General features: G+C 39.7%; 1 protein-coding gene across 4 annotated transcripts; it reads right to left on the reverse strand.

The window, feature by feature from the left end:
• Nucleotides 1-12484: 12484 nt before the first annotated feature.
• On the reverse strand, nucleotides 12485-112106 carry LOC131095733 (transducin-like enhancer protein 4). Of its 4 annotated transcripts, none has more exons than XM_058043795.1 (20): nucleotides 112001-112106; nucleotides 111476-111573; nucleotides 110296-110359; nucleotides 108874-108918; nucleotides 80538-80600; nucleotides 72439-72513; nucleotides 57146-57347; nucleotides 56720-56736; nucleotides 26537-26656; nucleotides 25924-25977; nucleotides 24745-24897; nucleotides 23421-23553; nucleotides 22953-23146; nucleotides 22685-22761; nucleotides 19335-19584; nucleotides 18002-18249; nucleotides 16963-17110; nucleotides 16181-16331; nucleotides 15778-15854; nucleotides 12485-14176 (listed from the first exon to the last, which is right to left on the reverse strand). In XM_058043795.1, exons 1-20 carry the CDS (start codon nucleotides 112043-112045, stop codon nucleotides 14069-14071), a joined length of 2322 nt encoding a protein of 773 aa, XP_057899778.1. In that variant the 5' UTR covers nucleotides 112046-112106; the 3' UTR covers nucleotides 12485-14068. The 4 variants fall into 4 exon arrangements, with proteins under 4 accessions (XP_057899778.1, XP_057899779.1, XP_057899777.1 ...); XM_058043796.1 differs by having other exon boundaries at nucleotides 23436-23553; nucleotides 57146-57350; XM_058043794.1 differs by having other exon boundaries at nucleotides 57146-57350.
• Between the last annotated feature and the right edge of the window lie 32073 nt (nucleotides 112107-144179).

The raw sequence follows: 144179 nt of genomic DNA on the forward strand, positions 1-144179 counted from the left end.
ATGGAGACAAAACATGTGAGGTAGTAGCAGTTGAGCTGAGTAAAAGATTTTTTGCTGGTGATTAAAGCAATTTGAGGTAGAAACTACATTTTGTTCATTTTTATTACTCTTACAATGGCAGATTACTGTCACAACACATAATCCAGTGCTTGGTAGGGAAACCTAGTGCTGGTGAGAGTCACATACTCATAACTCTTGAGGTTTTGAGAAGAGAGGATTACCAGGTTAACAAGATTCCAAAATTATTTCTTAAGCATTTCTCCATCTTTTGGAAAGAGTTCATGCTCATCTAATCACACATCACAAGCAATCACTAGGTCTTTGTTGTGCCAATACAAGGAAAAGACAATAAATTTTACAAAATACAATTTGTTAATAAGTGTAGTAGCAGCCAAATTCAATTCTCTTAAGTTCTATACACTTGTACCACAATTGTGGTTTTGCATGGCTTAGCTCTTCATCTTCTGCTGTTTCTGTGAGTTACTTGATTTGAACTAAAAGCATTTCAAGTCAAGTTGCCCAGCAAGTGCACAAAACAACATATTATAATCAATAAGTAGATGTTGGAACGCTGAGAAAAATATCAAATTACTCTCTTTAAGGCTTTTTGCAGGAATTTTCAGGAAACAAGATCAGATAAGTGGCATTCATCAATTCTCCTTCTGTTGAAGAAAAGAACAAATCTGCAAAACCTGTTAGAGAAGAGTTGTTCATGTTTCCCTTTCTCTTCCTCCAATTCCATAACCACAAAACCCCCTAAACATTAAACTACCCTACTAAAAATATCTGTTTATAATACTGCAGGAAGAAACAATGGAATGAGGCCTTCATTCACTTACGTTCATCTGTAATACTTATTTTAAAAAATAAATGTTTAACTTTGGAATGTTTAACAAAGGAATGCAATTTCAAATCCACATCCATCTGACAGTTTTCTTTAGAAAAAGAAGAAAAGAGAAGAGCAGATAAACAGAATAATTAGAAAGAGAGGAGCAGATAAACAGAATAATCCTATTCCATTCTTGTTTGGCTTAAAGAAAGAGCTTCATCTTTAGCTGTGTGTCCCTCTGTGGTCTGTATTTCAGGTATTTCATGGCAAGCAGTTATGCACATTGAACTATCTTTAAGATTGTTTGTTATCTTACAAATTACTCAATTATAATAACAATTACTTTTAAAATTACAAATCTATCCTTCCTTTTGACTGCAGCTAAACATTCACCTACTTCTGAATGTAGAGTGCAGACCTAACTTTTTGCATATAGGTATTATCTTCAAGTTTGTACCTTTGGATATCCAGATGCATATTTGCATAATGTATGGCTTATATTTTTCAGTACTTTTTTCAGCAACATATTTATAAGAGAGAAAGTACTTTTTATTATCAACTTTCCCACAGGAGCTGTACATGACATTTGCCCTGTTTCTAAACAAACCAAAGCTCACAGTCAGCTTTCTAACATTTTTTCTTCTGGGGAGATTTTCTACCATTTTTCTTCTGGGTTATGTGTTTATTTTATTTAGTTGGAGTTTTTTTGATGGTTCACATTGGAATTCAAAGAAGGCACTTTCCAAAAGCATTTTCCTACCTGAGATACTAGTTGCAAAGACATATAAACAAAGTTTTTAAAAGATGCAATTTAAAAGCCTAACTGCATACCCTACTCTTAGCTCCAAACATGAGGCTTTCTTGTGAAAGCAAATATACATAGAAGTAAAAGGTAATTTGCCCCAGTGAAATTAGAGGAAAATCAAAGGACTATCCCTTCAAGAAAATGTGTACAATCCCTTATCAGTCTGAATGGTTGCATTACACGTCTGCTGCTTTTGTGCTTCAGTTGAGCAAGTTAAGGCATTAAACTGTACATCACAACAGGATATCAAATTAACTATATCATAATGAGCGAGCACATCTACTGTATTGTTATATATTGACACCTTTTATACATTACGTAAAAGAATCCAGCTTGAGAGATCTAGTTCATTTTTCATTTCCAAAGTGTTTTGTAGAGAACAGTTATAGTTTCAGTTACTTCAGGATTAAATACCAGATTTTTTGAAAACTGTAAGGTGGAGAAAGGCGAAGTACTTATAAGTACATCACCCATCACTAGGGCAGCACTGATCTTACCACACAGCAATGAAATGCAGCAAGAACAAATTCTTTTGCTATTTAGCAGCATAAATGCTCTGCTTGGGACAAATCCCAGGCACAAGGTGTTACTCTTGGGGATGGTGCTGTGCAGGGCCAAGAGCTGGACTCAGTGATCCTTATGGGTCCCTTCCAACTCTGTTTATCCTGTGATTCTGTGAAATGACCATGCAGTGTCAGGACTCCGACAGGCTGCACAGAGGGCATACCAGTTTCTTGGGCGGACCTTCACAGTTATGCTCAGCATCTTATTTTACAGGTATCTGGTTACACTGCTGTGTGATCAGTAAAACTGATGCCCTGTGGAAAATTAAGAAAAGCAAAGTGGAACAAAAACGTTCCTTTCCAGGAGGAAGTACCATTCCCAGAAGAAGATTGCAAAAATAACGTACCCTGCAGCAAAGAGAGAGGCAGGTTAAAATTGATTGCATCTTCAAAAAGATATGACAATTTTCAGGGTTTTATTGCTTCTTCTCAGAATAAAGGAGCATTAGATCTTTGGCTGTTGGACACATGCTCAAGCTAATGACTAAACTACCCATATATATTCTTGTGCCAGCTTGAGTCCAAAATTTGATGCCTATCAAAATTTAAAGATGCTTATACAGAAGAAAACATTTTACCTTAATCACTGGTTATGTCCCATGACCTAGTGATGCTTCAGTTATTTAAAAAAAAGTCATAAAAAAACATCAGAAAAAATGTAACAAAAAATGGGACCTGTATACTATATATAGTGTCTCGAAGTGAAACTGATAGCTTTTTTCTAGCTTAAGATAAAATATTTGGCTTATGCATACAATTCTCTGGAAGCTGTCTACATGCAACCAAAAGGACTGTTGGATAGGTGAAACAAATAGTCTAACCACTTTTATACAGCTCATAGTGGTTTAACAACTGCAAGAAATATAGTTCTCTTCAGAGAAATAATCTTTTATTTACTGAAAGGTAAATAAATTTTTTAAAAACTTATAAATATTTCTTTTATCTTACCATGATAAAGAGGTTTACTGTGAACATTAACATACCTAGTCACCACACATTATTTATAACAGAAAAAGAGTTTGAAATGCTTTTATGTAAACAATCTTAGATTTTCCTAAAAGGCTGTTTAAAACTCTTTAGTAACAGAGGACCTTGAAAAAAACCACTGTTTCTAGCAAATCTCCATGTTTTCCTTTAGCTTTTGTACATTATTTACCCTGATGACACCATTTTTGTCTCAAATCCTTATATAAACAATGTCTGTGATAAAAGCAAATATATTTTTATCAGTCTCATATAAAGTAGGTCTTGAAATAAAAATGCAAAGGTACTGGTGTACAGTAATGGAAGCATCTTATCAAATACCTTCAACTATCTCCACTCACATAAAGTGTCACATTTATCCTAACTTATAGAACAGAAAATACACAGGATTCCACATATTTAACAACCAGCCTTCCATAACTGCTACCACCTGTTGTTTTAACTGATGAGCAAGGATGCACTCAAAAGAGAGAGACAATTACACACTTTGTCTGTGCCCCGTATTTACATAACAATGTCTGGAGAAGGCTTTCAACTGCAATGCAGTCTTTTGTTAAAGTTCACCCATCCAGAATCCGGGTTCAGAAAAGGAGAAATGAGACTTCAGTTGTGATGATCTACTGATTAGCAAGATGTTTAGAGGCTCAGAGCAAGCTTATTGTTTTAAAATTCTGGTCTCTCTGGGAAAATACTACAGAATCCCCTGCCACAACAAGAAGTCCTTGTAAGGGACTCGTATGTCCAAGAGCAGCATCACTGTGCTCAGCAAACACCAACTGGCAGTCATTACGATATCCCTGTGGAGGCACCTCATTTTATACATGATTCTGCATAATGAGACACATCACGCAAGCATTCCGGGTTTTGGAATATCTACAGGTGTGTCAGGTTTTCACAATAGACTGTGATTTGATCTCAAATTTCCTGAAGCAGCATGTTAAAAATTGTTTCTGTCCTCTATGTAATCTTTCACAGAATAAATATTAAGTAGGTTATAAATGAATCCTTAAGTAAAACATTCTAGTTACACTCCCACTTCTAATCCACAGATAACAAAATGTCTCCCAGAGAAGCATGTTTATCAGCTATATTTTAACAAGTGATAAAAGCTAAGTTAGAGCAGCATCATACAATAATTTCCATATATATCAATGGAGTACATTATCAAAATATTGGACTAGGAGTCACTGTGGAAAAACAGATCTGCTGCTCATAATGGAAAAGAAGAAATATGATTCACATCTGAGTCTAAAATACAATACTCAAAATGAAGTCAGTGTTGCAGGCAGATATAATATAACAGAAAACAATACCAAACAGGTCCTTAAAATCTTCTAGCTTGGTCAGATTGTGATTTTAGGAGTTGATATTATACCTCCTAACCCCAAAGACAACAATAAATAATCCCAGACTCACCACAACTAATTGATGTTTAGTAAAAATATTAACTGGAAAACAGATTGAAAATGGGCAATTTGTTCATAGGAACCTTTGGGGCCACAGTTTGGTCTATACCTCTGGAACCAGCAACAAGGACACAACTTTATTTGTGTTCCAGAAGAGCACAAAGACCTCAGAGAGGGTCAGTCACTGTACACACAGAAGAGACAGCAATCCTGTATCCAAATAGGCTGCAACCAAGGAAAAAAGATAGGACACACAGACACACAGCTGTGTATCCAGTGGCTAGGGTGAATAGCCAGCAATGTTGGCAACAGCCAACACACAAACATTTGCTCTGAGTCCAGAAGAGCAGGGGACTGAACATGAGCTGCTCACTTCACCTGCAGCTATGCCCAGGGTGTTGCCATGCAGGAATAGAGCTCATAATTTTTGAATCTGAGTTCTGAGTCATGAGAGAGCTTCCAGATAAAAAAGTAGTCTGAAATATAAATCTCAATTTGAAAAGTTAATTAGTATCAATTATCTTAGATTTTCCATGAAAGAACATATTTTTTGATGAAACTTTGGGCTGCTTGAAGGGTTTCTTTTTTTGCTTGACTCTTTTTTTTTTTGTTTTTAGATTTTTAACTGTCTCTGTAATAATTAATCAAAGAATCTCATGGGTTGGAAGGGGCCCGTGAGGTTCTCCAAGTTTAACTCTTGACTCTCAAACCTTGTTTCTAGGAGCGTTGTCTAAAAACTTCATGCAAATGCACAGGACTGGGGCCATGGCAATGTCCCTGGAGAACTTGCTCTCAGAGCTCAAACACCCTCTCAGTGAAAAACTGTTTCCTAACATACAGTCTGAACTTCCCTTCATTAGATTTAAGCCATTCCCTTGCATCCTGTCATCAAACAACAGGGAGGAGATCTGTCCCAACCAATCTACTTCCCAAGAAGAAAGAGAAGTTGTGAGAGCATTGAGGGGATTCCTTCTTCTAGCATCCTCAGCCATTCCTCCTAAATCATGCCCTTTCACCCTATTTGGTACTCTCCTTTGGACACAAAACCTCCCATTAGTCAAGGAAGTGTTGCAAAATGAAGCAAAAGACCAGTAACAGAAAAACAATGATTCATCGATTGAGGATAGTAAATAGGACTATATGGCATACACCCTGGGACTGAGCAGGTCAAACAGCTAATCTGAAACACAAACACTTTTTTTTTTTTTTCTGTAAGAAATGTCTTGCCACAAACCAACACCAATCACCAAGCAGAGATGCCTGGTAAAAGGCAGAAAAATATTTTCCTTAAGCTTCAAACCCATATATTTTGAAAAAATTCAGTAACATTCTTAAGGAAATTAACTATCTTATACTTTGTTATTCAATTGTGCTGCAGAAAGAAAAAGCAATAATGAAGGATTTCTACATTTTGCTGAGCTGTAAGTAAGCTGAGAAATTGCCAGTCTGCTAAGAGAATTTGCACACAATGGAGAGGTGTCCCAATAAGATGAAGGGCCTACATCACACATTTTTTATGATTTTTAATAGAAATAAGATCGTCAAGAAGCACTTTAAAAGACAAGATTATTTTCTGAAAGATTCATTGAGACTGAGTCATTGACTCATAAAATCATAGAATGCTTTGAGTTGGAACAGATTTTGAAGATCATCCAGTTCAAACTCCTTTCCCTAGATACCTTTCCCTAGATACCTTCCCCTAGAACTGCTTCATCCAGCCTGACCTGAGACTGAAATGTTAATGACTCAAAAAACCAGGTATTGGCAAAAGCAGAAGGTGCTCTGTGAGGCCACGTTTGCTTCCCCAGCTGAAGGGGAGAAGGAGTTTTTGTGTGTGTGATGGTGGAATCTCTGGAAATAAAACAGCCCCGGGCAGAGAGGTGCGCACCCATCATCAGAGGATGAGCAGGACAAATTGCCTTCTTTTTAACAACAAGCTGGGTTTTGAGCCAGATAGGGAAGCAAGCCCTATCTGCAGATACTGCAGGGTGTGACAATACATTTTTATCGTGCTAATTTCTTTGTTTACACAATTGTCTCAGGTGTAAAAATCCCCAAGGTGTAAGGTCATTGGCATTCACATTCACACACAGGCCCGAGGATATTAATCCCTTCTGAGGGGCGCAACTGGCTCAGCTATGAGGCAGAGGCAGCTTAGGAGGGGGTCCTAGGCCATCAAAGACCCCAGAAGCATTCCCAGAGTAATTTCTGGGGCCTTTGACCAGAGGACTGCTCATGATGTACAGTGTAACATCAGAGAGTGCACCTGCCTCCCCGCAGGGATGTTTGACAGCCCTTCTCTCCCATTCTCTTCACCCACCAAACTTCTTTCCAAAATAAACACCCCTTCACTCAATTATGATAATACATTCTTTTTATATGCAGATGAAGCATGTAAGAAGCATGAAGATGAGCTATGGATGCCAATATCCTGCAATCACACACATATTTTCATAAATGTATCACTGTCTGTCTTAAAAGCAGTCTGCTTTTTCCTGGCCATCTCTGTATTGGAAAGCCATTGCAGGGTAGCCCACTCTTAACAGAGCCTCTTTAATTCCAGGTTACACTGTTTCCCTCCCTTGTTTTTTTTTGTGCTAGATTTATCTTTCAGCTGTAATACCATCACCCTTGATGAATAGACATTTGAAGTATTTTTAGACGCCATTTGTATCTGCTTTTGGTCTGCCACCCTGAAAGATTAAAAGGACATAGTCTTTCCTTATATGACATATTTTCCATCCTCTTGTTTTTCGAGTCTGCCTGGTAGGGTACACTCTTTTTCCAATCAGTTCCATTTTCAATTAAGATTTTTGAACACGGGTGACCAGGTTTGTACTCACTATTCTAGGCAAGGTCTCACCAGTGCCTTGTATAATGGTAGCAATACTTTCCTATTTCTGCAGCAAATGCCTCTCCAGACACATCCTATATCACATTTGTCTTTTTCATGGCTGTCTCCCACTGGCACATTGAGCCTACCTAGAACTCCTCACTGCTTCTCCTCCTCTGTCATTTCCAGATGATGAGCACCTGTGAAGCTTGGTAAAGCAGAAGGGTCAGCTGCACAGAGGACTGCTCCTACTGCATCTCTTTATTTAAGACTGCTCAGAGAAAGGAGGAGGCATAAGTGAGTCTGTAACAGCTGTCACAGCAGTTGTTACAGCCAGCAAAATCCTGTGAATGCTTCCCATTCCCATTCACTGAGCAACCCCTGAGAGCAAGACCAAGCCACAAGCAAGAGCATCTCTGGAGCACCGAACACCAGCTTCATGAAGGTTCTCAGCAGGGGAAGAAAAAGTGAGAAAACATCATTGGAGTCACACACAATCTGCAAGAAACCCTAAAACTGATATGACATAGAGAAGCTATTCTAATTATTCTTAAAAGCTTGGATGAAAAAAGTATATTTGCAATGGAGGTGGGAATTTTTTTATTCAGGCAAAGATATGTGCATAGGTAAATAGGAGGATGACATTACCATTTCTTTAGAAAAAATATCTTCATTGAAATATTAACATCACTGCTCGTACGAGGTTATAAAATGAGCAGATTTTTATTTTTATAATATTGCTTCGTGTGTTGGAGATGAGAAAGCCTGGTAACTATCCTCATTCCTTCAGCTGTTATTTTTTTGTTAGGTGGCTGGACTCACCATCATTAATACCACAAGAGGATTCATGATTATTTATTCCAAAATGAGTGCAAATCAGACTTCATACCTAATACCTTGAAGCCATGCTGAAACACAAGACAGTCTATTATCTTTGCATCATGTATTTTTTCTTCCCACTTTAGCAGAAGACTGACAGTTTATAACACAGCAGTGTGAGTGCCTCATTTGCACATTTACAGTGCTTGATAGAGTTGAAATGCTTGATTCCCCAGAGGTTCTCCTTGTTCTTTTCCCAACAGAAAATGCCTCCTTATATTTCAATACAGCTGTGACAAATTTTTCAAAATAATGGATAGCTAGCCTTTAGATAATGCCTTTCGTGAAGAAGAACATAAAAACATTTTACACTGGGCTCATGCAAATCATTTCACTAGGTGTCAGGCAGCACAGAGCACAGGCTGCAATCAGAAGCAAAGTAACCTATTCCACATTCCACCTCTTGCCCATGGTCCTAGGACCAGAGCTGTCCTTAATTACCATTACCATTTTTCATCAAACATGTCCTAAATTACAGTAAAAAAAAAAAATCAAGACAGAAACCCCTTGAAGACGAACCTCTAAGCCGTACTGGACAGACAGCGAATTAAAACATGCAGCTAAAATTCCATATTGCTTTTGCTCAGGAAATGAGGTAACACCTTTGACCACCAAATCAAACTGTTTTCCCCCAATGTTAATAGCATTCTCTAAATACTAACTTTTAATAGCAGCTGTATCACCTATTCTCATTTATAGCATTACTGTAAATTGTGCTACAGCACACTTGTTATAAAATTCTTCAAGTATAATGACAACAACCAAAGAAAATTTCTTCTTCAAGCACTAGCATTGGGGTATTTTTTAAAGACAGGTTTGATTGAAAGGTAAAGATTATATTAAAATTCCTCCACCCCTTCTTTGATTTGAATATGAAAAGAAAGTGTAATACAGGTGCTTACCTTGATATGACTTTAAAAGACAGTTTGGGTCAATATAATTACTGTAGAACAGCAGAATTGTTTTTTAAATCGTTAAATATTTGTACTTACTGATTTTACCCTTTAGATGCATTTTAGCATTCTGGGGTAATCAGCTAAATCCAAACCACAGACACAAATGTAACCACTAGATACTCCTTCCCCTAAATTTGTACACTGTGCATACGATATGACAGGTTGATCTCTCCCAAAACAAGGAAAGGTTTATTTCTGCAATGTTTTAGAACATAACCACGTGAGTCAAAGTGACCCCACAGAAGAGCTTCTTTGCACTCCATGGCAGGTTTATGGACATGTTGTAAATGTCAGACTACACCATTTTTAATAATAAAAAAAGACACTATAATACTGTTTCCTTGTAACTGGGACAGAAAATCATTTGGTTAGAGTAAGAACATTTATTGGTTTTGACATAAAAATTTCTTGCTGTGCAGTGGAAATGCTGTAGTCCAAATTCTGGAAGAAACGTGAAACCTCAAGGGCTGTGTTCACTAACTCTTGGTTCAAAAGCAGACGTGGCAGGTGCATTATTTAAGAGCTTGTCAGAGATGATCTTCTACAACACAGCACTCCAGGATCCATCTCCTGCTATGCCTGGGAAGGGGATTCTCTTGTAAATATATGGCAGAACTGGCTGGCTGCACATCAAGCCCAAACTCCTCATCCCTCTTCAACACCACTGTGGTCACTGCAAAATATTACTATCAGAAAAGTTCTCCAGTACTGATGGCAACTACCCTCCTACATACCATACCATGTGAGAGCAGTTCTTTTGGATGGGCTATTCAGAGCAAAATTCAAAGTGGCATTCTTCTCAGTAGCTATACTTGATGTTCTAAAATGTTCTTGTATTCCTGTCTGCAGTGTTAATTTGGTGCCACAAAGAAGTAGTGTATTCAATGTAAATGAGAAACACTGCAGACCAAGTTCTGCTTTAAATTTCTTGAGTCCTGCACATACAGAAACTGTACTTTATTTTATTTTTTCTATTTTATTTTATATTTTAATTTATTTTAATTTCCTTTCAAAACACAAATGTTTGAGAAGCTAATCACATCAGGAATTCAGATGGAATGATCAGAAATAAATAGGGTAGTAACAGAAGAAGTATTTATTTATGCCAAGGCCCTAGCATGTTTTTGTAGAATATTCTCCAGTCATATGTAGACCTGCATAGCTACCTTCCTGTTTCTCCCACACACCTATCAACATTTCAAGAAGGAATTTTATATGTGCTTCAGGTACCAGAATTCAATGCAATACACAAAATCCAATTTAAACTATTCCAGCACAGACTTAAAATCCCTCATACATGAAAATCACGGCTGGTAAAGTAAATTTTATTTTCTTTTTATGTAATGGAGTAGCTTACAAAATAGGAGAGAGAAATCACTTTTGGCTAAAAACAGAGAAAAATAATCTAAAATTGCATATCTTTAGGAAACACTGGTTTGATAGGAAGCGTTCCCATAAAGTGTGCATATACTGGCCAGTCAGAAAATACATAAAAATTAAAAAGAAATATCTTTCTTAATCAATCACCATAGTAAATAATATTTGAGAAGGGAAGAATATAGAGAAAGAGATGGTTGTACCATCTTCGGAGTGTATTTGCCACAAGTCTGTAGCACAAAACACATCTGCATCATAACACTTTACACAAAACTGCTGTGAAGTTGCAAACAAAACTAACTAATGAAAAAAGAAGGTGACCCTATGTATGCATCACAAAAAAACAGAAAGTAGCTGTGTACCATCTCTCACTTGCGCTCAGTCCTGAAGGGAAAAAAATCAGCATGACTACACATTTAACTGCAGTAATCCTGGATTAAAGTATTTGATTCCCACACTGTTTACAAGCCATCAATACAAACATTAATAAGCAGATGTATGGCAGGCTGCTTCAGAAGTATATTACTTTGCTGTCAAAACTAGCTTTGTAACAAATTCAGGTGTATGCAATGTTTAATTCTTTTTGAAGGAATACTTTATATTAGATGTTTTAAGTTACCTCATGCCTGAACTACTACATAAAAACACGACATCCTCTCTGAACGTTAAGCAGGTGACTTCTCTCTTTTTAGTAAATGGTGCACACCTTAGCCTTTTATATTTTTGAATGGCTTTGAAAAGACAAGGTGTCTCCAATATGTTTATAACCAGTAAATTCTATTTCTTCTGACAAGAGTAAATATTAACAGAAGATATCTGTACCATGTTTACTTTTATGGAGCATTATTGTATTAAGTAGCACAGAACCTTAGTGTAAGTGAAACATTACATTATTCTGGGGGAAATATGGTAAACACTTCACTGTTAACTCTAAGGAACTAATAGCTCTCAGAGCAACTTCCCTCTACATTCTCCTTCATCAACCAGCAATACCTAAAATTTCAGCGTACAAGTAAATGACTTTGTCAACTTACGTCTTGTTTTGACATTTCAAGAAAACCCAAAATATTTCTAAGCTTGGGTTCATGTACCTGCATCCACCACAGACTGGCATATCATGAAAGGTTTGCATGCTTGGGGATTTCAACCATGCACAGCATCATTTCAGAAATGGGTTACAGAAAAACAAAATTCAAATTTTCCTTTGGATTTTTTCCATTTCCTTTTTTTCCTGTTACAGATAGCGTAACTCCTCCCTCTATCACCCCTCCCAGCAGTGCATTGCTTAATTTTTCCTAGCTCACTTTAACTTGTGTTTATTAATTTCATGGAAGCTGGCCTACATCCTTGATTGAAACCCAAAAGTCAGTGAGAGAACTCTGTCTGTGAGCATGAACAGACTTCAGGTCTGGATGAGGAAACCCTGGTGTGATGCTGCAATGAAAGATCCCTCCCAAATCCTGCTGAGCTCCACATACTCACTGGGCATGTGGGTAGTAACGGCCCTCAATTTCACTCTCTCCCAAGGTATGGGATAAATATGTCAGATAGGAAACCACAAAACTGGGAAGAGGCAAACTCTTAGGTGACAGGAGAAGTCTGATGCCTCCAAGTGTTCAGAATCAGTGCAGTCAGGTAACCTGAGAAACTGTAAATTCATAGGTTTCACTATCTCAGCTGAAACTCTACATTGTGTTTCAGTGGCAAAACCACAAGTATCTGTAGTGGTATGTTCTGTGACTCAACAGCTGCACGTGTGACTGAGATTATCACAAACATGACAATGAGGGAGGGGGAAAAAAAAAGAAAAATCAGCTTAGAAGTTACTTATGTTTAATGCTTAAAAGTCTGAATGCACAAACAATAATCTACCATTATAGAAGTACTGGTGGCCAATACAATGCATTAGAACTATGTACAATGACACAGTTTAGTATCAAAATCTTTCTACAATGTAGAGTATTACGAAACTGTTAATGACATCAAACACTAAGCACTTAAGACACCATTTTTTGCTACCACATTTGGAACTTCAATAAACAGTCCATTTTAACTTGCAGCATCAATCCATTTCTAGTATGAAATTAAGTAATTTTCTACTTATACAATAAGATTTATCTACACGGGTCTCTTGATTTTGATCCATAGCAGCAAAGGCACTGTACATCAGCAGATCCACAGACTTAAAGATTTCTTTTTTAAAGCATTCAAAAAAAAAAAAAAAAGTCACAGATCATAGTTTAACAGCAACAACAACAACATAAAAAGATAACACGTTGTCTCTGGCACAATGGCTCAGTCTGCGTCCATCTTAGGGACATCCAATCAAGACTTGGATTGAACTGCTGGCGAACAAAGCAAGTCCTTATCCCAATGAGAATCCATTCCTTTTTGTATGTTGGAATGAGTACTCTTGTAAATCCTACCTCAGAGGTCATTGCTTTTGTAGTTTGTATATTGGTAGGCATCCATTCTTATTTCAGTGCAGTTTCCAAAGAACATATCAAATATTTTTCATAATCTCTTGTAATTGAAAAATTGCCCAAAGACACATATCCCCATTTTCAAGGAAACATTGCAAAAGTTTCCAGAAGTAACAAAGGTGATTCTTTGAGGCAACTTATTGTACTCTCTACAATATAATAAAGAGAGGTGTTTATATTAAAAAACCTAGCTTGACACCAAAATGCTTTATGTTTATCAACAGAAGAGCATTGAGAACAAATCTGTACACAAGATGCTATATTAACATTGCAAATATATAAATTAGCACATTCTTACTTAAAGTGAATTTAATTTAGATGTGAACTGAATTTGCCATTCATCACAGGCATGTAGATCACTGGCTACAGTTTGCAATTTCCTAAGTTTCCAAGACTGTCTAAAATAGTTAAGATACAGCATCTTCCCACCAAATAATTATACTGTAATAACACTTAGAGGTCTCATCCAAGAACAGGACTAAAAAATATAACAAAGTTTATTTTTTTAAATAGAAACTACAAGTCTATTTAGTGTAATTTTAACTATCTCCTGAACATCCTTCTCCAAGATCCCCAATTTATCCACCTGCAAAAACACAAGTATATGATGCATCTTTCAAACTAAAGCCGGACCAGACAGCTTTATTTAGTCAGTTCATTGTTAGAAAGCCTTCTTTAAACAAAATAAATACCTTACAGTTATAATACATAACTAAAGAGTCAAGGTCACCATTATGTATGCTTATTCCATCTTCTTCCAAGTAGATATTTGACAATTTGGTATCACAAGTTCTTAATGAACATTCACAAATCAATAGCAAGTTAAGAAGGTAAAAATAAATTCTACAACTGTGATGAACATTTAAGTTTTCTGTTAGAAAGGAAAAAAAAAAAAAAAGGAATATACAGCAAAGTGCTAGGAGAAGGAGTTCTGTCTGCATTCAGATTTGTCTCTAATAAATAACTTCATAGACTGTAGCTTTCTTGTCCCCAGAGCCAGTGACAATGTATTTGTCATCCACAGAGATATCACAGCTAAGCACAGATGAGGATTCTTTGGACTACAAGAAAAGAGAAAAGGAAAAAGAAAATTACGTCTTTCCAATTCTTCAATCATGAAGGGCTTGAAGATTAATTGGAAGAATTTATAGATAGGGAATACATGAAAATCTCATTAAAGTATCAGCATCATAATGTCAAAATTTTTTTAAATACTTTTGTTCCACAGAAATATCTATTTTAAAATAAAGGAGTAGTAGAAATGGGAGTGAATATTATGGACCTACAGGTAATCTATCAATCAAACAAATAGAAGTAGTCCTTTCTATATACTTTACAAGGAATGAGCATTTATTGATATTTTATGCATTCCATTTGCATAAAAATGAATGAAAACCCATCTTCTTCCCCTTTCTTTTGTTGTAAACAAGAAATTCACACAGAGAAACACTTCAAAGACCTACCCACCCATAGGTATGAAACAAAGAGACTCCACAGAAATAACTGCATCCCCTCTCACTGCTTCCCCAACACAAGAACCCAAAAGCTTTGCACAAAGGAATTTACATTATCACAGAGGATGCAAGTAGGAAAAGACCCTTTGGTGGAACAGGATACACAACAGGTGTGTAGGAGCTGGAGGGGACATCAGGTTGCTCTAGCTCTGTCTCTTCTGGCTTTGCTGTCTGTTCTAAGATTAAGTGTATGCATTGCCACATTCACCTTGCTGTTTCAGTTCACGTTTTCTTTACATTTTATATGTTCACATAATTTTCTGCCTGTTACCACAAGAGCCAAACACTTTCCCAGTCATGCTGTGTTTTGGCAAGGACACCTCTGTTCACTGCACTAGAAGTTTACTTATCTACTCCTCAGTAAGAAAGCTGTACTGGAGTTTTGAACACCATCTTCAAGAGGGATATGCTCTTGTTAGGATGATTAGAAATGAATAGCCTCTATGAGGAAAACGTTTACCTTTCTCATGTCAAGGTAAACAGCACTGTCTCCAAAAGTGGATACATGGCAGGCAACCCGACACATGAGACTAGTCATTTAAACCACAGCCATTTAACTGTTAAATTCAATAAAAATATTCCCAACCTAGAAGTACCTGCAGGTGAAATAATAGAAAGACATGCCAAAAATCCCACTTTCTATAGTGGCACTGAAATGCCATTAAAACTGGGCACAGAGGGACTATAGATAGGCTACATCTTCCATTACACGTCAGTGGGACCCTCCGTATCTCTTCAGTTTTCAGCTCAGGAGTCTGCTGGTCCAATCCATTAATACATCTCATCCAAGAAAAACACACATGTTGAATATGACTTCCACTGGTTTAGTTATACTTGGACCTTCAGTGGCTGTTCACCTAACGACATGACTTGGGTTATTGTATTCCACCAATATGCAGAAGAAGGTGAGAAAGAAGGGTATTAAGAACAATTTTAGACTAAAGGGCTACTTTACTGAAAGAGTTGAATTAGTGAAATAGTAGAAAGGACAAAATTATTTCTTTCCCTAATTACAAACAAATTCTTTAAGGACTACAGTAATTAGCTGCATTTCCACCTGAAAACTCCTTAGGCTACTGACACACCTAAGATGTGCAGCTCTACTGCACTGTGATGTCTGTGAGAAACAGCTTCTAGGAGATTATTACCTGGAATATACTGGCTCCATAAGGTGTTCTCCAAGCATTAAGAAGATTATCTTTTCCAGTGCTTACAAACCATTTGCCTGCAACAGATTGTTTAAATGTTATTGCTGCATTTTGTTTTCAAGGAATACGTCTCCAGAATCAGAGGATCATAACAAAGCATTCACATATATCCAAAGAACAGTAACATTTTCATCTGGTTGCAGTACGATGTTCCATCACTAAACAGGCAGTACATAAAAAAAGGCAGACAGATAGAATTTCTAAAATAGCCTTAATACTTAAATTTAATACCAAATTTTTAACTATACTCTGTCGTTTAATAACTATATAACACTTTCATTTAAAGGTAACCTTGAATCAGTTTCTTGTGAAGGAAAAAACTGATTTAGAATGATTTGCTTACCACAGTGAGCAAACTTGAGTGACAACACACAGCTCTCATGAAGATGCAGCTGATATTTGTCCGGCTTAGTAACATGCAGCACCTCGACATTGCTGTTCTCCATTCCTACTGCCAACCACTCACCAGTTGGACAATAGCCCAGTGAGAAGATCTGTAATTAGCACAGCACATGCTTCAATCAGTAAAGGAATGAGCTTGAGATATTCAAAACTGACCCTTGCTACTCTGTTAGCACTATGCAAACTCACTTTTTTGGTCTACTGCAGTTTTAAAAACATGATAATCCAATTACTACAGTAATCAAGATAAATTAGTTCATGCAAACACAGCTGCAAATCTATGCTATTAAATGTTATTAAAACTGCAATGGTGAAGTACTGAATCAAACTATGAAAGCTAATGTCCAACTTATCTGACAGTATTTAGAAATATTTTTGCAAAACAGTTTTGAACCTGAATCTACGGAAATGGGAAGAGATTGCAGAGAGGAATATTTTAATCTGGCACTTGTTTTATAAAACTGAATCTTGGTTACTCCCATGGAAGAGGCACTAATCTGTCAAAGTCATAATCCAGATCGACCCTTAGCTGCCACAAGAAAAAAACCCAAAGAACAAAAACTACAGTATGGAATATGAGATTAACTGAAAAATTCTTTGGGATTCTCTTTGAGACTGCTTTTTTGCTTATAAAGGAGAAAAAAAATAATTTAAAAAGTGCTTGCTTGTTTTCAAAAACCATGAGAAAATTTTGTTAACATGCCAAAAGTTCTGAGACTGAACCTGTGATGTGAAGTCATGTTGCTGTAGCTGTCTCCCTTCTCTGAGATCCCAGGATCTGACTGTATTGTCCAGACCTCCTGTCCATAATTTGGTGCCATCATTAGAAATGTCAATACAGCTCGCTCCATCTGTGTGGCCCTGAAATTGCCTGAAAATATTAAAAGAAGATCAGCAAATTCTGGGCAAAAATACAAATGCCTTCTTTCAGTCCCTGAGATGTAACTTAGATTCCAATAGCAATCCCCGATGAATACAAACTCTAAGACAATCATGAGAGTTTTTTGAAGAATTGATGGTGCAATCAAGCCAGACAACTAATGTGATTTCAAAAAAAACACTTTAAGAGTCAGGTACTCTGAAAATTTTTGCTGCTGGCTGTGTGATACCCACTAGTCAACTTAAAATAGTCATTCCCCCCAGAAGACTGTAGCATGATCAGCAAAATTACCTTAGTTTAAGAAAAACGTGCAGGCCATTGAAGTTAAAAAAAGAGCAGTCTAAATGGTAACATCAGGTAATAAAAGCTTGACTTTCATGCAACACTGATATTACATGCAACAACATATACACAGTGCAGTGCACAGAGAATCTCTGTGTGGCCAGCTCTTAACATACTGTCTATCAGTGTAGAGAACCAATCCTTACTCCTGAGGGGCTAAGTCTGTAGTGCAGTAATTTACACATATCTTTACCCAAGACATATTCACTGGTTCTCTGATTAAAGAAATTAGTGTGAGAGCAGCGTACTGCACGGAAACAGAAAAAAATCCTTTGTTCAAGGAATCTACAGCAGTACTGACACCAACAGATATTTAGGGAATTAGTTATGGGCTGATCAAAAGCCTGGAACTATGGAACTCTCAAAACCTATAAATAATCCTATAGATTTTTGTCAAGGTATTACCATGGCTATGCTGAACAACAAAATACTGGAAGCATCTATGCATGGAGAAAATAGAATACATAATGTGCAAAAGCACATTTTCGGCTGTGCCGTAATAATTCTCCACAACCTGATGATCCAGTTTGGCTGACCTACCTTACTAAAGTCTGGTTATGCAGATCCCACACTGCAATGTTGCCATCACTACAGCAAGAGAAGCAGACCTTGGAATCAGGGCTGATAGCTAGGGCATAGCAAGCTGGAGCAGAAGATGTCAGCTCTGCTTTGATGCGAGGAGTTGGAGCTGCCAGGTCCCAAATGGATAACGTGCTGGCTTCCCCGCCAACAATCAGGGTGCGGCCGTCAGGGAGCAATCTGCAGGAACGGATGTAGTTGTCTCTGTTCTGTGGAGACAGAAGCCATCAAGAGATTACTCATGAGGAAAGAAAACAGCATTAACATGAGAGCAAAAATCCATAAAAGTATTGTATTCCCTCCTGGTTTTAATGAGCCATTTATACTTATGACAATGATAAAGTGTATTAATGCCAGAAAATTACATGACATTAGGGAAGTACTTCAACTTGATCTACAAAATTCAGTAGTGAGAGATATTTAATCTTAATTAGCATCAAAATGCAAAGACCTGAACCCAGCCCCAAACAATTCAGGATAGCTGAATTTGACAGCTGGTTTAGAAAGTTGTATTTTCATACTCTGTTTATTTCAGCACATTAACCTCTCAGCATGGGGGAGTACCAAATTCCCTGCACACTTTCCCCCTTCCCATTCCAGTGAGACTTGCTGCCACCATCTAGGAGATGTCAGAGGAAAATATTTAGGCAATTTTCTTCACTTGTGTAGCAACTTGTGTAGCAATTAATTATAAGTCTACACGTGCTACACAGTTCTCATTTTACTGCCTCTGTAACAAACAGCAGCATCTTAGCAAGAACTGGTAAATGACAAGAGAAAAGCTGCTAACAATAGTTCATCTTGTTAGGACATTCAAATAATTTGTGAATAGCACTCATGGATATTTTTAATTGCCACATTAAGACAGGTCAATGCATTCGTACACAGACACAGATACAAAATACGTGACAGAATCCCCAAATAGTCTCAGAGAATACAGCTGCAAGACAGCAATTTTTAGCATGATCGGGTATCAACAAGCTGTAAGATTGCCAGCAAATGTCAAAGTTTATAAACAATATTTGCTGTGCTGTCTTTGATCTTTCCTCCCACCACAATTTTAGGATATTAAAAATGTTTTGATTCTTTGCAAGGGAAAAAACCCACAAGTATGGTGAGGAACATACTTCAACCTCAGTTCTAATAGAAACAACAAAATTACAAATGCAATACCGGCCTGTGATACCATGACAGAAATCAAATACCCACTTGCCCTTTATATCTTAGTGCTATCACTGCAATCTTAACACAACGTCCTATCTTCTTTCAGTGTCGTATGCTGCAGTTCACCCACCAGGCAGTCCAGCTGAGAGACGGGGCTCTTGTTGCCAGGGTGGCTGATGTCCCAAACCTTGACACACCCCTTCCCACCCGTGTACACGTGTCTCGTGGGGTTGCTGATGGTAACTGCACACACAACTTCCCCGTGGTTCAGTGTGTTGATCTGACGGGCGTGGCGAGGGATTCCTGGACCGATGAGGGCATCAGGAGGGAAAGGAACTGGCTGCATCTGACCATCTGCACTTACATGAAATGAGTATGCTCTGAGGGGAAAAAAATTAAGGAGAAGATTTAAAGAGTTTTACTCAAGGCTGTTTAGGAAAACAGAATCAAAGATGTGCTTCCCCCGGCAGGTATTCAGGTTGTGCCCTCAGCTCAATTTTTTTCACAGATATTTCACAGAATATTCTGAGCTGGAAGGGACCCTCAAGGATCATTGAGTCTGACCCTTAAGTGAATGGCCATAGGGGGACTGAACACATCACCTTGGTGTTATTAGCACCATGCGTTACTCAACTGGACACATATCAGATATTTTAATCACATAAGGAAAAAGCATTTATTTACCTGTAGCATGACCCTCCAAGCACATAGGCGCTCAGCTTTTAATGTGGAAAGTCAAGCACCAATCAAATGAGCTTTTACAACTCACATTATGATGATTTCTGGCATGAGTGAGGCTATATGACACCGCTCTTAACTTTGGATGGGGATATCACAGCACGCAGAGAAGGGAAGCAAGGTTGGGTCAGGGCCCTCTGGAAGACAGAAATAGTTGGCTGGTTGCTGCCAGAGCACGGTGGGTAGCTGCGTGCCAGGGGACATTTGGCTGCTCGCTTTACTGACTCGTATGTGGCAGCTTCAGCTGAACTGCTGCCAATCTGTCCTGAATGTACTGTGGGCCCCAGGCCCCTTGAGCAAAACTGCTCAGCACCGTACCTAAGGGTGCAGTGAAACTTCCACCAACACTGAGGAGTTAAGTCCTCAAGGCATGGTTGCTGACAGCTGACATGTCAGACCAGCTAAAATGCACTGCAATGGAATTTTTTGTTTTGTGGCTTGTTTTGGGTTTGGGCTTTTTGGTTTTTTTTGGTTTGGTTTTTTTTTTTTTTTTTTGTGGACTCAACACAACTGCTACAAATCCCAATTTCTCTTGCCAAAATCAGACCTCTCACTGAGAAAAAATCTGTTCTGTGATTGCCACTTATGCCACCTGTGAATAACCTATCAACAGCTTTATCTCAAAGTATATTCCAGGGAGAACAGTTAGGTTGTGAAATTGCCTTGTTCTGAGATGTTATCTGATACAGCACATCTATTACAAGAGCACAAAATTTTTAAGAGGGTTTACCTATACATATCAAGGTATGCTCAATGGAAGGCTTTCCTTTTCTTAGACCTAAAATTTCATCATAATGCTTGTAAAAAATCCATTGTCAGAATGGTGGAATGAGAAGACCTCACAAAGAAATTGTTTTATGAGAATACTTTTTAAGTTTACTTCCTTAATTGATAATACAAAGTGACTAAAGAAGGCAGTATTTACAATTAAACTACTGAATTTGTCATTTAAGATTCACAAGGCACTAGATCAATAATTTTCAGAGAAACAAAATGCATTAGCTATATACTTTTATATACTATCTTTCAGTATTTATATACTGTACAATGCTGAGGAGTTGATACAATACTGAAGTGAAAAGAGAGTTATTAGGGGCCAGATCCCAAATGTACCATATGCTGCCCATTTCATTTCAGGACACTAAACAGTGCAGAGAATTTACATAAATTTCCCTCTAAAGTAAAAATGGAGTAGATGAGAAAATAACAATCCTGGAAGATGTGACAACTATCACACTCAGGACAGAGAAAAGTCAATATAATCATGCTGAAAGAACCACAGATTTTAAAAGTTTCAAGCCCTCTGGTAGAGAAATGACAGCTATATTTAAACATTTAAATAGACATCAACAGAGCAACAACATTTAAAAATCTTGGAGATAAACCAGAATTGAAGTGATTTGATTTCAGTTTGCCTCATGTTTTATTCCTCTCAATTTTAACAGAAGAAAGATGTGAGCAGGGACGTCTCCGAACCCCTGCAATTGCCATTTCTCTCACCACAGCAAGCAAAGTCTAGTAGATCTAGAGACACTTCTTTCCAGGTGACTGACTCCATCAGGGATGAACTTAAACCCAGCAAGCATTTGAACATTACATCAGTACATTTCTTAGAGCCCACTGTATATAATGGATGAAGATCTGTGCCCCAAAGAATTTTTAATGCAAGCAGCTGGTCTGCAAGCTGCTGTACATCAATTTCCATACCTAACAGGGTGGCACAACTAGCAGAAAAGTACATTAAGGTGGTTACCAGCGTGTGACGCCTGAGAGATCTGGACCTGGCTCATGATTTGTGTGACATGGGTACACCAGGAGCTACGGGCACCAGACCTGACCACTTGTCACCGTATGTTGTTGATCCTGTGTGTCTGCAAGCTCACTGGCAGGTAAGCATATGCATTTACTCACACAAATCCAGGTGTATGGCTAATCTTAACCACACCTACGCAAAAGCATTCACATGTAAAAGAGCTTTAGAAGGACTGGCACCAACACCCCTTGACCACCAAACTTTCCAGTTTGAACAGATCAGAGTCTCCCAGAAATGTGACGAGGAAGGAGAACTGGATGAAATTTAAAGAAAATCTGGACCAATATGATCCCAGTTTGTATATCTGCTTTCGTTAGTTTTTCTCCTCTCTACCTCAAGAGGAATGTGAGCTGAGAGTTCTTTATCTCTATAATCTTTCTTCCAAGGCTCACAACACGAAAAGCCTGCTACAGCAGGTCACACTATACAGGTCAGTTTCATCAAGGATGAATCTCAATATTATCATAAAATAATTCTTTCCAGTATTTCCAATCAAAAAAACATTTCAGTATTCTTTTCTCTGCACACAGCTGCTAAGCTTGCAAGTAATTGCAAGGCTTTTGTGAACAAAGAAATATTTTTTTTAAACTGGGAAGCAGAGTACAGTAGAGATGGAGAGCTGGGATCTCATTCCAGCTTGCATTTCCATAAACAACCAACCAGTCAGATTTGAAGTTCATCTCCTTTTTCCATTTATTTCTGTCTCCTCTACTTTGTATCACCCAGTCCATGTCAACTGCTATTAGTCTTCAAAACAAATTCACAAATGCAACTTTAAGATTACACAGTGATTCTCCTGCTCTTGCTGAATAGCTATACTTATTTCTATTCACACAATAGTTTTCAGTAGCTAAGGGGAATTCCAACCAGCAAGGGAACATGACTTCCAACAGATGACTGACTTTTAAAGCTGAATGTTTGATACTCACGGTTTTCCTCCTGGGATGCCTGTGAGATTAGGAGGGATGCCTGGGACTCGCATGTGATGATGTGGATCAAAACCAACCTGTAGTTTTCCCCAAGCAAAACAAAAAAGGTGTATTAAAGTAGCAGTTAGGCAAAGGAAGACTGTTTAATTCATGTTCTCCATAGCATACTCCCCAAACCACAAAATGAGTGAAGCAGAGTTAACCCCACAGGCCTTGTATTTAATACAAACAGCTCTCAACACTAAATGCACTAACGGCAAACACTTACCACGGGAGATCGCCCGTAAGCTGCTGCTGCTGCTGCGGCGGCAGCTGCTGCGCTCATTTGAGGGGAAATATTGTGTAGACCAGCATAGGCAGCTCCAGGGCTGGTCAGCTCCCCGTTCATACCAGCATGTGGCACAATACCAAATGGAGTAGGGTAAGGACACGGTACTGCCATAGGTGTCCTTAAACCTGAAGCTATAAGAAGAGGGGGGGAAAGTGAGAAGTCACAAAGGCATTCTAGAGCCACCACATGAAAACATGAGTTTGGAAAACTGCAAAATACTTCACAAATAACCCAAACCAACCAGCCAGTCAGCCAAGGAAAGCCACTTAACACTGTTTTACAGTGCTGAAGAACCAGCTCAGCACCCAGTTTAAGCATCTGTACTGCACTGACTTGCCATTAGAGATTTAAAGGGAATCTGACAAGGCCAGACTGCTTCACGCACCAAAATACATGGACACTAACCTATCGGGTCCACACCTGGGGGTTTGCCGGGCACTGGCCTCAGTCCGGGAGTGGAGTTGCTGCCTGGAGTTGGAGCATCGGTCCGTGGAGTTGGGGTATTTGATTTAGACACAGGAGTGGTAGATTTCTCATTCTAATCACAAAAAAGGAAAAAGGAAGGCAGTTCGTAAACAATTTTGTCTTTATAGCTAGTGATTAGTGATATTAGTGATATTTAGCTTCTGGGTTTGGATTTCAACAGTCCCTGGCAATGAAGAGAAGATGCAAAGACACTGAAAAAGACAGAATGGCTTTGAACATTAACTACAGCCTTCACTGCTTTTCTCATCAGGAGAATCTGTATGATTCAGAATGAGGTAAATGACTGAAAATCATTTCCCTCTGACAATTGGCAGCATATGTGAAATCAGTCAGTGGTCTCACTATGCTCATGGACCTGCTTCCATTATAATTTTCTGTGAGGGATGGACAAGAAGAGTAGGAAAAAAATCCCCAAACTGACCAACTACTCATATCCAAGTGTGGTGCTAGAAACACAGGATGAAGACAGTGACGGCTATAAAGTCAGGAACTGTGCAGTGCTGCTCTTCTGACAGGCTCGTTCATCAGACACACCACTGATTCCCAGGCCTGAACCTGTCATTCCATCACCATTCCTGAGCACTATATTCACTTTAAGCTTTCTTTTTATTTATTTTATTTCTTTAAATAATTGCATACCCTGCCCTGTGAAGAACTGGGAGGGGAATTACTGTGCAGCTCAGGTAATGATTAACTGTGGCCACAAACAGGAAAGGAAAGAACACTCCTTGCAGGCAGCTCTTTTCTTTTGCATTTTGATTTGCGATGCAAGTCAAGGAAGGCTCTTGTAAATGACAGATTACTTTTTAGATAGAAAATAAAAATTATTGTTGTTGTATATAGCCTGGTAATTCAAACAAAGCTAACAACCAAATCACATCCAAGCAGGGAACTGAATTTGCTATAAAGCACAGCACAGGAAAACAGCTCAAGAAACCTCTGTGTACTTTTATTTATTCTCAGAATAACAGTTCTTCATATGGGGGCAGAGAAAAATATCTCTCAGAACACCACATCTATCATCTACTCATACCACCAGTGAAAATAACCTCTTCCTATCCCAAAAAAAGACTGTGGACTTCCTATTAGACTCCCTTGAAAAGATAAAGTAAACTAATACTAAATTCATGCTTCACAGTGCTTTATTGACAGCTGTGGAAATACAAATTGTGTCCAGACAGAAGTCCGGTAAGCATGTATTTCAGCCTATGATTAGGGGTCAGAAGCATTTTGTCGCACTTACAAGGCTAAGTTCTTTGGATTTGGAGGAAGGAGTACTGCTAGAGGATGCAATGGATGCCGGACTAATTGGTGCATCTTTTTTCAGCAGTCGAGTCTTGTCCAAGCCATTCTCCCGTGGAGAGTGTGCTGGGCTCCCACGGGGAGAAGAAGGATCCTAAATATCAGGAACATGGGTTAGCATAAAAACTTCATAGTAGCCACTAGTTCTTGTCTTGAGCAGTCCTCTGATGCCTTAAGTTTAGCTTTCATATTTTCCAGATTCTGTAGTGCATTAGTATACAACTCTGAACTCCATATACAGTGTCAGGAAGTTCTTCTCACAGTTTAGTCAGACGAAACAATCCTTTCCCAGCCTGAGAACCAAGGACACCATTACAGCCTCAGGCCCAAAAGATGTGAAAAACAGCAAACTGAGGAGAGCAGTCTGGGAGGATGGGACTTCATAACCTGAAGCTGTAATTGCACAATTAACCCCAATATGTAAATAGACCAAAACTTACAAAAAGTGTCAAAACTCATGACGAGTTATCCATCTTGGGTCCATCTTGGGTGCAGCCCTGGCCAGGCTCTTGTACTGCCTAAGATGTATCCTTTGAAGGCCTTTTAATACCTAGTTTATTCCTTTAAGTCTGTCTAACCTCTGTTCTAGGCAGCCTCTCAAGGCATCATCTCAATTTGGAATGAAGATCTGTCATAGGAAGTGACACATTCCTTCCATTCTTAATTGATTTAGTTGATCCAATTGTAAAATTGAGAGGGATAATGAAGGACAATTTGGTTTTTTTAAAAAAACTCTTAAAATTTGATGCCATTAAACCATGAAAAATAATGCCAAAAATCTATGGATATTGAAATAGGCAAGTAAATCTCTTTCTACAAGTGACAGATTAAAAAGATTTGATGCATTTGGCAGACCTGGTAAGGTTCACATGTGAAGTCATGGCCAAAGTGAAAGAAAAGACAGACACTCTTACAAGCTTTGTAGAAGTACTTACAACCCTGCAGAAGTAAATGCTTCGGATCTGATTTGTATTCTAAACAAAGAGGATACAACTGGATTCTGTCAGGCATTTCAAGTTCAAATGCCATAATCCTATTCATAAAACCAATATGCACAGAAACCACTGAAGATACCCCCACCACCATTTCTCTAAGGCTGAAAAAACACCATTGTGAATACCTCATTGGAAACATCAACGACCAAGTTGTCATCGCTCTTTTCACCATCGCTGTCCTGCAATGACAAATCACAATGTGTTAAAAAAATTTATTTCGTATGCCAGTGTCTCTTGATAACTATAAAAACAAAGGAAATCTGCTCACAAATCTGCAGTGTACCATTCCCTTTATGTGGTTATACAATTAACATCTTTCAGACATCTACAGGGCTTCTGCTTAGCAGGCTGCCACAACTACAGCAATCATGCCAGTTTTCGAATTGGTGGAGAAGGACATAGGATGAAAATCTTCATCTAAAGTGGCACTGCACTATAAAGTGGAGTCAAGATAGACTTCATTAATAAGTCCCAGCCTAACTAAAGCTCAGCACCATTGTCACACAATTTCCAGGTGCTTTGTATTTATATGGTTAAAAACAGTATCAATCATAGGCACCAAAATGGTAAATTCAGCAGAGACACTAGAGGTAGGCAGCAAAAACCAGTTAAAATTTGACCCTCTTTTTAAAATCAGCTTTTGACCCTCTTTTTAAAATTAGCTATGCAGCAGAAGCCAGGTGAAACTACAGAGGAACACTGAAGTTCAACAATGCACAATGTAGACAATCTACTCACATAACGAGCTGCTATTTCCTTCTCTTCTGTTTTCTGTTTTTTACTATCTGAAGAATAATCTGTTGAATTTCTGTGCTTTTCTGCTGTTCTGAAACTGGCTGAGGGAGATACAGAAGAGCTCTGTAGTCCAAAAAGAGAAGAAAGCATCATTAGGCCCACATTCATTTGTCACCACCCCTCAATACATCTTATGCTGACAGTATGATCTGGAGCTGTTCTCACAGACAGCATGTTGGGTTTGAACCAGTGACAGCTACCCAGCAAGTGCCTCGTATCAAAAACTGCACTATGTATTGAAGGAGACAGAAACAGGTGATCAACTGACAGATCACAGTGGCTATCTGCACTGCCAATAGGATGAATTTTATGAATACTGTGCACTGGTCTTGTTTTGGTTTGTTTCCTCTACAAATACACAGGGTTAGGTCAATAGTCTCAGAAGAGGGGTGTGTGTTTGCACATGTGTGTGTGTTTGCCTGTGTAAATCAAAAATAACAAAGAGGCTCAAGGCAAGTCACACTTCAGCAAACATTTGAATGAAGATTTCTACCAAAGAAAGACGCAAGCTTCTGAGCAGTTTTGGAGCGGGCAAGAAGAGGAGAAAACACCTAAACTCATTTTATTTTGCTGCCTTTTACAACTCCAGGCTATGCCTGCAGCAGACAGAAACAAAACACAGACTGGCTCAGTGATTCTCTTGCTATTCTACAGTGCTCCCCTAGTAATGATTGCTAAAGAGCACACATATGGACAGGAGAGAAAGGAAGACAATGTGTACTTTATGCACTATCATCCAACAACTCCACTCTACTCTGTTAAACAAGGCAGGTAACATTTATCAAATTCTACCATATTTCCAGGGCTTTGTGGAGTCTGTATCTTCGTATACAAAAAAGGCAGCAATGAAAGATGCAATGTTCCCACTGGGACCGATTTTAGTAGCAGCAGCAGTTTTGGCCCTAGTTCAAGAAAGCATTTAAGCATGCACTAAACTTTATCTCACTCTGAAGTCAGTGGTTGAACGTATATAAGTAAGGATGTGTTCAGGCTTTTTGCAGAATTGGAAATGACAGCAACGGAGATGAAAATAATTGTCAGTTGAAATCCTGCTGACTGTTTCCATCTCTGTCCTCCTTTTTACTAGGGTGGTAGGGAAGAACCAAAGAAGTCCTGACTGGGGGATTTTAGATCCTCCCATTCATCCAGAAACACTTGTTTGGGGTTTTTTCCTCCATGCATGACAGACAGCTGTTTTTCCACATAAAACTGTACTACATAGCAATTTGGTTTGGGGGTTTTCAGTGCAGCTATTAACACAAATACAAACCAAGAAATTAGCATTATTAGGAAAACTTAAACACAGAAATTAAACTGTAGTTATTGTCCAAGTCACATAAGGGAACGTTGCTGGAACACAGGTCCTCCTCTCCATTTTGCTGAAATTTACAGTTCTTAAGATCAGCAGCTCAGATTAATTAGTGGTAGAATTTGCAAAAATTTTCCATATTTTGGACTGGCAATTGTTAATTACCCTCTAAGAACAGTGAATGGAAAGAAAAAATTTAGAACAAAGGTAGTGTTGAAGGCACTGTGCCTTTCTTGTACTGTGCAAATACATCTCAAAATACTAATTTAGTTTTAAAGCAGATCATTAATCAACAATTATAGCAAATAATGCAAACTTACAAAGTTATTTTTTGCTCTGAAGTGACAACACATGTTAAGACATTTGGAGACAGCACTGCCAGGGTACAGAAGCCCTTAAAATAAAGGCCAAGTAGAAACACAACATTAAATGAACCAATGACTTGAAAAATGTATTTGTTTCTGCAATGATATAGCATAACCTTTTGCAAAAGATTTTTATACTAAGCTCCTATTACATTTATATTCATTTAGAATTTGGAAGGCAGTAGCTTGTAATGTGAATTCAATTCATTATTTCTCAGCCTCACCCTACAGAAAGCAATTTGCTTTAAAACGAAGAAAAATAATCACCAATAAACCACAAATTAAAGTGGTGTCTAAAGAATTAAACTACTGCACTTATTTAAATAGAAATATTTATTTTCATAAATCTGAAACCATACAGTTCCATTTTTCACAATCTGGTTAGCTATGTGCTATAGATACCATTTTAATCTTTGATTTCACTACTTAATAAAGTAATAAATTGAAGGTCCCTACTAGAAAGATAAAGTAGCTCATTATCACTAGCACATTAAAGGATGAGCACCACATTGGGCATTACGGCAATGCACACTGCTTAATGGTTTTATTGCTTGATGGATCTGACCTTATACCAATATGAAAGGATCCTCCTGCAGTATTCTCACCTGACATTAGCAGAAAAAACAGAGACAACTCACCTACTGACAGCAGGCAGAACCTCCTTTACCAATCTGAAATTAGGCCAGTGTACTAGCAGTGACATTATTTTGCCTCATGAGTCAATCGCTACAGACCAAATCTAACCACCCCCACTTTTAACTGTCCCAGCCCTCACCTTGCACCAATACCCCCGCAGAACGGCCTTCTTTTCCCTTCAACATGAAATGCACCTGCCACATTAAGATCAGCATCTTCATGGGATGTATTTTTGCTGACAGATCTAAGTTTATCTCTTATGCTAAGTAATAAAGATATGTCACATACATAGACAAAGAGCCATGGTCTAGCTTTTCCTATGGACCTAATGCCTACTATGTTCACTGTGAGAGAGACAACAGTATTAATCATACTGAGTTCCCTCTATTGTTTGTAACAGCTTTTCAGTCTATAAGCATTGATAAGGACCAACCTTCCTTGAGAAATACTGGGATGTAACAATGTCCTCATGGTTTCCACTGACATAAGATTCCTGCAAATAATCCTGTATCCACCCACACCTTGGTTCTTGAGTGTGCCAGCCCACAAACTCCAAGAGAGGTCCTTACATTTGCAGATGGTAAAAGAAAACCCCATCAAAACACACTGTTCAGCTGACAGACTCTGTCCTGTTCCATGATTAAAACATCAGTGCTCTCCTAACAGCTGCCTTTAAGAAGGTGGAACAGATAGTTACTTACAGAAATTAAGTGATTCAGCACTATGACTTGGCAGGCTGTAACTTAATGGGCCAGAGTCCTTGTTTTAGTAACTATTAAAATTTATAGAGAAATGAAGTCTTTTTACACTGCTGTTTTCTTCAATAAAATGCATTAATCTACTACAAGAGTAGCATTTTCCTATTAAACAATGCTGAGTGTGCTCACATGTAATAATTATATCAGACATAGGAAAAATACTCTTTGGTGAAAGTAGGTTACACTTAGTTTGTGTTTGAGCAAAACATACCAGTTTTTCATTTTCTGCTTCGGTAGAACATTTTTATTCATGGTAAATACATCACAAAATGCTGACAAAAAACCAATGAACATACACATTTATAGATAGGCTGAGCACATCGCCATGTTCACATAATTTCCTTAAGAAGCAGAACAGTGTCTTTCTAGTACTGGACCCACAGTATTTTTTGCACTAGGCTATGGAGCATAGCATGCTATGATTCAGTCTCTGTTTTGGGCAGTGCTTAGCACAGTGCTAACTGAAATGGTCTCCCACTAGAAGGATCATGCTGTTTTCTCTCCAACACCATCACAACGCTGCTCGTGGTGGAGTATCAGTGCCATACAGGTGCAAATTAAACCAGTATCCAGAGAGCCATGCAAGCTTCCTATGCAGCCATAAAATTCTTACCAGCATAGTCAATGTCTGTTTGGGATAATTAATAATTCAAATTGCTAGGGGTGGGAAAAAAAATCACTGTTTTACCACCACCTTTTAATGGAATTTAGCTGTATCAACATATGCAGCTCACACTGTAATGTGGCAGAAATCAGTGTGGAAATCATAAATCAAATTGTACAGCCATGCAGCTGCAAGCCCCAACTCCCCATATGCTGACTTCTCCAGATAAGACCTGGCCTGAGCACACTAAGTGATAATTAAATGAAATCAGTGTTAAAAGTAATGACTAGAGATGACAAGATGAAAAGCCTTCCTACATGTTAAAGCTGGTAACTCTTTAAAGCATTCACGAGTATGACCATTCCCCAGTGCACCCTTACTACTATGCCAAAATGATGTATTTGGAGTGGAATAATTAAAACAATAATTCTCAACAAAGTGGGAATTACAAGATAATTGACCATACTGAAGTATTAAGCAAACTGCAGTAAAAGCCAAGGATGCTCAACGCTAAGGTCAATTACAGTATAATTATCTGAATGACATTATTGCTGTTATAAAGACTGTTGAAAGTATAAAAGAAACTATAAAAATGGATACAATATGCATCGCAGTGGAACGACCAGGCAGTAATGCTGCTTTGTGTTGGCTGATGCCAATGTTATAGATGGAAGCACCCACACCGGAACTTGGATTCAGGCACTGTCCTAGGTTTGGGCTTGGAGCAGTAAGCTGCCTAATACTGTAAGCTTATATCAGAGGTGGAAAAAAGAAGGAAAGAAGGAAAGGAAGGAAAGGAAGGAAAGAAAGGAAAGGAAGTGTCGGAAGGAAGTGTCGGAAGGAAGTGTCGGAAGGAAGTGTCGGAAGGAAGGAAGGAAGTGTCGGAAGGAAGTGTCGGAAGGAAGTGTCGGAAGGAAGGAAGTGTCGGAAGGAAGGAAGGAAGTGTCGGAAGGAAGGAAGTGTCGGAAGGAAGTGTCGGAAGGAAGTGTCGGAAGGAAGGAAGGAAGGAAGGAAGGAAGGAAGTGTCGGAAGGAAGTGTCGGAAGGAAGTGTCGGAAGGAAGTGTCGGAAGGAAGTGTCGGAAGGAAGGAAGGAAGTGTCGGAAGGAAGTGTCGGAAGGAAGTGTCGGAAGGAAGTGTCGGAAGGAAGGAAGGAAGTGTCGGAAGGAAGGAAGTGTCGGAAGGAAGGAAGTGTCGGAAGGAAGTGTCGGAAGGAAGTGTCGGAAGGAAGTGTCGGAAGGAAGGAAGGAAGGAAGTGTCGGAAGGAAGGAAGTGTCGGAAGGAAGGAAGTGTCGGAAGGAAGGAAGGAAGTGTCGGAAGGAAGTGTCGGAAGGAAGTGTCGGAAGGAAGTGTCGGAAGGAAGTGTCGGAAGGAAGGAAGTGTCGGAAGGAAGGAAGTGTCGGAAGGAAGGAAGTGTCGGAAGGAAGTGTCGGAAGGAAGTGTCGGAAGGAAGTGTCGGAAGGAAGTGTCGGAAGGAAGTGTCGGAAGGAAGTGTCGGAAGGAAGGAAGGAAGTGTCGGAAGGAAGTGTCGGAAGGAAGTAAGGAAGTGTCGGAAGGAAGTGTCGGAAGGAAGTGTCGGAAGGAAGTGTCGGAAGGAAGGAAGGAAGTGTCGGAAGGAAGTGTCGGAAGGAAGTGTCGGAAGGAAGTGTCGGAAGGAAGTGTCGGAAGGAAGTGTCGGAAGGAAGTGTCGGAAGGAAGTGTCGGAAGGAAGTGTCGGAAGGAAGGAAGGAAGGAAGGAAGGAAGGAAGGAAGGAAGGAAGGAAGGAAGGAAGGAAGGAAGGAAGGAAGGAAGGAAGGAAGGAAGGAAGGAAGGAAGGAAGGAAGGAAGGAAGGAAGGAAGGAAGGAAGGAAGTGTCGGAAGGAAGTGTCGGAAGGAAGTGTCGGAAGGAAGTGTCGGAAGGAAGTGTCGGAAGGAAGTGTCGGAAGGAAGTGTCGGAAGGAAGTGTCGGAAGGAAGTGTCGGAAGGAAGTGTCGGAAGGAAGTGTCGGAAGGAAGTGTCGGAAGGAAGTGTCGGAAGGAAGTGTCGGAAGGAAGTGTCGGAAGGAAGGAAGGAAGGAAGGAAGGAAGGAAGGAAGGAAGGAAGGAAGGAAGGAAGGAAGGAAGGAAGGAAGGAAGGAAGGAAGGAAGGAAGGAAGGAAGGAAGGAAGGAAGGAAGGAAGGAAGGAAGGAAGGAAGGAAGGAAGGAAGGAAGGAAGGAAGGAAGGAAGGAAGGAAGGAAGGAAGGAAGGAAGGAAGGAAGGAAGGAAGGAAGGAAGGAAGGAAGGAAGGAAGGAAGGAAGGAAGGAAGGAAGGAAGGAAGGAAGGAAGGAAGGAAGGAAGGAAGGAAGGAAAAAGAAAGTAAGAAATTAGGGTTAAGACTTCTGACACCCTAAGGGAGAGGTCCCACCAGATGGGTGAGATGTCAGGGCACAAGAAAAAGAGGCAGTGCAAATACAGCCCAGAGACCATGTGCTCAGGGAGGAAACTGCAGCCAAGGGCTCCCACAAAGCAAGCCTAAGGGCTCTAAGGTAACACCCAATAGCTGTTTAAAAAACTAATTCATTTACAGACATCTACATGCACAGAAGCATGACTTTGATTAAACTCAGGAAGATGGCATGAAATGCTGTGGGTTGATCTACAGATACCATAATGGAGCATTTGCATAGCAACTCTGCCTTCTGAAGTCACCCACACTTACAAAGCCTTTTTGTTGCTGGCATTGTTATCATTATTGTTACTATTATTACTATTATTGTTATTACTACATCCCAGTATCTGCATGGATGGGCATGGATTTTGTCCTCTTTGCTTTAATTTTTCAACACACACCTCTTGCAGCCCTTGGGCAAGCAGATTTTCTTTACCATGCCCTTACCTTAAGGTTTCCGTAGCGGGCCATGATCAGGCTGACACAGTCAGGCAGTACAGTCTGGACCACAGCACTACCAAAATGGTTCATCAGAGGAGGCTGGTAGGCAAGTGTTGATCCCACATGTATCACTCACTGGTCATGGTGGACTTCTTTAATATTCCCCCTTTTGCAGCTTGTTTCTCTGCTTGCCCAAACTAAAACCTAACTTCCACTAAGTCATATCATGAGCAATATTTTTTTTTGGTCTTAGTCACTGCCTTTTTCCCTATGGCTGCATTTTCAGATACCAGAAAAAGCTTCAGAAACTGTCAGGGAAAAATGCAACTAACTAGCTAGCAAAGATATAAAACAAAGCTGGTTTTAATACCACATGACCCGGTCTGAGCTAACTGCATCAAGCTGTGTAATCAAGCATGTGATAATTATTTTTAATACAAACTATGATTAAAATGCAAACTTTGAAGTTTTATATAGCATTTTTAACCACTAATTAACTTCACTAATTGCAAAATTAATGAAGTTAATTAGAGGATAAGAGTGCCATAAAAAACATCAAAGTCTAGATGTGCAGTGCTGCCTGCAAGAGCAATAGGAAGACCATAAAACAGTCTAGAATAAAGAGAATATGTAGGGTCAGCAGTCTTCAAAATCCAAGTGTTCTCATAAGTGTTACGTCAAGAATAGTACAGATATGTGGTTTATTATGTATATGTGTGTGTAACTTCATAAAAAATACCCATGCAACTATTTACACTTGCAATCTGCTTGCCATTGGTGGTACCACTGGAGTATTCAATCTGTGCTAATTAAAAGCATCAAAGTCTAGATGCTATGAAATGGGTGATAAAATGAAGCAATAAACTACTGCAGTTGCACACATAAATTCCAGTTGTATTTCAATATATATTGTCAATTTGCTGGAAAAGCTGAGAGGGACACACAACAACAGTTGAAGGTACCTAGCAATTTTGATGTATAATCCTATCAGCATGAGATGATGATTCCCTGGCCCCTCCTGGTGTACAGGTTCATATTGGTGACAAGAAAAGTAGATGTTTAAAGCAATGGTCAGGTCTGCTGGTTAGTCCTTTGCAGATGGATTTTTGTAATGAATCCTTTAAAATACAGTTTCTCCACTAACCACTGGCTGAAGGACATAACACACATAAGGCCTAAGCACTACTGGACACTGTGAGGGTCAGAGGATGGGGAGAATTACTGCAGCTTTAGGACAAGCTGTGGAGCAGTAGAATAACACAGATGAAAGTGAAAAAAGGAAGGCTAGCTTCAAGTTAAAGTACATCCTAGCACAGGCATATGAAGATAGTGAAATCAAATGTGCCAAGAGTAATAAGCACCCTTTGGTAAAGAAGAACAGTTTGAACACAGGACCTGGCTTCAACAGGGAACAAAAGAGAAAGAAACAGATGGCAGGAAAAAGAGTTAAACATTTCTGCTAGGTTTACAGAAGCCTCAAAGCTCACAATATTACATTTACTAGGAAGTCTGTTCTCACCCACATTTTGCTACTCATTAACATTGAATTTAATTGACAGTAAGACAACCTGGGCAGAGTCAAACATCCTCCCCCACCCAATCTATAGAGCAATTCACTTGATCCATTCTCTCCATTCACTACTCTGTGTTTCTATCCCCTCCCTTGACCAAACCCTAAAATAAGAATACATGCTTCAGAACATAGCAGAGTAGGTAATTTGGATGGAGTGAAAAGATTTGTAAGAAGGTGTTAAGGCACAAATTGCAACTGCTATAGACAACAGAGTAGGTGAGCCCCAGGACATATGCAGGCTGCAAAGGAATATCAACCCTAATGATTCCAGAAAGAAGTGTTCCACCATCACAAGCCTGAGGATGCTACCAGAGAAAAATGTCCTGCTGGCATTCGAGAAAATAAGTGTCACAATCCACTGCATGTTGGTCAAGCCTCTAAATGCTAATTTAGCCAAAATCAGAGTTACTTAAAGGGAAGGGTCAAAGGCAATCAAGTTACAGAAATTCAGAAGAATTCAGGGTAAATATCTTTGGAAACCTGAGGAACTGAGCAGTGCCAAGGAAATGTGAAACAATAGTCCTCCTCTCCTCAAGTATTTATTTGGGGTTCCAGTTACTGAACTTTCATGCTATTTCCTTTAGCAGAGACGTGAAACAATTTGAACAGTTCTAACAAAACAGAAACACAAAGAATAGAGACTATGGGCAGTTAGCTAGGGAGAAAGAGCAAGGAAAAGCATGCAATCACAGACTACGAGAAAAAGCTCAACTGGCAGAAGTATTCAATACAGCCATTTAATTGTGGGCTCAACATCATGAAAGAGAGAGATAAGAATAGCCACTAGCCTGTATTACAGATTTTGAGTCGCTGACATGCCATGAGGCAAGGAAAAGCAGCAACACTCCGTTACTGTTCTTCAAAAGCCAATGACGGAGATGCATAAAAATTCCCAACATCCAACATATCTCCAGAATATCCTCACTAATAATGTTTTCACAGCAACTGCATTCAAAGAGAATCCACAAGGATACTTGGTTAGTTTTCAGAATTCTAAAAAACACTACAGAGGGAATGTTTTATGATAACCATTAAAGGCTTCTGTCAGTATGCTTTACAGTCTGTTCCTGCAAGAACCAGGAAATCCCTCTGAAGAATAACTGGGTTTCACTCAGAGTCCTCTTTTCAGACCAAGCACCGTGGTAGAACTGTTATCCTTCCACTTTGCAAAGTGATTAAAATGGACTGTAAGGCACAGAGCCAAGCTGAACGCAAACACTTTCCTGCAGCATCTCAAGGCACAAGGGTTATAAAAATCCCTTCAGTACTGGCAACCAAAGTTAGGAGGTAAAAAATACACACACCTACACCCCCTAGATTTTCCATGTTCAAGCAGCAAAATGATCAGGCTTTAAGTGTTGCCTTCTCCAGGGATATTTTAGTAGATTCAGTTTTCATGTGACAGGTCCTAACTCTCTCCTGGGACTTACACTCCCTATCTGTTCTTCATTTGGATCAGAAGGATCTAACCTACTACCAATGAGCCTTTTTTTTTTGGTTGCTTTAAAACCACAGAGATCACATCTGATGACAGTCCCACAAGACACTCAATTTAGCTTCCCTCCATCAGGTAGTGTGCCCCAGTATCCTACATTTTCAGTTTTGGTTATGTCTAATAAAGGCTATATTCACGGCAAAGGCATCAGTTTTGAGTTTTCACATTTTTGCACCCTTCCAATCTATCCATATACACCAATGCTCCAGGGAAAAACACTTTCATTTTCTTCCCTTCTGCTTGTTTGTCTCTAAAGGATTTCATAGTTGTTCTGCTGCAGAGATGACCTAGGAGATGATAAGAAGACAAAGCAAATTATTGTTTTAACGGAATAATTCACAAATAGAACTGACTATCTCTTTCCACATGTTCTGACTAGCTATCTCCCTTATCCCTATTCTTAATCCTATTTGTTCTTGACTTGATCAGTAGAAAAGTGAAGGGAAAAGAAGTAGGCTTCAAAACGCAACCATGATTACAAAAACCCCCTAAAATTCAATAGAAACACTCACTCTACATCCTGACTACTTCTGTTAGCAGAAACATATTCAAATGTTTTTCTCCAATATTAAGAAAGAGACTAGCAATTTGGTTCTCTCTTCTCCATTAGATTTTGTGTGGCTTCTGAAGACTTGATTTATTTTCTGCTTTTTAACCTAAACCTACATGGTTTAGGAAGCCACAGACACTGATAAGTGTCCACTGAAAACAGAATTTCATTATCCAAACAGACTATTAACTGGGTGGGTGAATAAAACATAACTGGGTGCTATTAAATGTTTGCAGATTCCAGGTCATGCTGATTCTGAAACAAAACATTCTCTTAACCATCTATTAAAAATATCTTCCATAAAAAATCTTTGAGCACTACTATTCTCCTCTCTGCCCAAATAATATCCTAGCCCATTATATCTGCCTCACTTCATGTACCCTCACTTACTTGTGTTCCCAAGACCCTTGTTCAGGAAATTATCCCATTTCCTATTCAGGGAAGCACTTGAGCAGATGCCAGATTTGAGACACACACTTTGATCTTACGGAAGTCACAAAGCAGAAAAAGAAACCAGTGGAACGTACATATGTGCTGAACTTTAGATGCCTACTGTGCACTACTCTGAATCTGGACCTCAGCCTGCTGTAAAAATCATAGTCCCCAGTTTCATTCTTCAAATCAGGACTCTGCTAAATGGAATGGATGGAGGAGTGGTGGGAACACAGATTCGGCAGTCAGCCTTAAAGCAGTTACATCCGTATATAATAGCACATCATAAGTATAACACCTACTTTTGAAGACTGAAAAAATAAAACACATGGTCCTTTCTGCCAGATTTTTAGATGCATTACAACTCCTGAACATCATAGAGCTTTGCCAAGAGAAGCAGCAGTAGCTTTTACTTCTCTGGGCCTTCCATTATTTATATTACATAGGTCACACTGTTAATGTTTTAAATGTTAAAAGCACAATCAAATACTGACTTTAGGCTAGCTGGAAATGTTTTGATGTTAGCAATGAGTAGCCAATACATTTTTAATTTAGGTTAGAGAAAAAGAAAAGCAAAAATGTCCCTCTTGTACTCCCCTTTCACTCTGCCAAGTAGTTAAATGTGATTAACTTGTCATGCACGCACATGACCTTCTATTCTATTCAAATTAGTTATTTTAGGTAATTTCTGAAGACTCTTGTCTCTCATTTAAGTATTTCATAATACGATTCATCTTTCCACTTGCTTTTAAGGGAAAACTACAGTAATATCCCTAAAACAGCATTCTGGCAAATGCTCCTGAATTATGTAATTCACTAGGTTCAACTCTACTGTTATAATAATTTTCAAGACAGATATAATACATTATTATTACAGCAACACAATCCTGAATTGAATTTTCCTTTGCTGAATTATTAACACTCTAATGCTGAAATTGATCTGTTTTAAAAACCTCATGTGAAAGGTTTTTTAAATACCACACATGCTCAGGCTTTTTATTTTAAATAGTTTAGAAATAAGCTGGTGGAAACAGGGGACTAAAAAAAGTCTTATGTTCTCTAATCTAGCATTAAGTACATGCTAAAGAACACCAAGCATGTTTCCAAGCAATACCTACAGTGTGGAATTAGATCTGCAAAGACCTGATATTTCATGAAGGTTCCAGGAAACCATTTTAAAAACTTACTTATAAAACAAAATCAAAGATGTTTATTTCCATGTGGGATGCCTCTAGAGAAGCTGGCAAGCAACAAGTTTATTAAAATGACAAGTTCAAGGTACTTTTCTTGTTGATTGTAAATAATCTCCCTGTGAGCCAATTAAGAGTGTGGAGATCAAAGGCCCAAGCAGCACTATAAAAGCTGGAATTACAGGGTTAAGGGAAAGCCTCCACAGGCTCCTTCAATACATATAATTTCCTCTAGGCACCCATTGACTGGGTGAAACAGTGCAGACAAGCATTTTTTACTTGCTTTGGAGTACAGCAAAAACCAACCCACACTTTAAAGGACACCTAAATAGGCAGCCTGATCTTATGCACAGTCAAGAATGAATTTAGTTGTAAACACTGATCCAGGTGAGAAGGCTAAAAGAGAGCTGGGATGAATGCACAGAATGACTTAAAAAATGGGCTTCTCTGTTGGGAAGTTATTTAATCTCAAATTACAACTGTTTGTCAGTGCATTTCTTCTCCATAACAGCTTGCCAAAATTGTTCCTTTTTAAGGCACTGGTCAGAATAGCTAGCAAAGTGTTTCCTAATGCAAGGCTTGAATACAATGGTGATCTCTGCACACATCACCTTCAAATTTGAAGAGTGAGTGGGGTTTTACATTGAGTACACAGAGCACTGCCAGCATGTCCTTAATCAGAACTTAAGAGGCTGAGCTGAAGTCACACCACTGTTTACTGACCAGCATCTGGGCTGCTTGAGTTTCCTTGCACTGCTACCTTGCATATTCTCAGTTATGAGCTGAGTCCTGTTCCAAGATAGAAAACCTTGAATTTTAAAGTGGGTCTTTACTGCTGTTTCCTGCTAACATGGGGGCAGATTCTGAACCTGTCCAGTCCATCCCCCGTATTTCACTGCCTTTCCTTGCCCCTTTTTGTACTACAGGGTTCAAGTGCAAGACAAGTTTTCATTATTTGTTGTGAGAGATAATACCATCAGAATGCTCACTGTGCATAGTCTCAAGTCCTGACAGTAAAGGCAAATTTTCATTTAAAGACACCTAGAGCACCAGATGGAGCCCTTACAGTAAGAAAGTGTAACAAACTTTCACAGCAAGCACAACTGTATCCAAAGCTCTAGCCCACAGATGGAAATCCTTCTTCCCTGCCTGCATGGTCTCCCCACTGGGTACTTTCACTACGTACAAAAATCACATTCCCACATCCACCTCTAGGGCTGCTCCCATGCACCAGCCTTGCAGGAAGTCTGGAAGAGTCTTCCAGCTGTGCAGCAGCCCTTGCTGGACACCTTGCTAACAGTCAGTAAAGCACTATGCCCAAAATCTGCAGCTGAACAATTTTTTGCTCTATGCATGAAAAGTGGCAGAGCCTCACCTGTGTGGCCCTGGGCTGGAAGTAACACAATGAGGAAGAGTTCAGGCACAGTGCTGGGATGTCTGGAGTCACTGCTGCTGGTGGGTGGCATGGTCCTAAGAGGGGCTAACATTAACCCCGGGGCTTTGGCACTTGTGCTGTGTTGCACAGTGTATATATGCTGTGTGGCAGCTGGTTAGCCCAGGGTGAGCAACACAACTGAACACAAACTCCCTTTGCCAGGACCCTCCCAACAGGGCTGCAGCTTCTGCTGATTTGGCTACATATCACAGAATCACAGAATAAGCGGAGTTGGAAGGTATTTACAAGGATCATCAGGTCCAACTCCTGGCCCTGCACAGGACCACCCCCAAGGGTCACACTGTGCACCTGAGAGCACTGTCTAAATGCTTCTTGGACTCTGTCAGGCTTGGTGCTGTGACCATCTCCATGGGGAGCTGTTCCAGTGCCCAGCCACCCACCGCGAGAAGAACTTTTTCAAACAGCCAACAAAAATCTCCCCTGACACAGCTTCAGGCCATTCCCTCAAGTCCTGTCACTGGTCACCACAGAAAAGAGCTCAGACCCTGTCCTTCCTCTCACAAGGAAATTGTAACTGCAATGAGGGATCCCCTCAGTCTCCTGTTCTCCAGGCTAAGCTGACCAAGTGACCACAGTTGCTCCTCATACAGCTTCCCCTCAAAGCCCTTCACCATCCTCACTGGCCACCATTAAATGCTCTCTAACAGTTCAATGTCTTTCTTATATTGTAACACCCAAACCAGCCCCCAGCACGGGAGGTGAGGCTGCCCCAGCTCAGAGCAGGGCAGGACAATCCCCTCCCTTGTCCAGCTGTGATGCTGTGCCTGATGCACCCCAGGACAGGGTTGGCCCTCCTGGCTGCCAGGGCACTGCTGACCCATGTTCAACTTGCCAGGACCCCCAGCTCCCTTTCCATGGCACTGCTTACAGCACCTCATTCCCAGTCTGTCCATGCATCCAGGGTTGCCCCATCCCAGATGCAGAATCCAGCACTTCCACCTGCAGAACTTCGTGTACTTGGTGATTGCCCAGACGCCCAATTTGTGGGGATCTCTCTGCAGGGCCTCTCCATGCCCTGGAAGGAGTCAACAGCTCCTCCCAGTTTTGTATCATCTGAAAACATGCCCGGTATCCCTTTTAGTCCTGTCTCCAACAACCTGGTGTGAAAGGAGCCACAGAAATACACGAGCAATGTAATCAAGCCTGAAGGAAGGATGAAAATTCAACCAAAGCTTGTCTTCTGCCAAAACATGCAGAGATTAGACAGTTAAATGAAACTGGAAGTAGCTCAAAAGGACTGAGTGGTCAAACTAGAAGCATGCATGTACTTGCCAAGAATGGGACTAAAAACCACTGTGAGGTTTCAAAAGAAAGAATTAGGTACAGACAGATCACAAAGTAGCATTGGTTCTTGAGCTAAAAACTAAAAATGGGGAGGTTGTGAAACTGTTTGTATTTTGGAAATGTAGGCTTAGTAGTCTGCTCTTTTGTCTGATCACATGAAGTCAATTAATCTTCTTCATGCCTCAAAAAGCAGAATAATTTCGGAAGTCTAGAGAGTGCTTCTTTCCCTTACAGGGTTGTTGAGAGGATTCATGGATTGAAGACTTGGAGGTACTCCGGTATCACCAAAATGGATCTATTACATATGCTAGACGAAAATTTAAAAATGAGGAAGGAATAATCAATATTCCTTGTATCAAAACACAACTAAAAGATTGGAGCAATCCTATTGCTGTAACAGAGTACCTGTACTAAACTCCAGAAACAAAGAACTTTAGCCAATTCTTAGTTTGCATAAATCTGTATGACACAGACACGAGAAATGCAAAAAAGGAAGCATTTCTGCATTGTACATAAAACTAATCAGCCAAACTGTGAGAACCTAAAGCCACTACTTCAGAATGTGTAAGATCTTCTCAAAGACAGCCAGATGTCAGATGAACCTCCCTGATTTCTGCAGAAATGCAGAGCCAGCCTTTCCATCATCACTTCATTTAATATAACCCACCAGATACAGTGTCTTTTATGGCTTTTTGCCATGCAGTGTTTGCACTTAAAGCACTATGTAAGTATGAAAAACAAACACTGTCTGTGCTTTTTTGATTAAAATCCAATATAAATTATATTCAAAACAGTGCAGCCCACTGGTTAATGGCAAGCTGCCAGTAAAGACCTGTGGCTGATTTAGGGTTTCATCTATCTGCTATACTGTTACTTCTATTTTATTTTAGCGTTTCCTATTACTGAATATTTTTTCCCATATCCACTCTTATTCCTAACTGGCCAACTTAGAACTCCAGTTGTGTATTATCTCACACCAGACAGTGCAAAAAAATGCTGCCCCACAATGCATAATCACTTTGTGACTTGAGTAAGTCCGATTCAATCTCCACCTATGTAGTATAATACTTCTTTCCCTCCTTGCTTCACTCAGAACTTCTGTTACTTCAACCCAAATTCATTCCAGAAGCACTTTCCTGCTTCCTGGTCTAAGCTCTGTGAAACTCCAGGTAAAGCAAAACTTCTTATAGATCTGCAGGCAAAGCAGATTACCCTAACGAGCTAACTCTGTGTAACTAAGTACAGGGAAAAGTACATTTCATATGAAAACACAGAACTGTCCAAGCCTGTCTAAAAAGTAAGGCAATGCCACAGAACATTCACAAGTTAGTTTTTGTGAATTCTCATACAATTTAGATGATCCAAAAACTGTGTTTCCCAAATGCTATTCAAACATGATTATGGAATATATTTGTTTTGACTGGGCTTTAAGTCCCTGCATTTCAAAAAGTCCTCATTTTACCTTCAATCAAAGTTGAAATTTGCTATCATAATACCTTTAGCTCCCTTTAGAACTGTTATGCGTATTTCCCAAAGAGAAAAGATTTGGGGATTCATCATGCACAAACTGATATCCACAATAACACTACTCCTAGTAGGTTTGCTAGAAATAGCTTGGTATTTCTACTCTTTGTTTTGATATTTATGGATTAAAAATTAATTCAGGCCTGATCTCACAGTATTTAATATCTGGGCAAAACACTTCTTGCTCAAGTCAACGTGGTTTCACACAACAAACATCCTGCATGTTACAAAAAACTAGCAGTGACAGCAGGAAAAGGCAATTTCCTCCTTATTTCTTTTTGTGCTTCCCTTCTTATCATGATGAGAGCAGGAAAAATACGGCAACCATAACAAAGAGGAATAATGAAAACCCTCACAGATGATTACTCAAATTGGGTCCATAAATACCATGATTACCTGGCTACTATGGCATTTGATTTCAGGACAACTTGAAGATCCATGAAGGCAGGAGACAAAAAATACCTGCATATCAAAAGCTGGTGCCCCAAAACCCTGTGGCTACATCATATCCAAGCAGGTGGACATGTTACAGCAGGGGCAAGGAATACCTTTGTATGCCTGCAGACAGCACTACTGAACAGAGCCTTCTTCTTCCACTGCAGTAGTGTCTTGACTTGCCACTTTCCAGCTGACCTGCACAACACCCTGAAGTTGATCACTACAAGAAAACTACAGTCAAAATAGCAAACACAAAGCATCTCTCCTGCCAAGTGGCAAGACCTTCCAGATCATACGCTAACTTCCTCCACAGCCAGCCAGCATAACCACATTTCACAACACATTAGATGCATTATGTGTCCCAAGCAAACAATACCCAGGCGCAAAACTCAAGTGCCAGAGATGGCTAGAGTAAACTTGCAGCTCCCCCAGGGCCAAAACTACCTTTTCAGCAAGGATTCCCTAATGTGATGCTATTCTTCTGCATCTATTCTCTGCCATCCCTCCAGACAGACTTGAAAAGAAGAACAGTCAGAAAACTATGACTCAGTCAGAGCTAAAAAGGTTAGTTGCTGGGACCCAGAAACCACAAGGATCGGTACATCAGGCATGTTTTTTTAAATGGTTTCTTTCTGTCTCCTTCTTCTCTTCCTGAAGGACTAAATGTAAAATGAAATCATCTTACAGAAGGACAGCTGATTCCCCCCTGTGCTCAATCATTCCAGTCACACTATGTTGTCCAGTAACCTGCATTGATAATTCCTCATGAATAAAATGCCAACATTATCATCCACAGCTATGTTGTTGACATGCGTTTGTTATTTCACTAAAAATACCATTAATTTTCTGGCTTCACAACAGCTGAGCTACTCCCCATTTGAATATACAAAAGAGTATTTTGTTTAAACCAAATTAAAAGCGTTCCAGTAAATGACTTCAATTTTGCTGGCTATACTACTTAGTGTATACTGTTCTATTTAAGCCTCTCTTTCCTCATCTCTAGCCCTTCTACACCCCCATCCTTTTCTCTCTGTTTTTTTTATCTCCTCTCTTTATATACTTAATCCTTTCATTTCAGGAACTGGATTTTCCCAGCCAGACATCCACAGTCAGAGAGAGCTTCAAAAACGTAGTGCCAAGGAGTTAAGGCAATGGTGAAATTGCCTCTGCTCTGTTTTTATTCACCTGATTGCCAAAAACTATTTAGCAGTAAGGAAAGAAAGGGAAAAGGGTGGGGGGAAAGGCACATAAATGCTGAATACACCTTCCTTTACCCATCCAGACAAGACATTCGCCATTTAAGTTGGAATGAAAACCACCATTTCTGCCAAGCCCTCCTGGCATCTCACCACTTTATTTGTTCCCATTTGTATCTAATGCTTTTGTCAACAGTTCAACAAAAGTCAAAGCAAACAACCCACTACAAACACTGAGGGTAACAGCAACAAGCATGAATCCTTCACAATTATCCAGCCCAGCTGCTCAGTGCCTGTCCAGACTGCTTTCATTTACAACAGTGTCAACAAAAGGCTGAAACCCAATAACTAGGTGGGTCAATACTACCACTGTAAAGCCTCCAGAGAAGAAAATGCTGTTCTGCTGCTTAACTGCTTCAGCAAACATGCAGAATAATTCAGTTAGATAGACAAGTGCTTGCCTAATCATTTGTTGTGTGAATTATTCAAGGCTTTCCCTTCAAACTGCTAAACGATGGCTCTTCAAATATTTCCATGGAACCACCAGATGTCCTACAGGAGAAAAGGGAACATAAGGCACATTCTGACGTAAGAGAGGGCAATGGTAACCTGTGATCTTGAAAAGCATTAATGTTTAGAGGATTAATGCCTTCTTACACATTGCTTCTGGTATAAAGAACACACAGCTTTTAACACAAGTGTTAGGCATGCATCAATTTACTAGCTGCTTGAGCTCTATACCGCAAAATCAAGGTTGTGTACAATTTTTCTTCCTTTTTTTCATGAGAACTGTAAAAGAGTTCTCTCCAGAGAGTATGTAAAGTGTAGGTAAAAATAAGCACAGCAGCTAGTCAAGTAGATACAGAGAGGAAACATGCATTTATTCCCATATATCTCTCTTCCTCCACTGCCCCCTATGTTCATTTGACACAAGCCAAATGCTCACTCACTTTCTTCCAGAGGTTTCACATAGGTTCATGTTTACAGTTTCAAAGAGCAGGACAAAGTAGTCTTACTGCATAGAACCCAGTGCTATACATTATATATTTTACTTTAATTGCTATTTAGGTACAGGAAACAGCCACCTTCAGACATCTGCTTGCCTGATTCTGCTGGCTTTTGTCACAATTGCTCCATTATATTAACATATTATTTTTAACTTTTTAGCAAACTTTAAGAAAATGGGCAAATTAGGTAACAAATAGTGCTTGTTTTGATTTAATCTCATTACTGGCAAGAACAACCTGGATGTGAATAAATGTTTTTTCTAGGACCAGTTTACATATACATCACAGTGCAGTGTTGGATGGATATATACCTTGAGCCAGAATACAATATCAAATACACTTATGAATATTTTATTTTTGACATCTACAGTAACAGTTGTGCATGCTGAGTAACTAGTATTCCAGAGAGGATTCCTGGCAGTTTTAAGACTTAGAAAAAGAGTAAGAAAAATTCTCTCTGTATGTCAAATTAAAGAACATATTTTTGTTTTTATAATTAGAATCTGCAACATATTTTGTTTGCAAAACATGCGGCTTTGCAGTGATTGCACTGTAGCAATCTGGTGTTGTGTGTTGTCAACATGAGAGACTTCTTCTATCAAATAAAGTTTTCTTCCTCTTTCTGTCCAAAACAATCATGAAACATTTGTCTACTAAATAGCAGCAGCTCCATCAGGCTGTGATCACCACAGCTGTTAGTACCCACTACAGCCCTACACTACTTCGTGGGAAACTTCTGTTAGATTTACTATTAAAAATCAGGTTATTGCTATTTGCAACCTAAAGTTTGTTTATTAGTACTAGCGGGACTGTTACAGTCATTAGCAGAATTTGTAAAATTGTTTAAGGTTCACGGAGAGCAAAGATACAACAGAGAGAGTATTGCAGAGAGAGGCACTGTACAACAGAAAACCCCTGGTATCAAAAGAGTTGTCACTTGCACAGATTAAATGGGAAAAACCTCTGATGCTAGAGACACTAGAAACAGTCTGACGCTGAATACCCTAAAAAGTATGGGAAAGCGAGATAACATCACCATTTTTGATGGTTTCTCCTGTTCCTCATCCAGCAGAATAGGAAGAAGCATTGAAAAATGGCACCCCCATCCTTCGCCATAGGTGAAGGTAATGCTGTCCACCAGAAAACCTTCGTAAAGGACACCAGAGTCCTACAGGTCTGGAAAATAACTTTACTGCTTTCAAACTCCTGCAGTGCGACACAGAGCTTTTAGGCTAGATGGTGAGCACATGCTACTTTTCCAAGGGCAACAAACTGATCACTGACAGATGCCTTTATGGTTAAGGTGGGGTCCCTCTGCTACTCTCATGTCAATTATACATACTGACATGGCTCAGAAAAATACTGTACTGCAAGGGAATGGCAGAAAAAGGTTTCTCTAACCTCACAAGGTTTACTGTAATTGATTTTAAAAAGATTATTTTTAAATTATTCAGACACTGAATTCTTCTCATAAGCTGCAGTATTGGACAGCAAGGCTCATTACAAAATAGTAGTTGGAGGTTATGGCACAAAACTTTTCTCAAAGCAGGGAAGAAAAGCAAAACAATAATTTCTTCCAGGGCTAAAATAAATTGCAGTTTGATATTTTTAAAAGAAATGCAGAGGGGAGACAGAAGTATAGATAGCATCAACAGATATGGCTTCAACAAATATATCAGGGAAAAAGGAGAAATATAAACACACAGGTACAAGCTACAATTTCTATAAGCCAGATACAATGATTTCCTAATGCCTGGTATTGGAAGATCACAAGGCAAAAGCTTTATGTTATTTAGGTCAGCACTGGCTTTTCAACTCAATGTAACTAGTGATTTCTATACAGTCAGTCCACTTAGTTAATACAATAAAAAGAGAAAAGGACTCAGAAATACGCTGCAATAGCTGAAGAGTTTTATGTTGTGTGTGGTCTGTGCCAAACACAAACCACACACAACTGCAGAAAACTCTTCTGGGGGTTGCTGTAATTGGGAGACATCTCTCCTGGCCTTTTTTCCATACTCCTGCACTGCACTTCTGCAGAACATGCCAGTCTGACAAAGCAGGACCCTGCCAGCAAAACCAGTGTTAGAGTTTATTTTGATCTGTCAAGATTAATACAGCAAAGAAAATACTGTATGCCCTCTTTCAAACCATATAGTGGCTTGAAATATGCCAGCCTCTCTGTATGGTGAATCTGTGGTAGACAGCTCACCCATTTAATGGAAAAAAGGAACAACCCATGTTGAATCTTTTCCTTCTCCTACCCCTCTGCCCCACTTACTCATAAGTATGCATTAAGAACATTCCCACAGCTGTAGTCACTGCCTCTTGAGTGGCAGAAAAACAGAGGTGCAGCTGTGCCTACTAATATTCGTATGCAAACAAGTAGCACTGGACTGGCTGCTATACCTCACTTAAAAGCTCCTTGGTACTCTTTGTTAAGTTGGCAGATCAAAAAGAAGTGATACAGAGCAATCTGCTGTCCTTTTAATGCAATTAGCAGATTTAAGTGGCATTTCACTTTCAATACCTCATTAAAACACTGATTGCATCCAGCAATTGCTGATGATACAACATTCACAGTGTTCCCCCTACAGTCCTCCCTGAGACTTGGTGGAAAGATGGGGCAAGCCCTGAGCTGGCAGCCAGCAGTCAGAGCCAGCAGCCAGCACAGCTTCTGGAGCCAGATGTGAAACCTGTACCCTGGTGCACCGCAGCAGGGGTGAGGCTGGCAGAAGGCAAGGGAAGAGAACACCCAGGACCTGACAGGGAACTGACAGGAGGTCAATAACCCCTGTACCCATGGTCTCCTTAAGTCCTTCAGGAGGCAATGGAAAACACCATCTCCAGGATTAGTATCTCTTAAGCACAGACCCAGCTGCCACATTGCTGACTTTTGCTACACGTCTCCATTTTACAGTTTCTGCGAGACTTTCTACCCCTCAAGTTCCATTTCTTCTACAATCTTCTGACAGTGAAGCACGTGAGTGGTGAAGTCCAGTAAAAATGTGTGGACACAAGACTTCAATTTTCCTCTTGGATTATTTTTTCATGTTAGTCCAACAAGCCAAACAATACCTCAGTTTAGGAAAAATACTTTTTTAATTTCTTCCCCCAATGCACCCAAATGCAAATTAACAGCATCCCAGAAAAAAAAGTGATATCAGGCTGAATTCCTTCAATCCCTTCACTGTGGGAAGCACTGCTGGGGAAGGACCTGGCTCTACCACCTCTGCCAGGAGCTTGGGGCATCCCTGGGGTACCCTCCAGCTCTGGCGCTGTTGCTACCAGCCAGCACAGCTCCACTGGTGCCAAGGAAAGAACAAACTAAAAAAGATTAATTCGCAGATGTTCATGCATTTCACACAGAGGGTGCCCTGTGGTCCGTTGCCAGGGCAACAGGAGACCACCAGCGCGCGCTTTATTGGCTTTATGAAGTGCGTCTCGGGGGCTATAGTCCGAGAAATGCTGCATGATAATCTTCAGGCTTTTCAGAAGCCTTGTTTTGTGTTTATCCACATTTAACCCTCTGAGTGTTTTTAAGAGCGCCACTATGTCTGGCATGACAAGGAATGTAGAGACAGGCTGTGAGGAGACAAACACATCGTCTCATTCCCGGCCTAGAGACCCTGGAAAGCATGTCCTCAGCACCTGCTCCCACCTGCTCTGCACTGAAGTTTTCACCCACAGCCTGCAGGTAGGCTGGCAGGTGAGCTGTTGTAGGGCTGACCTCAGTAGAGCCATGTCTGGAGACAAAACTGACATCAGAAAGTGCAAACGCAACAAAAGTGCCACACTAGACTAACAGGTAAGTGATGGCAAGAAAGTTTTCTCAGTAACTTCAAAATAAGATTAAAAAGATTCAAGTCCATTTCATCAGCTTTCCAGACACATGACACAAGAAAAACCACACTTTTATTTGGAACCCCAATACATGACACAGGCAAACCACCCATGCCAAAACCTTTACCAAAATTTATAAATTCACATAGAGAACTTCCCTTCCTCTCCTTACTCCAGAGCAGTGTCAGGTGTCTCCCCTAGCTGTCCTCTCACCCTTCCCAGAGCTGTCCTCTCTGCAGCCCCTCAAGGCCGGGCTGCAGATGGGAGGGGCAGGAGGGAACAGGGGTTAAAATCACAAATGACACAACGCCCCAAGCAGCCGCAGCCGCCACTGACATCAAGCACTAATCCAGCAGGAGAAGAGAGGCAGAAAGCGAGGGTGGCAGAAGGGATCAGTAGAAGAAATGGCTTGCATTCAGACTTGCAGGAGAAAGAGCATGCAGAGACAATCATTTCCTGGGAAAAGCTAAAGCCTAACGAGAATTTACTCTGCCTCCTTTATTCAGACAACCAACCCCTTTGTGGCAGGGGCTTCCTGACTGACAGGAACCCAGGGCTCTTTAATAGGATTTCCATATTATTTCCAACACCTGCCTATAAGTTATTTGTTTACATTGAAGAAGGCGAGATTCTCAAATCAGGCATCTGCTTCTGGTTCAGGCATATTTTAGGAAACCATGTAGAAAGAAGCTTTGTTGCTATGGAGACATTTTTATTTTCTTCCATTAGTTGGATGAAAAACATTAGCATTTCCAATTTTTTGTTCTTCAAAAGGCCAAATGTCGCTTAAGAAAAGACAGAACTTTTCAAATTGCTATGCAGAATAGGCTAATCGAGCTTTAGATATTTAATTAATTATTCAACTCAATTAGAGCTGTACCAAAGAGAGGCAGGAAACAGTGCAATTTTCCTACAAACTTCCCTCAATGGCCAATTCCTGCTGGCCAGTCTAATTGCTTTTTCCCTCAAAGCACAGCTAAAACTTTGTAGTTCACATTGCACTCAACAGTCTTGCATAACAACTTGCATATCAGTCAGACTGCCCATTTCCCTAAACCAATCATGTTGGACTAGGAATGTGCTCCTTTACTAGAAAAGAGATAAGAAGAGCCATACAAATATACTATTAGCATTCAGTGACTTTACCCATATGACAGAAACTTGCAATGCATGTCATACATGTCACTGAATCCAGAAGGCGCACTCCTTCCCTCCCTTTACCAGATAATCTTAGCATGCCCAAGGAGTCCATTGATTCATGTAAAAATAAGGGATGTTTCAAGTTACTTTGGACCTAAGGGTTTTAAAGACAAAATTAAAATGTTACATGCTCCAAAAAACAAAACCAAAAAAAGAAAAATCACAGTGCCAACAGAAATCTGTAAGTCAAAAACATAATCCGTGTCCCACTTTTGACAAAAACTTATATATGTTGGGTTTTTTCTCCCATTACATTGACAAACATCTTTGTAACTTGACCTGCAAATGTGTTCCTCATTCCAATTCATCCACCATGAGTAAACTAGTGTGAGACATGAAATCCAGTGTGTAAAGCATGATTTTAATTGCATGCTTACAATGAAAAAACTTGAAGAGATAGAATAAACAAATTAATTTCCTCTCTTTACTTCTCTTCCCCCAGCTATTATATTGTCAAAGCCTTTGCACTGGAGACCTTTCCACCCACCTCCTCATTCCAGCAAACTTCCTCTTCCTACTCTATGATGTGAAATCATAATCCTGTGTTATCAACATCACAGTCTGTTGCCATGGAAATAATTAGACATGACTGCTCAGGTTAGAAATTACAGCCCATGTATGTATTTGCCTTCTGGGCGAAGAGAGCATCTGGATAGAGAATATTTGAGTTACCCTAAATCACCAAGTGGCAATACAAAAGTTTGACAGCGGGAAGCACTATGGGAATTTGACCAAATGTGGGCACACCCCTGAGTAAAAATCACGCTGTGGTAACATGCAGAAAGATGCAAGATAAGAGGACAGTGTGCCATTAATAGACAGAAGTGGGTAGAAAGCTATTGGGGAAAACAGGTGAAGCCATCAAAACTAGCATAAGCAGCTAATTCTTTGATGCCAGAGTATATGCTGTCACTTTCATATGAATATGAGTATTCTACACTAAATTAAACTTTCCAGATGACCTCCTGAAAAATACTAAAGACATGATATTGCATGAACGAAAGAAATTTAAAACTCAGTTGGGGTGGGGGGGAGAAAAGAAGAAACAAACACAGCAGGGAGATACACACCTGAGGTTTAGTTTCATGTTCCTTTTAAAAACTACAGAGCTTGAATGACACACTACAAGTTTAGCCATTAAAAGGTTATTAAGAAAAAAAAAAAAACAGTGCCAAAAAAATCAGCTCCATAAGATAGACTGAGACAACAAACAGGACCTTGCTAATTAATATTTGTTCTGCTTCAGCAGACAGTTACTGGACGAGACTGCAACAAACAAGCATGTCTCACCCAATCACATCATTAATCCACTCACGTTCACCACCTGAGGACCAGCTATGCCCCACAGATATTTATTCATCTGTTCCACAAACAAACAATTACAACACATTTTCTGGAATTAGGGCACCTGTTACATTCGGCACAGTTTACACATCCAGAGGCAGATATCAATTAATACTGAAAAAATTACTATATCAGAAGCCAACAGAAGTTACTCGTTATTATTTGTTAATGCTACCCCCAAAACCACACCTCTTGCAGAGCGGTGTAGTTCAAATCCGCTCTGTTTAAAACTACCACTTCATCATAAGAGAAAGCAAAATTCATGCAAAGCTTCATTCCTGAATGGCAAAAGGTACAAACAGAATCCATGTGAGTCTGAAATGTCTGGATTTTAACACGCCTGTGAAGTGTTTTTTTAGCTGAATGGTGGTTAATTGGCCAAATAACAAAATGATCAGGAAATAAATTCTGCAAATTCCTTTAAGTTTGTAAATTTGGCTTGTTTCATAGACACTGAATGCAGAGACATTTGGCAGGACACTCATGCCTCTAGAGGAAGTCCCATTTAAAAGAAACCTGATAATGAGGGCAAAGTCCACAAAATACATAACAGCAGCTTATGTAGTTCCTCTATCAGCAGAAGAACAAAGTCATCAACATAATTACATTTGGTAATATCCAGAAATCTTATATGTTGGGGGATTTTTATTTTAAAGTATTTTGTACTTTCCAGAAGTGCCTCCACACAACTCCTCCAAGCATCAGGTTACTCACAGTAACAAATTCAGGAGTAAGGAGCCTACTCACAACTAAATGAAAAGAGGTCTAAACACCTAATAATGGCTAACAGCTTGAGAAGCACCGGAGCACCTGCTACCACAAATGTAAATGGAATGTGTGAATCGCATCCATCCACTTTCCCTGTATCGCCCACATGTGTAATTATTAGCTTTCACACAGATTAAGGCAAAAGTAATTTTATTTCTAGATTCACCTCAATTTGCCCTGACAGACTTTTCCCAATTCACCAGTATGTTGGCCAGAAATTCACCCCAAAACTCCATTTGATACATTATTTCATATATTTTCTTCTAAAATTCTCTTTTTCCCCCCAGAGGAATCTCAAACTAGCTGTTTTATTCCTGTCACAAGACTGCAATTTTCAATTATTGGCACTTGTTACTGCTGAAACAGATCAAAATGAAAAAAGGTTTCATCACCTTGGCAAGTCTTACTACAGGCTTAGTCTCTGCCCCAAATAATTTAAAAATCAGATAAAGAAAATAAACCTAACAACCAAAAAACAACCTAAAGAAACAAACCAACCAATCCCAAAAGAAAGGCAATGCTTAAGAGGCATATAAAGAACAAGAGATCTACATTAGAAGTGATAAAAAGTTACACATGATGGATCCTGTGCATGAATTCACATGCGTCAGGAGGCTCTGAGGTTCTTGAAGAATCTGCTTGGGGACATCCATGCTACCTCTGGCAGGCGCACAGCCCAGCCAGTAACTGGGAGCTCCTTCATTCCATTTGCTGCACTGAGAGTTATGGGAAGAGGGTGCCAGCACTACACTGCTTTTTGTCAGGTGAAGCTTTTTTACACAAGATGTTTCCATAGCTCCTCCAAAGGGAATGTATTAGAAAAGGAATTTTGTTAAGCATCAGAGAAACTTTTGCCACCTTTGTTCCAGAGATGATATTGGGGCTGGAAAGAAAGACATGCCTCCTGCACCAACAGTCCTCACAGGAGGTGGAAAAAAAACTTGTGCAAGTGCAATTTGCAAGAAAGAATCCACCAAAATAATAATCCTTTCCCTTTTTTTCCCCTCTTAAAAAAAAAAAAAAAGTTTAATAGCTTTGAAAAGGAGACGCACCAAGTCCTCCACAAAAAGCTGTGTGGTTAATGCAGAGCTGTTTGTCTTTCTGTCTAAACACATTATATTCCCTCAGAGCCCTTAAGCCAGGGCTGCACTTTGAGCACAGCCCTGGCACATGCCACCCTTCCCTTCCTTTTGTCCGCTCCACAGCCTTGCCACTGCACAAAGAGCACTCCCATGACCCTGTTTACAGCGTTTAGAGTTTTCCCATACCTCAAACTTTGCAAAGAATTTGGAGGACTGGATCCAAGAAGAAATCAAAGAGCTCCCAAAGCTGTCCTTCTCTACAGAGCTTGCTGTGTCAATGCTGATCTATTATTTAGGAACAGCTCCTGGACAATCTTATATTACCTGAAGGTGACTACTCAGTTTCAGCAGTGAACGACTTAGTTCAGGGGAGGTGCTGGGCAAGATCAGGCGTAACATGTCTTGTCTGGTAGAGTGACGCAAACTGCCTTTTTCCTGGCTTGAACTAAGAGGAGAGTCAGGACCAGCACAGCTAGAGACAGCAAGTTTCAGGAAGAAAACTGCCCAGCAAATCCAAAGCTCTGTAAATAGTGGTAAGAAATGGGTCATTTCAGCCAAATTCCTTTCTTTGTAGAAATGGGTACTGTACCTTTGTTATCTGAATTCCACACTAAAGCGTAAATTTACACTTCATGAGCTATTTTAAAATTCACCCTGCTTAATAATCTATATCAGCAAGAAAACACTTTAAAGTGTCTCTCACAATTAAACCCAGTCACAACCTTATATAAATCAAAATTTTGCTACCATATCAAAACGTTACACTGGGGCTGTATAACATTGCCCATATCCTCATTACATGCTACACTAATTACTACCAGCAGATTCAGAATTTTCTGCACATTAGAGGCTTTTAGAGGAGCTATAAAAAATTTCAGGCATCATTAATTTAAATTTGTATTGAAATTTCCTTTTGACAGATGGCCAAAAATTACTTACTATTTAGAGTACCAGAGCCTGCCTGTTTGCACATTGGAAGAGGAAAGGGAAAAATTAAAAGGAAGAAGGAAATTTATGTCACGTTCATCACCTGTTAAATGTTAAGGAGCATTATCCTGCATGAATAAATTATTTCATACAAGCACACAGACTCCAGCTGGTTCTGGCTGACAAAAACTGTCTCAAGTCACACAGCAGACAATCATAAAAAGCCTCTCTTAACCGGGAACCACTTAAGGGAGGAGGGATCGATTGAACAAGCAACTAACTGCTACTCTGGGCATCACTGAAAACATTTAAGGAAATTAGCAAACTATTTCACCTTGCAAAGCTGGCAGTAAGCCCCATAATGCTGACACACAAGCCAATTCACAACCTGAGCACTGTGCAAGACAAACATCTACTTATCATTTCAAAATAAACTGCACAAAGTAGATGCCCTTCATTCCTTCTGGAAGCTGTATGAGTAACAGCACTTTTGAATCCATCCCAGGCAAAATCAGCCTTTTCAGTACAAATACTCACCCTAATATCCATGCCAGCATAAACACCCCAACACTTCACAAATTATACAAAAAATGACTAGCATAGCTTATATTGTTTAGAAACAGTGAATGGCATATATTAGCAATTCTCCTCAGTCACTTTCTTGAATGAAATCATCATGGTTTCGACTATATAGGTAAGCAAACTCACTCAAGAGACCACATGGCTTTGTGCTCTCACAGTTAGATATCCATCCCACTTGCATTTGTTAGTTTGAGTGCAGGAAAAAGGAAGATGGACTAAACTTATCTGTTCACAATGAAGACTGGGTTTTCTAGGGAAATGGTCATTAATGTGTGCTCCGGCCCCATCGCATTAAGTAGTATTAGCAGTTTCCAGCCCTCATGACAAAGAGGCTGAAGTGAAATCCAACACGCTGTTGTCTTAGGTCGGCAGATAGGCAGCTTCAGTGCCTTTGCTGCTCACGGTGAAAACTGACAGTTCCTGTCAGCTCCTGGTTGTTATGCAGAGCCATGTGTGTAACAGCAAAACTGACAACCATTGGCTCAGTTGCGCTTGGCTGGGACACGTCAGGAGTGCCAGTGGCAGAATGGGTGTGCTGGGATAGGCTGTGGGACACATTCCCACCTGTAGCTGCCAAAGAACCAAGGTGTCAGCTTTTGTGTCAGCCCTAGATGGACAGGTCTCTAGTGGGGGCAAAGCCTGTGCCCAGAACCATGCTTCTCCCAGCACTATAAAGGGAACACTAGTAATATCTGCCTGACAAGATCCTGCTAATCTTGTGTAATGCACACTAGACTCATGCTGTGAACATCTCTTCCATCACTTCCCCAGCCTCAAGAATATATTATATCTTCCTAAAAAAGCACAACTAGAAACCTGACAGACTGTTTCTAAGTGCTTCGTAAGGTTGGTACAGGTCTTGCCATTTATAAGAGAAATATATCTTTCTTTTCACACTCAGCAGCACCTAATAAGGCTTGACCTTGTGTTTCTGAAAACCATGCAAACTAGGAGAGCAGACACACGAAGGAAGAGGACAAGAGTAACACACACCTCTCCATCTGCAGCATTAAAACTCCAGGAGTCCCTGGGAGACTCCGATGGCTATCAGTACGGAAAAGCATCACATGTCACTGAATCATACTGAATGCTCAAAATTATACAAGTTGCAAGATATGTTATTACATCTACTTATTATCATCACCTTACACATGATACAGGTATGCTGCAGAGTCACTCAGAACCTGAAAATTAATTTTTGGAAAAGGAAGGCAGAATCCTCAGTGCAAGCTCCAGTACCACGTTCATCAGGGTCGAGGGAAGGGCAGCTCACTCCTCCCAGCTACAGGATAGCAGGCAGCACCCTGCATCCCCCTGTGAGCGACAGAGCTCTCCTTCCTCAACTGCATTTTAAGGAAATATCAGAATTACAATATACAGCCTCCAAATGACTTAAGACTAGTGGCTTATTCCTTCTGTCTCAAAAGCTTGGACACAGACCCTGGGCAGACCTTTCTTTCCGCCCAAGAACAGCCTCAATGCTGTTCCAGTAAACTCACTGGTCAGCATGTTGCCTGCAATCCTAGCTGCCCCACTACCAGCCATTGCCCAGATGTGATACGCAGGCTATGCAGGGTGCTGCCAATCAACACAAGCATCACGACCCAGTTCCAGTTTGTGACTTTTTCCACCACTCTGTGCCACATTTCAGAAAAATGCAGTGTTCACGCAGCTCTGTCGAGCTACCCTTTACACCTACAAATTGGAGTCCTACCTTGATGGAGTCTCTGTCTGCATGCAGAGCAGCCCCCATGCATAAGGAGGGGGAGATATGGTGGCAGGGGATGGGCACAGGGGGGAAGAAAAAAAGAAAGAGAAAAATACTAGTTAGTTTACACAAAATTATACATTTATCATACTCCAAAGAAAGAATCCTGATGTCTGTTAAATAATAAATTGCACAGATGTTAACTTTTCTGTACAGTTAATTATTAATGCCGTACAGCCAGATTTATAAAAATGGATTTCTAGCATTTGAACACAATTCCTGGCTACTGCTTGATAATAAACACTAAAATAATTAGCTAGGAACTCTTCTGAAAATTGCTCCTCCCTCCCCCACCTTCACTTGCTTTAAACAGGAGAACTTAAAAAAAAAAGAAGGAAACCAAAGCCACACATTCCTCTTGGCAGCGCCTACCTCTTTGGTGATCATTATCATGGTGCTTCTTCTCATCTTTAATTGGGAGGTGGGACTGCCCCCCCAGTGCACTGGAGAGTGCCAGGAGACCAGCACTGCTGCCAATGGGTGGGATGGCTGGAGGCTGCAGGCCCGAGGGGTGCGGAGTGAGCGGCACGGGAAGACCATGTCCATGTGACAAGTGCTGGGCCTGGAGTTGTTGCTGCTGTGAAAAACAAAACACAGATATTGAATTTGTTCAGGGAGCTGGGGATTATCTAATTGATCAACTACATCAACTGTGACTGATCAGATCAATCAATGCATCTGATCAATCCAAACATCCTGGTGCCTTAAAAATGTCCAGATGTTTGGACACAACATATTTGGTGAAACTCAGACTGAACTGGAAAATGACAACAACAAATCTTAAAAAATAAAAAAAGAAAGCAAATGAATGTTGCCATTTTGGTGAATTTTTTATTTTTTTGACAGAGGTATCATGCTTTTCTCTTTCTAGTAGAAACACTCCATGTACACATCTAATCAAAGCATATGTAACTGTAAAAGCAGTTATATAATGAAAAAAAAAGCTGAAAATTGAGAAAATTAGTGTTAAACAGTTCTCCCAGTGCTACTGCGCAGCATGCAGTGAAAGTTAATTTGAAAGAGAAAACCTGAATTAACAATCCAGAAAAGGAAACTGGTTGCAGCCACCGTTTTAAGCCCTTTAAGTGTCCTCAGCGGTACTTGAGCAAATTACTAAAGAAAATCTAATGTAGCAGGGCTTGGGTCCTCCTGTAGGCTTGCTCAATAATGCTGAAATAATTGGGCACTCTGTGCACGTTTAGTGATGCTCGAATGAAAAGCTAGAGGCCTGCCCTTGTACTCTTCTCTAGCTGCTGACTCTGTGTTGTGACAGGTTTATTTGAGTGGGACTGTGATGCATGCACCAGTAACTGCACTGACAAGAGTTTAAAGTCATTTTTACCAGTACACTGGCAACACATAGAGAAAGCCCTTGAGAGGTTCGAATTGGAGTGCTTGACCTCAACCAGGGCTGCATCAAGCTCTGTGCTATACTAACCACTGTGGGGTAGATAGACTGTTGCTATTCATTGGAAAGGCAGTGGAAAAAAACCTTGACAAATCAACAACAAAAACCAAACAGGTGAAAAAGTTTAGTTAAATATATCCCAAGAGAGATCTAACACACTAACCATCCAGCTAATTTCTGTTCATAGAAAGAACAGATAACCCCTAGAATTTTCTTTTCATTTTCAAGCAGTTATTGCTGAGAATAAGTCAAATCCCAAGTCCTGTAGGATTGTTCTCTCCCACCTGCATGTCTGTACACAGGATTTAGAAGAAATAAAAACCTAACTTGTTTTGCATAAAACCATTCCACTTTAAACTTCTAAGACTTACTTATATAGGGGTGAGCTGAAAGTAAAAGGCTGCAAGTCACAGCACACTAGATAACCCTTGCAGCACACTTTACACATAGCTCCCTTGACACCCCACCCTGAAAGAACAGATCCTTCTCTCCTGCTTGGAAATAAACCTCATGCAGTGGAATCAGACTGGCAGTGGCATGCACACATCATCTTATCCAGACCAGTACCAGAGAAAATAGGGCAATGATCTACAAGAAAGCTATGGGGGAATAAAAATACAGAAGAGGGCGGGAGGCAGACCAAAATCAAAACCAGACGAACAAAAGCCCATAAAGAACGTTCTTCCAAGTGGAAGAAGAAGAAAAGGGTAAATCTTTTTCCCGCTTGCGAACCCATGTCATTCCAGCAGGTGTTCCTTCTTGTATAACGTATCAAACCCATTTTGCTTGCTTGAGGCTCTTATGGCAGTATGCTTCATTCTTCAAAATATTAAATTAGCTACAATGAAACAAAGCAAGAGAAAATAGTGTATGGTTTAGCCTCAGGGTTTGAACGGGGCTACCTTACAGCAATCTGGCATGCCTGACTTGGGGAGGGAGGAGAACAAGCAAAAGAAAAGGGATGAACGGAATGATCTGTGTTCTGCTACCTGGATATGAACAAGGAATTTTCTATTCCTACTTGATAATATGCTATAAACCACTGCATGAAGATCTTTGTCTGAATCTGCCAGCGGCTTAAAGTAAAGACTTTGAGAAGAGCCTGAGAATATCAACAGTGAACTTTCCCCATGTTAACTATTATACTGTCAACTGAAGAGGAACACTCATAACACGCTACTGTACAATCCATAGAGATCTGCCTATTGACCTACCCAATTTGCATTATATGACCTCTTCTGTTGACATAGGATGGTTTCCAAAGAACTGGAAGAAAACCACACTGCGAAGGTAATACCCTTTTTTACTTGTCTTTGATAGGAATCTCTCTTCATAGCTCAGCAAGACAACAGCACAGACTGAAGCCTGGAAGAACTGAATATCAATAATGACTCTCAGACATAATATGGTCTTTACGAGTAGTAGCCTAGCAGCTTGAGATCACCCAGAACAGCTGGGCTGTGCCAGTTGCTCTTGCCCAAGAATCAAAGTGTTTTCACTGCAAACTGAATTGCAGAGAGCTCTGAAAAGAACTGCAAAGAGTGGGGAATTAAAAAACCAAACCCAGAGCCTTCCTGCCCTAGAGAACTTTTCTGAGGAGAGCAAGTTCTTCCCTTAGAAGTAATGGGAACCTGAAATCTGGTAACAAGGCCTCAGAAGCAACAAAGTGTCATTCACTGATACAGCAGAACTTTAGTGTCATTAAGTCACTTTGTAACAGCAGAAAGAAAATGCTTTGGTATGACAACTAGACTGCAAAATACGTCTAAACTAACACCCAAAATTTCAGCATAGCACACATCCTGTGCCACACAAGGATAATATTGTTGCATACTGTTAGATGGGGTGGGAGTAAAACTCCAACAACAGAAGGAGGATCCTGGCCGAGGACTGTATTGGTACAGGAAAGACTATGATCTCCTCCAATACAAGGAGAGATGCTGAACACCAAAAATGAGGCACTGGTCCAAAACCAGAAAGGAAGCAAATGCAAGTGAAACACTGGGTAGGCTTTCGCTCTCAAAATATATAAGCGGAAAAGGAAATATAAGTATATAATCACATAATTAATAATGCTGTTTGCTAATAGGCTTAGTCAAGAAGGTAAAGATGAAGTGGCATCTCTGTCATTTGCTATCACTGTATTCAAATACCCACAATGACAGCTTGACTTTGTTTTTCCATTGCTTATGGGCATCACTGGTGAGCATCAGGTGGCCTACATGCAGCAATTTTTTAAAATGGAAAGTTACAGAAAAATGGGCAATTCCTTAGCCCACTGGGCATGAGATTAATGCTACCAAGTGGTAAAAAAGGGTGATCTCCTGTAGTTATCAAAATGCCAAAGTTATGGAGGAGTAAGTACGGAGATAGTTACTCTCCACACACAGAAATATTCCGTTATGGAAGAAAGTTCACACTTATTTCTGCCTGTAGCATGAATTTAGATCATAAAACCTGACACAATTAAAAAACTTTCAAAGAAAGCCTGAAAATGAGCCAACTGAGCAACTACATAATTTTTAAAGTTGCTGCAATGCCTTCTCTTCCCCTTCTCCATCTTCTCTGTAATTTGTAATCTTTGGTCATGTTATTTATGAACTCCTAGCATGTGTAGCATGTGGCTAACTTCAGACAATCCCATCACAGTTGACTACAGTATGCGTAAAGTCAAGCACAGATCTTCAGCATTAATGCATAATAGGTGCAAACTTGGAAAGGCAGACTTTATGATGCTGTAAATTTTCCAGAATTATTTGAAGATAAAAACATCAAGAGTTACTAGCAAGAAATACACCCTATGGAATTACAAAATAGATTGCAATGTTTTTAAGGAGCATTCAACACACACAAAATATAAGAGCACAGGGTAAACACAGCAATCAGAAAGAAGCCAAAAGAGAAGACTGCATTCTTTTTAGTAATAAGTTTAGGAAGATGATAATTTAAATCAGCTGAGTAGTAAAAACTAAAGCTTTCAAAACACATTAACACACGTCAAATAAAGATAACATCTGGCTGCTACTAATGGTATTTTCTTTTCTGTATATTCTTCTAGGCTGTCTAGAGTAAGGAATAAAATAACTCCAAAGTCACATTTACACAAATAGGTAAAAAAGATTTGCTGAAGGCTTTTATCTGAGTAACAGTAATTCTTAGAACCGCCATTCTAAATGTTGATGCTTAGCTTAATTCTTTTCCCAACACATCTTAAGAGATCAACTTTTAAGTAAAATGTGATAACAAATCCACTAACAAATTAGCTTTGAATGCTCTCTTGTTATAGTCAGCACATTCAAAGCCTATTTTCCTGGAAGAGGTTCAAGTTTTTACTGGATATTTTCCAAGCAGCTTGTATTGCAGTAATCTACCACTTTCCCTCTTACAGACCCTGAGAAGTCACGGCCATTACTCAAACAACCTGAACATACTACTCTAACCTGAAGAAATTTCTAATGTTAACAAATTAATGTCTCAAAAAGATATTTTCTCTTTTATAGTTTTACACATGTTCACTACTCGTACCTGCAACACTGATGGGAGAGGACTTCAAAAAATCTGAATCAAACAGTTTTTCACTGTTTGAAACAAGTTAAGTGCTGCTCAGACTGAATCATTGGTATGATAGCATATAGACAAAACAGAACCCAAGCTGAAGAGGAAACAAAGACATAGAAACAATGGCTCAAGAGTACACAATATCAATGTCAGTGGTTTGAAAACCAGCAAAGGCAATTCTTTGGCACATGCAGTTATGAGTGTACTTAAGATGATATGAACTTTTATCTGTTGTGCCTGTTCGCACCCTTGACATGATCTGTACTGTTTGTACTTCCTTTGTACTGCTCTCTCTCTGCTGGCAGATATTTAAAAAATAAAATAAAGTTTTTTTGATGTTATGATACAAGACACCAAAACAGCCCACAAAGAGTCATATAGCAGCTCCTCCAGTGGCATGGTTCTGGAGCTATATGGATATAAACCGTATAACGGGTTTGCATAAAGGAACAGTGGTACTGATGAAGAGTAGAACAAATTACTACTCTTACTCTTTAAAAGGAGAGTGAGCATATTGAAAATTATTACAGTGCCCAGAGTAAAAAAAAATATCCTAGTGGGAATCCTACTACAAACCACCAAGATGAAGAGGCAGAAGAAATATTCTATAAGTAGCCAGCAGAATTCTCAAAATCACAGGCCCTTCCTCTCATAAGGGATTCCAATTTAAAAAATGCCTACTAGAAATACAACAAAACAGAGAGGAAACAGTCCAGGAGGTTCCTGGAGGACAATTTCCTGACACAGTAGGGATGAGAGAGACAACAAGGGCTGGTGCCCCACTGGACCTGCTGTTTGTGAACAGGAAAGGATTGGTGAGAGAGGCGGTGGTCAGAGGCCCTCTTGGCCCAGCCAGCATGGGTTTATGAAAGGCACATCCTCCACATCCTGTGCATATTGTCTACATGGACTTTAGTAAAGCTTTTGACACCTTTTCTCACAACATTCTCTTGGAGAGACTGGCTTCTCACGGTGTGGATGAGTGCACTCTTTGCTGGGTATAAACTGACTGGATGGCTGGGGCAGCAGCGCTGCTGAATGGAGTTAGACCAGCTGGCAGCCCAGGGCTCAGCGTTGAAGAAAGCTGTGCTAAATATCCTTACTGACAATCTGGACAAGGGGATTGAGTGCCCCCTCAGTCAGCTGGCAGATGACACCACGTTGGGCAGGAGGGCAGGAAGGCTCTGCTGAAATTTCTTGAGGGATTAATGAGCCAAGGCTAATGGTATAATGTTGCCCAGGCACAATCTACCTGGTAATATTGGGATCTTATTCCAATAGTATAAGGTTCAACAAGACCAAGTCACGACAGCCCCATGCGGTGCTACAGGTTGGAGGCAGAGTGGCCGGAGACCTGACTGGTGGAAAAAATCCTGGAAGTGCTGGCTGACAGCAGCTGAACATGAGCCAGGAGTGTGCCCAGGTGGCCAGAAAGGTCAATGGCATCCTGGCCTTTATCAGCAGTAATGTGGCCAGCAGGACCAGGGAACGAATGCCCTGTACTCCCAACTGGTGAGGCCACACCTGGAGTTCTATGTCCAGTTCTGGGCCCCTTAATTTAGGAAAGATATTGAGGTGCTGGAGTGTGTCCACAGAAGGGCAACAGAGCAAGTGAAAGGGTCCAGAACACAAGTCCTGTGAGGAGTGGCTAAGGCAGCTGGGGCTGTCTGGACAGGAGAAAAGGAGGCTCAGAAGACATTATCACTGTCTACAACAGCCTGAAAGGAGGTTCTAGTGCAGCAGGAGTGAGTCTCTTTTAGCTATTGGATGAGAGGAAATGGCCTCAAGTTGTGCCAGGGGAGGTTTAGGTTGGATATTAGGAAAAACCTCTTCCCTGAAAACACAGTCTTGCATCGGAACAGGCTGGTCAGGAAGGTGGTGGAACCACCATACCTGGGGAAGCACTCAGAAAAACTTTTGAATGTGGCACTCGGGAACATGGTTTAACTGTGAACACAGTGGTGCTGGTCTGATGGTTGGATTCAATGGTCTTAGAAGTCTTTTCCAACATAAAAAAATTCTGTGATTCTATGTACTGTATCAGCAATTAGTGGAAACTAAGTGCTCAGATGCAACTTATCTACTTGCATGTCTCTGTTCACAAAGGGGAATGAATACAGACCTTAAAAATATAGGATTAAGAATGAAAAATTATGAAAAAGGACAGAGAATAAGGAGCAGAGTAGTAATAATAATAATAAGGATAATAATGATTTTTTTAAAAGAATTAAATACCATGTTACTTGCTCTCTAAGATTCAGCAATTTATATCTTTGAGGATGCTGATTCCACAGAAGGAATGCAAGCTCTACTGACAAAACTAAAGGGAGGAATGAAAAAATCAATAGCTGTCATTAATCAGAAGAGGAGCATTTAGAGCTCCTACATAAATAACAAAGAAACCATCAGAATCATATCTCTACAAATTGCTTCAAAGATCTTTTAAGGGATCTAGGAACAAAAAGTCATCTCCCAAATCATATTGTGGGATGAAAAGCAATACATGCAGAGCACATTTCCGTTCTTAATCATGTATATAGGAACATCTGTCAGGCTACATGTTTCATCATTTGTCCTCCCTTCCACTCTAATGACTATTTTTCACCCAGCAAAACAGCATAGACAGAGGACAAAAAATTAATACAACCTACTAACAAATAAAAGATTCATGGCCAAAAATCGGACATAATCTCATAAAGGGAAAACCTAGTCCTCTGCAAAAGGCTAAGTTCACCTTCCAACAGTATTAGAGTCCAGTAGTCCCTTCTTCTGATTGCAGGACTTCACCTCAATTTCACACTGGAGGTGGAGGGAGGAAGAATTAAACTCTTCAAAATCACTTTCTGTTATCATTTAATAAAGGGCAGAAATTCCCACATAAATCACAGAACTTAAAACTTTCTTCCTCCTTCTCCCCCATCAGTTTCTATTTAAGGTAAAGAAAATCCACATCTGCCAGAGAAGGCAGAAAGCACAAATTGTAAGCTAAAGGCCTTGCCATGAGGAGTGCCAGTGGTGTGATATGTACCTTTACATATCAAAACTCTGCTTCGAAACCTTTCCACACAGACAAGTGCAAAAAATAACAATGGCAGCAAATCTGTGTTTTCTGCTATGTATAAACAGATGACAAAATTAATCTCTGGCTAAGTAGGTGCACACTGGTTAATGTACCTTATTTACCAAATGCTCCACTAATGTCCTATCCATAGGCACTGGGAAGAGATTTTTTTTTTTCTCCTCTGGACTAACAGTAAAAAGACAGGATTTCTGTAAATTTTAGTCCTTTCCTTTAGAAATGAGAGTAATGTCTGTGCTTTTCCCAGCAGACTTCTAAATAACCTTCTAGGGTCACCACAGTAAACAGTTTCTAAAACCTTGGGCTAAAAACTGAAAAGTTACCATCCGAGATGTATCACAAATCAAACAATAAAAGATAGAAGTTAAGCCATGGCACTGGTCACGGAGAGATTCAAGTGGCAAAATCCATACACAATTCTACCAAAGCTTTTAAATGTGGCAACTATAAATCACTTCTAAGATTCCTCAAAAGGTATGGTTTTAGAGCCATGTAATACCAACATAAAACAGATGCATGTTATGCATCTCACAGATATATTTCTCTAATGCATCTTGTCAAGCCAATCCTTACCAAGTCAAATTTCTACATAGCACTTACTGAGAGGCGGAGATTCCTTAACTCTAAGTGCTAACACGATGCTTCTTCATACTGACAGCACACAAGTACACACTGTGTTGGATTTCAACAAGTTGTCCTTCCTTGAGATAAAAACCTGGGATGCACAGACTGATCCATTCTTTCCAGCCCATTCTGTGTCTTTAAAATGGCCATTTCTGGTGCAGCTGTGGTCCTGTACAGAGGACTGTAATGCCTGCTCTTCTCAGAGCTGAGCAGCCTCTTCCCACAAGTGTTAGGAGACGTGGATACCATTACCCCTCTCCAAGCAGATTTCACTGTGAGATGTAGTGTTATGCCTCTTTAATGTAGTGCCCATTAGCCAGGTAACTGAAAGTTAAAGTGAATTCTTTTGCTTTAGTGCAGTTTCCTAGTTACAGTGGCTTCGATAAAGGAAGGTCTTGACAAGGATCAAATCATCTGGATTTAAATTGCAGCCCCAAGACTGTGGAAGGACCACTTGTTCTCTTTGCCTTAGCCTCTTTAAAAAGTATAACAGAGAAAGCAGTAGACCTCTGTTTCACAAACAATCCTGAGTTAGTTCATCAGCGTTTGTGATGCATTCATATACCCAAGGACATGACTGTGAAGAATTCAGCAAGCAATAGGCAAGTAACCGTCTTGCTAATAAAAATCAAACATTCTGAAACATCAGACAGTGTAAGACCTCCTAAATTCCTTCTTCATTGATGGACTTAACATGCTGAAATACTCTACTTAGGCAGTATTTTAGTGTCCATCCCAGTTAAGCATTAGAGCCCTTGCTCTGGTCCTACATTTAAGATTGAAGACATGAAAAGTACTATTCACCCACCTGAAGCAATGCAAACATTTACCTGACTCACTCTACAATACAGTCCTGGTCCTCATTCATTGCTGTAGGCAGCAGCCTACAAAGTGTGGTTGGGAAGAAGTCTAGGTGGCAAATATGTGACCTTGTTTAGGGGTGGTATCAGAACTCCTGCAGCTGAAACCATGATACAATAGCACCTTTCTTTAGGCCATACTGTACAGTAAGGGTACCTATTTAAACAGAAAGCATCACTGAGTACATAAACATTGCTGATTTTGCAGTTAAGTGGTTTTGGAAAATCCCTGTCTTTACAATACTGTAAAACCTAACAGATAGACTTTTTTTTCCCCAGCTATCACTGAAGGCAATACACAGCATATAACAGACCAAGATGGAACATAATACATCTGGTATATGGTTGGCAACAGCTTCCATTTACTGGAGTACAGACCCCACTGGCAACAGTATTGTCTGATTTCTACAGCGTGTGAAGTGAAACCACACAAATATAAGTAATTAATAAAATATTACATACGTCCGCGTTACAGAATATTACAAAAATTCTCCACAACTCTTCATATTTGCACTGATTAACCCTAATTTAAAAAACAAGATACAGTGGTCACACAGCTTTGATACTCCTTGAGAAGCATGGAGGCCAACGTCAGCACTCGTGCCGGATGAGGTGGAGTGTGCGAGCCACAACATTCGTGTCACACGCGCTTAGTTAGGCAGAACGAGCAAAGGCCTCTGGCACCAGCATATTGGCAGTGAGAGGCTCTAAGTGGTCAGCACTTCACACTGCAACAGCACTGACTGCTCATATAGTGATAGACCAATATAAATTCAACTAGCTACCACAGCTACTGAAAATGGGACAAAAAGCTGAAGACAGTGGCAGCCCACTCGAAGCGTAGCAACAGTAATTAAAACCCATCCTCGGCAATATGGAACCTGGAAATTATTTACATTCCAATTAATTCCCTCAAAAATCCCTAAAAAGATAATTTTCAGTTTCCTTAAATGAAGACACTGCATACGGAGGAGATTTATTTAAATTAGACCTCACCTTCAAGGCTCTCTCTGAGGCTGGCACATGGGAATAAAGGAACAAGATGATAAATTCCTCAAAAACACATCTTTGCAACCAAAAAACAGGGTGTCTTTAACTCAGCCAGACTTCAGGTGAATAATTCAAAAGCAAAAGTGCTCACCCAAAAGCCTTCTACAAATCAATTTCAGTCTCTAGGCAGGATCAAAATTTTTGCAGGACCATATGACCACTAAATAAAAAATCAGCAAACAAGAGTAATTAAATGGGGAGCAATGAATTTCAACATTTCTTTAGGGTACACAAATAAAAATAATTCGAAGCATATAGCTATTAAGTCAACCTCTGCTGTCCCACTTTAACAACCTGTGTACAATACACAGCCAAAGTATTGGCTGTGTATTGTACACCAAATACAAACCAACTTCTTTTACAGAATTTAAGCTTCAACCACTGCTTATCACAGCTTGAATGAGCAATACAGAAGGGCTGGAGAAAGAAGTGACTATTGTCCCCATGCTACAACACTTTGTTCTAACTGCCCTCGCTCATCCTCCCTGACACCACCACGTCTGAATGCACACACCTGGGCAGGAACAACTTTTCCATGCAAACTGTGTGTACTGGTTCAAGTAGAAAACCCTCACTGCTCCTCACAGCACCTGCACACACGTGAGCCAGAAGCAAGCTGCCGTCTGAGAGGAGCAGGAGGTGCTGCTGCATGTTAAGCAGCATCCGGCATCTGCAGCCCCAGACAAGGCAGCACGGCAATCATGGCAGGCACAGAGGCCAGCTCTTCATTTCAAGTTGTGTGTACCTATCTGCACCACACCAACTTCAGAGGCTTCTGTGCCTATTTTCTAAACAGCCGTTGTTCTCCAGAGCTGTAAAACAATCACTCTCTTAAAAACAAACAAAAATTATGGATATTTTGAGATGGGTCAAACAAGCACCTTAGCCTCAAATGGGTAGAAATGGTGACAAACAGTGCAGTTAAGAAGAAACCTTTTAACATAGTAATTATATGTGACAATACAGAAGGCGTCCTTTCTTTCAGTAGCTGCCGTTTGCTTATTTGTTAAGAAGATAATGAAAGTGGCATGATAAAACAAAATGCTTAAAAATTAAACCAAAGCCATTCTTTTTTTCACTCAGATGCATAGAATGGTAAAGAAAAAGAATTATTTCAATAATTTCCTTAGTAATACACGTAATATTTAAATAGATTTAATAGTGCTGCTCCAAACCAATGAATTATGAGTTTAAAACCTATTAAAATGTAATGTTTTTTTCCTGAGCTGAGGGGAGAGAGATTTAAATTCACTGAATTTTAATATTTCAGCTTGAGCTGCAGGAGGTAGAGAAAGTCCAAATGAACTATTCCATCAGCACCATTCAAGCATGAACATTTTAATCAGTTTTACTTCCTTGGAGTTCTCCAACACAGTTTACGCTGTCATTCTGAAAGCACTTAACACAGAGGGTGTGAAAAACCACCAAGGCTTGTTATTGCCTTCACAATTGATGGCAAATAATTTTGCAGACTTCCTATCATTAAAATGTCACTGCTAAAAATTGAGGTTCAGCATTTCTTGTGCTAAACTGCATTTTCTTTGAACACCATCACATACCTGTTCTTAAGTTTTTGGTACATTTATCTCTCTCCATGTGATAAGCAGGCACAGAAGCCTTCATTTCTGCCTTACTATCCAAATGCAGTTGAAAAAATACTATTTTAAACAGAAAAAAATTCCTAAAAAGTTACAAGTTAATTGCCTGGCTTCTTCGTTAAAATGTAACCGCACTCACACAGCATGTTCCAATTGTATAGTATAATGGATTAAAGAAAACAAACCCCAACGTTTTAAGAAAGTTAGATGACTCAATTTATTAATACAGGAAATGAAAACATCATTCCTAATTAGATCATATCACTGATTTAAGGCTACGATTTGTGTGCTGTTCCAGCAGTGCAATCTTGCAGATTCTAATGTAAAAACACGGCAGCACGACACATGACAAGATCAACTGGATACATCACACTGCTCATCCTGGAACACCCTGCCCTACAGGGAAGTAGCTCTGGATGTGCACTACACACTGCCCTGAGCAAGAGTGCTGCAACACACTGCCCATGGCAAACACCAGAGGTAGACCCTGAATGCCTGCAGATTTACAGTCCTCCTGCAGCATGCTTATGATATATCCAGTTTTGGTTTAGTTTTTCTCGCTGCATCTCTCCAGAAGATGATAGATGATATTTAACTTGTTTGAGCCCATCAATAGTTTTAAACTGAACATGACCTGTGAAAGAAGTCATTATAACTCTGTTTCATTCCATTAAACATAACTAGTTTATTGTCAGGAGAACAGGCAGTCTCTCTGGGTGCTGGGCTCACTTCAGTATTTTGCATTTAAACTGCACGGATCAGTGATTTGGTTCATTTACCAATGAAGATAGAATAATATTGCAAAGTTAGAAGGTGCTTCATCAGATTCCATTAAATCAGAGCACATTCATACAAAAATATATACATGTGAAACACAAAGAGAGATATGATCTGTGTGCCTTCAATTCGTTCCTTTCCATTCTGGTAGCATGCATTTTTAACTCAAGGCCAGAGTTGCTCTATTCGAACCAAGAGAGTTTAGCGTGAGTGAGGTGAACCAAACAGGATGCCCACAAAACAGAGACCTAAGCTACAATCTCATTTCAAAAACTCCAAATACCGCTTCTGTTTTTGTCTGATACACAGTTCAATGGGTTAAACAAATCCTGGAAGTTTCTAATATACCATAGGGTTCAAAGCACACAAACCCTGCCAGACTTACTAAACAGAAAAATAATATAAGACAACATAATCAGATACATAAAAAAACCCATTATTTCCAATTATGTTCTTTGTTTTATTTTTATTGGTATTCACATTACAAAGTATGATAAGCCTTTTCTAGCCCCATGCTACATTTTCAGACTTTAAATCTAAATGCAGACATAACACTGTTGTGGGATTCTTGCAACATGATCTTAAGCTTATTAGATAACTTCCACTCCTGTTCATTCCATTTTTAAAAAATTAATCACTAAAAGACTGCATGAGATTACTTATCTATAAACCTAATGAGTACTCAATTTCAGTCTGTATTGCTCCTGTTTTTCTAAAATTAAAGAGGAACACACATTATTTCCTAAGGCAACGTAGAACAGCTGAGTGAAAAAAGGCAGGTAAAAATCAGGATTGTGAGGGAGGCAAGGGCTAGCTGACTTTAATGCACAAACCCAAATCCGACAGTTTAGAGACGTTTGAGACAACAGAATTTCAGCTGACATGAAAAGAAATTCAGACAGGAAGAGAAAATTTACTTCTGTCTGGTAGGGGCAAGACCAACAGAATTACTGCCAGGCTCCCAGACAAGTGTCTCATCTGTTTATTTTTATTCTGTGTGGTTTAGTGGTTCATGAAAGCAGGACAAATTTAAATAACTAGTGTGATGGCCAGTATCTGTAACATCACACACTTTATACTTGAGAAATCAAATTTCTTTTTGCAGTCTGTCTAATGCAAAGGTGAATTGGCAAAAATGTGCACAGGTAGACTGTGAAGTATGAGTGTGCAAGTACACACAAAACCACACATGCACATTTACACACATACTACAAATGCACATGCAGCACACACATATAAAAGCTTTAACAAAGAAGCCAATCTTTAGCTGCTCACTTTATGCAAAAATGTTAATAAAAGGCAATATTTTTGCTTAGGTAATGAAAACTAATTGGGAAATTATTCATTTCCCACTCTCCCCACTGGAGCATAATAGACATACAACAAATGTTATTCATAATTCTACACGATGCGCTCTGATTCACCCCCTTCTTTCTAACGGGCACTTCAGAGGAAATAAGGGTTACTCTTTTCCATTTATAATTTCTAATTGACTACCAGTGCTTTCTTGTGGTCAGAGGTATACAAAATAGAGCTAGAAATAGCCTATTAAAAACAAGCTACAATCAGACTGCTGCTCTAAACTACTGTCAGCAATGATCAGAAAGTCCTGATTTCCTTGTTAAAAGACAGAGGCATAATTGAAGCCATATCTTCAGTTCAGATTGATTATTCGGCGACCCTTATCCACATCTTCATTCAGCAATTTGAATTTTAATGAAAGTAAATGGAATAATTAGCATTTCAAAGTGTGTTTGATACACTGAATAAAAAAGGAAAAATACTTTTATGTTTAATCTATACACAAAAGAAAAAGCATTTGGGAGGATGCAGAAGATACGAAGTACAGTTGTAGTGTCTTCATTAGAATAACTAAAACAACTGCTTGCTTCAGCTGCATAATTATACAAGAGAATAATGTGTTATTAAGCTATGACTTCTCACCTTTATTTTATGTAGTGTGAACCGCTAGAGTTTTAGCTGTTATGTCTCTTCTCCAGTCACAAAATATAAACACTGTGGCTGCCCACACCTATAAAATCTCTGTACTGGGCTAATACCACTGTCAGCAAACATTTTACAAGAGGAGCTCCATGCACTGTATTTATAGATGACTAAGAGCAGGACACCTATAAGCACAGTGGGGATGAGTTTTTCTGCTGCCCATGTTGATTGTGTGTTTGGTATTTTTGTTTTGGTGGGCGTGTTTTGGTTGATTGGTTTGGTGCGTGGGTGCTTTTTTTGGTTTTCTAAAGTAACAGCTACTTTTTAATGTAAAAATAAAAAGTGTGGTTAATACTCAGAGTCTTGAACCAACACACAGAAGAATATGTGGGCAGCAAGGATGGGGAAAGAAGTCTATCATATCAAGGGTACCTGTTACCATGGCTGCAGAAGCAGACTGGCAGGTGGTATGCAAAGGAAACAATGGTACTTAAATGGAACAACAAAAAAACCACAGGAAAAAACAAATACCGAGCCTGCTTTGGGGAATAGATACAACACAGACATTAATTACCCCATTAGTCTTCTTGGCACAGTGCAAGCAAAAGTCTTCAGCTAGTAACCAGCTTTTATGAAGGTCAAGCTACTGAACTTCACCACTGCCCACAACTTTTGCCCACCTGATGGAAATGAGTTCATGCAAGAGAGAAAGAAAAAGAAAAGCTATTTACAAGCACTATCAGAGCTAAAATGGAAAGACCACATACCCCAATGATTGCGTTCAGTTCTGCCATGGTCACTTGTTTGGCACGCTCCACAGCCTGCACCACTTGTTGCTGGTGCTATAAACGAAGATCAGAAACAGAACAAAATTATTTGTTTTCTAAATTATTTAGCATAGATTCTTACTTTTATTGTCTTTATTTACTTTTCTAAGACATGCAGGATCTGAAGTAACTGCTCTCTAATAGACAGTCACATTGTGTGTTGATAAGCAAAAATATATAGGCAAGGGAAGGATTCTTATCTGTATGCCATTACATGCTGGGAATTACACCTCTGCTTCCCAAAGAGCAGCTCTTTCACAACCTGGCTAAATGGAAAACTGTCTTCCTTTTATTCATCAGCACAGTGTGCTTTTGAATTTAAATGCCATCTTCAAATGTAAGCCTCTTTCCTTACAGCCATGGAAACTTTATGAATAAAGCCCACCCAGTTTTCTGAAAAGAAAGGTGTATCTTTTCAACAAGCACATGGCAACCACATCCCTGAGGAATATACAGATTCTCCTCCTAGGTACATTTCAAAGCAGCCCAACCATAACAAAAAAATTTAAAATGGCATTCACAAATCTGTCAAACATGTGAAAGAGAACTAATTATTTCAATCCCCAACATGTAAATTTTAATAACTTTAAAAAGTCCATCAAAAACACATGGTCTAATTAACAACACAGTTTACAAGCTCCAGTGGTTTTATCAGTTTGAGTGATACTGTATTCCTGCACTAAATTCAAAATTACTGTATGTTGAAAGCTGACTGGTATTTATTTGAAAACATCAACTACAAACAAAATAAGGTTCTCATCTTGCAACCAGATCCATGGCTGTTCAGACCTCCACCAGCGGCAAATTAATCTTCACAGGCAGCCTCGCAGAATCAGCATGACACAGAACAAATAGGTGCAAGGAGGGGTCATGGGGAACTGCGAGTAGGTTGTGTGATCTGCACTGAGAGTGAGACATCGATGATTTACAGCCACAGGTTGAACAGAAAAAGGAGGGAGGTCCTGACAATCTGAAGAGGTGTGAAAACTGTAACAATGATGCAAACACCAGCTTTGCATCAAAACCAACATCCAGATGTGTACAAAGCTTAAGGGAAAGGTTGAGAAGGTCCCCTTAAAGATTCAAGTTTGCCCTGCCATGGCTGTGTATATGGGCAGAACGGAGCCAAGGTACAGACCATCTTGTGCAGCCACTCCTCCTGTGCATCCTCAGCAGAAGCAAAAAGTAGCAAAAGATAAAATGAGGACCCAAATCCTCAAGACCACCTCCAACACAAGAGTTAGGTGAAGATCATTGGGACTCCCCAGGGCGCACCCTAAGCCCCACTGCAGGGGGGGCTTAAACAAGAAGGGCTGTAAAAAAGCGTGCTGCTACTTCAGGGGCTTGGCAGGCCCAGATTTCACAATTCTGAGTGCAACAGACGAACAAAAATGGCATTTTCACTTAAAAGCCCTCTTGCATCAAAGTTCTCAGGGCAAAGAAAAACAAACCTAAAAATCCACCCCTAACTGTATGTCCTGGTTTTGGCCTGTACGGAACTATTTTTACACAGCAGCCACGAGGTTTGGGTCTGTCTGGGCTGTCCTATACCACCACACCTCATTGTTTCAGGGCAAAAATAGGGCTGGGCTTCCAGAAGAAATGGCTTTTGGTCCAGGAAAGCATGGTAGCTGGACGGTCTGTCTTTCATTGGTTTTTTGTCCTAGTCTTGGTGAGCAATTTTACTTGTACATCAGCCTCTCTCTGTACATTTTTGTGATTAGCATGGTTGCTGTTACTGTCTGCTTTCTTATCTCATGGCTGTTTCCAGTAATTTGTTCTTATCTCAACCCATAATCTCTGACTTTTTTCTCCCATAGAGGTAGGTTGTGGGGGAAGTGGCTGCATGTTTTTTTTCTTAGTGGGAACACTAAGCTGGGGAGTGCCATTCCTAACCAATGACACTAAGAAATTCTAATCCCAACTAAGAAAAACAGATAAATGCAAGTAATCAAGGTCATAATTTACAAACACTCCTGGATGGAAGAAAATGGTTTTAGAGTTTGTTTGTTTTTAAGCAAATGAAGGAAATTACTGGACACCACTTAGAATACCACTACTTTTTAGGTGTAAACAGAATCAAAGAAGCTTCAGTTTTGTAAAACTACACTGTCAGTATAAACCAAATCTGCCCAATCTATCTTATAAGAATGTAAAGACTAAAAAACAGGTTGAACATCAGCATACAATGTTCTTGGTATTCAAGAAAAAGAATTTAAAAATTAAAAATCCAGTGTACCCTTATGACAGATACCAGAAAAAAAGGAAATTATGATATTCAATCACCAAGTTCCTGCTAATGTGTTATTAGCTCCAAGTTATCACTTGTTAAGGATAGGTACAGCTTACATCGATTATATAGCTGCAAGCCTAGTGACCCATGACTCTATGTATGTCAACAGAGTGATTATAAAAATTACACCACTATTTTCTGGTAGAAATCATTCACACCATGGAATTTTTCATTAATTCATTGAAAAAAAAAAAAACCTAAAAGAACAAAGCAGAGGTTTTAAAATATTTACTTTTAAAAATAAAAACATTTACTGAGAAATTTACTGTCATCTCCTCTGTCCTACCACAGGCAATGCTTTTTGCACTGAGGAAAAGAAAGCTCTTGTATATGTGAGTGTTCTATTCCAACATCAATTTATTTAAATCCTGCTCCCAGGAGAAGAAAAAATGTCTAAGGCGTCTACAAAAGCTGGCCTAAACCTATCAAAATTATTGTAGAACTTACTTCAATTTGCATCCAGGATTTAGAAAATAAGTCAACTCCACAAAAGTTAGGGTATATTCTGCTCCCTTACAGCAAATACATAAAGAATAGCTCTCAGAAGAATTTGGAAAAAATATTATTTCATTCTTAGGCCAGAGGAAGAAAAGGTGAAGGGATGGACTACCAAAACCCCACTTTCAGATTTCTGCCAGAGCAGTCACACAATCCATCTTTCATTGATTCTAATAGGCTTGGGATTAAGACCTCACAGAGAGGAGAAAACCCGAGGGCCTAGTAACACTGAACCTAAATTAGGTACAGTAGAGACTATTAAAATTCTCCTATTGCTAGCTGCTTTAACATTGATTTCATCTTCAGTGGCTTTGTATGCAAAAGACTCAAAATAGATGGTCTGTAATTAGCCTTTCCATCACTTCCAGCTCATTGCAGCAACAAAGGAGGCACTTCCTCAGCTCCCAAAAGCACCCAGGGTTGAGTGACCCTGGCACTACTTCAAGTTACAGACAAAAACCACACACTTGAGTGAAAAAGGGTGCAGGAAAACCCATGCAGGGTTTTGAAGAGCTGTCCGCTCACAGCCTTTCTGAAACTGGGGTGGGCTGGGATCTCTATCTTACCAGCCATGGCTCCAGAACAGGTGGGGATCTCTACACCTAAAGAACCCAGCTGGGTCCAGGGACCCACTGCAAACCAAAGCCAAGGTTTTGGGAGGGGCAGGGAGCCCAGGGGCCCACTGAGCAGGATGGCAGCTGGCTGGCCCAGCCTGAATTGGTACCCAAGGATGGATGGTCCCAACACCTACTACGTGTGCCTGAACACCCTCCTGAGCCAGCGTGCCAGCAACAAGCAGCATTATGTTAAAACCAAGGCATACACATCCGCCTGTCCGCCAAGTGATCATGTAGCGATTTACAGCCAAGTAAAAACAGCAAAAACAAAAAAGGGTTACATTTTCCCCTACCAAATATAGACACAGGGTTGCAACTTTCACACACATTTAATGCTAGCCTTCGTCTGTGCACACAGGCAAATGACAGATCTGGGTTTTTTCAGTTGTGGGAAAACAGTACTTTGCACTGCATTTAACATGCCAGAGCAATGAGCTCGATACCCTGCCCCACCTGTCATGTAGACTAGTGCTGTTTCTCCTTTCTCACTTTTTCTCATTTCTTCTCCCCTTTTTGTGTTCTATAGTGAGCAGTGTGCCTGTACTTGCCTCGTTTTGGAAAATCACTTCATTTAAGTCTCACAGCGTGTAGCAACAACTACAGAGACCACAAGAAGAAGCTAGGCTTTTTCACCATCACAGCGTCTTACCACGCACTTGTCACCTAGCCCTGGCTTATGCACGGGCACTGCAACACGGTGGAAAATTCCCAAGCTTTTCATACCATGTCAGAGCTCTCCACAACTCCCAGTGACAGGCAGAGCTGTGCTGACAGCAAGTGAGCAGCCAAAATTTCCCCAGGCACGGACACAATTACACTGGTGTTAAAAACCCCTAATTACAGCCTGTCTTCAGGGTTGCCACCAACATCCAAAGCAAAACTCACTGAAAAATTTGCTTTGAAGAAGCAAGCAGCCTCTGCTATTCCTTACATGTATTATTTTGTTGTTTATGATATGTTTAGAGGCAGTACATGTCTTGCTTAAGAACTGCAGCACTGCCCTTCTTGGAAACCCTATCTAGAGACAGCATAATGAGACAAGGCCATGCCAAAAATGCTAGTGAGAACTGGAAAGCAAATACACATTTACCATGGAGTACAGCACACACTGTAAAGGCTACAAGGGACAAGTTGGGTTACTGCATCCAGGCACCATAACCCAGACAAGATATAATAACTACTTCACAAAAATGTGAGAGCGTTATTAGCAATATATGCATTAATTGCTAATGAGATGCATTTCTTGGCAGAAGGATTACAGCTCTCTCAGAGTTCCTTTGCATTTACTGTTTAGCTCTAGTCTGGGGCAAGTCTGAAGTGGAGGCAAATAGTTCTGTCTTCTCAACCTCACATCTCAGACCAAAAGCTATTTCCTCTCAATCAGTATGCAAGAAATCCCACTCTGCTTCTACATAGTGGATCTCATACTTCTCATTCAAATTTACTGGACTTTAGAAACACCTCTAGGGGAAGTATGTACAAAGAAGAGCAAGCATATTATGGTCCACATCAGCCTCTTTAAAGAAAAACCATCAACTGATATCAAAAAGTTTGAAAAGAGACGACTCCAAGCAGAATTTCCTCTAGATGTTTACATGTTTGCATGCCAGTGCTTTGCATTTTATTACACTAGAAGGTACATCTAACGACCTTAGTGTGCACAGGGAAGATGCCTGTTAAAAAACAATCCATCTAGTTAGTTATTAGCTAGCTCACTGGCAGTTGGAAAGGAAAGTGAACCTCCCAAAAAAGTTTATTACAGCCTCCTTCAGCCTTCCAAAATGTTTACATTGAGGCATGTAAATTGACAGGGACCAGTACTTGCTTTTCAAGTGGCTTTTGCAAGTAGTGCTGAGCTCCAAGTTGCCACAACTACAGCATTTGCTGTACATCAGCCAGTTTATATGTGTTTCATGAATATAAACACAGACAGTATTTACTCAAAAGAAGGTGACTGTGATATGTATCTCCAGACACACTGAAGAAATGCCACTATCCAACACTGGAGGTCATTCAGCGCTTAGCCCACAATAACAGCCAAAGGTTGCAACCAGGCACAAATACCACCCTCAGCAGACAGGAACTAGCCCCAGCTTGAAAGACACAGGTTGTGAAAGTGTCATACTCTGCTGAAGCTGGTAAATTCAGTTGAGAAGTGCCAATTAGCAGAGGCACTGTCTATGGCTATAGACATAAAATTAATTGCACTGTACTGGCTAGGTCATTCGAGCATGGGAACACTGAACTATCTACCAACTGCAGCAGATTAAACTAAATTAACTGAATGACCACAACCTACACCCAGGCAGGCACCCCTTTCATTTTATGCAATAGGAACTACTTTGATCGCACTGGTATCTCACCGTATCACACAGAGGTGGAAAATGACTGTTGCAGCACAGGAAGCTCAAAACCACAGCAGAAATTGAACACACATTGCCCCTGAGGTCCATATCACATTTTTGACCACAGAATCACTCTTTCCTACAAAAATGGGAAGCTTGTATTTCTTGGTGCTGTTTTTTACAGTCTGCCTAAACTGGAATAAATGTAAAAACAAGGTATCAGTTGACTGTGTGTTTAGGCAGGTTAGAAACTTTGTTTTAAATATATGCTTAGATGATGTACAGCACAATAAAACTGCCTGAGGCCTGGAAAATTTACTGAATACTATACTGGACTGCCCCCAGAAACAAAGCAGACAGTAGTACACAGGAGGATGATGTATTATAAATGCATCCTTTTCACAAGTTCTCTATGTGATTTTGCCCACAATTTCTTACTTCTAAGTGAGTTATCACAAGCCATTGATTCCTTACAAAGTTAACAAGCAATAAGACAAGTTAACCTGGTGCTATTATGAGGCAATAATGTTGCCATCAGTGCATGCAACCACTGTATTTTGTTCATTTTTCCCTCAGGCACAATATAAAGAAGCCTGATCACATTTTTCAGCCATTATTCCACAATTAGACTGCATGCAAAATGCATAAACAGCAAAGGCATGCTGCAATTCAATTCTCTATTAATCTGGATGATGAAATAAAGAGACTTCCATTAAGACATTAACTTTTTAAGGATACAAATTAGAGGGAAACCAAGACTATTACTACTCAAACCAGAAGCTCAGTTCCTTTTTGACACATCAGTGTATGCCAACATATACTGATTTAAATATGTATTCTTACTTGAAGAGGTCAAAAAATCATCAATATGTTCCTAAAACCATTATAAAAAAGTCACTGGCAGCTGCGCTGTCAAGACACATGAAAAGCTTTTTTTTATGCTTCCCCTCTCAATCCTTCCCTGCTGTCTATATATGGTATGCTATCTCTGAACAGCAAATAAAAATGTGTAACTGCACCCTATAGAGACTCTGAAGCAGTCAAAGTACAAAACAGCTACTTGTTTTAGATCGGTGAAGGACTTGAATTCTGGTCCTCCAGCAATGGAGCAAGAACATTACACATTATTTAGTTTCCACAAATCCATCTTCATAAGCAGAGAATACAGTGGCACTCACAAACACCGTCAGGTTCTAGTTTTGATGGCGTAATTCTTGTTTCAAATACACACAGACACACACACGTGTGGCACGCACAAAGCTCATTAGCTGAACAGCAACATGGACCACACAGCCTCTCATTGGCAGCCAGCTGAGCAGCTCCCTCGAAAAGCACTGGCGTTTTATGTAACAACTAAAAAGCCAGGAGGAAGTCACATCGCGTTCTCAGGCATGACGTTTTACAGATGCAACACATAAAAATACACCTTCCAATTCTGTCTTTGCAACTACATATTGTATTAAAATGACACTGTGCGCTAAATTGATGCACACAAACCTGCACCAACAGATCCCAGTGTCCAGTCCCTTTCCTTCAGAGGGGTGGACAAGGGAGGCCAATATGCACCAAAGGTTTCCTTTCATGAACCACACTTCCTATTTACTTCACACACGCCAGTTGCTTGGAAGTTTCCTCATTAGCTCCCATCTACTCCCCTAAATCCCAGCGCCTTTTAAATTATCTACAATGCACTCACAATAATACTAGCAAATCATAATTTGGAGAAAATTAATGGTTAGAGAAATTAGCTCACAGTGAGCTTCAATTTTCTGTTTATATTCCCCAAATACACAAAAACATAAAAGGATTTAAGGTAGAAAGTAATCAGGGATACAGAGAGCAAAGAGCCAGCATAAAAACTGTGTTTCTATGCCTGCTGTGTTGAACATCACTATTCATGTACCAAAACAGAAGTTTCTGCTGAACTTTAATGTTCACTGCCAAAGATGGAGCACAAATTATGCCTTTCTAGCATTTTTGCAAGCTGTCTTTGATTTCAGACCCACAAAATCATAACTGCAAGAGAAACTACATTGTATGTTGAAGAAAAATATTTAAACTAAAATTCTGCTTTGACACTACAACACATTCCACTTCATAAATATATTTAAATGATATTGCAATAGGCTTGAAGATAATGATGATAAAGTGATAACAGCACAACGGAAAGTCATCTACAAGTGCCAAGAGATCCATAAGGAAACAGTCTCAACACAAAGCCCCACATTTGTAATAGATACAATGATGCAATCGTTTAGATCAGAAGCAGTACAAATGACTACCTACCTCTTGGGAAAGGAAGGGAATGACTTGTGCACATATAGCATTCAGCCTCTTGACAATTTCTGCCTGTAAGTCACAAGAAAAAAGAAGTTCAATTACATAAATTCTCAAACGCGACTGTCACCCATGAACCCTAAAGAGAAATTTGTTTTCTTTCAACTCTGGCCATACTCTGGCCCAGAGATGTTCTCAAAATAACAAAAGTGTTTGCACAGGGATCCAAATGTACTTAGGAAGCTAGTAATTTCTGGCTAAAATATTTTCCTTAAAACCACTATTTCGAACTGATACAAAATGTAGTTAATTTTGATTACATAATCACAGGAATTTAAAGAACAGAATCTTCAGGAGATGTAACAAAAAAGATAAACAAAATTCTTTGTATCAAACTGAACTCTCTCTAATGACGCAAAAGGAAGGATCACTTCAAATAAGAGCAATGCCATTGTAAACAAAGGGAACAAATTCACCGTTTACTTGTAACAGTGTGTATCATGAGAACATTAGCATTGCAATATACAATGTTACTGATAATCATTCTACCATATATTTCAGGAAGGAATACTGCAGCCTTGTAACACACTTCTGCTGTTATCTATTCTCCTGGTTAGTAGTAGCTACTTTCATGTGGCAACTGTAACCACAAATTAATAATACACATTGTTTTATTTTCATATCAGAGATCAATTCTCTGTATTTAATCTGAAAATCTCAATAGAGACAGAGGAGATCTGTTTAAATAATACAAGAATTACAGCTCCAGAAGCAGAATATTCAAAGCCACACAGACTTTCCTACTATAAATCATAATTTTCTTACACTAAATTCTAACCAGGATCAGCTCCTCATTTTACGATCAGACTTTCCTCTTGCAAAGTCACGAATTATGGGATAAAGACATACTAACATGCAATTTAACATTCCTTCTTCTAAAGGCAAACCTTCCAGCCTTTTTGCTATGCTGTCTTTTAAATAGCAAACACTTGGAAAAGAATCTGTAGATCAGAAAGGCTCACAAGCAGCACTAAAAAGTCAGAAGTTCAAATAAAATAAATCTGGGTTCAAGGAATATTACAGTTAAAAAGCTATGTAACCAGCAGATATGGTTTGCAAGAGGTAAGAGCACATGTGAAACTAACTCTGCCCCCTTGTGCATACTGTGTGATACACATGACTTAATACATACTATTTTGGAATACACTTCTCCCTTTCTCTGAAATCCACCTAGATTCCCATACAGTATTTATATAGCAATTTCTATGTTAAACTGTCCTTGTATCTCCTCACTGGTTTTCACTGTTTATGCAAGTCCTCATATCATTAAATTTACGCATTTTAATGGGGTTTTTTTCGTATTTGTTTAATACATCTTTTCTATTTATTCAGGAGCATAGGTACCTTATAGGATACTTTATAATATGTTCTGTTCAGCAAAAATCTAAATTATACACAAATTTCAAATACACCTATAATATCAGATATTATCACAAGACAAAACTTAAATATTCTTTTAAATAGACAGCATTCACTACACTAGTTGACAAGGAGATTTATAACTGCTTGTTACACAGAAGCAGCACAGGGAGTCACAAGTTGTGTGCACCTAAGCTTCAGCCAGAAAGGCTACATTATTCAATACAGCATTACTTGAACAACAGCATTTGATTAAGGAAATGTAGACTGTAACATAAGGCACAGCTGTAAAGTACCTGTTCTTAGTGGTTCTTGGTCATTTCCAAATTTTGGGTTCCAGCCACACTGTTTGTTTTTTGGTTGTTTTTTTTTTTTTTGAGAAATCTCCTGAGTGCCCTAAAGCCAGTGAGAAAACTATGCATTCTATTCTTCAAGGTTTTTCCACGAGCAGAAAATTCCCCAGTGCCCCTGTCTTGGGGTAAGCTGAAGCCACTCTGACCTGCCATTTAACATAGACATGTGCCTTCGTAAAAAAAAAAAAAAAAAAAAAAAAAAAAAAAAAAAAAAAAAAAGGCACATCATGCTTTCTTCTTCTGCAACACAACTCCTCCCATCTTTAAAATGCCTGTCACAACCTTGCCCTGCACAGCTCCCCGTGGGTAGCCTTTGGAAAACCCCTTTTCTACCACAGCTACATCAGCTAGATAGCTTTACTGCACTGCTAAGGAACCGAGAATAAAACCAGCCCGAAGAGCCATGCATGAGCTCAGCATCTAATTTTAAAAAGCTTGTAGATTCATAGATTTTAAGGCCAGAAGGGACTGTTACAATTGTCTTATTTGACCTCCTGGGTAATACAGGCTGTAAAACTTCACTGGCTTCCCCACCAAACCTGTAAATTACCGTTCAGCTAGAATATAGCTTAGTCAACAAAAATAATTGTATTCAATTTACTTTGAGGCATTTCGTCTCAAGTAAGGTACTCAACCACAGATACTTCAAGTTATTTCAGTTATTATGTTTTTCTTTTGATCACTTCTCTCCCTTCTCCCCAACAGATGTATGTCTCCCTTCTACTGCTCTTCTGGCCAATGTGGGCTGAAATACATTTACTCAATATTTATAGAAAAATTCACCTCTGGCAGATTCCAAACCTGGGAAATGTTCAACTAAAAAGAGTTTTGTAAAAAGCTGTAAGTAACTGAAAACAGGTGGCTGAATATGTACAGTTACACAACAGCAATAAATGTCTTTATATCAATCCCACTGGAGTGCAGAATCAGTCCTTGCATGCTGTATGCAGGGAAGTGAGCTGATGGAGACAGCACCCAACTCATCCTGTGGAGAAGAAAAATAGCTAAAACAGGTTCAAGTGACGTCAAAACATCCCTCAGCAGCATTTCTGCTAGGCCAATCACAACAAAGCCAAAAAGCCCTGGCTATGCCGAAGTGTTTGCATTTTTTCCTTATTAAAACAGTCTTCACTTTCCCTAACAAAAAGCATCCCCAGTTGCTTTTATGGTTGTGTATACAGTTATCATCCTCCAAACTCAGGCAGCAAGGAAACAGGCCAGCTGAGCAGCAGCAGACTGAAGAGACACAGCATGACTGAGACACAGACTGCCTACCTTTGGAGACCACATGCACTCTGAAGGCATAAAGGAAAACACTGTGTACATGCACAAATGATAGGAAGGTACACGCTCTGTACCAGTAAAAGTATCACACCAGGCATTTTCACATGGTAAATATGAAGTACACTCTGTCTCAATACTTCAACTGTTTCGACAATTAACTGCAGGAGATAATGCCTGCAAGAGGCATTATTGTCTTTCACAAAACATACAGGAGAAAGGAGTTAGCTGCCAGAAGCTAGTTGGATGGGATTCTTGAGATGCTGCCCTGAAGCTTGAAGGTGTAGGTACTGATGACATAGATTAGCATCTCAGTAGACCTATTCCTAGTACCCCTGGAGGAAGCCTGGAAACTCATTCTTCTTTGCCTAAGGTACAAACTCCGATGCAAGGTAAAGCACAAATTCACATTTCTACTCACACACATTTTTACAACCCTTCATTTGAACAACACTTCAGGATTTCTTTTTTCTGTTAGGCATCAGGTCAATAGGTTTTTCATGATCAGTCTAACTGCCAGGAGAAGGAGAAAGTATGATTTCATAAAACCAGGCATCCAATTCCTCACACAGAAAGTCAAAGTTGCCTCGGAAACACGGCTGCTTCCAGAGTCATCTAATTTTACCTCTTTTGTCCCATAGGACCAGGCTTTAGAGAGGCTTCATTTATTTACAGGCCCTTCCACTGGGCTTCAGTTATCAGCCAGCAACGCTGTGGACACACACACTTCTAATGGCCTATGTTTTGAAACCAAGTCTAATCTGATGGCACAGTGCCCAAACTCCTTTTCCAGCATAGCCATTAAAGGATGTAGGTTATTGCTGTTGTCACCATTGATATTTGTCATTGTAATGTAATTAGGGCCCTAAAATGATGCATTACAGCCCTTGGCACAGCTTCTATTAAAATCTTTTCTTCTGCTCACTGAACTGCGACCTGCTTTCTGATGAATAACAGACAGACAGCTTTAGGGTGAGGAACAGATTCATCAAAGTAGTATTTTCCAGCTCTGGAAATAAAATAAATAAATAAATGAGTACAAGGGCAACCTGAAAAGAAAAACACAAGGCGGGGGGGGGGGGGGGGGGGGGGGGCGGGGTGAGGTTAGGGGGAAGGAAAGCAAACAGCATACTTGAATTTCATCTGACCACTTGAAATTCTGATTGCATCTAATGAATCTTTCTTAGGACAATATATTCCCAGCCTGTGAATCACATGGTTAATCAGGGCTCTAATCTGCTATCCATCAGCCTATGCCAGCACTGTAAATTCCAATTACATTTATAGGTTATGTGGGTCATGCATTCCCAAACAACTATATTCACAGATATCCCATGTAAACTGGCACGTTTTCTGAAATGCTGTTGTTAGTGTTACTGAATGTTATAATACTATTCAAAGCTTTATGAAAGCTCCTGATAAACAACTGCTAAATCATTGCCTGTGGATACAGCGTGACGCTCTGAAATAGCATTAATGGCCCAATAAAAGGGTGACTGCTCATGCCAACGTATAAAAAAGATAGCTTTTGCTGCCACAGTTTGTCAAATCTGTTAACAAACACCGACACTTCTATTACTCCTTTCCCTGAACACAAAAGATGCTTGGTTTTGCATAAAAACACACCAGCATGGAACCAGAAAAGATGAAGGAAAGGCAGAAAGGAAAGACTTGTGCTCAAATCGCCCTTTTGCTTATGTAATGCAAGCCTGTATTGTTTGCATCCTTTAGGAGACACCTACAAGACACTGTTTTAAAAATTTTGATCTCTTTTCATCAACAGTTTCGTGGTATAATTTTAAAAAGAGAAAGATTAAGTATTTATTAACTACAATGTTAACTTTTTTCCTTTTTTCTGCATATGAAGAGATGATAATAAATCACTGTGCCAGAATCTGATCCCAGTAAAATTATGAAGACCCATATCAGTTAACAGTCCCTTCAGCATTGTTGCAGGGATTCAACACAAGAGCAAAAGCTTAAGTTTCTGATTCAGACAGTGAAATCTTTTTGACCTGAAAGTTAAATGGTACTTTATTTCCTAAATACACCCAAAAACCTGACACCTTAAGTTCAGAAGTGCCTATAAAGCGTTCTGAAAAATGTTCAAAGATAGGTCTGTAGATGAGACTATACCTCAGGCCACTTGAGGTGACCCAGTAAAGCTGGTCCTTGGAGCACAACCATGGCTCCACAGCTATCAGCTGCAGGAAAAGAGGAGCATGTGATGGACCATTAGAATCCTAAATCCCTTTCAGGATGGCAACATAATGGTTTAAGTCAATTTACCCTTGCCACACACAGCTAAAATAGGGCATAAGCACTCAGTTAAATATGTTCACATGCCTTAATTAGCATTTTAGCATATGTCCCAATTCTTAGCACTGATGGAGATTAAAAAAGAAGCAAGAGTCATATAAACTCCAGTTATTAAAGTATTCAGAAATGTTCTGATAGATAGAGAGTTCAGAATAAATTTGTTGCTCAAAAATATCTATTTGCACTCCCTTTTTCCTGGGAAGAAAAAAAAAACATAAATGATTCTGTGGAAAAAAAAGAAAATTGGGATTTTATTTATAGCACATAAACTTTGGGAAAATATTTCCACTATATTTCACAAAGTTCCATGGTTATTACAATTATAAAAAATTGCTGGTAAAAAATTACCACTGGAGGCTCTAGGTTTGTCAGTGGAATGGAAACAAAACTACTATATATGTATTGTTGAAATAAACCAGAATAATAAAACATTATTGGGAAACCCATTTCAGCAGCCAGTAGGAAGAAGAATATATGCAATTACGCTTTCAGAAAAATAATCTGCAGCAACTGTTATTTCAGGTTTAATTTGTTCTACACAATGCAGCCTTTGCCAAAAAGATCAATCTAGTTTATTAAGTGCTTACCAAGAACACATGCACACACCCTAAACAAGTATTTCACAAATTAGTGAGAACAAAAAAACATTATTACACTATATGAAACATATCATGATTCTGAATAAAGCAAGCAAAAAAGCTAATCTTAGTATTTCACAGAAAATTAACTCTTCATTCATAAAGAAGAATGTGTTTTGTTTTAATCACAGACTTTTGTCTGGAAATGCTTACTCCAGTTCTACAGAAAATACTACCAGCCTTGAATATAAAATTTCTTTTCAGCCCTAAAGGAATGGTGTTTAGAAACCAAGATACAAAGAGCCTACCCTTGTAGTCAAAGCAAGTGGAGGGAAAAGAACTTCTTACCTTCTGTGGTAAGAAGGACACTAAACAAAAAATATCTTCTTCACCAAGCCAAAATGCTGATGTTTAGGAAAAACAATTTTAGCAATGCACATACAAGCAACCACCACCACCAGACTGCCAAATAACTACAAGTACCATTCCCCACCTCACTTTCCTACCAACTTTTTTACATCTCATCAAATCTCATAAAGTGATGTAACTTTCCCTTTGCAAGTTAATTCAGTGTTTTTAAAGTAAATTTATTTGTCTATTTTGCAAAAAATACTACAAACAGCAGCATAAGCAACAAACTGGAGTGGAAGACTTCTCAAAATCTGTTTTCTAATGTACATACTGCTCTGTGTGAATTGATAAGACACAGTTATTATTTAATTTCTCAAGAAACACACGGAGCTGAACTGAGCATGAAAGGATACATCCTGAATCATTCATGATTAAGACAATGAAAAGCAAGTCAACTAGGGTGACATATAAACATGCATGAGGCCTGTTGCATGATGAAGTTGATGGTATTTTGTTAAAATCAACTTCCATCAGCAACCAGGGAAACAGAAATGCACAGCCTGGACAATACCAAAGTTCTTCAGTTTCTCAGGCAGCCATGAAGCCGCATCCTGCCCTGCCCTGATATATGTACCTGCAGAGCATCCAATAAAAGGCTGCAAGTGGAACTTGAAATGACAAAGACTGGCTTCAATTTCCCTTCCTCAAAGGCAGCAGGAAACACTTGCTGAAAAATCAGACAGAAATGAGTGAAAGGACACTGCCACAGGAAATGCTGTTCCCGTCAGTAGAGCTCTGAAGTCCTCTTTAAGGTACTATGCTTCACCTACAAGCAATCCTCAGCATTTCACAGCAATACTTTTTTTTGTGAAGTATGTCCTCATTACATAGGGATGAGAACTTTCCACCACTCTCTACCAATTTTTAAACAGTTAAATAAAATACAGAGAAAAAAAATTTTAAACTTACAGACCTATGGCACCACACTAAGGCAGTGTCAGCTTGAAGTTCGGTATTTTGCATCTGTTCCCTAGCTGCAATTAGTTCAGAATTTCCCATTTTAATCTTTCCCATAACTGCTGAAAGACAATAGCACATGCACAATCTTTTACTACTCAATTTCTGCCCTCACACTCTCTTGCCAAAGAGTTTGACCACAGTTCTGCACCTGCTGGAAATGGCACAAGCCAGTCTGAGCCTGTCCTTGCACTATATGAATATATTGGTTTTAGACTCTAGTTTTAATTCAGTTAGGGGAAGAAAAGTCTCCTATGTATTTATTTACATCACACAATTTTTTACACTTTGTTTCACAGGGGTGACAGGAAAACCAGTCAGAAAGGAATACTACAGATTAGTAGTTTTAATGCTACATCATGAAAAGTTAAACAAAGACAAGAAAAGATTGAGAGAGCAAAAACCTGTTCTCCATAGGTCTGTGTTTAACTTGAGGTGGTGGCCTTAACTGCTCTGGAAAAATATTAAGGGAGTAAGATTTCATTGAAAAGGTGAAAATATCTAGCATTTTAATCTAAAAGAAACCACACTTTCAAAATTTACATATATTGTGCTCACAAAAGAGGGTTCTGATTTTTAAAAAATAATGTTACCATAAACACTGCAATAATTTTCCCCACTACAAAATGAAACCGTCAATGTCCACTTCTGACCCTTGTCAGAAATTCACTTTCGTCTGCAAACACATATAGAGGAAAACTCATAAGCAGCTACAGGTACCTGTTATCTTGCATCCACTCTCTGTATTATGGCTACACTGCTTACTCTGGAGCAGCAGGCTTCAAATGTTGATCACTTAGATACCAACATGCTACCAGAGTTGAGAACTGCAAAGACCGTGACAGATACCGAGTTACACCTAAAAAACTTATACTTTACAGTCTTGACACATGCAGAAAACACTGCCACTAGTGGCAACATACAACAGTCTGCAAGGAAAGAAAATTAAGTTTCTCCAGCAAGTATTGTGGTCTTACAGGTTTTAATAAACTACATAAAACCAATCAACAAACTGATAAAAGCAGCAATCAGAAGTCACTCATAAAAACAAGAAATACAATGTGACTGCTTAACTCAAGTTTATTTTCTTCCAAACTCATCTGGAAGCCAGGAAACAGTCCTTCTACATCAGGAACAAGACTGCTATTTCTCTTCCACCTTTGGTTTCCTTTGCCTACTTCAGCCCTACAGGCTAGTAAAGGTGGAGCCCATAGTTTGTCTGATTCATTGATAGTCACACCTTCATTGTGTTTGCTTCCAGAAAAGAAAATACTAAGAATAAACACTAATCTATTTGGTGGATTTATTAATTCCGTTTACAAGAATTCTGAGTGCTTGGAAACTTTGCTGTGTATTACCTTCAATTACTCGTTTCTTCTTCCCACCCAGCAATTTCTCAATACATCAGAAACAGCAGTCAATTAGCTCAAAAATAAAAAGATAGAAGGTTTTTATTTAAAGCAAACAAAATTTTAACTCATATACCACAAAATGAGCAATACTCAGATGCAATTTCTTCAGATTAACACAACAGATTTTAGTATTTGAAACAATAGACAAAAATATTGCCCCTTTTAAGCCAATACAGAACAGCACAATTTTAACATCTCTTAAAGAGATGAAAAATCAGCGCAGTGGATTCTGTGGCAATTGTATTTTCAAGTTTTGATTTGGAATCCTTATAAAGACAGAAACTCAAATAATGTGTTAGTCTCTCACATTTTAAACCAACTGAAGTATGATACCTGCTAATTCTTTCTCAAGATAAATAAATGATTCATACTCTATCAAATCTCAGTTGCTGGAATAGTGTTCATCTAGGAAGCAGAATACATTTAAGACACCTATCCCCCTTTCTGATCTAAAGAGTTTTTTGTTTGTTAAATCAACACTCTACAAGTGGAAGTTTACTAAAATACCATGAATATATACGTAGGACACATTTCCTTTTACTCCAGATTAAGTGCAAGTTTCAGCTTCAGGCATTGGCTCATGATTTCCTCATGCTTGAGTTGGCAATGCCACACACCTACAGAAGTACCAGCTAAAAACTTCCAGTGCCCTGTAGGTCACAGCAGGTTGTCAGTAGGAGCTTACACCATGGATGACACAGCCAGTGAGGATCCCAATTCCCTTCCTCTAGAGCATGCTGCCCTAAGGGTACAAGGAATGGTGCCATGGAGCTGGGGAGCTGAGCAGAATAGCCAACAAGCAAAGACTGGACATTCCACACTTGACATATTTCAGTATCATCTCACACTCAGACGATACTGATTGCTATTTGCATTTTTAAAGTAAAAGACTTGCTGCAACCAGCTCAACAGGAGGGGATTCCTGATACAACAGAATACTGCTTTCTGAAGAGGAACAACCTCTTCAGAAGGTTGTTCCTTCTGAAAAAAGACCATAGTTCCAAAAAGACCGTAGTTCCACATATTTTCTTCTATCAAGAAGAAAATATTGATATGAATTGTCATTGCTCATAATTTCAATCATCATTCATCATAACTACCTCTGCTGAAAATAACTATTCTAATTTCAGCATTTCTGCAATTACGATTACTTGCAATTTTTCCTCCTAAGTGAAGGACAATGAAAGAATAAGTCTTTTAAGCCTTTAACATGTGAATACCTAACAAATGGTAGGTTTCACTAGGGAAATACCTCTAAAATAATCAGGTAGTTTACAATTCTCTTTTCAGTCTTCCTAAGAAAACATATTTGCAAAGCAAATGCTAAGACATTTGTAAGACATGCATGCTTAATATGTTCACAAAAATTCGCTTGTCCAAGACAGCTGGATACACTAAGTACATCTTGGTGTTCAATTCATTTAAATGGCATTTCCCTAGTAAAACTCCTACCAGAACAGACAGAATCTGAGTCAAGCAACACCTAGTGGCATTTATCTTTAAATTACGTCAGCATTATTGAAGTTTTCACACACTTTTCATCTAAAATGGATTTCAACATAAAATAACTTCTTGTAGAAAAGCAAAGTTTAAGGCAATGCCGTAAAAAGCAGAACAGAGGAGGAATAGATCAAGAAAAACTATCTGGTTAGGAAATGCAGATTTCATTCAATGTTTTCCAGTGTGTAACTTCTGTAGGATCACCCTTTGTGGAGAGCCTCTATGAACTGCGGTAATTCCAGACAAATACTCAGGACACATCATATGTTAAATGTGCTTTTCATGATACTACACCTATAAACTCTAACAAGAGCATCTAGAACATGGTAAACACATGAAATATAGGGGGTAAATAACTCTCTAAACAGATTAACCATGTGATTAAAGCAGTTCTCCTTAAACATATTCATATTAATAGAGTCATTAGTCAGAAGAATATTCCTTCACAAAGTTGTACCAGTTTCACACCCATGATCCTCTACTATAAATATGTCTGGGCCAGAAACATGGATTACACACTCACCAAATATGATGCACCTAGGCAGAGAAAATGCCTTAATCCATAAAAGTAGCCCTTAATCCAGTTACTCCTTCTTGCACCATCCTTCTATTGGTAACATTTTTGTGGGCATGTGATAAACTAAGCAACAAATTTATCCACATGGAAGCAGAGCCCACTTCCAAATGAAACAATTACATTTTTTCAAATATACACACCATCCCAGGACCAGTCTACCATAGGGTTGACCCAAATGCAGGATCACCCCTCACATTACCACTGCCATCTTCTACCCTCAAAGTGCACAGAAGACTTCAGCCCTCGACACAAAAAATCTCAAAGGTGAGATTTTTCTGAGCACTCCTTTGAGTCAGGAAACAAAAGCACAGTTAAGGGACCATGCAACAGCATTTCTGTCAAGCTGCTCATTTTATTAGAGATACCAGTAGTTCTCTGGGCAAGATAAGGCACCCAGTTCACCTCCTCCACTACACTGCCACCAAGTCACACTGGTATCAATCATATCCTAATCTTTTCACCTCTCGGGTTAGTATCATGACTGGCTAAGCCTGAGGTTTCAACTAGCCTTTAGAGCACCTGTTAGATATCTGGTAAATCAAATCACCAATATCCAACTTCACAGTGAATTCAAAACAATAAATAAATATAAGCTAGTGCAAATTAGGGGCAGACATACCAAGCCAGTACAGGTCAAATGAAGAAATTAAATACTGTGATCAAAAGTGTGAAGAAAAACCCACACTCACAAAACAATGTATTTTTTTCAGTCATAGTAGACAGAATGAGAGACAGCAAAACCACATTTGCATGCCCTGTCTGCTGTGGATTTAATGGATTTCTGGCTTTTTGACATGGAATAATTCTATGGTTTACCAAAATGCGAGACTCTGGACTTGTTAATTTCACATTTAGCTTGCTAGGTCTGTAATCTTGCCACTCTTTTAATCAAAAAGGTTTCAGGCGAGCATTTACATTAAAAATACTCATTCACATCCTAACATTTTACCCACAAAAATACACAGAGGTTGGATATATTCTGGTTTATGAAAATCTGTTTTGCACAAACTATGATAATTATTCCTTTTTGTAATAGCAGCTTCCCATGACAATTAGAGACTTAGATGTGCTATTCTGTTTGCATTAGAAATTTGCCAGAAATATACAAGAAAGGAAACTTAAAATTACTGAACTACCTACCGATGGTTTGCAAACCTGCTTGTGTAAAATCATTATCTGTTTTTCACAAAAGAAGTAGAAAAGAAGCTGGGAGGAGTAGGATGAAAAATAGGTTTGATGACAAGCAGATAGCTCAGACTGTGCTTCCTTTGTGTGAGCTTCAGTGAAGATGTGAGAATAAGCTGGAAAATAGTATACTTCAATATAAAGTGAAATCAGTTTAAAATTACTGAATTATATATTGAAATAAGTCCATTTTCACTACTATAACACAGCAAGTGTGGGTGAAAGCAAGGGAAAGAGACGTGAGAAAACATGTACTTTTTTATGTCACCAACAAGGGATACAATTACTTTTACCATCACAAGTATAACTTCTGCTCCTGAACATAAAACCGAAATTGCTTTAAACTAGCTACAGAATAACCCAAGGAGCTGGATAAATACTCAGCACAGTCAAAACTTGCCAACTTCTCAGTTATTAGGACCTGAGCAAGTCTGTTCAAGCACACCTGCATGTACTTCATAATACTCTTAAATACCACCCACAGGCACCAAACATCACTTTAACTCTGTACCTGCAAACAAAGTATTCAAAATAGATGCCATTTTTCTGCAGTCTAAAGCAATACAAAATCACTCTCAATATCCACTGCAGAACCTGTGTTATGGTTGTAAATCTCCAGCTCTACTGACTAACCTAGACTGTACACTGAGATTTTATAGTTTTATTAAATTCATAGCTGTTCTGCATCCAAAGTTGACTCCCTTCTGAAGGAGGGTAACCACAACAGGTAGAAGCAAACTGATGTTTAAATACAGAAAGTGACCTGCTTTACCACCTAAATTCCACTGCTCCACCAAAGTGGAAAAGCAGAGCAGTGTTGCAGAGAGAACCAGATATCAAACCTTTATTTTATATTGTATTGAAGAGAGTCCTTAGACTAGTACTTCTTTTCAGAAGTTCAACTTGCATTTATGCTCAAATTACATTTACAGCTTCTCTTGTGTAGGGTATTTATATAGTGAGGAGTGATGATTCAGTCAAAGCTGTGATCCTCCCTACTGAATATGAAGCTGGTTTGCCTAATCTTTTGACATCTCTCATTGTCATCACCTTCCTTCCTTTGCAATAAATAAATCAAGAAAGAGCCTTGAGGAATTCATTGTGTAGTGGGCAGGTAAAAATACAATCATGCTTAAAAAGAGATTGGGAAACTATCTATTCGAGAGCTACACCAAGATCATGCCTCAGACTAATTCTGCGTAGTTCCACATAGAACCAGCCAGCACAGAAAAGTGTATCAAACTCCCTATTATCCCTAACTTTACAATGTAATTGCTTGTACCAGAGAACCAAAATCCCACTGTGTTGCAACCACTCATGCACAGCTACACATGCATTGTAAAGATTGCACATGCACACAGGTCACATGAATACTACCACAAAGTAAGAAATTTTGGTTTTCCCCCAAAAAATCCCACCCTGGTAAAAAAGCAGTATTACCCCATTGTCCAAAGGGACAACAGAGACTGAGAAGATGGACTACCACAGGGAAAGCACTGACTGCACTACCACTGAAAGGTACATTACTCGAACCTGTTAATTGCAGCTGGAACAGAAGGTAGCAGAATTCACATGAGAAGCAAAAGGAGGACAAAACTGTTTGGGAAAGAGCACTCTGCCCCAAGCATACCACCCTATTGGATAAACACAGCCACTTCTAAGTGACTCCCATGCAATAGCATCTCACCTCCTGTTTCTTAACGCTTTGCTCTCCAAATGATCCCCTGTGGTAAGGGCAATGCTTCAGGAAACAATATTACTTCCACTTCCCAGAGATAGAGATATGAAGCAGTGAAAGCCACAGGTGAAGTCTCCAGAAGATATGTAATGGGATTTTTAAAAATATCTTAACAGACTAGACATGTAATTCTGCAGAATGTTAGCAAGAGACAGATACTCAAGAGGATTTTCTAGAATACCTTAACAAATGGGGGCTTCTCCCCTTACTTACAGCTATGTAAATGTACCTTTGCATCCTAAAAAAACCAGAGCATATACCAGAAAAATCCCAAACTACAGTCTTCAGCCCCTAGTCTCCCCGGTCAGGAGTGACACAGTGATGAAGTCATCAAAAGCGTACACGAGTTTCCATCTTCAGTACTGAAGCTACTCTGCTGAGTCTTTGGCTTAAAAATTATCAAGTTCTTTCTCACACAGCTCACAACTCAGTCCTGCAAAAACCTGGTCCCTGCAACTCAATCCTTCTCCAGCCATGTTCCCCAGACAGCTGAGAATCCCTGCTAGCACTTTATTCAGACATAAAATACAGCAGCAACACATTAAAAAAAAAGGAGTGGAGATCAGACAGATTTCTGTGTCATAGCATAGAGGTTAAAGAGCTTAGTCGGACCAATTTACACATTACTTATATTCTTTCTTTAGTTCTCTTTCCCTGTCTAATAGGTTTCTGTGAAAAGTGGAAATATGCCCAATTCTTCCCTTGGAGAAGGAAAGTCTCTTTTCCAGGCCCTGCTTAGAACCAATGTACATAAAAAAAACACCACAGGGTAAGCCATGTAAATAGGTTTTGGGCAGGGACTGTAACCCAGTACAAATCATCCAGCTGACCAGAATCTTTCCAGGGGGGATAGCACAAACGGCACCTCTCCTCTTTCAGCTTTAGTGGACCATTAAGAATCTCACACAAACCAGAGTGTTTTCTGCTGGGTATATCAGTCATTTTTCTGGGACGAAAGAAAAAAAAAAAGAAGAAAAAAAAAAAGAAGAAAGAAAAAAAATAAGAAGAAACATGGGTCTTGCTAGTAGACAAAAAAAAAACCCACCTGAACTGAGATGAATCAAGAGCCCTGCCTTCTGCAGCTTGTTTAAGAAAAATTCATACTATGCTTCTACTTTGATATAAACATTAGGTACCACTCTGAAAAGTGATTCTGAAACTACTAAGCCAAGGCAATGTGTCCCAACAGCACCAACTTTGGTGACTTCAGGCAATGAGAGATTTGAGCCACTCCTGCAACATCAACATTCCCCTATGAAGTCCCTCCACGTGTGCCAGATTTCTTTGGTACCATGCCGAGTCACACCACACACATCAAGCACTTATCTGCTCTCGTCCTGCAGCCCAGTGGTGCAAAAGTGCTCCCATCATTGCTCCCATCTTGCTGCAGAGAGCAGTCGAAGTAGCTTATCCAAGGTCTCACAGGAATCCTTTGACAGCATAGTCTAGAAACTTGCACCAGCTTCCCTCCAAGCCCCAGATCCTGGCAGCTGCATCTCATCCACCTGAGAGCTTTCTGCCTTGCTTTACATTAATACAGAGAGGCATTTCCTCTGTCTACAGATTTTCAGGCCCTCCAGGTCTGTCACAGGCTTGAAAAAAACCCTCTTGACCCTTAATGCAGTGCATACTTACAACAGCATTTTTCTTTCAAAACGTGTAAACTAAGATTACCCCAGGATTCTCTCACCTACACAAAGAGATGTTAAAAATCAAGGCTTCAGACAAAATATACACCTGAGTTCCAAGCACAAAAATAGAGCTAACAGCAACTAAAAAAGGACAAAAGATAATTCCTACATTCATAAGGCCTCTATGTCCATTTGACTGAAAGAATATCTGAAAAAAATGTTGCAAATGCAAAGAAGCTAGACATTTGTATCTGCAAAGAGAAGTCCCATGTCTTTCCATGGACGAAGGCTCTTTAGGTGTATAATAGCAAGGCTACTAATGTTAGTTTTAGAAGCATCTTGTATACATGCTTGAAAACTCATCCTCAAACAGAAACCTACAACCTCAGAAAGAAAAAAGCAACAACATGTATGCTCGGGGGGGCCCTCTTCTTGTACAGTCTTGTGGTGTTGTTCCTCTTTCCATCTCTAAATGCATGATCAAACCTAAGAACAAGAACAATTTTCATCCTTGGTAGATTGTGGTTTTAGAAAAAATGTCAGAAAGAAACCATGCCCCAGAAATTTCTAGGATGTCACAGACACACAGTTGTAAGACTTTTTGTTATGCTGCCAACAACTGAAACAGGAGGCATTTTTGGTGTCACTAGTCTATAGAGATAAACCAGGGAACTTTGTGGGGGTAAGAAAACTAACTGCCTTGTAGATACCAATGTAAAATATTCTATTTATGTTCTTCGTATTCAAGACACACTATTAGCTTTGTTTTCCACCTCTAGAAAAGACTTAAAGCAGGGAGGTGCAAAGGAAGCAGGGTATCATTCTTGAATTAATTAAACCAAGAGCTTATACACAATTTGCTTTTCAAGAATAAATACCTGAAAAAATAACTCTGATAAAATAAAAAGTCCCTTGACATTTGGATGAAGTTGCCAAGGATATTTAATACAGCAAATAAGCAGGAAAGCCTCATCAATGCTTGATTTTGCTGTTGTTTTAGATATTGTTTAAGAAGAGACAGAAAGAAAACATACACCTTTCCAGCAGAAATTAGGAAGTATTGATAAAAACTGTAAATAATCAACATGTTCAGACTGCAACAGCCTTCTGCAACCAGGACAGAAAAGTCTACTGGTCAAGTTGAGTTTAAGAATAGACAATCTATCCTTTGTTATCACACTGAGACAAGCATACAGGGAGTGTTTTCTGCCCAAAGTTTTCCAAACCTTGTGTTATTCAAGACTGTGGATGTGTATTTCAAGAAGCACCTACTTTGTATCTAGTCACACGCTCTACAAAATAACAGAAACCCAACATTAGCGGTGTTGTAGCTGACTCTCTTTTACACATCAGCGGAGTGCCATCTTTCAAAGAGGGCACTAAGAAGGTAGATGGTTCTCATACAGAGTGAAGTATGGCACTGCAGGGAAGTAGGAGATAGAAGAAAACCAATTAAACAGCTTCCTCCAAACATTCCCTTTTCTTTACCTTCTCCATCAAATGGAAAAGCCTAAGTGTTGTGGCCTGGTTTGGTCTTACGCTCCTTTCTTTCCTTCTCCAAATGTTATCACAAAGACCTGACTCTGCTATTTCCAACTTCAGTCTCCAAATACAATTAACAGAATAGCAGACAGGAGGACAGCTCAAGTATCTGTGGTGCTATATCTCCTGGTAACCTCTGGAGCATAAGGACAAAGGCTACTCCAAAATAGTTAAGGTATAAATGGACCTTGTTACACAGTGAACATGGGTTTGCAAGGAGTCCTCTTCCTTCCACAGCAAACACATCTTCATTCAATATTCAGTGATTCTAGAGAATCTCTCATCTAATAATGGATGTTAAGTAACTAAATCTTAGATCATGCCCCATCACGTACATATCACTACCATTCAGTAGAGAGACAGAAATGTCACAAGACTGTTGTAAAGGGCTGTAGAGCTCAAAAACTTGCAGTTGGAGTAACCCCAGCCAGTAATTTGTTACAGGCCTTGAATTAAAAATAGCCTCTTCCCTGGATCTGAGGAAAGCAAGCCCCTGGATAAGCACTAGCAGGTATCTAGAGCAAAAACCAGAACAAATAGCAACATGGACTTTTCTCTGCAGATCCACAGTACTTCACGAAGGATGAGTACTGAACTTTTTCCTCCTGCAGCCACCATAAAAACACAGTGGAAACTCACATCCCTCTGAACCAAAACCACGACACAGTTTGGCTCAGCTGCTGGTCTCAAACATCCGCATGGAGTCCATGCGGCCAGTGGCTTCTTGGCTGTCAAGCAGCAAGATGGTGGCTAGTCCACTTCAAACCCAACACAGGACCTCTCAAGGCAGACAGGTGAAAATACAGCACTAGTTATTTTGTCTCCCTTGCACTTATTAATAAGAAAGTGTAATTGGAAAAAAGCACTGTGTCATCAAAAAGAAGTCGAGAATCATTTCAGGTATGAAGTGTGGCTGAGAACTTCTTATTCACCCCCATAAAAGGGTAGAAAAGGAGAAAAGTGGCTATCCAAGATAAAAACTTTGCTCAAAGATTTCTCTATTTTCCCACTGGTTGTTGTAGTGTGTTCTGTTAGTTTATTTAATTACTCCCCTATTTTCTGTATCACTCCCCCATTTTCTGTAATGGTTCTGCCCTCACCAGTTCTTCCCGCCATGGTATTGTCTGTCATTTGGTTACCTTGGTTACTCCCGCCACAGTTTATGTCAATCCTCTCTGTTATATAATTTCCCCTCCCCTGTGTTTCCTTATATGTGAATTTGTTCTCCTCCCTGGGCCCAGTCAATCACTCCCCACTCCTCCTAGTTTGCCAGAATCTTCTGTGCTTAGGGAGACTTGATTGGCTGTGGCTCCGGGGCCCCTCCTTTACATTGTTTCTATTGGGTTTTCTCTCATGCCCGTAATCCTAAGTCCACTCCCTTGCCTTCCCCTATTGGGTCCTTTGTAAACCCCTCCCTGAATTCCTCTCCCCTTTATAATCCTGTTGCACCCTTTGTTCGAGGACACTCACTGGCAGGTCACGTTATATTCAACATCTGGGTGTCTGTCAGTCCCTGGCTGACATGTTGGGTTCTACAATAAATCTGACAAGTCCCCAGTGAGTGTCCGGACTCTTTACTCTCGTCAGCCAGCAGCAATTCCGTCCGCTGTGAGCACAGCCCGAAGCCTTCTGACGCCAAGGGGTGCTCTCGCATTTGCAGCTGGGTGTTGGCCGCCCTCCTGCTAGCCGGACACCTGACCTTAAGATCACACCATGCTGCAACTGGTTTTTAAAAGTAACATTTGAATGGCATGATATATAGGACAAAATGGCTTACCAACCACATAAAAGTTACTGAGAAAGAGAGATTAATCAGATATCCAAATATTATAATCTAGAACTCCCATTGTCTATCTCATTATAAGGAATGTGCAAAAATGAAGATGCACCTCTCCTGCCAAGAAGCAGAGAGACTTGAGAAAGCATTTTTATTACACTTATTCTTTCTCTTCCTTAACCCCCAGCTAAAAGCTCGCTCAAATTTGCCTTATGAATAATTTTAAGTAATACTGTCAAGTTAACACGGTAAATGAGAGCTTCAGCCATGGAGCAACTGTCAGCAACATCCTGTAACCCTAACTTTGCCAGGTCTGAGGTCTCTGCACCATCAAACAAGCATTCTACCACCCTCTACAAGGATCTCACCTCCGTGCCAGTTCAGCAGGTCCTCCCTCATCCACGACTGAGTCTGTTGCTGTAACCCCATGGGCACTCCTGCGTTCTGAGGAAACCAATTGCCTTGAGGACACAAAAGACCCAAGCTATACCTTTTTGCTGTTGTTCCTGGTATTAAAATGGTCAGTGTTAAATTTCAAAAGCATTTACTGTCACTGTCAATATGTACCACAATATTTTATTAAGCATTTGCAGAGGAGCATGTATTGGCCTTTTTCTGACTTGTTGGTAAAGGGTTCAAAGTCAGAAAAGACAGGGGCTAAGATCCCCTTTGCTCTCCGAAGCACCCTTTTGCTGCAGTGTATGTGCACCAAGGGCTGCAGCTGTAATTGAAACACAGGTGATGTCAGCAGCAGATCCATCCTGCCCTCTCTGTGGTGCTCCTCCTCCACTGGCTACTCAGTCCTAGGGCAATCACTTCTTCCTGGGGTAAGCATGAACAGAGTCAGAGCAGGTTCTAAAGAGCCAAGCCACATCCATAAGCAAACAGAGTAACACAAAAGAGGTTTCCTGTACTTTAGATAGAGAGCAGCATTTTTAAAAATTAAACGCTATCTGTAGTCATACAGAACATGCACACACTTAAGTAATACAATACCAAACAAAATCTAGCAGCAGGGCCTAGTATTATGCAGATTCTTTTTAACATGAAGGGGACAAACTTTTACTTCTGCTCAATTGTGAGGTGTTCTGCCAAGGTTTTTTAAGCAAACACGAGAAAAAAGAAAAGCACATGTTCTTACTGCCAAATGTTTCACATCCCAAACTAACAGTGAAAAGTTTTTCTTCTTTGAAGAATTAAAATCTCATGCAGCAAATGTCAAAAACCTCTGTCTGTGTGTGATTCTGCAGAGAATCTATTTAAGTAGACCAAAAGAGCGCCCAACTTAGAAGATCACCACTCAAAACTATGTTCTCCACTTCCTTCTAACACATGAAGAACTGTCACTACCCTATCTCTGCCACCTTACGACACAAAAAACTTAACAAGAAGTTCCAGAAAGATTCTTTCTATATTTTCAGTTTGGTACTATTTTTCTTTAGAAGAGTACATCTCACACATTTTCTGAATGCAGGAAATTACAACAAAAAATTGTCAGCTGTATGTCATACTTAGCTCCATTGGCTTTATCCTGAATCTTGGTATGTTTTCTCCTTACTTACAAAACAAACCAACTATGGAAGAAAGAAGCGAGAAATCTAAGAAGCACGAGACATTAACAGTTTGGCAGCTTAAAAGGAGAATGGAAGTAAAATGAATTCTAAACTTACGTTTATCTCATTATTAATCTTCAGCCAATCTCATGATATTCCAGTAACTGTCATGATTTAACATTTGGAGTTGGCAATATAGCATACCATACAACTACATAACCATAAAGAGACCAATTCAAGTTTAGTATGGGGACTATAACTTTGATTTGCCTGACATTTGCATATTTAAGTATCTTAGCCATAACACCACAGTGTTCAATACCAGAGCATTATGCACCTGTCTGAGGCTAAGGAAGACAATTTTAATGTCAAAATCCTATCCATACAGGCAAGAAATCACTATTAGAGTTCTATTTATTATTTGTTACATATTTCAGTTATATTTAAAAACTATTCTTTAAACAAAAGGAATATGGACACCTGCTTTTGACATTATGCCCAAAACCATTTCTACTACACTGAACTACAGAGGTTGTGCCACCACTCAGACAAACAGTTATCAGGGGAAAAAATTCAGAGAAGTACTTAAGAATAGAGTGGGCTGGAAGAGGAAGAGATCTTTAAGTTCATCTAGTTCCACTCCCCCTGACATAGGCAGAGACATGTTCCACTAGATACCACTGGAACTGTAAAACTATTACTTTGAAGCAAGACAAAACTTGTAAGAATACAGATAAAAAGAAAGACAAACAGGTATTCTTAAAACCAATTAATATTTTTGCATTTTTAAACAAAGATTTATTTTTAACTTGAACATTCAATTCTGACACAGAACAGCATTTCTTAAATGTAGATAGGTTTGGCTTAGATACATTTTTGTCACCTCTTGGCTAATGCAAGCATCAGTTTATATAGCCCGTGTTTCACATTATCATCTTTGTTCTGCTCCCAGTGAACCTTGTGGCTGAAGAGGTTTTCTGAAAGTCAGTGACAGATGTACACAGTCTGCAGACCACAAAGGTAACTTTTTTAACAATTTTAATTGCACTGTACACAAACAGACCCACATTTTTGATAAGCCAAATTCTCTATTACATTCATAAACAGTACGCTACAATTATCCATAAAAGAAAGAAATAAAAAGTAAGACCAAATTGACAATTCTGAATTCTCTATGTCTGAGAGCCTCGATGCTAAAATTTTTTCATCAGTTTTAATTCACCAAGTCTTTGGTATTCAATGTGATTGGCTGGTGTAAGCAGGCCCTTCACATTTTGTAACATAAATCAAAATCAGAATCTTAAGGAGCTTACAATGGCAATTATTTCACATGCCTGAATCCTTATGTTTGAAGTTATTTCCTTAACTGAGACAAGCAGCCAAATATTTTTAAACCAGTTTACAATCAGCTCTGCAGTCTTAATTCTACTTTCCTAATGTCTGTTTTGTGCAATGAAAGAGCTCCTCTAGGAAAACTGGTAATGAGATCAGCAAGTGTATAACTAAAACCTGCACCACAATGCACATACACAATAGGGCAGGATCAAGTTTACACAAATGCTGTAAAGCCTGGGCATCCCAGCAAAGCAATACTTCTCTCTGAAACCTATCTGCTAATTAATGTTTTTTTCCTGTGCTGAATGACCTCAGCACTTCTTTTTTGCCCCTAGAAGGACAGCAAATCTCACCGCACAAAATGGTGCAAAAGCTATACACAAAATGGTGACGTAGCTTCCCTCGCTTGGAGGACAGTAAGTCCTGATTGTTCCGAAGGAGCCTTATGCCTGTGTCATATTTCCAGCCACACTGGACAACCCAAAGAGCAGTGGGGCCAGGCAGGAGGGGAGCTTCTCAATGCAAAGGTACACATCACCTTTCTTCTTCCCTCTGCCTTCCCCCTCCTCTGCCACTGCCCCATAGGAGCTGGGGGTTCTCACTGGAACACTCTCCCTTTTTTTTAATGAAAGGAACAGCAGGTTGCTTTCATTAAAAAAAATTTAAAATGCAAGTAATTTTTATAAGGGAAACTGTTAGGTGACCATAACCACAGGGGCACCACTGGCTTCCTCTGTAATTGCAAGTCGGCCCATAAACCAATACAGTCAGTGAGGCAGCATCATAGCAATTAGGATCTTTCAAAGACAGAAAAATGCTTTTATGTTTAAGCACTGTAGAGCACAGCCTTTTGCCAGTAAAAACAGAGCATATGTCTTAATTTAAACATTTGCTCAGCATGTTTTGTGCTACTTCCTGTGTCTTAAGCATCTGTCTGAATTTGCCTAAACAAGTGGGAGAAAACGACACTTTGCCGATAAACAGCAAAAACTGTATGATATGGAAGTTCTTGTCATCATGCACGCTATTCTGCAGTTGCAAAGGGAAAGGTTATTTCAACAGTAACTCATGGAGTAGTAGCAACAACAAACTTCCCAGTAATTACCAGGACCTCTCCACAGAACAGCTGCCTAACAGCTGTGAGGAAAAGAAAGCACAGAACCTTGTTACAGAACTTAGCAGCTATTACCAAGTAAAAGGTTCTGGTATACCTCCAGAATAATAGATTTTCTAACTTTTCATAAGCTTCTAAGCTTTTCTGCTGGCTTCAGAGGCTAAATAACCTAAAACTGGGACAAACAAGCCTCAGTTGTCAAACTGATTTGACAGCCTATTTTTTACATTTTGTGACTTTAATCAAAATGCCACTTGTTTTTCTCTTCCTCCTTAACAGTACTGTGTGAGCTGCAGTCTTCAGAATTTCACTTCTAATCTCTCTCATTTTGAAGTTTTTCCGTTTAGTTCTGACTACCCACTGCTTGTGTCTCTATTAAATCTTTCCTACTGTTTACAATAGAGAACAAATTCAGTCAGTATAATTTTAGTTGGCTTTCCAGCTATTTTTCAAATGCAAGACAACATACATTCAGCTACTGAATGTGTCAAAAGGAAGTCGACACATGCATGCGTATGCATTCATGCCAAGCCCAGGATTTTGCCAAAAAATAAAGAGGAGAAAGAGGATTGTATTTTTCTGTTGCACAGGTAGAGCATACAAAAAACATTTCTCTGTAATGTATGTGTTTTATCACCATGAAGATGAAAAACCGTCAAAATTCTGCCCTAAATTAAACAAATTGATTTCCGTCTTTAACCCCATAGGAAAATAATTTACTAAGTCTTAAGAAGCAAGTAGAGAAAAGGCTAGGATGTCATAGAGCCCATATATTAACTCTGTCAGCAATAAATCTCCCCTTACTCTCCATACTACTTTCTTAAATAGCTCACTATAAAGCCCTAACCTAATTAAAAACAGCTTTCTCGGCAACAGTGGCCTTGATTTCACTTATTTACACATTAACTGCAGCCTCCGTTTGGCCAATCCAGTCTATTCCCCGTACCACACAGGGCCTTTTATCTGCCCTGGACAGCATTTTCTCCAGCAGATGAAGTAGATGCCGATTGATTTGCTGTCGAGCATGGTAAATTAATAGCAACAAATTGCTGAGGGCCCCATCTCACTGCTCCACCATGCTTCGGCAGTTTTGCTTTATTTGCTCCATGATGGGCAGCAGTCAGGCCTCTTCAAGTCAATTTCTTCTTAACAACCTGCAATACTTTTCAATGGTGAAAATAGAGCTATTCCTTGTAAGACAGAAATCAATATCCTATTGCCCTTAGAAAATGCTAAACAAGCAGTATTGGCAATCCACTTGGTACTAGAGGGTATCAGATATAATGCAAATCCATACTGCTTCCCTCCTCGTAGTTATTACAGCTTGCTAAAAGGTTCCTAATGCCATTTATCATCATTTACCATCGACTACTGCAGCTATGGTTATGATATCCTATCAGCTAGCAGAACCCTTTCATTTCTATCCAATTAATATTTTAGCAGCACTCAAATGGTTGCTACCCAAGTCTTGTAATAAAATTTACATGGACTGGACTAATTTTTTTTTCCCTGTGATCTTAAAATGCCATTTCATTTATTTTTCAATACCCAACTTCTTAAAAGACCTAAATTTTCCTTCCAAAAATGCTGAAATTCAACATTCTAGTACATGAACTAGTTCAAATATGACGGTCTAGGCAAAAAGTGTGAAAAAGAATTTAGGTATTGACCTCTCCAAAGAAACACAAAATAAAAAATTAATGCTGTATCTTTCCATTTATACTTTCCATCAGTCCCATTCATAAATATCTCTTGTCTATAGCCAAATACAGACACTTATTTTACAATTACAATTCTCAATTAAACATTCAGCAAGGGTGTTTGATTACAGCAATTTAAATAAACTGTTTACCATAACATTAAAACACTCTAATTTCAGAAATTAAACCAATTGACCACTTCCAAGTACCAACAGTATGTTAGAAACACAGGGCAGTCAATTAACTATTCATTCATAAACTATCAACTGAGCCTCTTAAAAATGTTTAAAAAAGCAACTTAGTAACAAGTAGGGATATTTAGACCACACTCAAGCATTATGCTAATATTAAAATCTAAAACAGTAAGGACATATCTGCTTATACTGCAACCAAAATTCCTAATCCAGTATCTTTTTTTCCCAGAACATGTTGATTTTCAAGCCGTATTGATCCTAATACAGAATATCAGAAATCAGCTTAGTATATTAGGCTATAACATCACATGTGACAACACACCCTACATTTGTCTTTTAAAAAATTACAAATGCCTAATTCTACAAGTCTAACGCTATTTACTCAGTTACCAAAATTTAAATTAATTATGTTCTCAAACATAATTGTTAAAAATTGGCAACATTATGCAGGCTTAATTAAGATTAAATCCAATTTACTAAATGTACTTTAATTGGTACTAATTACATTAGCTTTCCTTTCAGAATGACAAATTCCCCATAGGTTTCACTTTAATAGTCTTCTATCAAAATCAACACAGGATGACTGATGATGAGCATCACATAAGGGGTGGGAAAAGAGATGCTCTTCCCCCCTCTATGCCCCCAGCCACACAGGCACACTCACTACTGCTGCTTTCTGCACGTTTATCCTTTTATCAATTTGCTAAGTCACAGAGTCATGACTCTATCACACATCATTTTCTGTTCCAGTGAAAAATTTCTCTAAAAATAAATACTCTGTGGCTGGAAGCAGCCAAGAAGAACAGAAGCTTTAACAGAAAAATACACAAAGGTTTCAAATATCAGGGCCACCAATTACTAGGGTACTTCCAAGGACTCCAGGGAGTCCTGCTCTTGAACCCTTTGAGACGCAAATCTAATAAGTGAATAAGCCTAACCTGATCTTGAGAACTAGGCCCAATTACGCCGAAGGGCAACTTCACCGCATTATTGCCTGCTTTCCATTACAAGGGCATCCATTGAGTACATCTGGAAAAGAACCCGAGAGGAACCAAGGCTGTCTGCCCAGAAAAACAAATAAAGACAGATATGCCTCTGTGCTAAAGTGAAAAAAAGAAAGAAAATATAATAAGTAGGTGGTTTGCAGGGCTGTCTGTATTTCATAATGTGATAAACTGCCCTCAGGATTTTTTATATGATTGAATTTAGAAAGCTGGGGGGGGGCAAGGGAGAAGGAAAATAAAAAAGGGTGAATTGCTCAATTTCAGCCGAGTGAAATTCAAAGATGGGAGAGAAGGAAAAGGGAACTTAAGGTGGTAGACTAAAACAGCTTCACACACATCAAATGAAGCAATCAATGCCATCTACACAAATATCCAACTGGACCGTAATACCGTGATCATAATGAAAAATGGTAATATTTTGCATTTGCTGAGGCAAGAGGAAAAATACAACACTGTGTCAATAGAAAGGGAGATATGAAAGACAGGAAATTGATATCAGTTTTAAGAATGTGAGTGAACAAGTTTCTTAGCCACAACTAATTTGATTCATCGTCTGACAAAATATTTCAGTGTTTTGCATGAAAGTACAATACTTAAAACTTGAATAAAATTAATGGTGATGGAAAAAGGTGTTCAATTAAAAGCCAGTGCTTTGTAATCCCCACATTTAGTTGTCACCAAGTATTTAATTTCTGCAGAGTATCACTGATGACTCCATCACCATAAATGTATAAAATTTCTGAAGTAAAACGTTTAGAAATTAGAAGTTTAAAGTCCTTTGCTGTGGGTTTTTTTTTCCCCCTTGCTTAATACAATTCCATTACACATTGCACTTGCAAGCTGATTCTGTTGCAAAGAATTTTGTGCTGTCAGTGTAAGTCTAAAGCACCGCTGTAAAAATGGGGTATCTAGAAATATAAACAAGTTTGACTGCAATGCTAGCTTTAAAACGCCTGTAAGAATTTGCTACGTAGGTGGCCTGTAAAGACTCTGGTCTTTGTGAATTGTTTCCATACCTACAGCTTTACTGATTGAGGATTTGTTTGGTTTTATTTTGTTTTTTGTTTTACTCTAATGGGGCCTGAAACAATCTGGATATTCATTTGAGAACAGACCCAACACCTCTTAGATTCAGTGACCAATCTTTCCAACCGCACACACGACAAGGATCAGGTCCAGAGAGTCAGCATGTGCATACAATCTGATCTCTGCAATCACTGCCTTTTCCTGTCAGCCATTTGTTGAGTCTTAACGTTACCTGTGAGAAGGACACACAGAATTCAAAAGACCTACGTATGGCTGTAAAATAACGTGTATGTACAGGGTTCCATAAGTTTGGAGCTGCAGAACGCAAAATGTAGCTGCAAATGCTTTGAGAAGGGAAATCCCAGTGTGTTCGTATGTATGCCATCTAGCAAAAATGGCCCAAATCAGTTCTGTGGCATTGATGTGCTAATGGAATACAAAATATAATAAATAACATGAAAAAGCTTTTGAGTTCAAAGTCTGTTGATAAAGATCAACAAGATAAAGAAATCCTATTTCCAAACCCAGAGAAATTCCAAATCCCTAACTTTGAACAGAAGCACATACAAACCAATTTTCAGGTGATCTTTCTTTTCCCATCCAATCATTTCTTTATTTCTGCAGTTTATGCTCCCCAGCAATGCTGCTGAATTGCTCAACCATTTGCTAAAATGAGTTGTCAGTATTAAACTCCACTACATAAAAAGTTCCCTCACTGGAAAAGAGGTCAGATGTTCAATTCATTCTCCTCTAGAGAAGGTTAAAAAACACACATTATCAAATAAGAAACTCTAATTTACATTAGCATGCTCTAGCTGAGTAATCTCTTGCTAATCTTGGCCTGAGTGCTAGAGTTCAAGGCACAGAACTAATTGCAGTTCTCCAGTATCTAGAGGGGCCTACAAGAGAGCTCTAAAGGGCCTTTGACAAGGGCACGTAGTGATAGGACAAAGGGAAATGGCCTTAAACTGAAGACATGGCAGGTTTAGCTTAGATATTATGATAAATTCTTTACTGTGAAGATGGGGAGGCACCGGAATGGGGAGGCTGACAATGCCCCATCCCTGGACACGTTCAAGGCCAGGCTGGATAGGGCTTTGAGTAGCCTGATCTAGTGGAAGTTGCCCTGCCCATGGCAGGGTTGGGTGGAATCAGATGATATTTAAGGTCCCCTCCAGCCCAAAGCATTTTATGATTCTATACTTACACCATCACAGAAAGATCATTTACTCCTTTGTGTTTGAGATACTAGCACACTAGTTCTGGACAGAAGTCCAAGTAAGCAGCCAGAGGGAAATATCAAAATGGCTGTAACATCAACAGCATTTGTAGCTCCAGCTTAAATCACCCTAGGTTAACCAAAAAATCCATTTTTTTCCACACATGCTCCCCTTCCTAATACACATATCCCAAAAAATAAACCCCGAGGGTTTGAGACCAGACAGTAAAGAAGATACAGCCCACAAACACTCTCCCTGTGAAGTATAGGAACGCCTGCATGTGCAAAAATTGCATATGGAAAGTCAAGCAAATAATGCACAACTGGCAGACAAGACCAAAACCTACAAAGAGTCTGCATACCAAACATAAGACAGAAGATTCAGGGTCAGGTGAAGAAAAAAAATTTCTGATGCACTCCTGCATGCAATTAAAGCAAGTCACACAGAATATGTGTGTTTTAAGATTGATAGGAGAAATTATACAGAGCATTCTTACAACAAAAGTAATTCTTTACCTACCTGTTTATGCATCTCTATATTCAGCCCATAGGACATCTCGTAATACTAAGAAAAAAGAAAATTACTCTATTAGACTTTGCAATTGTAATAACTGTTTTGGAATTCACTTTGACTGAAACATCATCTGTACAAAGACATACAAACCTACACACATTAATTTGCCTTGCAGAGTTCCTGGAACTGCAAAGAGTGTGTTTCCGAATAAACTTTGTTTTTTGCTTTATCGACATTGTTTCATGTCACATTTACAAAGAAAAGCTGTAAAATAAGGCAAAAACAGACAACAAAATAATGAAAAAAAATCGCAAGCAGAGTCAAGGATTAAAAGCAGAAAATTATGAAGATTCTATTCACTAGCATACATAAAACATGACAAAAAAACACCCAAAGTGCTTCAAGCATATAAACATATAAATCAGCAATGTCTAACAGACCAATTTGATATTTTAAATTAAAAAAAAAAGAACACAAAAAATTCCTGTAATTAAATGGCAGGTATTAAAAAAAAAAAAAAGGAGAGAGCATGGAAATTAAGGGCCAGAGCAGACACACCAATCTAAGTACGTCCTGCTGTGCCCCAGTACTGCAGGGAACTCTTTTCATTGTGCAACGTTAATACCAAACAATCTCCAAGACTTAGGCATATCAGGCATTAAAATGACAACTGCGAGCCTTACAATTTGCTTGTGCTCTCCCTTAAGATTTTTTCAAGGTTATTTACTCTTTCTGTGTATACAAGAGTATTACTTGTCTTGTGCATATGGAAAATGGCTAATCCCTCAGAGATGTACAAGAGGAGAGATATCAAGAGTTCCTCTAGAGTTATCATGATCCATCATACAATTACCTGTTTAGAAACATCTTTCTATGCACATAATTTAACCAGGCAGACCACAACAACTGAGGAAATCCCTTTCACAGCTGAGATCACTGACATTCTCAATTTAATGAAACAATGATTCAGCTGCCGAAGAGCAACAGTTCTTCTAGAAAGCAGACTTTGGATTTGCATGCGCTTATGTACAATTTTGTCTTACTGCCATCACAGAAAAAAATACTTTCCAGAACCATTTTACAGAACCATGTCCACTGGGAAAAGTCAGCGAAAGTGAAAACATCATCCCCAGGCGCACTATGGAACTTGCACACAGCTTGAAAGGGCTGACAAGTGATTTACTAGCATTTGGAAGAAACATGCTCAATTGCTTAAAGGATTAAAAAGCAAGTTTCACACAGATACTGACCACTGCAAAGAAGTTAAAAGACCCCAGAAACTACTGATTTATAATGGAAGCACTGATGCAACCTCAACAACAGCAGTGCTACTACAGTCTTCCTGTTTGCCTCCAGCAACCCGAATGTATGTCAGTCTCAGTATACCAGGCTAATAGACATTTTGAATTTGTTATGCAGCTTGCTTACCATGACATAATGTCGCTGCATCTCTGTCTTCTCACTGGCCAGTTTTTCACATTCTAGCTTTAAACTGTTCAAGACACAAAAAGGAAAAAGTATGGGTACTTCATAACACTAAAGTGACATTCTCTTGAGCACCGGCTGCTCCCCTTTTCTCCACTACCCAAACATAAATGCGTATTCCAGTTCTTGCTTGGGAGTTTAGGATGGAGGTTTGCACTTTTCCATTTTCAAAGGATACCATGCAGCATCCTCATCTCCTAAAAGAACTGCAGACACACATGTGGTATCCACAGAAAATTATTTTTCTGACAAAAAAACTAAACACTGACACTGGTTCACAGAAGAAGCACGCAGGGTTCATATCTTTTAACAGTTAAGCTTGAAAAGCTACTAACAAAAATGTAATTTGGGTTTCAGAGTTTTTATTTAGGTGTTTTAGAAACACCTCTTTCTTTTACTCGACCCACAGAAGAATCACATGCACATTACCGCTTTAAGAAAAACTTGTGGATTTGAATTTTTGCTATTTGCTATTACTGATGACAGAACTGCAAGCACAATACTGCGTGTAATTTAATGAATACCGTGGTAAATACTAACGCTTCGAGTGTTTATTTGGTTTTCTGAAGCCCGCTAAACAATCCTCGCCAGAAGTCACTTGTCACTTTGAGGACACAGCGCTGTTCCACCTAAGGATAATGAAACAGCTCGCCGCCTCACTTCCAGGTTATCAGCACTTGACATGTCAATGAAAGGCGCGAGGGGGCCGAGCCAAGACAAGATGCCTGTCCTGAGCGGCATTTCGAAGAAAAGCAGCGGACGAGGCCAACCAGACACGTATTTTTCTATCAACACCCGCCCTCCCCCACTCCGCACCCAAAAGTAAACAAAAAGACCAAAAGAAACAAAACAAAATAAAATAAAATAAAATGAACAAAAACGGAGCGCGGGGAAAACAAGAAAATCCGCTCGGCTCGGGGCCCACCGGAGCCCCTCGTCCCCAGGGTCGGGAGCGGAGCGGGATGTGGAGGAGCCGGCCCGGAGCGCCTGGCTGGGGTGGATCCGCGCCGCTCCCGGTTCCGCCAGGGGTCCCGGGCCCCCGCCCCGCCGACCCTCCGGGTGCGGCGCGGAAAACGGCGAGAGGAAAGACTGCGCGGGGCTCGGGCAAAGTAGGCAGTCTTACCTGTGGTACTGAGCCTGCAAAAACTGAAACTCCTCCTTAATCCGATCGCAGGATTCTGAAATGGTGAATTTAAAGGGCTGAGCTGGCTGGTGAGGAGCCTGCAAGCAAGGAACATCAGGTCTTTTAATCGCCCCCTCTCATCCGGTCACCACCTCCTGCCCGCCGCCGTCTCCCACCGCGGCCCTCGCACCGGGGCTCCTCCGAGGCGCAGCCCCCCGGTCCCCGCTCGTCCGCGGGCGGAGGCGCGATGCCCCAAACGGCCCGAGATGCTGCCCCGACGTGTCCGCCGGCGGAGCGGGACCGCCGCTGGAAGAGCTGTCGCCCGCTCGGACCCTCCGCACCGCCGGCAGCCGCGGGACGCGGGGCTGGCGCCGGGACCGCCGCGCACCGGGCGAGGGCAACTCAAACAAGCCAACCCCGACCCCGGGAGGCGACGGCGGCGCGGCGGACAACAATAAGAAAATGGCTACAACTCCGCGGTGCCCGCGCCTGAGCGCTGCCCGCGGGGCCGCCGCCGCCACTCACCGGGTGCCGGGTCTGCGGGTACATCTTGCTCAGGTCGCGGATCATCCACGCCGCTTCGGGGGGCGCTGGCGGCCGGAGCGGCAGGGATCAGGGCTGCAGGCGCGGCGGCGGAGACAGCGGGCAGGGACGCCCCGGCCCCGCCGCCCCGGGGCTGGCGGGGCACCGCCGGCAGCAGCGAGGCGCGACGGCGGCGGCGTCCGCGACGCTCGGGGGCCGCTGCCACATCCCCCGGGGGCGGTCAGCGGGCGACGCCGGCCGGTTCTCCCGAGCTCCGCCGCCGCTCCACGGGCTCCGGCGGGCTGCGAGCCCCGTGCGGCGGAGGGCGAGGTGGAGGAGGGCGGGGAAAGCCCCTCCGCCGGCGCCGGCGCGCGCTCCACCGGAGATTCCCCCCACCGGCAGTTTTCCTCCCTTCCTGAAAACTTTTACTGCTGCTGCCGGCGGCTCTCCCGGCGCCGGGCGAAGCGGGGCGCGGAGCCCCGGCGGGGACGGTGGCTGCGGCGGTCGGGCGGCTGCTCCGCTGCCGTGGCGGGGGTGCGTGTGGTGCGGTGCCCTTTTGTGCGGCGGTCCGGTCTTCGCTGCTACCGCCCGCACCGCATCTCCCCCGCTAGTGCTGCTCGACCGCCTTTTGTTTGGATTTTTTTTTAATTGAAAAAAAAAAATTTAAAGAGCGAGAAAGATTTAAAAAACGGTACGGTCTGGGCAGCTTTATTTATGTCTTTTTTTTTTTTTTTCCTCTCTTTTTCCCTCCGCGCCTTTCGAAACTCCGGGAAGTGGCGGTGGTGGCGGCGGGGACGCGCAGAGCGGAGCCCCGTACTCGGCTCGTCAGCGCAGCGTGGTCCGGCCCAGCCCAGCCGTGTCCTGCCCAGCCCGGTCCAGCCCGATCGCCGCTCCGCGCCGCTCCCACAGCACGCTCTGCCGAAGTGACTCCTTTGACCAAATTTAGCAGCGGCTCGTCATTAACATTCTGATACATATTCACAGCAGCCGGAAGGCCGCCGCCGCGGGGCACCCTGGGAGTCGCAGTCCTCCCGACGCCAAGAGTGCCCGCATGCAGCCGCTCTGGGGACTACTTCTCCCATCAAGCATCGCGACGCTGTCAGCCGCTCCCCCCGCGGCCCGCCAATGAAGGGCGGTGGCGGCGGCCAATGGGCGGCGGGCTGCCGTTAATCGCCGCTCGGCACTAATGCCCATCACTTCGCCGCTGACAAATGGGCGCGCGGGCCCGGGCAGAGGGGCGGCCCCGGACTCTCCCCCACGTGGGGTTCCGACGTGCCGCGGGCCCGCAGCCAATCAGGAGGCTCCCCGCCGCCTCTCCGCCTCCGCTCGCCCGCCGCCCGAGGCGGGGCCCGCAGATCGCCGGCGTTCCGCGGCGCCGGCGTTCGAACAGGGGAAACATTTGTTCAGCCGTCAATCAAAGTAACGTGGGGCCGGTGTCGGCTGTCGCCGCCGCCGCCGCCGCTCCCGCCGCCGCCTCCTCCTCCTCATCCGCGCGGGGCGGTGGCGCGGCGGGAGCGGGGGGCGGCAGGAGGCTCCGCCCTGCGCCCCGCCCGCGGGCACCGCCGGGAACGGGCGCTAATGAGGGGCAACGTCGCCTTAAAAAGGGGGGTACAGCATCGCCGCTGCCCTCGTGGACGGGCGGGTAATTGCCCCTCTGCTGCCTGCCGCCAAGACGAGGCGCTCCCGCCTGCCCTCGACCCGCCGGACCGGACCGGTCCCGGCCAGGCCTTTCCCAGCGCCCGAGAGGGGCCGCAGCGGCTCTGCCGGGGCAGCCCCGGCCGCCCGACGGCTCCGTCAGCTCCCCGTGCTGCTGGGCGTGCGGAGCGGTGCCCTGCTACAGTCGCCGAATGCGACGTGATTTAAGTTTTGTTGCTGCCTTTTTTTTTTTTTTCTTCTTTTTCTTTTTTTTTCCCCCCGGCTTTGTTGAAGGAGCGCCGCCTGTGCTGGAGGAAGCGGTGACAGGGCCAGGGTGTTCTCCACTCGCAAGAGGAGCGCTCCAAGACCCGGTCGTTGAATGCTCCATTGTAATGCCACGTTTGTGTTCGACGGGGCGTTCTGTCCCGGCTTCGCAGGGCGGCTGCGGCCTCTGCCTGCTGCACGTTTTGGAACGTACGGTACGCACACCTGGAAGCGACCTGCAGCGAGGAAAGGACAGGAACTACGGCTTCGTCTCGCTGCTGCAGCCGCGGCTGCTGCGTTTTGCAGGCTGGGAAGCAGGCATCAGAAAGTGTTTTCCCAGGCCTGAGCGTCGCATGCTTTCTCCAGGGCTGTCAGTGAAGAGCTGGAACGTGAACACCTGATTCCATACACATTCTCCCGAAAAAAAAAAGAACGATTTTGCACGTAGTAGTGCTGTGTCCTAAAAAGACCCCAGAACAATTTTTCTGCAGAGCCCCGCTCTAGACAATGCTGTGCAGTGACACATGCATGAGGGATAGACTCATATATTGTTGGGGCTTTTTTCTTCTCTGTGTCTGTCATGCTTATATTTGCCTTCAAGCAGTTTGTATTCCTGATGAGTTGCAGTTTAAACCTCCATGCAAAATAGATGTGGTTTAGTCATGTCATTTTTGATATACCAAATCTATAATCTCAAAACATACACTCAGCAATTAATACCCTAATGATGGTAGCTAAATTATGTATGCTTACAGGTTTGGTTGTAAATTCTCTACTGCCTACAGATCTCTGGTTAAGGCCTGCAGCTACTGAGCACCTTGAGGCCACCAGAGTTTTACCATTGAGATTTTGCCTTGCAGAGTGACCTTCAAGGACTGATCCAGGGGAACAGTAGTGGTGCTGGTGATGATGAAGGTGGCATCCATCTTTTGCTGCTGCCTAGGACTCAGCTGCAAGAGTACACAGTAGGAATTCCACCTTTCTCTAGAACTTGTTACCAAAATCTGCTCCTCTGTGGTGAGTGCTATGATCACTAGCCTCTGGAGCAGTTTGCCACACAGATTCTTAATCCTTTTGAAAAAAGATTTTCCCTAAAATTGCAAGTGCAAAATGGGCCAAAATATGTCCATTCCTGTCACCTTCTGTTTTTGTACCACAAAAATATCTACACATTACATGTTGCAGTACTCAGCCTCCAGCCTACTTGCATGTGTAGTTTCTGCTGTAATTTTTATATTTACCAAGGTCATAATCAGATTTCCATAGGGATTTAGACCTCTAAATATTGTTTAAAGATTTCATTATAGAACACTTGCCTAATGATGAAAATGCTGCTTCTCACATGTCTAAATCTTCCAGCACTAAAAGTGATTTTAAAAAATTAATCATGAGCACTGCTCACTAGACAGAGGAGCACTTCCAATTCCTCTGAAATAGAGGACAATCCCCATAAGCCTGGACCAAGTCTTGACATTCAGAAGTATGGCTGCCAAATCTAGAAACGCTTAATTGGCTGTCACTGAGAGTGTGAAAGCTGTGCAGGAACAGGACAATTCACTCTGCAGAGTTGCAAGCACCTTTAGACAGCTGATGGGTGTTTACAGTGGATATCACTATCAAATCCACAAAGTGGACAAGGTATAACTCCAGTTATAAAATAAATTGTGTATCTGAAGAAACTGAGTTCTGAAAATAACAGCAGGATTAATTGTTCCCTGTTGCCCTGCATGAGTCTGGCATTAGGTACAGAGCCCCAAACCTAAAGTCAAAAGAGTACAGCTTTTTGGTCAAAGCCATCTCTGGTCTTCTTGCACCAGTCAGTTTACCAGTAATGTTCATTAAAGCTTTACCAGTGTTTGGTCTTGCTTGCCCATTGGTCTTAAGTGAACTTGTGTAGCCAAAAGTAAGGCAGAGCTTGGTTTGCAAAGCTTTAGCAAGACATCTATATCCATATACTTAACTCTTTATGTAACTAATCAATGTCTATTTTTGTACTGTTTCACAGCATTCTGTCAGGATCCATGAGACTCAGAAGTTTAAGAGGAAGTGTGCTATAACTTGCCACTTTTAAATTATGTGAATTAAGATCAGAATGTCATTGTCATTCTGTTTCCCTATCTTTTGTCACTTCTGACATAGCTTTGATGGCTCTTTAAATATGGGCTGTTTTGTATTTAAAGTTCCTTGTTTTTTCCTTTTATGAAAAATCTTTTGTGCTAGGTTATATAACCTGTACTGTTAGCTCAGAAGTGGAGAAGCTAGATTTTTAAATGTTTTGCACATATTGCTAATGATTTCTCATAAGTGAATCGACTGCAAGAAATATTTAGGCAGTTTTGTATGCACAGTAAGTGTGCTGAGTCTTTACTGGTGTAGAAAAACCCTTATAAAATATCTCAGCAGAGCCAGAGGTTGCAAAATATCACTTCCATTCTTTTGTCAAGAAAGGCAACTGGCTATTTCAGTCCTAATAGTTCAGAACTAGCCTGCTTTTGTTTGCATTCAAATTTTAGAGTCTGAAGTGAACAGAACAATATGTATTTAATTGAATAAGTGAAAAAACACTTTTTCCCCCTAAGATTTTCTAACCCACTTTCAGACTCCTATGATTCTTTTTTTTTTTTCCCTACAGTCATATCATAATCTTAATACAGATGTTAACAGCACTAAAGGACCTTTAAGAATGGGTCCTGAGGCTGTTTTATATGTAACCCCACATATTCCCTGTCTGGAATGATTGTAGCTGAAGACCAAGACCGTTGTGCCTAGCACCGCAACTTATTACAGTTTATTTTGGGACCAAGTTACAAGGTCACCATACTTTCTCAGCTGTATACTCACACACACAGAGGCACAGACACTCATAAAAATAAAGTGTTAAACTGATAATCAGTTCAGAATGCCCCAGAGTAAATTTTGTGTCTCTATACATATTTAAGTTCACTGTGTAACAAGTGCTCTTCTTAGCTTTCAGAAAGATAAAATCAGTGAGGTTGTTAGTTGAATTGAAACTAAGTTTTCTCTGCTTGAAAATTTTAATTATGGTCTTAAGTCAGTTACATTCTTCTACTGGTGGAAGAATGTAACAGCATGACACACAATTTATGATCTGGTGTTTTACAAGTGCTATCGAGTGACCCTGTCTCAGCAAGTTTTTGAAACACTCCCTACTCACAATTAGTCATTAATGACCTTCGGGATATGTGGTTGCTGGTAAGCACATTAAGGGAATTTATGGTACTATGCATAATGCAATTTTTTATATACCATTTATATGTAGCTGCCTTGCAAAACAAGAATTTTCCATGTTCCAAACTATTTCTCATTGAAGTCTTTTTTCTTTTACATTGCCAAAGTTGCACTTTATTTAGTTCTTTTATAGGCATTGGTGGTTTGGATTATGATCTTTACTTCTGCTTAATTCACTACATGCAGAATTCTTGCAATGACACAATTCTGCTTACAAGAACTGCACTTGGTATGTGGTAGGAAAACCTGTGTTAAAGTACTGACATTCTTTTCTGCAGGAAGAATAATAGTTTAGTTATCCTGTACTAGAACCTGTATTTGCAAACTTACTTGGTGCAAAATGGTTCAGGCAGATATTTGCAATTAATTTTTCCTAGTCAGTGCTTCTTTCTGCATTAAAATTGTGAACTAGCAGTAATTAATATTTTTATCCATGGCCAAACCACAACAAATTCTTTAGGAGGAAAACTTTAACTCTCTCAGAGAAGCCTCAAAAAGCCCTGTGATGTAATTAAGTTGTGTTTAAGCCTTTTTATAATGTTCAATATATGAGTACTACCTAGTCGAGCGACTGAAGTCCTTAGGCCCACCTGCAACATTTGCTAAATGCATATAGCTATAAGGCTGCTTATTCCACATTTTGTGGTAATACTCTTAGTTGCAATAAACATGAAATAAATGCAATAAGTCTTGAACTGACAAAACCAGACCTGAACAAAGCATTTTCTTACAGTTATACCTTATAGTCAGATTGCATCTACATCACAAGTTATATCCCTAATAAGATTACAGTGTTTCATACTGCATTTATTCATAGGAAACACCTTAGTCTCAGTAACTTTAAATCCACCACTTGATTTGCAACATCAGATACAACATTTTCTTAGCTTACGGAAAACTAATCAGATGGTTTTATAAGAAAATATATGGGCTGGTCTAAGTGCTAAAATCCAGAGTTATAACAAGGAAGTCAACTACTCACACAACAGAGCCTCTCTTGCATTGACCCCCAGTAAAAGGACAAGGATTTCCTTATCAGGAGTGATAACTGTAGTAGAGCACATGGCCTATCATGCTACCTCAGCTTTCAATCTCTCTAACCAGGTTTTGTTGCTTACTGCAATGTTAGGAGTTTACTAACTGTATTAGAAGATGAGGTGAATGAACTTAGCATTCCTTCTTGCTGCTCAAGATGTAGTCTGTGGCCTTGAATGAAAAGAAAGTTCTCTCAGCCCTTGCAATACCATTAACAAATGTCACTGTTTGGCACTCTGACACACATTGATTAATAAAGAAATCCAGTTCTTTAACTCTTTAACTCATGTTTTCCTAGGTGCAATAAATATTATTCTGCATTTTTCAAAACACTAGCTTTTCCAAAGTAAATACTAAGTTGAAAAGGAAATTTTTGTAATACAATTTTGATGAAAGAGAAACCACCACTTTGGAACTTAGCATTTTCAAATTGTTTACATTTTGACATGCAAGAGAACTACACAAACGAGTTTAATTCTACACGTTCAAAGTGCTTTAAGTAGGATGAGAAAAGGGTACTTCATACTCAAGGGTAAGAGGCCAAAAGAAAGAAAATTAATTCTAAATGGATATAGTATGTCTTTAGCTTAATGTTCTTTATAGTGGCTCTATTAACATTAACTTTGGCAAAACTAAGTAAACTGAGCAGCACAAAATTATCTAATACAGAACCTCAAAAAATATTTTTTACTTATTTTCAGTGTTTAAAGAGTGAAAATAGGATTTTGTACTTCTCCTTTTCTCATCCTGTACTGCAAATTTCCTAGTTGATCTGGAAAGGTGCAGATGCCATTTCTCTTTTAATTTTTAATTATATATTGAAATTGAATTACAAGCTGTCATTGTACTGCAGACTCTATCAGCACAGGAATCAGGAGTTTAGATTTATGTCTTGTGAGGCAGCTCAATTTCCTTCAGACCTTCCTTAGGAGCATCATTCAAAACTAAGATGTACACACCTCTTATAGTAGCTATGGAATTCCTATATGACAAAGATAATTGCATTTAGCAGAGATTGAATTCAGCAAATAGCTGCTGTAAATATATATTTTTCTTCTAAACCCATGGAAAACTAATTCTATGGCAGTGTGTTTTCATCTGATGAACAACCAGGATTATTTTCTAAACATACTTTTCCTTCCTAAGGAAAGTAAAGAAGAATTCCTCTCCAGTTGTTATTCAGAATGGAAGTAGTGATGTTCTTCAAGTAAGTTCAGTAGTTGAAATGTGAGCTCCCTGTCTTTCAGTGCAGGCAGTTTTGAATTTTTAGTGTATTTCAGCATTGAAATTTTTGAACAGCACATGGATTTTGAGAATCAATTAATGCATTCTGTGTCTGTGTTTAATGGATAAATCCTTTATAGATTCATGACCTAGACATGAACATATCCATGGAGTCATTTCTTCAGAAAATGGTCAGCAATGGCTTTTGTGGCTTATATGCATATTTTGCAGTGATGCAGAGAAATATTGCCAAGACATCAGATTATGTCAAAGCCACATATGAGGTTACCTTTCTGTTATTCCTGTTCACACAGGCTTGGAGAGTTGATAATTCACGCTTCCTATGTTACAGCCTTGTCTGAAGAGTGGATCCTCTAAGTGGGAGACTCTGTCCTGTCTTCTAGGTATGCCTTATAGTTGGGGTCAGAGTCTGGTCTCCATGAAAACTGAACACAAACAATGCAGTTCTCTTCACTGGGTACACAAACCATAACTAAAGAAAGTAATGAGGAAATGTTTGTTATTTGAAGGACTCCTTCTATTTTTATAACTGGATATACATGCAGTGATTGTCACTCCAGGTACTCCAGGTACCAGCCAGCCCTTTAACCCACACCTGTCTGAAAGGTAAACAATGACATTTTGTTCCTGATAACAAATCCTTTCAATAGGGTGATCTCATGAACTTCTGTAAAGTTTACTTAAGAAAACAATGAATGGAGATTTACTCCCTACTTGCTTGTAGCTCAAGTGACTCCATCAGGTTATATAGCACTGCTTTGGATGAACACTGGTATGAAAGAAAGAAAGGATACAACCCACAGAGTCAAACTGATTTGGGCTAAATTTGAGGGGCAGTTAAATTGCTTACTTTCAGAATAACTTGCAAGATGTATTGGATTGAACTTGATCTGAGCTGGCTGAAAACAAAACAGAGAGTAATTTACTGTTACAAACAAACTTTTTTTAAATGGCTTCCCCCTCCCCCCCCCCCCTTAATTTTAAAACAGCACCTGACATAACAGAATCCCTATCAGAAAAAGGAGGGATAAAGTTGAAGATAGCAAATTAATAGTATCCCGTTTAAGAACAGTCAGTCACTTCTTGCAATGAAAACTATGCTAACATGTGGCCTGTTCAAATAAAAATTACTGGACTAGAGCCAAACACTAAAAAGTAATTGATAATAGATTTTTTCAGAACCCAGTCATCCATCAAATGTGTCATTCCTCCATAATACTTTATTGGCCTCTTTTGCATTAAAATTAAGAAATCTGGCAGAAAATAAACACTCTTGCTTTCCAGCTGGTCCTCAGAGTTCAGAAGAGTTGGGTGCAAACTGAGCTTAATTTCTCATTAGAACTAATTTGGCACTATTAAGTCTGGTCACGTCCAATAGGATGTTCCATGACCACAGATTCACAAATAATGTAGTTTACAAATTCAATGCTATAGGTCAGGTCACGTTCAATAAGAACTTGTGCAATCACAGATTCATGAATAGTGTGATGAACCAATCTGGCACTATAGGTCTGGTCACATTATACAAGAGCCTTGGTAGCAAAAATTCACAAATATTGCAGTTTATTGAAGCAACAGAAATACAGATTAGGAATTGCTGTTTACAAATGCATTAGCTGGGATAGAACTCTAACAATAACAGTAACATTGTGTTAACCTGGATAATAATAATTAGAAATTTACACTGGTCAGAAGAAGAGGGAGGAGAGTAGCCAGTCCTCTGTCTCAAGGCTTTTTGGGTTTTCCTCCTAAGTGAAATTTCTACCCTTCTTATATACAGTCCAATCTTATTCTCCTCCTCCTGTATTCCATGTAGCAGATACAGGTAGTGAGTTATGTAAAATAGTCATACATGTTATAGCATGTAATTAATTGAGCTTGTTAACATATGCAGAGTGTGCACTTTACAATTTAAATAACCCTTAGTCAGGCAAAAGTTAATTTTTCTTTGTTATGGTGTCCTTCAAAATTCCAGTTGTAAGACTTTGCCAGTCTGTCATTCTTCAAAGCCAAAACAGGACCATCCTCCTGTCTCCACACGACTTTCCCTTCAGTCAGTTCATCCCTTCTTGATGTTGACTATGCAGATCTCCATCTGCAAAGATAACACAGAGAGTACACAGTGTAGACCTTAGACAGTAAGACTTAGCCCTTCCCTAGTTCCTTGGTCATCATCCCACTCCTCTTCTAAAGAAAGATCTTTAAAATTCATTGTGTGCACTTAAAACAAAGTGTCTCTGTCCTGGTTTATAATGATTGTCCTTTAGAATGGATTTGTTTTGTTATTTAATTGCATTCTCTTATGCCATGCATCTTCAGATAGTTGCTGGAAATTTTTGCTGCTCTTAAACAAAGAATCTTTTGTGCTAGATCAGCTTGCATTTTCTGGGACTGTGTTGTGCTGGTGTCTTTTCACTGACTTCAGCAGTAGAGTATTGTAGTCATAGCTTCACTAAGTAGACTGTAATAATCACTATTTGGCCCTTTCTCTATGTTGCATCTTATCAACTGATCTGTGGGAAATGCTCTTTATGTTGTTAAGGCATATGTGCTAATATAAACAATAAATTAACCTTAACTGGAGGAAGCTTTGAGACTCCTAATAAAGTAACACAGCAGAAAACAGTTCATAAAATTGTATACCTACCAAATTCCATGAATATTTTTTGTTTAAATGTTCTGCACTTATTTTCTAGACCAGCCTTTTATGACTGGTTTTGCCAAACAGATATAATGAAAAATGCTCTGTAATTTCTTAATATAAGATGGTAAGGTAGAGGTAAACATTAGGTTCATTCAATTGCATTGATAAATTTCATTTTTTCCCCTTAAGTTAGATGAACAACAGTGAACACAATTGTAGAAAGATTATTACTCTGAATTAGAGGACAGTGTCCACACATCTATTGTACTAGTTTATAGGGTCTACTAGAGATAACTGTCAAATTACAGACTGCAGTATGGTTAGGAGGTCAAGAGTGCTAATTGATTCATACAGAAGCGCCTTGGATTCTAATGTTTCGAATGCTATTTCATATAATAAAGTGTTAGAGCTCACAACTTGTATCATGAGAAGAATGCAGATTCTCATGACAATGCACTGGTATCAGCATTTTAAGTAGAAAGAGCTGATGATGGAGGGGCAGTTCTGGTAACAGATAGTATGTAGAAGCACACTTGAACAAAGACCGTCCATACCCCCCTCCAACACGATGTGCTTTTCCTCTGGATTCTAGAGGGAGAGGTTTGTACTTGCACACCATAGCACATTCTTTCACTTAGGGAATTCTACAAATTGATACTATGTTTCCAAGTGAAAAAGTTCATCACCTACTTCCCGTCCTGGAAACTAAAGGCCCAAGAAAAATAGAAAAGAATTTTAGAACTACTCCACCTAGAGTAGATTATCTTAAATGCAATAACCTCAGCCCAAAGTCTGATTTGTCAAACAAGAATATTTAAATCTTTGAATCTTTTTGCTTTGAATAGCAAAGCAAAGTGAGGATCAAATAAATGGATAGCAAAAGCTTGATACTAGCTTCACCACTCACTGTCTGGCTTTGAACCATTTATTTTCAGTTTGGTTAAAGAAGTGTGAAAATACTTGCTGTAATTGGCATTACAGGGCTGTGGAATCTCTAACTTATTTATTGTATTTCAGAAAGAGGCTCCAAGGTTACATACGTAAATTCAGGAACCCTACAAAGGCATGCAATTTGTGTGCCCCTTGGCTTTAGCAGGGATTTCTTAGACATCTACACCTGTTCTAGTCTCACAATAACCACAGCAGTAGTGAAAAGCAGCAGTGGGAAACTGATCTGATAGTTGAAACTGAGTCTGTAAAATGCTGTAAGTATTCACTTAACTTTGAGCCCATGAGTTGTGCTATTAATTCAGGGCAGCTAATCACTACAATACTACTCAATTATGATTAAGGTCATGCCTAAATGCTTTGCTGGACTTTTAGGAGATTGTTAGGTTTATGATTTAGGTATCCTTTACAAACTTGCTGAGGTCAGATCTCCTGATTTAGGAACTCACAATCCAGCTGAAAGCGGTGGACTTAGATTTCTGTGAAAGTCATTTTGGGGAAGAGATCTCTCAGGATTTTGAGGTACTATCACTTATCTAGAAGCTGACTAATTCCTATTTAGTTATTTAAACTTTTCAAATTCTATTGTGTATGACTCATATTCTTGTAGCTCATATTTATTCATTTTATTTTTCTCAAGGGTAAAATCTATAGTGCTATAAACTACCTTGCCTCAGGCAACTGCAATGGGGCTACTACACGTTACATTTTTGAAGTTCTCTCTCCTGCTCAACACTACATTTAACATCAACTTTATCACTTCTAGTAAAGTACACAGGAAATGCATGTAAAAATGTATGCTGCATCTTCCACTTACAGAGCAGTCTCAAATTAATTGCAAGGAGCCCATTGGAGATAACAGGCACTGCTGAATAGTGAATATTGCCTTGTAGTACTGGGCTTACAACCTGGGTTTTAAAGCTGAAAAATAAGGTTTTCACTTTAAAGTAGATATTTGGGTATTTATCTCCATAAAGACAAATCTCTGGACAGCCATAAGATTTCAAGGTGTAATTTAAAACAGTAAAAGGTAAGAAGTATAGGTTTTTGGGTAAAAACAATTCTCTGGAGTTACCTAAGACCATTTCATGCAGTGGTCTGAAATTTACCATCACAGGTCAATATTCAAAAGATGGTTTGTTTGTACTAGAGGTTGCTTTGTTTCCTATTGAATGAGTAAAGGGTGAATGTCTGTGATACAGGAATATTTTTACTGAAGAGTTGAGGATTCTTTTTATTACCGCATTAAAATATTGATCACTCAGTATGCTGTAGACAATTTCTCTTTTTTTTTTTCTGATTAGCCTATGGGAACACATTCAATATGGCAGTTTAGTTTTTTAGAACTCTGCAGTATGGCCACAATTTGTTCCAGTCTTTTTTGGGATAAAGGGTTTTATTATTATCCTAAACAATAGAACAAGAGTTTTAACTGAGTGGATTTTTCCCTCCAATAGCAATCTCATTTGAATGTTTTTATTTATCAAAGCATTGCATGTTTACTTAAAAAAACACATTTTGTGCTCCCTAGAGAAATCCATAATGTACTCAGTAAAGGCTGAACAGAAAAAAAAAATGTACCCAGTGACAGAGTAAAATTCAGGAAAAACTGTTCTCTTTTTTTGATAGATACACGTTGTTCAATGTTAGTGATATGAAATTTTCACCTACAGTAACACAATTCCTTTTGTAGTCATCTGAAAAACATACCTTTTATTTGATTCAAAAGATACCACTGCTGTGTATCATAATATCAAAATCTCAGATATTTAATCTGAAGAGAAGTAGAGCTTTAGAGAACCATGATCCTTTTTACCAGTGAAACTATCTGAGAAGTTACATATGACTAAGCTGGAATTAAGGCATTTTCTTAATAGCTAATTTGATAAAATCCATAAGTTTTTATATATGACTTAAGCTTTGCCTGAGTGGAAAATGGCATTGTTCTTTAATGAACAGCATATCTACACATCATCTTAGGACAGGGATTGAAAAATTCTATATCTATATGAAATTACAGAAGAAATTCAGAGAGCTAAAATTAAATCATTAGAACTGGAACATTGCCAAGATCCTTCGGTTAACTTCTCTGTTCTTTTCAGAAGCTATATATTAGATCCCATTTCTTGTCTATCTGTGCTGAACACTTTCTCTATATTTTTTTTAATGTGATTTTCTTTTCTCTTTTTTTTTTTATTTTTAAAGAGAATTGCAGTCTCCGTGGCTGGACATATATATGTAAAGACATGTAGGTATGCCTGGTCTTCAGTATTTAAGAAACTTGCATTTAAACAGTTCTTCTAGTTTAAAAATGCTATCACTGAAAAGTTTCCAGGTCTCTCGTAGGCAAGGTGAAATGAGCAGGTCAAGACTCACATAGTTTTATATCACCTGTAAAAACATAACCTGAAGTCCTTTGCCCTCTCAGGTCCTTAGTAAAACTCTTGCTGACATTGGTGAAGGGAGGATTTCAGCATGACACTGTTGGTACTTATAATTTTAACACCAACTTTGCACGACTTGGTATTTTTCTTATATTGTCAGCTTCAAGTCTTGTCATAAAACTCTCAACTTCATTTTAAAAAAGTCTGTGCTAGCACCAAATCTACAAAATAGTGTTGGCCTCAGATCCTGCGAAAAGGTTTCATGCCCTGTGATGATGCATTTGTGCATTATGTTTTTAGACATGTACACCTTGTATCTTGCTCTCATGTTACTCTCTAAATCCATGGTCAATCAGCTGAGCACTTGCACAGCTGTAACAGGAGGAGCCTCTGCTCCAAGCTTGCTGTGGCCATGGCATGCACACACACACTCCGTCTGCTTATAGTCGTCCTAAATAGACTAAGCAGTACCTCTGTAGTGGCAGATCTAGAGAAGCTGACATGCTTATTCCACACAAACCTGGGACTTTCTGAAGTCAAATAGTGGCACGTTACTAAGAGAAGCAATATTTTGGACAGTTTAGGCATTTGACGCTATTTTTTTTTAGATAGTTTTGTCATATTGGCTGTTGTGAACATCAACATGGCCAAAACACATCTCCTCTGTAGGCACAGAAGCAGTCACATTGCCAACCACAACTAGAAATATAAGGGCAGAGTACCAATAGTACATAGACATAGCACAAATTCAGCTCTGGTACTGCTTTGCAAGAGTGCTGAACTGTGCTGAGTACAGTTACAAGTGGGGTTGGTATGAAAGCAAGACTCAAGGCTCATGCTCCTTTCCCTTAACCTTCTCCGCATGCTGGAGATTAGGGCACACATTCAGCATTGTGGATCTGCCAAAGTGTCTACAAATTTTTTATTGCGCAACCTTTGATTTTTTAGTTGCAGAAAGAAGTTTCCATACAACCTTCGTTCTCTGAAGGAAGATGATCACAGGGCATCGGAGAAGAATCTGAATGGTGCATTTTAACAAAGGCTCTGAGAAATCCTCATTCTTTTAACACTGGTAGATAACTTTTTGGCCAAGGTAATGATTTTTCAGTATCTAACATGCAAAGTATGTAAAGTAGTTACCCCTCCATGAGGCTGTTCCTTCTCCCTGAGCTGAAGGTGTTCCAGTGCAAACTGGCTATAATGAATATAACCAGCATCCTGGAAAGATTTTCCATCTTAGTACAAATTGTCTTATGAAATTTCATGGCATCAGGAAAATGTTGGTAGAATATGTCTGGTGACTTTATGTTATTGCATCAATCTCTAATTTTGGCACTAGTGAGTATGAGGAGATTTTGCACCATTACTGTAAGTCCTTTCAGAAATGGAAGTTCCTTTCATCTTGATGCACTTGTGGAGCCCAGCCAGAAAAATACAAGTCCATATAGTAATGTTTTCCTCTAGCCAGTAATGAAAGCTAAGAGTGTATACAGGAATGCCATTACAAGCTCAGTTCGCTAACCCAAAATAGTTGCTTCTATTTAATCCAGTTATTTGTATATGTATTTTTCCTTTTGTGACAACTGAAAGTATCTCCCTGGAGTGCAATCAGATTCCTACCTTTAATATACATATCTGAAAGATGCTGAAGTTTTTAGTGTTCCTAGAGCACATACTTCACTTTTAATTGATACACATCTTAGCCATGAGAACACTCCTGGTTTCTTGTTTAGAGAACAGACAAAATGAAGAATTGAAAACTAAAGAAAAAAAGAAGCACAGATTTCTTTATACCTTATTTGAGTGAATGTGTATGGTTCTTTGATCATACCAGAAGAAAACTGTTGATGACATGTGCTGAAAAATAAAACAACATAACATATGGCTGAAAGCATATCAGCATAGTACTTCTGTTTTTACACCAATCTCTACAGAGTTTTTCTAAAGCACATTTGCTAATATTTTAGAAAATATATTGAAATGTTCAAATTTTTGCTATTTGCTGTTATAGCAGTGTTAGTATGAATTAATTCTTTTAAGAGTCCACCATTGTCATACAATTATTTTAACTTCTTTGACAATAAACTGCTTGCTGCATTAATTGCAGAAAGTACTCATTGCAAGCCAAAAATACATTGTATGAATTTTAAACAAAGTATATGTCCTATATCATATTCCCAGGAGTGGCTGACTACAAAAGTGCAAGACAAATTCACACACTGTGATATTCCTGCAATCTTGGAAAGGTTTATATGCCAAGCACCACATCTTAAGCTAGTTTTTTTTCACATTCTTATGCTGAAGTTACTAATTCCTATGGAAGTGTGAAGACGTAGACTGTTCCCAGTCACTGTGGTTAAGGATGTCTTTACCTGAAACTGAAAGACATAGCAGGGACCTCTGAACCCTGTGCACAAGATGACTCTGGTCTATGACTCAAGACTACAGGTTTTATAATTGTTATACTGTTCTCCCTAGTCTAAAGAACTTAATAAATAATTATGTACTGGGTGAAGTTCACAAACATTTTATATTAACAGGCACTTTTTAGAATCTATCACCACACTAGCGACTTTCAGAGACATGGTAGCCTCCAAAAACAGAAACAAATTTAGGTAACAAGTTCATTTGGCTTTACTGTCAACTTTAAATAAAGATATGAAGTAGAATTTTTAATATACTTAATAAAAAGTACAAATCTAAATAAGTTATATATAACTATCTGCATTTAAATTCTTACTAGGAATAACATTTATTATAATGAATTTTATTTCAGTAGAAGTATTTTATAGATTTCAGTCTTGAATTTCAGTATCAGTCTAATTTTTTAATAGGTAAATCCAATTTTATTTCCTCAGCATTTTTCAAAACATGGATGACTGGTCTTGCTGCTCTTTGCATAACAGGGAGCCCAAAGTAGCCAAACAGAATGACCCATTGGTGGCAACATGGGGAGCTAATGACATAGCCTGGAAAAGAAATAGAGCATCTCAAAGGTCCATATCCTGCTCCAAGGGCTCTGATGCTTTTCATTGTTATATTTTCCATCTACGTAAACTGTAGTATTCAGGAATCATTAAAGAAGCAAGGAGATTAAAAAGAGGGAGAGTTTACATCTTGCAATGGTAGAGCTTAACATCTGTGTATGGAGAAAACTCATCTATTTCATACTCTGAATTTTAAAAAGCCACTATACAATGGCAGCTTGTACTTTTGTGCAATGCAAGAAAACTAATAATTGAAAACCTCTGAAGGGCCCATGTCATGTTTTTAATGTATTTCTGTTCAGTGTTCTGAGTAGAAATTTTGTTGTTTCTATTGGTAGAGGGTAGATTGAACTGATTACATACTGTGTTATAAATAAGTGTGTTTTGTTCCCTGAGAAATTATTCTTTCTTGAGTAAAAAGAAAAATAAACAAAGGGAAAAGGGTGCATTCTAAGGTTGCTGTTCTAGGCTTTCAGATTTCAGTTCTCAGATACAATATCTTAAATATCAACTATTTTTATTTTTTGGTCCAATTTCTAAATTGTTTTAGAAGAGACTTTTCTGAGTTAATCAGTAGCTGTACAGCTGCTGGAAAAGCTCTTTGTCTGCCTGAGCTACAAGGAAAGGTGGGAAAAGCATGGCCTGAATCTATTTTTACAGTCCTGTGATTTTGGGACTGGCAGAGGCCAGATTGAGTTTGGTATAAATTAGAGCCATCTAAAACTGTTCTGTCATTGCTGACTACCTGAGACTGTGGGATCACTCAGAACTGAAGGTCAGAAGGTCAGGTGTTGTGGGCCATGCTCCAGGCAGGTGCTTTAACAAATGGATAATCCTCAACAAGGCGGGTATATTTGTTTTCCAGATGGTTGTACCACTCAAACAGAGGCAAAAAAAGTCACACTCCAGGTGTGACAGCAATATTGAAAGAAATGCTCAGTTCTGCTATGAATAAACTTACTTGAATAATAAGTAGTGTTACAGTGGCTCTCTGGAGTTCAGTGAAAGGTGCAAACCATGGAAAAATGAGCATGGTTCATGCCTTTAACTAATTAAATTTGCATCTCTACAACTACCCTGCCACTGACATCAGAGTTAGTTTAAATCTGTCTTAACTGCATTGATAAAAATTGCAGTTGCTTCTTGTACAGTGGTGTAAACTCACTACTGGTCAGGCAATATCCACTACCACTACCTTTTTTTTCCCCTTTTTTTTCCATTTTTTTTTTCTTCCTTTGTGTCTAGGCCATTCTTGTCTCTTCAGCTGAAATGAGCAATTGATCTTGTTATCTATTCTGCCACTGAGAGATACATCACAAGTTGCACAGTGTCTGGTAATGGCCATATCAATTTATGTGTCAACCTTACAGTTAAATTTCACCTGAAGTCATCAGTAATTATAAGGGGGATTTCTTGACTTCTTTTCTCTTATTCTGGATTTTTAGCCTTGTTTTCTATTTAAATAGCATCTTTGTGTTGCTGGTAATTATAATGAGTAAGAGAATTTTTAGAGCCCTGAAATCTCAGTGGCCTTCTAAAGGTGCACAGAACTTCAGAAAAAAATCCCCAAAACCCAAGTGCTGTGTTCCAGTGTGGAGAACAGCAATGAGTTCTTTTAATAATGCATGGTCAGGAACCAAATTAAGCCAAACGAGGAAAACGTTGTGTCTGAGAACAGTTTATGGGTAACAAAAAGACAAAATAAAAAGGACTTACCCTACTTAAGAAGCCTAGAGAAGACAGAGCAAGAGGAAGAAAAATGGGAAAGAAGCGGGGCTGTAGAGAGAGAAGGCGAGAGGAGCAGAGGGACAGAGGGCGTTAGCCCCGGAGGCGCGGGCCATGTCCCCGCTGAGGCGGCGCTGTGCAGCTGCCGGCCTGGGCATGGCCCCTGCGGGCGGGACACGAGGGGAGGGGATCGGGCAGGAGCCCGGGCAGGGCGGCGGGACACGAGGGGAGGGGATCGGGCAGGGTCGCGGCCAGGAGCGGCCTGGTCAGGCTCGGAGGCGGCAGGGCCGGACGCAGGGTCAGGCCGCTGGGACGAAGCGGGCCGGGCCTGGCCAGGGACTCAGGGAAGCAGCACAGACGCGAGGGCCAGCGAGGCAGGACTCCAAAAGCGAGTTCGAAAAGCCCTCCCAAGAGAGTCGAAAGGCAAGGGACAGAACAGCCCCCGGAGCTTGGGGTGCGGTTCCTTTCCATGCGCCCCGCTCCACCCCGGGGCCGCCTGCGGACAGGAGAGCACGGCCCAGGCCGGTGTGCCAGCGCAGCCCGCGGGCGGAGACCTTCTGCCGCCCGGCGGGAGAGCGTCCCTGGGTACAGAGCCTTCGGGGTTCCCTTGCTGACTGCCTGTCCCCCGTGGGACATGAAATGGTGCCAGGCAAAGGCACCCACAGAGACAAGGCTTTCCTCCTTCTTCTCCCGGCCGTCTCCAGGACGTGGCATACGTGCAACCCGTCCCCCATATGCCTCTGACAACCGTTGATGAGGCATAACAAAACTCATTGGCTTCTCACAACAAACTAACAAAAAAACCCCAACATCCAAACCAAATAAAACAAAACCACAAAAACAAAACCAGGAAAATGTGGATGAGTAATCTTTAATTTCTCCACTGAGATGTAGTTGCATACATCACAAGATAAAATGAGGTAATTATTAGGCCATTCAGAGCTGCACTGCATGGTCATCCTGCAGAGAAAAGGAAACAGAGAACAGCCTCAGACAAACCTCATGGGAAAGTTTAGGTAGACCTTGATACCCAAGCTATAGTTTAACTTTGATATTGACATTCACAAGCATCTCCATAGAAAGTACCATAGTGTCTTTAGTGACCACAAACAGATACGTATTTTCTCTAAGCTAAAAGGTAGTGCATACACAGCAGTTGTTAAGAAGTTGAACAAAGGAATGGTTTACATGACCAGATGTAACATTTCAGTTTCTATTGAGAGTTCCTTAAGTGGTTCTATTTAGCAAGATGAAAATTATTTACATTATTTCATTTTAAGGAGGTAAATTTCTGTATGTGAGCTCATATGAATATGGAAGAAGTTATTCTCTCTTATACAGTTGTTACACAAACTCTCATATATGCTGAGAGTGTTGGTGATACATAACACATCCAGTTTGGGCATAAATATGAAGAAAGATTGTGTAATATTCACAGACAGCATGAAAATAAATGCTCATTTATAATATGTTTAGGCATTTCCTTAGTCTCTTCCTATGTTGCTTTTACTTAATTAATATGATGAGGTCTCTGCCCATTGTCTTTTCCCCTCTTTTGAATGTGGTGTATTTTCGTATGTGCAGTACCAAAATTGCCTGGTTCTAATGTTCTAATGCAAGATTGCACTTTGCCTCCTGACTTGCCCACTTGTCCACTTTGAGCTAATGTTAGTAAACATCCCTTAGAAACAATCGCTTTTAATCTTGTCAGAGATGGCTGTGTTGTGAGGGTGAAAATTAGTTATTAGCTTAGCTTTTCATCCATGCATAATAGGATGTTAAAATCAGAGATGTTTGCTTGGGGCCATGAGAGGCATCCCACTTTGAGCTCACAAGTTTTGAATTTATAAAATGCAACATATTTAAAATAAACAAGCAAATGCCAGTTTAAAATTAGAAAAGTCTGTTTTCTGTATTTTTGTCTTTGTGCAAGTTTAAGGCATCTTTTTTGATTGCAGCAAAATAAGAAAACTATGCTTTGTATTTACTGTTTTTTTCTCTCTCTCTTTGTTATAACAGATAATCTAGGGAAAAACACTATGTTGTGTGCTTCTTACAGTGAAGGCTTTCCCCCTGAATGGGGTTTTCATCATCTTGGTTCTTCATAATTAACCATCTCTGCCCTCACCTTATGAAATTAAGCTCTAAAAACTAAAAATATCAAGACAAAGTCAGGCTGAAGACCAAAAGAAAAAGGACTCCCAAAACAAAATAATGACAAAATCTCTTTGCACATGTACCGCAAGGTAAGGTTAATGTAATTTAGAGATCTTCCCTTCATTCTGCACAGAGGCATTGGTGGCAGGATGGGAATCCAGGATCCATCTCTGCAAATACCCACAGAGCAGTAACAACTTCCCAGTTTCTTTGTCTCTTACTCCACTTGAGCTAAATCAGCCAGAGCAAAGGATGTAGGGCAGGTGATAGTTCCCTTAGGACTGTCTAAGAATCATGGTAATTGGCAATGAAAGCAATCAGTGAGTTCAGGTGCTTTCAGAAAGACCTCTAAATGTCTCAGTGCTCTCCTCTGTCATCCGCAGCACCTGCACAGCAAAAATGGCTACCACAGAAACACAGGTAGGCACCATGGTTCTGAATGCATATGTAATGCAAAATGCAGAGTTGTACAGCAGTCTGCTAGGTAACAGGCTTGAGTCTTTGGATTGCCCACCAAGTGTTGATGAAAAGCCACACAGATTCTTAATTCAGAAACTCCAATTTTTCCTCTCTTCCTGTGTTCATTTTCTTTATCAGCAGGGGACGACTTACACTTTCATAACTGATTAACATTTTAAAACTGTGGGAGCACTTTTTGTGGCATTTCAAATTATTTAACTCTTTAAAGCTCCTCTTTGTTTGTATGTTTGTTTGTTTGGGTTTTTTTCTTTTTCTGCGTTTTTTGGTTTGGTTTGGTTTTGGAATACAGGTTATGCCAGCATGTCAGCACTTCCAGAAGGTGTTTTGCATTGTGCAGAAGACATTGGGGACATCAGTTACCTTAACTAAATCAGGCAGTACAAAAAAGTGTAGGTTTACAAGCTTTTACCTTATTGTCTAACCTACCCACATAGGTGGAGGAAACAGCCTTGCCATAAGGCTTTGAGAAACCCGACAGATTTCTTAATCCTTTCACTGTCCTGTTTGTCCTCAAAATAAAGTCTTCAATTGGTTGTTTGAAATCAACAGGACCTATCTTTTCCCCCTTAATCTCTTTTATCTTGTTTTGCCTCTCTCACATTTTATGTATGGGCAAAGCACGGCCTCGCTGGTACACAGTCTTCCAGCTGTGCTTTTTCTCGCAGCCAGTTGAAATTCATCCTAAAGCATGGTTAATAAATTCTGTTCACTCAAAAATATATAAGGTACTTTCCATATCCACAGAAAAACATCTAGCTGCAATGTACAAGAGAATAATCTGCAGCTGAGGAAAATTATTAAGCAATGCCTACAGACTTGTCTTTAGCACATTCACAATAGCTGCCACCTGTAAATTAAAAAGGCCAATATCTGTTGAAGTCTGCTAATTGAATTGATAAGATGGCCAAAGATACATCAAAAGGATTCAGTTCCAAGGTCATTTGAGTAAGGATAATCCTTACTGACCTTGATGGGACTTGCATTTGTGTCTCACGGCTCCAAGTGTGAACATGGACATTACTCCCCACCACTGTTCTGCAGTGTTCACCTGGACACTCAACACTGTAAATATTAGTTTATTTTTTTCTTACTATCTTTCAGCAAACAGAAGTCTAGTAACTGGAGAGAGAGTTAAGAGTTTTCCTACTCCCTTATAGTTAAGAGTACAGAAACAAAACTACATTTCTTGTTTTCTACAATACATTGTGATGAAAAGCTGGGCATAGGTATTCTGTTTTCTAGGTTGTCTGTTTTAGGAATTAGAAAAGATATGAATGGCCCAGTAGTGAAGGACAAGAAAGAAGAAAATACAAGAAAGACATGCTTTGTCTGCATTTGAAGATGAAGTATTCATTTCCAAACCTACCTTTCTTCTAACTTGTACTGCTTTCCCTTTCTAATTCTGCTTTAGCTAAGATTCATTCCCCTATTCCCAGATTTTCCCACAGGATTCCTTGGATTGGAGATTTCTGTTAGTCCTGTCACTGCATTCTGTAGCAGGGGCATTGACTTTAGAGTGCATTCCTTTAAGTGATTTGGTAATGACCTGCTACCACTCTTCAGCACAGGTTAACCAGCAGAGAAATTCTTTACATCATTCCAATAGAACAAATTAAGACAGAAAATGCAAAACACTATGGAGAACCAGTCAGGAATGTATTTGTTGTGTGTTCTCAAAGCTCACATATACTTCCTCAAAATGTAACTGTATTGCAATTAGCATTAGAAAGAAATCTCCTTCAGTTTTACTCTTTTCCCTATAGGAAACAGATAGCACAGGATATTTCAATCAGTTATCTTTGTTACATTAAATAGCATCAAGCAAGAGCAAGAGGAAATAGAAAAATTGTGCTAGTAGTATTGGAAAAGCTAGTGCCTTAAAAAGTTTGCAATATCTGAAAATCATGATTATTTCTGAAAAGACTAGTTGTTCATTATTTTATCTTATAATTAGTATTATGAAATATTAGTTGCATTGCAAAAATTAGCAGCGGTGGTTTTTTTTTGGCAGTTGATTAACAGGTGCAAACAGCACTTTTTAAGGTTTGTAGGCAGGTAATTTACAGCTTTTTGTAGGGGTAATAGAACCAGAGGAAAGAAAAGTTGGAATGCTTCATCTACATTTCTTCACCCTTTCTTTGAAGTTTCCTGATAATATTCAGGAACAATTTCCCTTTTCTAATGTTCTTCTGCTAGTTGTATTTTATTTAATTATCTTGGTTGCCCATTGTAAATAAAAAGTAAGAAACCTGCCGGTTTCCTTTGATCATGGTTCTGGTTCTATTCTTTTCCCCAAAAAAACTTACACACAGAGAGGTTTTGTTTTTTTCTTTCTTTCAGAGGTGAAAAGCATTCCTCATTAGGAAGAACAGATGCATCCTATCATAAAGGGTTGAGGGTTACAGATTCTTTCAAGTAGTTTCCTTTCTCTCCAGGTACAAATTCTTTAATCCCCAAGATTTTGTCAGTGTTCCGAAGTGTTCACGTACTTAGAATATATTGTCACTGGAAGCTCCAGGCAAACCAAGTGTAAAACAGAAAAACATATTAAAGCATAAAACCTAATGAGGACACAGTGAAAATATTTCTCATAACCATTGCCCTGATTGCTTCCTCAGGGGAGTCAGACTACAGTAGTTACATCAGGAAAACAGGCACACTACAAGTGGGTTCCACCATTCTTCCTTCATCCCTGTATGGAACAGAAACATAAAACCCAACAAAAATTCTTCCTTTACCTTTTTGATAATTCTCATTTGTTTGAAAAAAGATATTAATCCATATTCTTTTTCATGCTGATTCATATTTTGAAAGTTTTTTCTAAACTCCTTTAACTTTTCAAATTAAACTTATTTCCTAGGGACATATATATCAATTATTTTGAAAGTTTACAAAAACCAAGAGGTGCAAATATTGCATTTAATAAACAGAGGACTGAAACAATACACTGAAATTACTTGTCATATGAAATCTTGAAACAAGAGAAATGTTGTACTCTACTATTTTCTTGAAGTTTGCATATATCCCCTTTCCATTCCTTGTGAAGTTTTAAAGTTACACACACACATACACTTGCTTGAAGCCTTATGAAACTGAAATGTCAAGTGAGAGTTGCTTTATATCATGTTCTGTCAATCAAAGTAAGCGAGGCTTTATGCATCTGTTGCTAGTATATTGGCACTTTTTGAAGAGTGTTTCGGAGGGAGCGAGAATAAATAAAGATCCTTCAGGCACTTTCTCATTTATGGATGAGGAATCAAAGCAGTCTGAAACTTCATTTTCAGCCTGATACCCTGAAGATTGTTGGCTGATAATTCTGGATGGAACAGCTTATCTGGGAGGATTAGGGAGAACATGGACTTCCTATTACTGCTGGCTTCAGCCTATTCAGCTGGGCAGACTCTGTCACACATTATCTATGCCTTTACATATGTCACTAATCTTATCTATATCTTTTCAGCTCCTTCTGTTGGAGCTGTGGTTTCCTGTGCCTAAATCTCCCATTTCTTCATTACACCGGCTGTATAGGCATTAGCCTTCTCTAACAGCCTTTCTGCACCATGTCATTCAGTAATGGCTAGTAATGCAAAGGTATGAAAAGGTAATGGTTGTGCTTTATCTCTGATCTTACAGGCCTCACATCAATATATTAACTGCACACCTCCTTTCCCACCAGCATCCTCCATTTTCCTCCCAACATTTTGGACCAAATCCACTTGATAAAATAAAATCACCCCACCAGCAGAGAATCTCTGCAGTCATTAAAAATAATGGAAGCAGGTAATTTGGGGGCAGGTTTTTACTGTAAGGATCAAAAGTAGTTTGTAACTAGGAGAGCCAAAACATCAGCACCAGAACTGATCTGAAGATTCTGCCATTGCTAATTGGTGTTAAAAATTTAGTGGCGTTCATCACTAGGACAATATAGCACAAAAGAAAGAAGTCTTGGAGTCTTCTGAGAATCTCTGCCCTTTCTAAATTTCTTTGGGAAGCCCCTTTCCCACAGCTGCACTAAAATACTTACCTGGCTTCACCTGGGTCCCTGCTTGCCAGCTAAGTTCCATCCTTTCTCTCCTTTTCTGCTTTGACTTTCAGCCTTCCTGCCACACCTCCACTCTGGCATCCTCTTTCCTTTCTAATTAATTTTCTGCTGTTTCTTCATCTCCCTCAGCCATTTTAAACTTCCTCATTCCCTGTTACTGTAATAAAAATGACAATAAATGAATTTTTTAAAGTGAAGGAAATGAAACCGCTGAGATACTACTTTACCCTTGTATTATCCCACTAACTGTTTTTGACTGTAAGGTCTTTTGGGCAGGGACTGCTCTTATTGTATGTTTTCCTTGTGCCTAATACAATACACGTCAGAAAAAAAAATGAAAAATGATAACTCAGTCCTTATCTTGATGACTTTTTTGGGTACCATCAGAATGCAAACTAAAAAAACACATCACTGACCTCTGACTACTAACTCCTGCAATAGTACTATTTGACACTTCATTTCTTATTAGTAACTCAGCCACTTAATTATATAATTATTTTTTATTAAATTTAAGTAAAACTCAAATTATTTTTAAGCAGTAAAACTTTCCTTTCTGTTTTTGCTACCCTCACATTTTGTTTTGCATTAAATTGCCAAGTTATTAGGATCTGTATCTTGTCTGTTCTCTTGAGGATGGAGCAATAACCTTTATCTGAAACTGACAAACATAATTTCTCCTCTTCATAAATAAATGCCTTGAATGTTGTGGTTTCCCCACCCCATTACCCCAAGTCCAGTCAAGGCCATGTCATTTAACACAGACACATTTTTTTATTTAGTGACAAGCAGAAGCCAGAAGTGTAATGTCTATCCCAGAGCTATACAATTACTGGTGAATTATATAGATGAGACAGACACAGAGAATTTTGTTAGCTTCAGCCTTGATGGCAACTGTAGGAAATGATGTCTTGCAGCAATGGAAGACTTTCTTGACTATTTGCATTCTTTCAGAGCTTTGGAGAATCTGCTCACTGTGAACCTTGCAAGAACTTCTGTTTTTCTGCCTACACAAGGCATTCATGGTCTCCTAAGAATGGAAGGAAGGATTTCACTTCAGATGCTCCCATGGAAATTGCTTTCACTCTTCTATTCTAGTTGACTTGTTTTTCCCTAGGCAGACTTTTTCACCAAGCACTAGGATCAACTGAGCATTTGGTATACAGTTCATTTTGCCCATGCAAGTTATGCATTTCACCAATTGGAAAAGGGTATTTCTTAACTCAGAGAATCCAGTGTTCCATCAAGTGCACCTGAGCCCCTTTATGATACATACAATATTAAGAGCTATATAAAGAATCTCTTAAATACTTAATTTATAGTCAGCCTTGTCTGAGTATGTGTCATTTTTGAAAGGATAACACGTGGCATGTGGATTTGTCATTAGCCCAAGGTAACACAGGTTGTGACTTCTAATTCTGTTCTCAGCCCTGCTACAGAGTTGCAACATGACCTTGCACAAATCACTTAACCTTTATATGACTAATTTTATCCATCTCTGAAATAGGGATAGTAAAATTTCTAGCTACACACAGCAGGATGATGAGAATTAATTAATGCTGTTGAAATCCCTGAGAAAGAAGACTTTATATACAAGGCCTAATTCCACAAGTATTCACTCTTCTTGAGCAGCTACTTCTAGCTAAGCAAAATTGGTGTAAAAATGTACCATCTGGATTTATTTGGATTGTTCAGATTCATGTGAAGAAGAATCTGGGTGAGCTTAGATGTGAAGCTCACCCAAACATTCTAGAGAATCAACAAAAAAGAAAACTCAAATGATTCATTACTAATATTAGTTGAATATCTACATACAAAGAGTATAACCAATCATGTTTGTGCATTTAAAATTTCACAGCAGGGGCTCCAAGTAGCATATGAAAAAATGGACATCTGATTAAAAGTGCCTGTCTATGTTACTGTGGCTGCAGGCAACAGGCAGGTGAGCAAATGCCCATGTGCATGTGGGAGAGAGTGTGCACTGTTCCTATTGTTCTTCAGCCTTTTTTCAAGATTTGACCCTAAAACTTCACTTCTTTTGGATTGTGGACCAATTTTCCAAAAATAAAACTGATAGGATTTTCGTTAAAAAACTCAGGTTGGAAATGTGGTATCATGTCACCTACCAATGATTGGAACTGTATGGGATTGACTATTATAAATCATACAGCAAAAAGAGCTAGCTAGTATCTATGCCTAGTAGTTGGGATGAGGGGGGAGCAGTGGAGCAAAGGTGACCAACCTCACTTCCTTCTGCTCCTAGCATGCTGATTTATCATGGGCAGCCCAAATCAGTTCTAATCCACAAAATTGAAACATAACTAAATCCTTATACGACATAAAACAACAAGTCTTCAATATTCTGATCTGTTGTTTTACTTAAGCATGCATGGATTTACTCAAAACAACCACTTCATTTCTTTTTACCATCAAGGCAGAATTTTCAAGTTACTGTAGTTGTTGCAAACTTCATATCATGAACAATATATTCATATTCAAACCTGAAGATCAATCCGAAGTTGCAGAACTGTCAAGAAGGCAGAAAGAACCAATCTTGTCTGTAGGTATCAGTAATACAATTGTCTTTTCCTAGACTAGCAAAAAACCAAGAGATTTCAGGTTCAAGATCATATGTGCTGTAACCTGAAGTACTCCATGGCAGGCCCCAACTCTAGTGCATTTTCAAATTAACCTCAGGAGATTCTTCATCATAAGGAAAAATGAATTCTTTATGCAATGGAAATTATTAACCCTGAACCTTCAAAGTCAAGATGATCAGAAGGCGGACGTGTGTGTGGGGGAGAGATTCACAATCTCCAGGGTGTTTGAAAACAGAGATATCATTGAGAAAATTAAAAAAATTAGTACAACTCTCTCCTTAGTCTGCTGCAAAACATTCCAGTGTATTTTGCTGTAAAAATCTTTTCTCTTTTAAATTATAACAGCATGTGATCCAATCAGTTAAACAACTGCAACAAGCCAGAACAACACAAATACACTTAAATGTCCTGTTTACTAAAGATGCTCATTGAAGATAATGATGCACAGGGCCCAAGAGATTTGGAGAAAAATAAGTAAATAGAAATTAATCCCAGCTTAATGATGCCTAGGATGAAGTGTGTAGGGTGGAGGAGGGCGGTGGTTTTTGAGGAATATGTTCAGTGCAGGTAGCTAGCTATGGGTGCAGCTGCAGTAGGAGCTGCAGGTTGAGCTCTGGCAGCTGAAAGCTCTGGGCAATAGGCTGGGAACTGCTGACCCTTTCCATAACAAAGGGCTCGGGGACATGGGGCCTAGCCAAGTGAGGGGACACTGAGGCACAGTAAGAGCAGGTGAGTCCCAGGTTTTCCTTTCCTTGCCTATCCTTAGACTGTGAGTGTGTAAAAGCCCAGGGGATCCTTTGTTCAGGGTCTATTCAGAGGCACCCCTCTCAAGCTGTTATTTTTCTTATTTAGTGTTTGCACCACGATTAGATTATTCTAAGGATCAAGATGCCTGAGAGTGCTGTGGAAATGTGGGGTCATGCCAGTCAGGAAACCTGTTCTCACACAGGCTGGGTGAGCACGGGGGTGTAGCTGCGAAGGCACCTCAGTCCCAGTTCAGGTGGCATGGGAGTGACTGCCAGAGTGGCTTCTGGATGGTTGGACAGGGAAGTTTCCATAGCAGCTGGTGACACTTTAGTCTTCTGTCTTTCATTAGAACTAAGAAAAACTTTACATTGCTAAAATAATTTTGCAGATTACACATTTAAATTAAGCACAGTAGAAGAATATGACAGAAAGGGCTAAACATTGCTAAAATACCTTACCTTTAAAGCATACTTTTACTTTTCTGGGAAAATTAAATGTTAATAAACTAATAGTAATAACAGTGCAACACTATTTCTATAAGAAGAAAGTAAAACTAAGCCATAAATAAATTAATGCAAGGTATGCTTGAGATGCTTTGGCTTTGCATGCTTGTTGGGTTGGCTTTTTGATAAAATAACCAAAGCATGTCATTGCATTAACTAATTTCTTCTCTACCTTCTTTATTTATTCTCTGTCTGGCATTCTTTTATTCCTGTATCCCTTGACCCATTTCAAGAAAGGACTTAAGGAGGTGCTGATTATTAAGTCAATGAATTTTTCAATTGACTCACATAAAACATATACAGGAGGTTTTCAGATGTGGGGTCATCTGTGAGAACCTCCCAAGGAGGCACTCACCTACTGGCCTTGTGTTAAATTCTACTGCTCCCACTTCATTGTGCTGTAGCCTGGGCTGGTCTTCTCAGCCATTCACACTGAGTCACTGAACCTCAAACTGGCCTTTTTCTGCTAATATCCAGGAACAGTACTGCCTCCAAATAAAACACAGAAGCTCTAGAAATTCCTCTTTCTCCTAAACACACTGTTTAAAAGAGCTGTTCATCTCTTCTTATCCTCCTGTTGTTCAGGTTGGTTTTCAGTCGTACCTCCCATATAAACCTGACTTTTAAAATGTAACCTTTAAAATGGCAGGAAACAACAATTTTGTGCATGCAAGTAGTGCTCAGGAGACTTTTTACATCATGAAGCTTATAACATGGACATGGATTGTCTCTCCTTAGGTTGGCTTCTTTTTTAAACTGCATTTTTAAAACCTCTAATTATTTAAAAGGGATTTTCCTGTTCACTTCAGTTCTGAGGTAGTCTTAGCAGCAAGACTTTTGTAGTATGGTGACATGCAGTTGATGGGAGGATATGTTACTTTTAATACCTTGAGGTGTATTCCGATGTGATTCCCATTTCACATAGTGAACCAGAGAATACAGATGGTGCTTAGCCTATTTTTATCTTAAAATAACATTTTCTTAAGTTACAGTCAGTCTTAGTGAAAAGTTAACTTTATCTTAAATGATCATTCCTATATGTACATGTGCCTTGGATCCAGAATTAGTAAGACACATTTCTGCACCATTAGATATCTATTTTCAAATGCCTGATTTTGATAAGTGAAGTTTTTTTCTCTTATCATGAGTCAAATAGCAGGATTAGTGAGGGTGGGAAAAGATAAAGGTGATTCATCCGCCTGAGGTCTCCTTATGCACTTTGTAAGCATTTGATTTTTATAAAGGACATTAATTAAATAAATAAATCTGAATGAATGAGTAAGAGACAAATACACTCTGTGCTCAAGGGCCTGGATATACTATACTGGGAACTAGCATTTAACTATGTTGGCTGGGAAGGATGCCTTTTCGCTCTTAGTGCTTCTGGATGTATCTAGAATGTGGCCTGCATCTATCCTAGTAAATGCTATCAATGCTAGAGTGATCCCAGCTCCAGGATCCTGTTGTCATTGACAGTAAATTGTTAGAACACTTTCAACAGACACAAATGACCAATAACAAAGCCCTCAACAGATCAGTACTTATAAGCTGCCTCCTAGTATCTCCATCTAGTGACTTACTAACTGTTGCTTTAGGGTTTGTGTACAAACTTTAAGCATCTTCCCAAATGTTTGGATAGACATTTTCTTCCACACTATCTATATATATATTAAAAAAAAAAAAAAAAAAAAAAAAAAAAAAAAAAAAAAAAAAAAAAAAAAAAGTAGTGTTGCAGTGTGTTATAATAGCCTGTTTTAAACTTCCGGGTCCCTTCCCAGGTGTGCCTATACCTCTCTCCCTGCCCCCTTGCTGAGTGAGTCCTGTCAATCAGGCTTAACATTCCAGCAAGGCGTCGTGTGGTTGGTCAAGTTCAAAGGATGCCCCTCAGGCCTGGGGTCATTGGCCTGTCTGGGTGTCATCTTCCCCTGAGACCCTGCCCCTCTCACCTGGTTGGTGGCTCACCTGCCCCTTCCCTCCCCCTGCCCGGGAGCTTAAAAAGGTGATCAGACGATGTGCTCTGGATTCTGTTGGAGCTGTTGCCTGTGATTCCCACCTCTGTGACCACAGAATAAAGCTCTGGATGTTTACCCTCTGGCAGAATCTGTCTCCTTTTCCTCCTCACCATCGCCTGAAGTCTTCTCTCCTGAGGTAAACGGAGTTCCTACCAAGCCTGGACTCGTTCAGTGCCCAGCTGCAATCTGCAGCAAGCTAAAGGTATCTCTGGGGTGATACACCGCAGTTGCTGCCTTTGGCCCAGCAGCAAGGGTCAGACTGGCCCAGGCACAATCTACCTGGTAATATTGGGATTCATATACCAATAAAGTAGAGGATTTTTTTCCTGCCTCTTCCTAATTTGTGGATTTCAGAAGTCACATTTCTGAAGAACTGGGGCAAGAGGGTGCTTGCCTGAAAAATTCTATGTAGTCACAATTCAATGCTCTAAAATTACATATTTTTATGTTCAGTATAACATTTTGCTTCCTACTCACTAATTGGAAGTAAAATAGTATGATTTTTGTGTGTTTTGCAAAAAAGGGTGGTGCTATTCTGTTAAACATTTGCTGTATTTCCTATCAGAGTTTAACTGTGTAGGATTTCTTATTAAAAAAGCAATCTTTAAAGTGATCTGGTGGACTTCTTCTCTCAAGAATTCCATCTAAGAAGGCTATTTATCCCCCCAATAAGCACTTTTCTAGCCTATCATAAAAGGCAATAACTTCCTATAAAGAGATAGGGAAATTATGTAGTCAGACTTTTGTGGTGAAAGTTCTGTTGTGGAAAACAATCTAATTGAATGATGGTTTAAGTCTGAAAAGTAAACAATTGTACATTCCACTGTTAAGATATTTTAAAAAATTCCCCAAAATTTGTATTCCGCTCATCACAATGCAGTCAAGGTGCTTGCAGTAGGAATTATCTATGCAGGTCTATCTTTAGAGTATTAGGATCCATAGGAAAGTTCCAAGCTATCTTTACATTCCCTAGTACATTGGGGAAAGTTTCACCAGAAGCAAATAGCCCAACATCCTGTATGAGGGCAATGCATACCCTCAAATCACGGCTCAGTAGGCATAACGAAACTTCTACATGCGAGTAAATTAGTCATATAAAATTACAAGGATGATTAAGATAAATTAATATTTATATACTACTTCCTCCTACTTGCATTCTTTTTATTTAATATCAGGAAGGCTGAATAGTCTTCCCCTCTTGTTGGAGAGTTGGAGTTGTTGAAATCATATGCACTGGGAAGAAATTAAGCTATGTGTTCTAAGCAGCATTAATCTATATGAAATACTAATATGTCTTTGAAGTAAAGCAATAAAACAGAACACCACAGATCTATTGGAAATATAGATTTGCTTTAACTGCTGAATAATTGTTAGTTCAGGAAATAAACATAAAATATGTAGAATCTTGCAAATTCATGAGTATATTTTAAAAGGCAGAAATGCCATGACCAAAAAAAAAAAAGAAAGATGCAGCAGGGTTGGTGAATTTTGTTGAATGTTTGATGAGTTTACAGATCTTTTATCTTAA

The sequence above is a fragment of the Melospiza georgiana genome, chromosome Z (assembly GCF_028018845.1).
Source record: "Melospiza georgiana isolate bMelGeo1 chromosome Z, bMelGeo1.pri, whole genome shotgun sequence".
In the NCBI taxonomy this organism is placed as follows: Eukaryota; Metazoa; Chordata; class Aves; order Passeriformes; family Passerellidae; genus Melospiza; species Melospiza georgiana.

Coding starts and splice junctions, on each gene's coding strand:
- LOC131095733 (XM_058043794.1), bottom strand. CDS start 112,045: ATGATCCGCGACCTGAGCAAGATGTACCCGCAGACCCGGCACCCG. Junction 22,762..22,952: donor CTTACGGGCGATCTCCCGTG/GTAAGTGTTTGC, acceptor GGAAAACTACAG/GTTGGTTTTGATCCACATCA. Junction 19,585..22,684: donor GGCATCCCAGGAGGAAAACC/GTGAGTATCAAA, acceptor TTTTCCCCTCAG/AGCATACTCATTTCATGTAA.